The sequence below is a fragment of the Poecile atricapillus genome, chromosome 3 (assembly GCF_030490865.1).
Source record: "Poecile atricapillus isolate bPoeAtr1 chromosome 3, bPoeAtr1.hap1, whole genome shotgun sequence".
Classification (NCBI taxonomy): domain Eukaryota; kingdom Metazoa; phylum Chordata; class Aves; order Passeriformes; family Paridae; genus Poecile; species Poecile atricapillus.
This window is the reverse complement of record NC_081251.1, coordinates 57,420,687-57,561,536: the sequence shown is the minus strand read 5'-3', so window position 1 is coordinate 57,561,536 and position 140,850 is coordinate 57,420,687. Positions and strand designations below refer to the sequence as shown.

Genomic DNA, 140,850 nt, shown 5'->3' with positions numbered 1-140,850 from the left:
ACTCTCTACTGAATTTTGAAAATGTGCATAGACTACATTCGGTCATACACGGTTGCTTAGGAACAATATTTTTCTAAAACAATCACTCTATTGCTTAAAATAATACATTCCTGAGTTTTGCTTGTATGTTAGTTCTACTACTTGTTTACTGATAGCCTTTTGAAAAGACACAAACCATGGTTTTCCCCTCCAGATTTAATCTTACATGTTTGTCAGTGTTATCAGCTGCTCTGAGTGCACAGCATCATTAAAGAAAAGCAGTGGTGCATGCATGTTGCACATTAATGCATCCTTTAATGCATGTCCTTGGGAGACTGGTACATCAGTCTGCTTAAGCATTTGGCTGCTTGCGGGAGTTCCCAGAGATTTCCTTTCCTGAAAATATCTGAGGGGATTCTTCTCTTGCTGAAAGCTGTAAATGCCAAAGTCACTGAAGAAATGTTATGACACATGGTTTTCTGCTTTGGTCTTATCCTTCACAAAGATCAAACTATCTAAAAGGAGGAATGTATTTTGAGTGTTGGAGTCCTGCACCATGATTTAGCTGAGTTATTGATGCAATCTAAGCCAATCTTTCTCTCCATAGCTGAAGTAGGATTTTTTTCCCTATCTAGTAATGCTGTAGCTTTTTACATTGTAAAGCAAGAATAGAGGCTGATAGGAGTCAGAAGAATTTAGCTCAGGTATTGCACTGCTCCTGTTACTCATTGTGCCCACACAGAATGTTCAGATGCATTTTGTGAATGCAGATTTAATCCTGCCAAGTTCAGATTAACCAACATGCAGGATGCAACCACAGGTGTACTAATGCATTCACTGCATATATAACCACATTTATGTTTGTCAGTGTTTGTCATCACATGCTGTGTGCTTTTTAGGACTTAATTTGTACTTATGTTCTCTCTGTGAAAACCTACAGTATTTTACCACCTGGACAGAAAAAAAAAAATCTCCCGACTTTGGAGCTAAAGTAGGAAAAACAGCACATTTTCTAACCATCTTCTTGGCCTTCAGATGCAAGTTCAATGCAGTGCTTTGGCTGCGTCCCTTAGGCCAGATATCCCTGAATGAGGAAGAAAGGAGTAAGGACTGAAGATCAAGGCTGTGCAATACATCAGTTATTTCAGCCTGTGTAATTTATTTTAACTGTTTGTAGCTTTGACTTACTTTCTTGGTTCCTCCCTTTATTCTGTCCCATTTTTCTCCAGATATCTTAATATTGTTGCTTCCCACCTTACATCTCTAGGCTCCCCACCTACATTTCCCTGCAGTGAAACATTCCTGCCTGCCCGCCCTGCTGTGGGTTGCGGCCACTGCTGCAGCCGCCTCCTGTCCTTCCAGGAGCTCCTGCAGCCAGCGCCTTCCAGGCCACCTCACCTTTCCCCTTGCAGCATCGCTTCCCATGGAAGCAGCCTGGGAACAGCCCCTTGCTTGCCTCTTTCATCAGGTCAGACAGGAGCAGCTTTTGGGACAGCGGCAGAGCACTGCCTGTACTAATATACATACATATATATATATATATACATACACACACTAATATATGTGTGTGTGTGTGTGTATGTACATATGTCTATGTGTATATACATATACACACTAATATATATATAATAATATATAAATATATATACTAATATATATATATGCTAATTTCTGCTGAAACTAAGAAAAAAAAAATAAAAGGCCGAGTTGGGTGTTGGTAATCTCTGGGCATCAGTTGCTGAGCAGATCAAACCAGCGACAGGCAGTTTGGTATAGTTTTATTCAAATTACTGTTCTTTCTCCCTGCTCACGCAGATCCTAAGAAATGCCGTGATGAAACAAACAAACTGTCCTTAAAGCCACAATATGACAAGAGAGCACTTGACGTGCGCGCTTTATTTTGTAAATGAATAATCCAGGCGGAGCGGGCAGTCGGCGCTGCGTGCGAGCGGGGGGCACGGGGAAGTGACCGACCCCGGCGGGGCCGGCGGAGCCGCTCCTCTTTCCGCCCCCGCTGGGAAGGGGCCGGGAAGGAGCCGGCCAAGGCCACCCTCGCCCCATCGATCGCCCCAGGGGCGGCCCGGCCACGCCACCGCCCGCCCGGCCCCCGCGCTGTCCTCGGGTGCCCGGCGACGAATCCCCTGCTCGGGCTCCGTCCTCCCGCCCCGCCCGGCGGCGGGCGAGGGGCGGGACCGGCGCCGACTCCGCTTTCGCTCCGGCCGCGGCCGCCGCTCCGCTCCGGTTCCCGCCGCTCCCACCGCCGCTCCCACTGCTCCCACCGCCGCTCCCACTGCTCCCACCGCCGCTCCCACCGCCGCTGCCGCCGCCGCTGCCGCCGCCGCCATGAGCGCAGACCCCGTCGTCTTCGTGTCCGCCGCCAGGACCGCCGTGGGTGAGAGGCAGCGGCGGGCGCGCCGGGCGGCGGATGCTCCCGCCGGGGCCGGGAGGGTGTCCGGGTGCTGAGCGCGCTCCCTCTGTGTCCCCCCTGCCAGGGTCCTTCAACGGAGGGCTGTCGTCGCTCCCCGCACACGAGCTGGGCGCCGCCGCCATCCGGGAGGTGCTGCGCCGGGCCGGGCTGGCCCCCGAGGAGGTGTCGGAGGTGATCCTGGGGCAGGTCCTCACCGCAGGTACGGGCCGGGCGCTCCCCCTCCGCGGCCGCATCTCTTCGGGGTTGTCCCATTGAAACGGCTCAGGTTTCACCTTCCAGGACCTTGTTCCTTGCCATTGGGAACACGGTTCCTTAACAAAGGGCTTGAGAGGCATCGTGGCTGCTTCTCCATACGTTCTGGGTGACCGAAAGGATGGGTTTTTGGAAAGGATGTTGTGAGGGATAGTTTAGTTGTTTTTTTTTTAAATCCCTGAAGCAGCCAACAGCGTATATGTGAATGTCAATTTCTTTTCTTTGTTACAGCATCCTTCTCACCTTGGTCATCTCAGGTCCTAAATTTAACATCCTAAGTAATGGTAACTGAGATTTTAAGAGCTAGGCTTGCATTTGTGTTTATCTTCAGGACCGACCTGCAAGATATGTGATGCCACTTGTTTGGAGACAAATACTTTTATTTAATGAAAATGCACCTGGCAGGGAATTGTTTGTTTTGAACTTGCTCCTGCTTTTTCCATGGTAATGTTTAATCAGTAGAATCGTAGGCAGGTTTGTATTTTAAACGTGGAGGAAGGAAATATGTATTTTTGTGTTAAAGATGATTCCGATTCCTCTATATTTTTAGCTTGCTGAATGATGTGCTGTCCTTGTCCTTTTTTTGTGTGTACAAAGAGCTTTGGCCTCGGGAAATGTAGATGAAGACTATTTTCTTTGAATATAGTGCTTCTATTATCTCCATCAGGATCTCAACAGAGACTGGAAGCTTTCAGGTCCATCTGCGCATAGTTGTGCTTTTGGTTTCCATATGAACTCTAAGGGAAAGTTAACTGCTGGTGATGGACAGAAGATGTAAAAAAGAACCTCTTCAGCAAGTAGCAATTTAAATGATTTCTCATCTTATACATACAACAGGCTAGGGCTGATCTGAAGTAGTGTTTTCTCTGACCTGGCATCAAAAGCAGAGTTGTACATATAAAACTATCAGTAGCAGGTATTTATTGATCAATATAAATGAGAGAGGTTTTCTGTGTATAGATTATTGCTGGGCACTTCTCTACCCACCAGCTGAAAAGTAGGGGTGAACTCTAAGTTTTTGTGGAATGGGGGTATTGTTGTGAACAGTGACAAGGTGGATGTTTTTGTTTTTAAGAGCAGCCAAAAGCAAAATGCTGCCTGTTCCCACAGGTGCTGGCCAGAACCCCGTCCGGCAGGCCAGTGTGGCTGCGGGAATCCCATACTCCGTGCCCGCCTGGAGCTGCCAGATGATCTGTGGGTCGGGCTTGAAGGCAGTGTGTCTGGCTGCTCAGTCCATACTGACAGGAGACTCCAGCATCGTGGTTGCAGGGGGCATGGAAAGTATGAGCAAGGTAAAGCAGAGGATTGGACTCGCATTGCGCTGACGTACCGGGAGCAAAGAGCCTGATGTTGAAACCCTGTGTTTCCAGGCTGGCACCTGGAGGCAAATCAAAAGGGTCGCTGTGCTTGTGAATGAATTTACACATGCAGCAGTTGACTTCAGTAGCACGCTTCTTTTAAAAAAGGAAAAGACTTCATACTGCAGCTGCTAAAAAGGTGCCCTGCAAACACACACTGCGTTTAAAATTCCGTTTTCATTTCCATCTAGCCCTGTTGTGGTGAACAATTTGCCTGTGACAGATTGCAATAGATGGGATTTTTGTATTGCAACAAGTCTAGAGAAGGAATAACTGAAAATGTTATTGCTCACCAAGCAATTAGAACTAGGATTGAAAGCAAAGCAGTTTTATTTTGAGGTGTTCATCCCAAGGCTGTATTCAAGAATGGGTCTGAGCTGGTGATATGATGCCCAACAAACAGATGGCCTCTTCTGCCAGGGCTCAGCTGCCTGTGCTGAGAGTGATGCTGACATTCCATGACAGCAGAGTGCAATTGGGAACTACCTGGAGCAGGCTAGTAGGATGGAAGAGCCACAGCCATGTGGCCCCAGAAATGATAGATTTGGTCTGTGGAGGGAACAGCACTTGCAGTTTCCCCTTGCTGCCAGGGGAATGCACAGGCCAAATGGCACGCCAGCTGGCAGGCTCTGGAGGAACAGGCAGAGTGGGCAGCCAGAAAGACTGCCAGGATTTGGGATGGGTACCTCCAGCCAGCGGGCAGGGGTCTGTCTCGTCAATGGTCTGTCTGAATTGTGTAGTGGAGATGTAAACATCTCACTCTTTTCAAAACACTTGCAGGCTCCTCATGTCATTCATATGCGAGCTGGGGTGAAAATGGGAGAGGCTTCCTTGCAGGACACTATAATCCTTGATGGCCTTACAGATGCTTTTTATCAGTATCACATGGGCATAACAGGTAAGTGGTGACAGTCCATAAAATGCAATGGTCAACTGAAAGAATTCACTGACAGGAAATTTCAGAAATAAAAGGTTACAGATAATGTGTTTCAAGCTGTCCTTATGTTGTAGTCTTGAAAAAGAAACAAAGAAATATGTAATAATGAAAGGCATTGAAGGCATTTTCCATTTTGTTTGTAAAGCTACTGCTCTGGGTTTTTCTTCTGTCTGAGCTAATCTTTCTGCATCTCTTCTACATCTGAGAAATTTAATTTCAGAAAAAATATAAATAAAATAATCCCTGTATGTAACTGGAGCATTCAGCAGCACAGATTCACAGTGAGGTGGAGTTACGTAAAGTGTCCTGTGGATATGCATGGTTCTGCAGCTTCAGGTTATTGCACTCTGGATGGGTCAGCCAGCTGCTTTTCCAGACCCTGCTTATGAAACAGAGTGACTTCAGAACTGCTCCTTTCCCTGAAGTGGCTGTAGAGAGATCTGAGCATTGTAATTCAGAGAAGCAATAAACTACAAAAGCTTGTTTGCATTTCTATTTACTTTGATAATATCATCTGGGAGGAGATTCCACACAGAAATGTTCACCCTCAAGTGAAAATACAGTAGAAAATCATGAGTAAACAAAATGAGGAAATCGGAATGAAAACAGTTCAACAAACTCAGCTGCTTGCTACAGCAAACATTAATGACTACATTTGTGCTTACAATTTTGCAATTTAAAATTTTGGCATTTCCTGACGTCAGTTTGCATTTTGTTCCCGTTTCAGCTGAAAATGTGGCCAATAAGTGGCAAGTCAGCAGAGGGGAGCAAGACCAACTTGCTGTGCAGTCACAAAACAGGGCAGAGGCAGCACAGAAAGCTGGCTATTTTACAAAAGAAATTGTTCCTGTTCTTGTACCTTCTAAGAAAGGTAGGTGTGAATGGATAATGAGAGACAATTTTAAGGAAAAAATCTATTTTCTGCTATGTCTCCTATAATCAGTGGATGGTTTCCGACTTACACAGCCTTTTTGTAAGCATATAGCCTGTTGCTCTCTTTTTCAGCTTTCAGTGGTTATATTTTAAATAAGAGAGAAGCAGTGTAAATGTGGAATATTTCAGTGTAGCTTTCTGCAAATATTACTAGTGTGTTTTACTTCAGAGATAATAACAACCTAGACAAAACACTGACTTAACACACATTTGGATATGGTACCAAAATCAGTATTTTTCATTTTCTTAAGACTCCTGCTGCACCAAACTTAAAACAGTCATATTGATCTGTCAAACCCACCTAGTAAAATACAGTGACATTAATTAGGGTTACTAGTTAATTATGTAGTGAGGTTACATATAATGGGTATGCTTCTCTTTACATCTCTGAGGGATATAAACAGACCTATTACAATACTTGAGCCAAAAGTCTGTTTCGAGAGCAAGAGAATTCCCCAGCTCCTTGTGAGGTAGATGCAAGAACTGAATTTTCCAAAAAGAAATCATGAATCAGTTCTTCAACAATTCCATTGAACAGACCCTGCTGAAAAAGTCCTGGTATTGGGCCAGCTACAAACTATTTAAAGATACCAGTTTAGATGATAATTTTTAATGACACTTGACTGCTCTTTGTAACAAGATTACTAGAAATATCATTTGAAGTATGGCCTCCTGCTGAAAGAGAAGCTGTTGGGTTAGGAACAGCAGGAACAATACTGACTTTTGCACAACCAGACAGTATTTTAGCTGCTAGTGTTTGTCTTAGAAAAGCTGAGTTGTCTGCCCTGCTAGAAGGAGGGTTACAGCCATTTGCTGCCTTGAGTTGGCAGCTGTCTCAGGCACAAGAATGCCTTTTTGGTTGAAAGGAATCCGGTGTATATTCCCACTCAGCATGTTGTTTTTGCTGTCTTTCTGTTTGAGATGTGTTTGTGTGATTAGACACTCCTGTAAGCATAATGCTCTCTTTTGCAGGTCCAATAGAAGTTAAAACAGATGAACACCCTCGACATGGGAGCAATTTGGAAACAATGTCAAAGTTGAAACCCTGTTTCCTGACAGATGGAACAGGGACAGTAACAGCAGCTAATGCTTCAGGTTGGTCCATCTGGCTTACATGAAGTGGAAAAGAACAGTAGCTGCTTGTGGCTCAAGGCAGGGTCTCTGTGAGGGGTGTGGCTGCTGTGTGTTTACTGCTTTGCAGGAAATGACAATGTGTTTGACAACTTAGGTAGAACTCCATTTTAGATGTGGTGGAGGATTTCTTTACAGAGTTGTCTTTTGTTTCCTTGTTTTCTATAAAATAATATAAAGGTTTGGACAATAACAGCAATATTTGATAGGCTGGAGAAAATATTTCCTTTTAAAACTGTCTAAGGGTTTCTGACACTGCAGGTTTGGACAATGGAAAACTTAATGATTCATGTTTGAAAGTGTTACTCCTGTGGGACTGCCACAAGCAGCTTTTAAACATCTTGCTGTGTCCTTATGCTGCCCCTTCCAAAGCCTGCCTAACAAATCTGATGTGCTTTTTTTTCAGACTGTACTTTGATTCTTCCACCTTCTGCTTTCCAAATAGAATCACAAATGTGTCACATTTACAGCAATATAGTTTCAAGTGTTTGTGGCAGAGAACAGACTTGGCTGATAGGAGAAATACTGACCTAAACCAACAAATGTTTTGTGATTTTTGTTTTGTCTAGATTGTCATTTTGTGCTGGCTGGAGAAGGTGATACAGTGAGAGCCATAAAGTCCAACAAATACATACAAGCTGTTTTTTATTCCACAGGTTTAAATGATGGGGCTGCAGCTGTTCTTCTAATGAAGAAATCAGAAGCTGCTAGGAGAGGTCTTATGCCTTTGGCTCGGATTGTATCTTGGGCTCAGACAGGTATAGATCCATCTATTATGGGAGTAGGGCCCATTTCAGCAATAAGGAAAGCTGTAAGTAATCACTTATCTATGTATCTATTATGTTAAAACTCTTGCTTTTAATTGCTTCTTGTTTTCTCGCCATGTTTTGGTTTTGCCTTGTTCTAAAGAAAGCTTAGTAGGAAAAAAAGAAAACTGTGAAAAACACTCAAAATAGTGTAGTATATGAGATTAGGAATCCTAGTGCTACTAGGCTAGTACCTGCTTGTTGGAAAAAGAAAAACCAAGTGCATATGTCTATAAATGGACTTTAGAGCATAAACTAGTCAGGTTTGTGGAAGGATACCTAGATAACTTAGGAGGCTAAAGATCAAATTTCAGGGATGTGTGTAACTAACCTAATTCAGTGATACAGTTCTGATGCTGTGTCTGGCCAGGTTAATTTTCAGATCATTGCCTGATCATATTTGCTATAGTACAACAATAAGGGAAGGGCCACTGAGTACCACGTGCATTAGCAAAGGGGATGGTGCCCTTCGTGTTTCAGTTTGGCCTGCAAAAAGCTTGGAGCTTACAAACTGGATCCCTTTCAGGTGTAACTAAAGAGGAAGGTGCATTCCAAAACCACATGTAACGTGCTGAGAACATTACTGCACCCACTGATGTGCTCCGTGTTCACTCCACAGGATAAGGTTCTCAGTGCCTCAGTGAGCAGCCCTGCTGGTACCATACTGCTTGCTAATACAGACATAACCCATGGCAGCCCCAGCTGATTACTGTTTAAAGCTTAGCTAGGGAATTGAGCACGGGAAGAGTTAAGAACAGATTTGATTTCATGTTCCTTATTACTTTAATGCTGTATAAAGGCCTTATTTTGTTCACCTCTGAAATGTCCTGGCGATATGGAGGTCTAACTTGAAGTCACCCAAGCTCTGTGGCTTTTGATACCAGTGTCATAAAGTCACCCCAGGACAGACAAGAAAATCAGAACTGTAATGCTGAAGCTTTTTCTTACCAGATGTCAAACTGTTCTTTTAAAGGAAGACTGCATATACAATAGTTTTACTTTAAACTGGGGACAGACAAGCTGTACCTTTAACTGTATACATTGTGTGAGAAAGGGCACATCACTTCATAGAGCGTGGTCTTAATAACACCAAAGTCAAGGCTTCGATCCCTTTATGACCCATTTACTTAAGAGTTTGACTTGATGATCCTCCTGGGTCCCCTACAACTCAGAATATTCTGTGATTAAACTTTGTAATTAATGTGTGTTATCAAATGTTCACATGCTCCATGTTTTATCACTTCAAAATTTCAGAGTAGCACTTTATAGTGACAGAATGACCATGTTATAGATTAAGTGTTACAATAACATAGTGTATCTTAAGCTTTTCCCAGAAGAATGGGATCCTCCATACTGTATATTTTGTAGAAAAAGGCTCTCCTCCTTGACTGTAGCTTCGGAGGTGCACCACTCTGGCTCACCTAGGTTGTGAAACATCATTGTTGATGATTCTGATAAAGTATTGCTGTTAGAAACAAAGTGTACATATGTGAAACGTGCCTAAACTTGTACTAGAGTAGGCAATTGCATCACAAGTTTCTCAAGTGAAAACAGGAGCCAAAGCATCTTCCAAAATAGTCACCTGTGAAAAGCTTAAAGTGGCAGCTTTCAATGTAAAGGCAGGAGAGTGGAAAAATCAGATCACTAATGGTTGACATCTCACTATTTCCTGTGTAAAAGTCTCTAAGTAGAGACTCCCTAATGGAATCAGACTATGTCCTAAAAAAATTGCTCTGAATTTGCTGAAGCCTGTTTTTGAATCCAGTGCTTTTCTAGTAAGGGCACCAGGTACAGTTTGATTCTCACAATTGCACCACCACCATTACTTGTGTAAAATTAGTCAAGATTTTTATGAGCAGCCAGCATTATTACAGCTCATTGTACTGACTTGTCTGAAATAAAGTCTGTAGTCTTCAAGAATTCTGTCATCAACCCTGGCTATAAAAAATGGTTCTCCTTCAACTTTTTTGCAATGGTAGCTTCAAATCATCCGATTTCTGTCTTAGGAAGTTTCCTCTGGTGCTGAGGAAGACCGAAAAGATAGTAAGGTCCTATTTGTATTGTTTTCTCAGATTGACAAAGCTGGCTGGACTCTAGAACAAGTCGACCTATTTGAAATTAATGAAGCCTTTGCATCACTATCTGTTGCAATAGCAAAAGAACTGAAAGTAAATCCAGAAAAGGTAATGATTTGTAGGCTGGCATTAGTTTGCCTTCTGTAATTCAAACTTGTCCCATTCTGTGCATGTGGATTTTAAGGATGAGCACAGCTCTCTTGCAATCCCTTTGGTGTAAGCACATAGGGTGGGAGCCCCAGCAGGCATTTCCTCACACTGCTGTCCACTGGCTTTGCTAGCAGTTTCCTAGCTGAACAAGTTCCATCGTTGTTGCAGTGGATTTTTATGCAAATCTAGGCAACTGCTCAAGCATACTTAGTTCAGAATTTTAAATTGTTGCTGCAAGTGCATTTGCCACAGTATTCTTTCAGTGATGGCAAAAAGCAGAGGTATTATTCTCCTCTCCCTAAATCCACCTGTTCAGAGTGAAGATAGCACCCTTGCAGGAGAAAATACTGATTATTACCAGCTGTTGCACTCGTATGCCCTTTCGTGTATTAAGTGATATTTGGGGTTTTAAGTTCATAAATAATCAAGGGCTAGATTCCAGTAGAGTTATTTATGTTGAAAGTCAGCTAAGCCAGTTAAATGTTCTTGACTGCCTATATGTTTGGGTTTTTTTTAGATCAATATACAAGGTGGAGCTATTGCTCTTGGCCACCCTCTGGGCGCCTCTGGTTGTCGCATCCTTGTAACTCTTCTATATGCACTGGAACGAACTGGTGGAAAACGTGGTGTTGCTGCTCTCTGTATAGGAGGAGGAATGGGAATAGCCATGTGTGTTGAGAGATAAACGTGCGGGAATGAACAAACAGCTAGTGTGAACTAGCTTTGAAACATTTTACTAATAAACTTCTAATAACAGAACTCACATTTTGTTTGTTTTGCCTAAAAGTAGATAAGCTTACACCATTACTTTTTGACACTCAATCATTGATATGATGAAGAGGTCAGTGGTTACTGCAGGCATGCTAGTTGTTAACACACACTATAGCCTAAATCCTCACTGCAAAGGACCAAGCTTGCTTTCAAAAATTAAGTTTGTTCACAAGAAAATAGCAGCAACATTCAACCACTTATTTTATTAACATTTTAGTTATAAGAGTGGGAAGTGTAAGTGAAACAAACATAAATAAAGCCTAAGTTATTCTTCAAGTGCTCCAGACTGAACTGCATCCTCATAGCACCCTCCTCTCTCTTCTTTAGTTTCAGGGTGCAGTTTAATAAGGTCATCAATTCGAAGAATAGTAATTGCAGCTTCTGTTGCAAACTTGAGGCTCTTAGTTTTGACCATGGTTGGTTCAAAGACACCGGCTTGTTTGTTATCACGAGGTTTTCCATTGATCAAGTCAAGACCAATCCTGCAAAGAAGGAATGCTGTCAGATGGAGAGAAACAGCTGCAAGTATGCTCTGTAGCTACTACTTTGTTACAGCAGTACATACACACGACTCAAGGGCAGGGGCAGAGGAGTTCACTGGTAACATACTTTTTTTTTTTTAACTATGCAAATCACAGTTCAGTAAACTGGGAGAACAATTTTCCATCTAGGTCACCAACCCACATCACTTTTACTAGCCTTCTAACAGACAGATACTTGCCATTTCAGATTTTTGCGATCTGGGTTAACTTGAGCCTCATTGTGGAATGCTCTCAACTTTGCAACAAGATCTGTGGCATCCTGAGCGGCATTTACTGCCAATGTATTTGGAATTACTAAGAGGGATCTTGCAAATTCTGCTATTGCAAGCTGTTCACGTGATCCCTAGAAAGAAGAAAAAAAGTTTATAAACCAATAGCTAAAACAAGAGAAGAAAAAATACAGCCACAATCAAGAACAGCACTAATAGGTAGGGGTTTTCACATGCAAAACCTGTGCTTGGGTCAAAGAACCATAGAGTCTAACCAGAAAAAGAATTCATTCATATCCTCCATTTTAAAGAACCATATTAGATTCTCTAAGGTGATTAGGTTTTCATGAACCACAGAAATGACTTCTAATAGATGGAAATAAATGCTTGGAGATTCACTGTGCAAGTCTAATGCATACACACCACTGCTTCTTTGTGCAAGACTTACCATGCTGGTTGCATAATTTTCAAGATATATTGAAAGTGCTGCCTCTACAGCACCACCACCTGGGACAACAGACTTGGATTCCAAAACCCTTTTGACAACACACAGGGCGTCATGTATAGATCGTTCCATTTCATCACACATGAAGTCATTGGCTCCTCGTAAGATAATTGATGCTGAAGTACGAGCCTTGGTGCTAAGAAAAAAAGGAATCAGAAGTCAGCTGTGTTGGATGGAAACTATATTAAAATTCTTCTTGATAAATTTTTTCTTCTGAAGCAGAGTTCAGTTGAGCTTCACTATTTCAACATTTAAAAGAAAATCTTAATATTGTTATGTCCCCTTTCAGGATACATACATTGTAATATAGTCACCATTTCAATTTCTAACATGCAAGCACCTAGTTCGAATTCTAGTCTTTTAAAGAAAGCTACCTGTCAAAGTGTGATGATCAGATATTTTCCCTTCAAAGAGGGGAAAGTGTACTTAGTAAGAAAGACCCCTTTTGCACAGCCCTCAAGTGAGCTAATGACTGCCAGTGTTATAGAAAAGGATGTCACCATGTAGCTGACACACAAGTGCCATGGGCAGAGCATTTAATTCACATTTAAAAGACACCACACAAACATGGACACCCAGAAAGGATAGATACTGAAGCAGTGGAAAACTTAATTTCTAAAGTATGTTCCCGTTAAATGAATTGATATTTAAGTCTTCATGTACCAGACAGCAGTGACAGCAGCACAACTGAACACTGCCTTTCACTACAAATGGAAAGATTTAGTTCACACCTCATTATTCAGGTGAAATTACTCAGATGATACCTATTTCCCTTTACCATCTCTAAAGGGAAGCCAACTTAGAAACACTTGTTTATAAACAAAAAATTAAGTAAAAACTGTCTAGCAATCTGTTTGTCTCGTATACTGCAGTTCACAAAATGTATCCAGCTCCAGCAAAAGAGATGAAATACTGGTATTTTCACCTCTAATTTGCACTGGATTTGTGTGTAAATACTTTCCCATGTGTGTAACTACTCCAACCACTTAGATAGCATGAAGTAAATAAATGGAAATTTATCTCAAACTTAGCAGAGAACATACACAAAACTGAGTATTTTTAAAAGAATCCTTACTTCTTGATTAAAATCAGCTCATCATCACAGATTCTCTCTTGAATCACCTCTTCTGCCTGTCCCAGCATTAGTGCCTCAAAACTCTCCTCACCTTCAAGGTTTGCAAGGGTTGAACATATGGTTGCTTTAACAAACAAACAAACAAAAAAGTGAAGTTAACATTCAATTCCTGCACATCATCCTTTGCCTGCTTCCCAGAATAGGTGAACAGAAAGAAAAACAGAAATAAAAGCTGTATTAAATAGAGTTTTCTTAAACAACACTTCTAGTTCTCAGGCAGCAATTCAGTATTTCAGCTTGTAACTGATAAACTGACTGCTCCTTGTGTTCAACTTTTACAGCACTTCTTTTTTCACAGCCAGTACAAGTTCCCATGTTTTACCACAATGAAAATATTTTCTTTCAAATTTAGGAACTGACAGATAAAAATATGTACAGGATCGGTATGTATTTAGTGACTTAGAAGTTCTTTACTCATCTTGAACTATCTAAACAACGTACTTAACTGTCTAAACAGAGGCTTATGAATGCATGCATAATAAAGACTTCTAAATAAACACAGATTATGGCTCCTATTTCCCCAAGAGGCCAGTCTTCGCAGTGCAAGGCAGCTTTTTCTCCTCCCACTGTAAATCTTCAATAATCAAGACTTACAATACTATTACTTTGACAAAGGTCACTTAAAAGCAACAGTACAGCAGTAAAGCTAAAAAGAAGCAGCTCAGCTTTACTCATCCTGACCTTGAATGTTAAGAAGCTGTATTTTAAAAATCAGTAACAAATACCCTAACAACTTCTACTTTAAAGAATAAATTTATTCTTATATATTATTTATATATAAATAATAGTTATTCTTATATAGACATACCTCCCGATGCCTTAGCAATCCGCTTAAGGTCCTTTTTTACAACTCTTCGTACTGCCATAGCTCCAGCATCAACAAAGTATTTCAGACACATATCATCAATACCTCCAGTGGTGAGAATAACATTGGCACCAGTGGCCAGAATCTTCTGGATTCTTTCTTTGGTAATATCTGACTCTCTGCAAAGATTAATGTCAAAGTTATAAAAAGGTATTAAAAAATAGACTATCACATCCTGTCAGCCAATTTCCTGAAACCTTAAGGCAGAGCTCTTCAAGAATGGACCACTGCACAAACATGCTTGCATTTCATGAAAACTGACTTAATACTAATTCTGCCTCTGGAAGTGAAGGCTTTTTCCGTTACTATTTGGTATAGCTGGGAAATGTTAACATTCAAAACATTTTTTACCTCTTGCATTCAGCCAAAATCACATTGAGCCACCTCAACTGAAGAGACCAAATCAAGCCTGTGAAACCCCACTGCCTCAGTTATTTAAGCTTCCACACACCTCTGCCTGATCTGGTCCAGCTTCTCAGGGTCTGAGATAACAACCTGAACACCAAGCTTCATTTTTGCTTTCTGCAGGCTGAAGTCAAGGCATGCAATCTTTGCATTAACTATTCTCTTGATCATACCTGATGAGGAAAAATAAGCAAGAAGGATTTTGTCAAGTCAATTTAACAGAACATCAAGTCAGCATTAGAAATGAAAATTAACATTACTTCCACATTTCAGATTTCTACTGTTTGCTTCTCCACCTCCAGTTCTGCCCTACTGCAGAAAAACACCAATCAAGACCTTCCTGTGTTACCTTTTTACATACCCTGTCCCCAAAATGTGAATGACCATGACAATCTGACCTATCAGTCTCACATCCTCTAAATCACTGAATCACAGCACAACTCTGCTAAATAGAACAGTTCTCCACAAACCTGGCAGTGGCTCCCCTCCCCACAAGGGAAGCCTTTAAGTTCTACCAGACCACAATGCTACCTTGCTGACACTGAGATAGGGAAACTACAGCAACTCACCAACACTTTGTGGATCCCTGCTAGCTGGCAGGCTCTAGTCTAACACAGGTGAAGTGCAGTATTTCATGTTCATAATTAACTGTCCTAGAACTGGAAACCCACGTGATTTGCAATCAACACAGCCAGTAAGAAGAGTGATGCAGAAAGACGAAGAGGACTGAGGTGACACAGAAGATTTCTGAAGCACAGCCTGTTCTTACCCTGTGAGCCCACCACGCAGTTCAGAGCGTAACCGTTCACAAGAATGCTCTCCTTCTGGCTGCGGCCGTGCGCCTTCAGAACATTAACCGAGTTGATGGGGTACCGAGCCTGACCCTTCTGGTCTGTGTATTTAACTGCCAGTGCAGCATCCACCACCATGTTAGCAAAGAAATCACCATCACTGAAAGGCTGTTAAGGTTAAAACTGAAGATGGACACTAGTATTATGCTTAAGGAAAAAAGAAAAACCCAAACAAACAATGAACAGAAATAACTGTCAGTGCCCAAAATATGTGTCCAATAAAGACCTTCAGAAAGGCACAAAAGTGCTAGCTCTCCTTACCAATGTCTTAAAAGAATGAGTCATTCTAAAAGCTGAAACACTGGTAAGAAAATTATGACAGACTAGTACGAAACCTGCATTTTACATATCTTTGTTGCTAAAGAAAAACACATATCCTATATTCAGTCTGCACAAAAGCTAAAAATGCAGGTTTTTCTGTGCCCATGGAGTAAAATTCAACTTTCTTCCCTCTAGATTCACTCCCTAGGTACTTCTGTAACACATTCTTCCATTCACACAACTCTTTATCAAGTCTCCCTAACAAGCAAAGCAATTGTTAGGAAACAATACCCTTTAGAAGCTATCACTATGTGCCAACCCAGATTTAAATAAATTGGAAAGAGTTTGAACATGTTTCCCCCCAGGCCAGGTCACAATATCTGTAAAATTCCTGTTATAAACACAACAGCTTCAAGACTGTGTCATGTTCATAAAAACTGCTGCCAAGGATACTCTAGCCTAGCTACTGAAGCTCTCTAATTAAGCACTCTCACTTCACTCACTTGATCAAGTTAAAGGATACACTCCTATAATTTTTGAGGACATTGATGTTTTAGCAGCATTAATTAGGCAGTCCCTGCCCAACTCATCTGTGTTAATAACAAGATTTTCATTGATGTAGCGAACAGCTTCCCTGTAAAATAAAGATGAATAACCTGGTAAAGAACCAGCCCACAAAAAGACAAAAATTTACACGATTTCAGCTCTTCTAAATGTTACCTCAAAGAACAAAAGGAAAAGATCAATTGCTCTCCAAGGACAGTAACCTGTCATTCCATTATGTGATTACAGAAATACAATTTAAAAAAAAGAAAACCCAAACCAACAAAAACCCCACCACCCCTACAACAAAGCACCACATTCTAAGTGACGCCTAGAAGTCTTTATTAATCCAGTCACAAAATGCAGAAATTCAATTATATCAGTTTCTTACTTGCAGGCAAGTCGGTATCCACCGATAATGGAGGTAGGATGAATTTTCTGTTTCACCAGCTCATCTGCATTTTTGAGAAGTTCTGCAGCAATAATTACCTGTTTGAAACACAGACACTAAATACAGGCATTCCACATAAGCAAAGTAAGTGCAATGCAGAACTAAAAACAGTTTCTGATGTGAGGTGAGAGCTACCTAATTCCAACCCTCAGTATCTGTAGTATCTCAAGTCTCAGGCGAGTTTTCAACACTCAGTATCCTTTTTGGTACTTCACTTCTTGCAGCTGTCAAAAATTAATAAACCTAAATTCATACTCTATCACCAGCCCTCAAGACAGGAAAAAAATCAATAATGACACATAAGAAAATTCCCTTCCAGAGCACCACTTTGCATATGGAAACTAGCATCTATGGAAAATACCAAATCCAAACACTGACTTTTGATGTATCTGCCTTGTAAAACTTGCTACGTACCACTGAGGTGGTCCCATCACCGACTTCTTTGTCTTGCAGGTCTGCCAGCTCACAAAGGACTTTTGCAGCAGGATGTTCCACTTCTAGCAGTTTCAGAATGGTCGCACCATCATTAGTAATGGTCACATCCTAATTTTTAAAATCAAATGAGCATATGAGGTATATTTCTATTGCACTTTCACTCTTGCATTTCATAATGTTCATACAAAAAGAAATTACTCTTTGCAACTGCCTGCAAAATAACTATACCAGAGCCTTACTGCTTCTTTTTAATGAGGAGTACCATTCTAAAAACAGAAATGTTACCAGTGCAGAATCTGCAATTTCTTTTGATCAGAAAAGCTTTATGTTTAAGAAACTCATCAACAATTTTGCAAATAATCAGTCATGCAAAGACCTCCCTCCAACACAGTATTTTATTACATCAGCCTAGAAAATGACAACCTTTCTTCAAGTGCTTAAAATATTCTAAAATACCAACTATTGCTTAAAAATTTGTTATCAATTACTTCATTTTTTTTCCTTCTAATGTGGAGACCAGGATATATACAAGTCAAAACTTTAAACCTGAAACATGGTGAAACAGTTCTTGCAATCTGATCCGTATGTTACGTGGTTACAAGAACTTACCTAGAAAAATGAAATAACTGTACCATATAAATTACCACCACCACAGATGGAAATAAACCGATGTAACACACATTAGACAATGCTCAATTTTACCAGTTCTCCTACCCCTCAGAACTACAGAAAAAACAGGCATATGCGCATTAGGCCTATGAAGCACACTAAATGGAAGGACTTTTACACAGGAATACAAGTCCTCCTGACACTCCTTAAAGTAACATTACTTACCCCAATATCATCCACCAACATTTTATCCAGACCAACTGGCCCGAGAGAACTCTTCACAATATTGGCAATAGCAGATGCAGCAGTAACTGAATAAATGAAAGAAGTATGACAAAAAAAGTTTTATCTTCCCAGCTTTAGAATGATTCCCAGGTTTATACGAAATTGTGCCAAGAACCAACAAATCAGGATCTTGACAACAAGCAATCTAATCCAGTACCACAATTCAGCCTATCTAACCTGCAGCTTTACCTCACTTTGCTAGGCTTGCTGCTACTAAAAAAATACAGTATGTGCCAAACCTCACTCTTCCCTCCCAGCTGGTTTAGCTAGCTAACCGGGCAAAACTGAGTGACCAGAAAAAGAATGTTTTCTCTCTGTCTGGGTAAGATGGAGGGCAGGGCTGAGGTCAGAGGAGCAGTGGTGTTAGATTAGGAGGGGTTCGTAGCATTGTTGCTTTTGACTGCAGGAGTTCACTTTCATTTAGTCCTCAGTTCTGGGCAGACAGAGAACGACAGAATCATCACACATCAACTAGTAAAACATCTTTTGGTCCGTATCAAGTGACTAAAACAAAACACTGACTTCTGAAACTAAGTCACAGAAAAGTGACCTTTGAGTCACTATTGAAACTACACAAAGCCTCTAAAACACTCATTTAAAAGTTTGTTCTGCCATTTTCATATAGGAAAAAGATACAATCAACCTTTTCCTTCAGACCATGGCAAGTTTTTCTCTATCCCACAAGCATAGCCACTTAATCTAGAAATTGAAAAAGTGGTAGTTAAATGGGAACAGTTATAACTCAGACCCCTTCAAACGACACAACAATTTGTTTTGCTAATGACGATTAATGTCAGCTTTCTGGAAGAAATAGCGTTGTACCAAAGCTGACATTATCACGTGGAATCTCATTCGTGAATTAAGGCAAGGCTCGTAAATTTAAAGTGGTCTGCCTAAAGTATCATCAGAGCTACAGGAATGAATCTCCGTTTGATCAGGAAGCAAGTCTTTGGATACTTCCTTTGTCTTTTGTCCACTCAGAATCCGAGATCGGTATCGGAACTTGCAACCTTCCCCCAGGACTTGGGGCACAATCCCGAGCAGTGAGTGTTTGAGAACCACAGTTACAGACAGGCATCTCCAGAGCTGTCGCCCTTCTCCGAAGCAGTTTATTCGCTGTGCTGGGCAGCGGGGACCTTTCCCTGCAGAACTCCCCGCAGGCCTTGCGCGGGATGGCGTATCCTTCTCGTCCGCCTCCCTCCCTCCCTCCTTCCTTCCTTTATTTCCTCCTCGCAGGCAGCAGCGGCCCGGAGCGGAAGGGATCTCAGGAGCGGCAGTTCCCGGGCAGACCGAGGCGGGTGAGCACATGGCAAGGGTGCCCATGGCCGCGCCATGTTCGCTCCTTCCTGCCCCTCCCTTCCCCCTCCCGCTCTCCCGGCCCTCGCCTCGCCGTTACCGTTTTGCGTGCGGACCGTGTCACCACTGGTCCGCTCGCCGAACACGGCCAGGGGCCCCTCCATCGCCGACATCTTCCCGCCCGGGCGCGGCGCCACACGCACAGGGAATGAGGGAAGGGACGGGAGGGCGCGGAGCGGCGGGATGGCCGGGGCGCGAGGCACGCTGGGAACGCGCCCCCCTGCGCGCGGGCGGTGCGACGGGGCACGCCCCGCGGGGGGCGGGGCCGCTTCCCGAGCCTGCCCAATCCCGGGGCGCGGCACCGCCCGGCCTCGAGCCGCGATTGGCGGGCGCGGCCGAACAAAGGCGCCGCGAGACGGGGCGGGGCCAGGGGCGCTTCCACGAGCTTCTAGAAGCTGTCGTGGGCCTCGGCGCGCAGGCGCGTGGGGACCCGCGGGTGGCGGGGCAAGGAAAGGGTGCGGGAATAGCGCCCGCTGCCCAGCACCGGGAAATAGCCTGCTTCCCAAAGAGGGGACCTCGGCATGCGTGGCTGTAATTGCCCTTCTGAAACACGTTACCCATTGCTCGGGATTCTACCCGAGTCCTGGGGGAGGGCTGCAAATTTCGAGACTGATCTCAGGTTCTGAGATGGCAAAAGATGAAGAAGCTGAAGACCTGCTTCCTGGAGAAACTGAGATTCAAGCTGATGCTTTAGGCAAAACACTTTTCATGACAATTACCTTAAGTCGTGGCCGCGATTGCACTTGGTAATGGCACCATTGTATCGTTGGAAGGTCTCTGAGCTGTAACTGTTCCCATTATCCTACCACTTGTCCATGTCTGTGTTAAATGGCAACGCTTGTATGATAGGGAAGGACATGCCAGAGTCTTGAGGAAAAAGTCTCAGGGAGTGGTGGGGAGATGGGGAACGGGAAAGGCTCAGTATGGGCATGTAATGGGTGCAAGATTCATAGGGCATGGTGTGAACAGGCTTCTTGTATTTTGACAGTCGGGTACATTGTGGGGCCAGGCGTGACCTCCAGAGCCAGAGTTGTGCCTGCGTCCTGCGGCAGTGTCCAAACTTCATCTGTCAGGTGGTGCCGGGGCTCACCGGGCCTTCAGCCTCCTTTCAACACAGTTTGCTCTTAGATGTCTCATTAAATGCATTTTCAGGAGTACGGCAGTTAAATACAGCCCCAAAGTAGGATTCCTGCACGATCAGGCTTGCAGGAGAGTGCTTTGAGAAGGCAGAGAAGCTCTGCTGTACCTGTGTGCTGCAGGAAAGAAGCCTAAAACAGGATGATAGTAGTTCCCGAAACACCCATTGCTTCTCCTACCCACTCCCCTCTTCCTTACACCCGTTTCAGGAAAAGCCGACCCACTCTCTGGAGGCCGGAATTTCCTAAAGCCCTTTTTCCACGGGGAGAAGTTAAAAGATGATCCCCGGAGTCGGGGCAGTGTTTCTTGCTCTGCTTTGTGAGACGCGCGTACCGCACAGGCGCCCTTTCCCGGGGAGCTGGCGCCGGGGCGGCTCAGGCGGCGGGGCGGGCGCGGCGCGCGGCGCTTCCGCCTGACCCCGCCGGCGGCGGGCGGAATTCCCGTGGCCGCTTCCGAGGGAAGCGCCGCCCCTCGCGCATGGCGGCGCCCGGGTGTCCCTGAGCGGGGGAAGGGGAGTGGCGGCCGCCCAGGGCTGTGGTGGGCCCAGCTCCCCATGGCGCTGAGCAGCCGCCTGCTGCTGGCGGCCGGCGGGCTCCGTGCAGCGGGTAAGCCCAGGGCTCGCCGTGCCCGCCTTTCCCGGCGGCGGCTCCGCGGCCGCCGTGCTCCCGGCGCCATCCGGCGGCCGGGTGTCTTGGCGGTGCTGCTGTGCCAAGGATGAAGGGTTTATATCTTGTTATTTGGTAGCGCTGTCTCTCGTTCCGTGTGTACTTCGCTTTCAGTGTTTTGTAAAGCTTTGGTCCTAGGGATCTCCTAGTCACACGTGAGTTTATATTTTATATACGAGCTTAGAAACGTGTAAGTTTATAACTGCTAGTGTACTTGCAGTTCAGCTCATAAACTGGGGAAGCAGGTTAATGTCTTGTCATTCATGTGTTAAGTGCTTAAAACATAAAAGCAAGATCATTTTGCCCTGCTGACTTCTATAAGCTGTGTCATTCTGTACTGTATCCATTCTACTGTCTGCACTACGTGTTTTTTTTTAAACTTCGGTGTTTTTTTAATCTGCTCTCCCCGCCAAGGTCTTCGTTTTGCATCAACTACAGCCAGTCTAAAAACTGAGACTGAAGTGGACACAAGTGAAAATGAGGTTGTTGCCCCAAACTTTACTAACAGAAATCCTCGGAACTTGGAGCAGATGGCCCTGGCTAGGAAGGAGCGTGGCTGGAAGACAACGTGGCCAAAACGTGAGTTCTGGCACAGGTGAGTCAGGCAGTTACTACCAGAAATGAAGACTCCAAAGAAGAAACAAAACAACAAAAAAACCCCAAGAAACCCTCATAAACAATGTGAATTTTGGGTTGCTGAATCAGTTTAGTGTTTGTCAATCAGCAGGCATCTTCTGTATTCAGAGAAGAGCAGACTAGTAGCACATGAAAGCATGTGGTCAAATTTTTTCCATCTATTGTTAAGGCAACAGTAATGTTGCCTAAGCAACAGCTTTTTAACTGGGGATTCTCTCACTCCTGTGCTTACCATGCTTCATGGTTTTATTTGAGGCAGCATAATAGTCTGTTTGGAGTTGTTTTATGTTCGTGGGTTTTGTTTTAATTTAGGTGTTCTCTGGGAAATAAGTTTATTTTAAGCTGGCATTTCAAAGTCCTTATTTTTTTCTTGTGGGGAGAGCCCCATCCAGTTTGTTCATAGCAGGAAAGCTGACACTGTCTCAGTGCAATAAGAAATAATTGCTCCTAATAAATATTCTACTATTTTGTATGGAGGCTGACAGGGTACTTTCTGACCACTTGCCTATCTCAACAAGTTGTTACTTGCTGTGTCAGCTCAAGCTTTTAAGGAACTGCATAGTGACCCTAAAGTTCCATTTCTGTTGGAGCAGTTCCCCTCATATATATCTGTTCCACACTGTGCAGGTGTACAGTGCTTGGAGTGGGTGCTGGTCTGAGGCAACGTAGGACTGTGACCCTGAGTAACTGATGAAAACTTGCTCTTGTAATTTCGGTCTTCTGAGCTAGTAATAGTTCTGTGAGTCGACACAGGCGGGCAGCTGGAACAGCCACAGAACTGTGGCTGAAATGCAAAGAGTAGACTTATTCCATTGCCTTGCTAACTGGAGGATCTCAAAGCAACACCCAGGCGGAGGAAACACGCAGACCTAGTCTGTGCAGGTGGTGAGCCTGCTGTTGGCACCCATTTATTAAGGGCATTTAGGTTTACCATCATGCTATGGTGTCCCCTGTGCTTTTTATGATCTCTGAGCTTTGATCTTCTGTCTGTCAAAACAGAGCTCAAGCACATCCATGAGAGAGGCTTCAAGGCTCTTGAAACACCTATGGTATCTCTACAGAGATTCTACTTCTCAAAACAGAGGATTAGCAGTAGTCATAATCCATAACAATGTTATTCTCCAGGCCTTGGCATTCCCAGCTGCAAGGTCACTTAAACAAATCCTCCTCACCGTTCTTCCGCTTTGAACCCTTTCCTCCCAACATGAGTCCTATTTTGTGTCTTAATAAGCAAAAATATTAATATAATAATACATTCAATTTTATTTCATAAAGGGAGTAGTTTAAGCATTTGACTATGTTCTCTGGGAAAGACATTACAATCATCTGTTACTTCTTTCTTGCACTCAGATTACGGCTTGAGCGGACACAGCATTACGTAGAAGCCTTTGTCGAGCGCTCCAACGGGGAAGTTGTGGTATCTGCCTCTACCCGAGAATGGGCCATAAAGAGACACTTGTACAGTCCCAAGGGAGTAGCCGCATGCAAAAACCTTGGCCGTGTAATGGCACAGCGCTGTTTGGAAGCAGGAATCAACTTTGTGAACTTTAAAGCCATTATCCCCTGGGAGCACCATTGTGACTCGGCAAGTACCCATCTCCTTATTCCTTTGGCCCCTTTTTCCTTTTTGGGCATTAGTTTTACGTTAATATTACTTCTCTTCATCATTAATTTTAGTCCCTCCTTTCAACACTCAGAAAGGGCAGCTTTGACAAGCTGCAGTTCCTGGTATTATGCTTCCATGAGGCTGTTAACCTCTACCCCTCCATATAACATGTCCCCACTGATATCAAAGTGCTGCTGGCTTTTTGTTTTGGTTTCTTTAATAATTTATTTATTTATTTTATTTGTCTATCTTTTAAACAAGATTCAGGAATTTGAGAAAGCTATGGAAGAAGGTGGTGTCATTCTGCATGAGCCACGAAGAATCCACCAGTAAAATGAAGACTGTTGGGAAGACTTTTCAAGGAACAAGGATCACTTCTTGGGTTTGTGTACTGGCAGAGGGAAGGTCCAGAGCTGGGAAAAGTTGGAATGTGTCCTCTTATAATAAAATATTTTCTAATGGATAGAAGTGTGTCATATTCTTTATTCTAAAATGATCAACATCTTTAATCTAGAATAAACTTACCATAGTTCAGCTTGACAGAATTTATTAATAATTCAACGTTTTAAAAATATATTTTATTTTTAATATTTGGTTTTGTTTATTCCAGCCTGAACTCTGGGAGTGCTTTGATATTTGATCCCTGTACACTGCCAGTCTAACCTAGCAAAGTGTAGTCATTACGTGAATGTATACAACGTGATAAAATAATGCACAAATCTTGGTGAAAGGACTGAACTCCCCCAACTCATCTTTGCACTTTTCTTGCAATCCTGAGATTCTAACTGCTTAACCACACGGATGGGTCGAGGAGGGAAGCTGTACAAATGCATGCTGTAAGGAATAAGAAGCTCCATTCTCCCGTCGTGTGTCTGCCTGCTGCTTGGCACAGGCTGGTGCTGTCAGCGTCCCTGCCTGATGGCTCGGCAGAGTACGACCAGGCTGTGAAATCCCCACAGTAAAGTGTGTTGGAAGCCCTCTGACAGGCAAGTTCAGGGCGGCCAGCCTGGTGAGTGCACCTCCTGTACGTGCGTCCCGGTGCTGTACTCGTGTTTGGGGCAGGAGAAGGGAACGCCAAGGGTGTGTGCCGATCTTTAGCAGCGTGCGGCTGAGCTCGGCCCACTTCTGGCGTCTGTACGAAATCCTCACTGTTCGACTGACATAATGAAAAAAACCCACTTTTTACCTAGTTATTGGTTCATAATAATAACAACTGTCAGATAGTGACGGCCTCTGTGCGACCTGCATTTCCGGCAGACACGCAGTAGGAGCTGCCCCTGCGCTCCCCGTGAGCGCGGGCTGTGGCGGGCGCCTTCTCAGCCTCTCCAATTTCCAGCCTAAACCTCCCCGTCCTTTGTTCCCGCCGCTCGGGTGACTCTCGAAGCTCCCGCGGCGCTGCCTTTCCCATCCCTTACTGCGGATCGGGCCCGCCCCGCGGGGCAGCGCCGGGCACGCAGGCGCGCCGGGCCGGGCCGGGCCTCGGGAGGGCGGCGATGGAGGTGGGCGCGGAGGGCTTTGCCCGGCACCTGCCGCGCCTCAGGCGCCTCATCCTCCGCGCCGCCTTCGTGGGTGAGCGTCCGGGGCGTCTCGTACGGCCCCAGTGCTGCCCTCGGCCCATGCCCGACGTAGGGTCCCGGGCACTGAGGGGTACTGCAGCCGATAATGGCGCTGCTGCGCCCAGAACAGCGAGCGCTGAGGCGCGGGGATTCAAACAGGCAGCCGAGGCTGGAAAGGGAGCCCCGGCTGCGGTGCTGGCCTCGGCTCGGCGTGCTGGGGGCCGGGGGTGTTAAGGGTTCGGGGTGGGGGCACGAACACTGCACAGGGTGAGGCAGGCCCCTCTGAGGGCGTGGGGAAGGTGTCCCTGCCTCAGGAACGAGGCGGCTGGAGGTGTAAGCCCCGCTGCTCTTGAGCCTGCTTCCTGTGCTTTGACAAAGATTACGGTGAAGAGAAGCGTTTGAGAGCCGCCGTCCTGGTGCTGGTGAAGCGCATGCCTCAAATTTCAGATTCTTTTGTGTTCTTTCCACCTCAACAGCCCTTGATATGGAGTTTACTGGTTTGCATTCTCTACAAAACAACGAGCCCAGGTAAAGGTGTTGGACTTGAAGTGTGAGGGAGACTTGTTGCTCTAGCCCTGTGAGAACAACCTGTGCGTAGCAACCCTTCATGTGTCCACTCTCCCCAATTCTGGTTTTGTTCCTAGCCTGTTTGACTCCCCTGCGGAGCGGTATGTGAAGGCCAGGCAGAGTGTTCAGCGCTTCACTCTTGCTCAGCTTGGTAAGTGCTGCTCTGACATGGAAAGTGATCTCCCGAGGTCGTACAGGTAACTGGCCTTTTGCTAACAGGTCGTCATGCAGGTGACTCTGGCCTTAATTCACTCATTTGAGAGACATCTGCTTGTTGGGGTTTTTTTTTCCCCTCTGATGTTTATCAGCTTTTTAATAAATCATATAAAGTCAGGTGGGCTATATAGTTTTTACTGGTCTAAAGTTGACCATATTTAAAGGTCAGTTATAAATACAAGGCTTTTAAATCAGAGGATGTGAGCAAGAAGCATATGACGGCAGTTCCTGTTCAAAGCTGTCTCATTTGATACGGTGCGTTATGAGTAAGGGGACTCTGAGGATAATGAAGGCTGCTATTTTTGTTATTCCTAAAATAACAAATCAGCATGAGAAAGGGCCTGTGGAGGAGGGCTATTGACAGTTAAGAAAGGAGTCAAGAAGCTGGCTCGAAAAAAGTTTGAAATATTGTTCAAAGTCTTGGGGTATGTAAGGTCTTAATGTGCCTTTTAGGGATTAGCAGAAGAAAAAAGAACCTGAGAAGTAAAACCCATGTTTCAGTCCTCTGTGGTGCCTAGCTTGTTCCAAACCTTACTGTGGTATAGTTGAATCTGCATACTCATTTGTGTATGCACAGTCAAATACTCATCTGTGTATGCACAGTCAAAGACTCATCACCATCTCACCTCTTGCCCACTGCTCAGTCTGTTTGTTATTTAATTCAGATTTGACTCCATTTCCCACATAGCAGTGAAAGGTTGTCCCCTTCAGCTCTCAGGAATCCAGGGAGTGGCCTGGCAGTTGCTGCAAGGATTGGCACAGTGAATTCGTGAATGGAAAACATGTATTTCTTGAAGGATTCCCCACATCCCCTATCTAATTTGCATGCTATCTGTAGACATACAGCTAAACGTTGCCATCTCAATAGAGGTTTCTTTCTTTTAGGGCTGGCAATATTCTCAGCAGAAAATTCAAACAAGTAAGTAAAAAAGTAGTTTTTATGTTGCAATGAGGATAGTGCACTAGAGATTTTTTCCGTAATTCCCTTTGGGTGGAGTTATGTCTTGTAATTATCTTCTAGAGATATTTATTCTTTTCATTTTAGGTATGTGGTGCATTCGTACAACTTTTTTCTCTTTCCCTCAACACTGGGAATAAGGGATGTCGAATTTACCCTCTCTGCATCTAGTATTCAGTTCCTGTCTCATTATGGCTTTGACTACAACAAGGTATGTAATCTGCTAGAAATGCAGAACAGAGGAAATCCGTGCAACTGCAGAAGAAATGATTAGTATCCCTAAATGTTATGTTTCTGGGGTAAATAGAAGCATCCTAAAGTATGGACGCATCATGCAGTTGATTATGAACTGGGGTAGTGAGTGCTGAACACTGAAGGCAATAACGACATCCTCGGCAGTCTCAGACAGGCAGCCTTCCTCAAAAAAACCCCAAAAACCTGTCTCTGGTGAGCTAAGGATTTACTAAACACTGGGGGTGTCTTTATTTTCCATGAAGGTTCAGAAGTATCTGTTTACCAGCATCCTATGTTGCCACATTTCCCGTAAAATAGAGACTTTGTCATCCTGTAAGAGTACTGTTTTGCAAGGAGGTGTCTGAGTTCTTGACTCTTGGAAGCATCTTATTAAAGGAAAGGTGAAAGAAGAGCAAAAAAATTTATTACAGTTGACAGATATCCTTTTCTTTCCTCCATACCTGTTGTATTGCTTACAGTTTGTTTGTCCTGACTAACCTGCCAATTCTCTAATGTGCTGTGAGAAAATCCAGGGGAATGTAACCAAGCTGGCATTTCCTCTCCCCTCAGTTTCTCAAAGATGGAATCCCATACATGAATGAGGTACAGGAGAAGATCCTTAGGCAGCACCTCTTAGCAGGTACCTGGAAAGTCTGCAGGTGAGCACTTCTCAGAGATGTGCCTCCTCAGTACTGAGTTCATGGCTCAGCTTCACTCAGATCACTTTTCATAGAAATACTGAAACCTGCTGGTCTGAACACCTCGCTGCCCGCTGTTCCAGCATGCTGTGGTGTCTGAAGGAAGATTGAGATCGCAGGATGTTATGTGAAGATTTGGGTGCATGTTGGGAAATGATGCTTTTGCATTCCTATAGCAAGGCACAAGGCTTTGCCTGTAAAGAGCATTTCTCACATTGCCTCTTTCCCCTCATCCAGTGCTAATAATGCAAACAGGGATGTCCTGAAGAAAGCTATTGATGAAGTGACCTCTTGGATAGCTGCAGCAAAAGAAGAGGATACTATGATTCTGCAGGATCTGAATGGTATGAAATAGTGCCTGTCTTGGACACCTGTGGGCTCTGAGTGGCTTCATCATTTCTTGTGAACTTCTGGGGCTATAACTGTCCTTTCTTCTGTTAAATTGCTCTACTGAGAGGGAAAGCACCAGTGCCCATCCTGCCTTTACAACTCTTTACCCCAGTTTATACTTGGGCTCTGCTTTTCTGCTCTGTTGGGGTGGTGGGTCTTTCTGAAGTAGAAGTGGATGTTTGGATGCTTCGAGCATGCTTTGTGATAATTGACTTCCATTTTGTGCTTCTTCTGAGCAGCAACTGGGGAATTTGTAGTTACTCTGAATCAGGATAAGGTTTTACATGTTTTAAATCCTGGGTGATCTGGCTTTTTGTTGATTTTCTTCCTCTCCTTTCAGAGCTTAGTCCCTGTCATGTGGAGCAACAGGGAGCCTCATGGAGACACATACATGCCAGTGGGAATTAACAGGCTACTTACCCCTTGTGTTAGGTTTTGGGAGCACTGTAGCAGAGCTGAGGAACTTCTGTGCTGGCTTGAAGAACAGGGAATTTTTGCAGGGAATAATTTGTAGGTTTATTCACAGAACCCACAGCTTAATCTTCTAGGTCAGGGAATAAAATATGGAAAAGATTAGGAAAACCAGAGTATTCAAGGCTTTGTCTGTTGACTTTTTTTGCAGAGTATGCAATAGGAGGGGTGGAGATTGTGCTGTGCTTTTTATCTGCTTTGTCAGCTAGATATGATACCGATGTTTTAATAGAGTCTGGCACTGGTGAGCACCTGTGATAAGAAAGACGTTTATTTAAGTAAGCAAGAAGACTGATTCAGGTGTCTCTTTTAATGCTATGCAGAAGAGGATAGGGTTAATTCCTTATCAGCTGTGGGGGAAAATGCATTGGTACCCTTTGTGTGCTTGGCTTCTGGGTCTGTTGCTCTGAAACTGTCCAAAACAGAGAGCATCTTTTTCAGTGTAGTAGCCTTCTTCCCTCTTCAGTTAGTCTTTTCCTTTCCTCCGTGTCCTTACAAAAGCTCATTTGCCTGAAATTTTCACTGTGATTTTTGGTTTTTGGCAGTTTTTTTGTTTATTTCTGTGGGTTTGTGGTTGTTGTTTTGGGTTTTTTATGTGTGTGTGTGTGTGTCTGTATTTTTTGTTTGTTTTGTTTCTGTCATTGTGTACAGTAATGTACCAGGACCATATGTTGAAGACTATTTTGTATACGTTGGGGGAGAAGCACATGGTCAGTCTGTCTCTCTAGAGGAATGATGTGTGTTCCTTAATGGGCTTGTCTGCACCTCTGAAGCTCTTACTGCCTTTTCTTTTTCTTCTTTTTTTTTTCTTTGTTTTTTTTTTTTTTTCTTGTGTCATAGGCTATCATATGCTTGAAGTTCAGCTGGTTCTGAGGCAGGCTCTTGAAAATGTTTGGACAGAGCCTCTTGGAGACAAGAAGGTGAGATGGAAATGTGGACGTTTTGAAAAGAGGATTTCTCTCTGGATAGATAGGGTGAAGGAGGAGGTGGAAACAATGACAAAGGAAATGTTGATTGTGTGATCCTAAGAAAAGGGATACAGAAAACTGAGCAGCTCTGGTTTCTGTTTGTCCTGTAGCCCCAAAATCCCTTTAAATGGAAGTGCTTGTCCTTGGAGCTCTTCTGGAGGCATCCTGTCTGTGTCTTCAGACTTAATATAAAAGTCCCTCCTTCAATACCTCCACAAGAGTGTACAGTTTTAGCCTTTTTTGTGGTTTTCTTTTGTTGACTTTTGCCACAGAGTTGCTTTGGAGACTTTTACTCTGTGTTATTTGCTGTTTTGCTATTCACTACTGGTATTTTACATTTGGTGCAATATTTTCTGTATTAAAACTATGGCTGTGAACATCTCAAACATGGTTATGAGTATGATACCAATCAGTTTCTTAGATTTAGCTTACAGAAATATTTTTTTTCGCATTAGTCCTACTTTGGTCTGATAGCCAGTGTCCTTGGAATGTTATATTTACCCAGCCTTCTCATCTGAAGCATTGACTTTGGGGACTCAGCTTCTGATTGCTGTTTCTTTCTGGGTTTTTGGTACCATGAACTTTACAATATTGGTATGAAGTTAAATTGAATTAGGTTCATTAATTAGGTGCTCAAAAAACCATGATACCTTCCTTTGGTAGGAATCATCCTTTTAAGTAGAGAAGCACAATTAACACTCACTTTGAGCAGGCCTGTTTAGCTACTGGAGCACTGATCTCCATATGGAAGTGAGACAGTCCCAAAGTCCCAAGGGATGCAGTTTTTCTGTCCTTGAGTGCCTTGAAGCTGAACTTGACCTCAGCATTACTGAACCCCAGTAAGCAATGTACATACAACTAACATGGGAGGCTGAGATCGTCACTGACTCTTCTTTCCAGGTAATGGTGAAAAAAGTGAGTCCAAAGCATCGTCAGCTTCTGGAGAACTCTTCTTATGACCACTGTCAGAAAAAGCTCATTCTCCTGTCTGCCCGGGGCTTCACCAACCTCTTCCATATACTTGTTAAAGCCAAGAAGGTAAAATGCCTTAACCCTACTCTAATTTTGATGTGTTAAATGCAATATTAAAAATCCTGGTGTTAAAGTTTGAGTCACCATCTAAGAAAGCTGAGCAGATTCTTGCCTTTTGGGCAAGATGTGCTTTTCAGCATGTGACAGACCATTTTATTGGAGCACGTGGATTGCTGGTCTTTGTGTGGAAATTCTTACGTTCTGTATGCAGCTTATCAAATGGATTTTAGAGCAGCATGTGTAGCGAAGACCATCCCTGCCTTAGTGAGTGAGCATATAAATGTGATGGCTGGAATCCTGTTCAGCTGAACTGAGAATCTGCTTAGCCCTTTAGGTCCACTGGAAATGGAATGCTGCTGAGACAATACCCTCTCACAAAGTCCACAAGTCTCATTTCCTGCAGGCTGTAGTCCTGTGAGCCTTGCAGCCTGAATGACTCCTGTGCGAGCGTGTGTGGATGTCGTGTGCTGGAGGAAAGGGTTACAGCTGTTGAGTGTGCCTGTGTTGTTTATCTCTGAGCTCTCTTCAGAAATGTGCTCCAATGGGCTGCTATGTTTATATTCCTCCCGTAGCCCCTGGTGGGACACAACATGCTCATGGACCTTATGCATCTTCACGACAAGTTCTACAGGCCTCTCCCAGGTACTGCTGTGTGTAGCTGCTGTCCTGGGCTGCTGCCTTTGCACTGGGGGTGGAGCAAGAGGTGCAGTGGCCATTTGCCACCACAGACACCTGCAGGGCTTAGCAAGCAGCAGGGCTGGTTGCCTCTTCTGAATTCTAAATGCTGGAGGGGGCATCGTTGCCTGCTGTCACTTCTCTTTCCTATTACTTTGTGATTCCATTGGATTTTCCCCAGTGTCCTGATGCCTTTCTCCACATGTGCTTTGCTTTCAGAGAGCTATGAGGAGTTTAAAAGGAACATTCACACCCTGTTTCCCATCATCATAGACACCAAGACTGTAACAAAGTCTGTGCAGAAGGTGAGATGCACAATTTTTTTTGTTTGGAGTTCAAACTTGTGTTTCACCCAAGAGAAAGAAGATATCTTTCCTCAGTGCCCTGTGATGCTAACAGAACTGCAACCGTTTCTCAGTGTTACCTTGAGAAGTTCTAATTTTAGATCTCATTTAACAAATTGCCGATGCAAGTCATTGAATTCACCATAAGGTCTGTCGTGGTTGGTTTTCTAATACAGTCTTTTTTATAGAAATGTCTGTTTCCTCGAGTATCCAGTCTTTCAGAGGCATATGCAGTTTTGTGCAGGTAAGCAGTGGCCAGTAGAGCTTTCAGCAATCCCTGTGTCTTCTTTGGAAAGATAATTTCACATTCAGCCGTTTCCCATGTTCATACTTTCCCTCCTCCAAATGTTTTTCAATTGGATCCTTGTCTTTATAAATTTAAGAGCAAAGGATTTGCACATCTTTCTTATAAAGGAATTGTGTAGTAAATTATTTGTTCTGAGTCACTTCTTGCACTGAATCACCATTTTATTGGTCACAAATTTGGTTTGCATATAGCTGTACACACAACTTGAGAAATATTTTGCTTATGTCATGTTCTGAAATGAGTAAGATTCAGCTCTTGGTGAAAATACATCCTAATTTCAAATGCCTGTCCTAAGAGAGGGCTGCACTGAGCCCAAAGCCGTAACCAAAGACAATGTTCAAATGGAGCACATGAGTAGATGTTGTGTCTCATGAGCTTGGTCATGATGTGGTAGGAGACTTATTTCACACTTCTTTTGTGAATTAGTTTTTTCCACGTCAATTTTGCTAAGGAAAGGAAAATTTTGCCTGTTCCCCATTACCTCCTAGTCCCAAGAAGAAGATGAAAAATTATTATTTTTTTTAAAAACAGTACTGGGATTCTGAGGGTTTGTTTGTTAGCAATTTCAGACTGCATATTCTGCTTGATCATTCTTTCTTTTATTTCAGTCATTCCAGTGGTATCTGTTTATCCTCTAGGGTTCACCATTCAAATAGAACCATCTAGTCAACCTCTTCCCCTGCAGTTTTGCTCGCTTTTTTTTTTTTTTTTTTTGGGTATGCAATTAGAACAGATTTGCTGCTTACAAGTTTTGAGTGAGAGAAGAGACTAAGGAAGTATTTAGGGGTTAATTTTCAGGAAGAAAACTGGTAGATATTACTCAACTAAGTATTTTGGCCTTTTCCTAGAGGCCTACCAAAGTTCATTTTAAAGTCTCCAGTAGCTTTTTCTGAAGTGACAGGTCACTAGACAACAGTAACTTTTCTCTAACATGCTGAGGAAAGATAAAAATCTCACACATCCACTTGTCTTCAGCAGCAACCTAAATCCCAAAGGTCCACCGTGCCCTGTTATAGCTCTTGCAAGTGGCTGCTCAAGATACGGTATGTTCTTAAGCAAATCTTCACAGTCGGATAGATCAAAAGAGGTTTGTTGTACTCCATGAATGACCACATGTAGAGCATGAGGGAATGCCAGTGGATCAGCTGAATTTGCCCAGAGTTGCTGATACACATTTTTGTCCAGACCCAAAGCCTGGACTCCTAAGACGTGTATTTTGCACATCCCTGGTAGCTGCTGAGGGTAGTGCAGGGCAGGTTTGCCTCATGCTGCTGGTACAGACACCATTTACACTACGCTGGGCTGATCTGAATCTGACTTGTGCTGTGAAGAGTCAGGAGCCCTTGGAAAGGGCAAGGGGAGGTGGGAAACAGCTGTCTTAGAAGGGAAAGTAAAAGGAGCTAACGGCAAAGCAGCAGGAGTTTGGTGGCTGGTGTGCAGGGTTAGTGATGCCTATGCAGGAGGTTGTGTCCAGGACATGGTGTGATACTGGCTGTGAGGCAGGTGTTTTCTGGCTTCTCCTGGCAGCATCGTGTCCTGCAGCACAGGGCCTCCTGTGTTTTGAAATGGTCCCCATGCCATCAATAACATAGATGACACAGTTTGTTTTAGACTTTCATGAAAGTTAAAATTTTTTAATGTGCAACCTGCTGAGCTTTTCAGACATTCATGTAACTGCTGCTTCTTTTTTGGTGCTGTTTTAAAATGCATGTTAGAAGAACAGACTTTTTAATGAGTGTAAAGTTTTCAGGGTGAGGAAGGAAACAGAGCTGAGGGGAGGGGGAAAAGAACCTTATGAATTAGGATTCTGCAGTGTAGTAGTTTTCACAGCATGCTGGATGTGTTTACTTCTTACTGATTTTGTTGGACACTTACAGCTGAGAAGAAATGTCCTCATGAGGCAGGCTATGATGCATTTCTCTGTGGTTCAGGTAAAGTGCTTCTTAAAAACTCCTCAGTTGGGATTTGACAGTCTTTTCCTTCTCTTTAGATCTATTTGATGCTAAGAAATATTTGTTTATATACAGTCTGTTGCTGTTAGTAACTTAGCTGCACTTCAATGCATTTTTGCTTTCTATGTATTTTGCTGTGTTTCTCTAGGTTTTTTTTAATGCTACCTCATTATTCCTTTCTCTAGTTCTTCTGATGTCAGCTCATTTGCTACTGTGCAGATCCACAGAGTGAGTAATGCTTAAGTGTTGACTGAAAATTGCACTACATGGGATGTTTTCCTATGGAAAAGAGTCCTCCGTTTGCTCTGGCTGACTTTTTGTTTCACAGGCTGGCCTTCCTTTTGGACAAAAGAAAGTGTCATTGGAAATGTCATGTTGTAATTAGATTTTTATTTTATAAATCTGAAAGTAGTAGCTTTATGTCAAAGCTGACATTTTAAAAATGAAATCAGGGCCATGTGATCAGGGCTGAGAGGTTGGGAAATGACACTGTGACTTCTTTATTCTTGAACAAGCTCTCTCAAGTTCAGTTCACTTGGGTAAGGGTCAAATAATTTTCCATTAGTTTCCATTTTTGAAATCTCTGTGAATCAGTGCCTTCAGTTAAATTCTCTTTTCTTGTAGCTTTTTGTCTTCTGTAGGAAGATACTAAGATCTGAAATATCTGTTCTGTCACAAATTGAAGAGCTTGACACTATGTAGCAGTGCAGCACTGGAGAAGCAAAACTTTGTTCTCTTTTGTTTTCTGATTCAGTGATGCAGTGGAGGCTGATCCTTCTTTCTCGCAGTATCTCACCGTGTTAGCTGAGCATGTGAACAAAGTGAATTTCATCCGAGGTGGTGTTTCAAGCATTGTGCGTATGAATTGCAGGTCTGTGACCTGTTTGTGGGGTGCATAGGTCAGTAGCCTACTTGATAGCTTCCTTGGAGGAGAGGAATCCACTGGTGCTGGGGCCCACCTTGGCAGAAATTGTCCTCATACAAGTGATGCAGTGGACCTTTTAAAATGGCCAGTGAGCTGAATTTCTGCTTTGCAAAATGTATTCATGATGTTATTCTGTAAGGTGGCATTAGCCAGTTTACATTGCTGTTTCTCAGGTAGTTTTTCTCCTAGGTAGGCATGACAGTTTGCTTTTATGATGATATTAAATGAATCTTGGGGCAAAAAAACCCCAACTTTTACACCAACGGCATTATTATACTGTCATTTATTTGTCATGTTCTGCATATTTTCTGATTATATTAATAATGCCTCTGTAGTATTTCCAAATTCAGGTATGTCTCAATATTGTACATTTTCCAGAATTTGTCTGGGGAAGATGCTCCTTGCCGTCATCCCCCTGCCTTGGTTGTTCATGTCCGAGGCTGGCCAGGGCTGACCGAGGGACAGATTTACCAAGAGTTTAAAGCCCGCTGTCGCTTTGATGTCAGACGGCTTTCAAAGAACCAGTTTGTTCTGCTCTCCCAGAAATACAAGCAGTAAGTGATCAGAAAGTCTTAATTTTCAGTCCTTTCTTCCTCTGATCCAGACCTTTGTCCCTAGCTCTCTTTGCAATGACAGCTCTTGGATAGAAATTCCTGTCCTGAGCTGTGGCGTGCTGTAAGCAGCCTTCGGGCTGAGCTCAAGCTGTGCTTTCATTGCAGCGTCAGGCTCGTCCTGCGGGACTACAGGCACCACCCTCACCTGCAGGTCTCCATCTATCGCCACTGGAGGCACTCGCCGAGTGTGAACTGCCTGCTGCAGTGAGTTGCAGGAGCACGGGAATGGGGTAGGGGGAAGCATTCCTTTCAGGTCCGAGGCCCTGGCACAGCAGCAGCCTGCCACGTGTTAGCAGTGTGTTCCTGCCAGCCCCTCGGAGAAACAGGGGACTCAGAAGCAGGTTTGCTTGCCGACAGCTGGGTGGCTGCTTGTGAGCTTTCAGCCCTGGGTGACTGGACTTTAGTCTCACTCATGATTAACCCAGGAATGTTACCCTTTGGATAGCACAAAACTATGTTTGTGCTGTCACAGCAGAGAAGTGGTAATCTTGTGAGCTGTAGCACCAGCACTAATAAGCTTGGTGAGATGGAGGCAGAGTCTCAGGTGTGGGATGGATGTGGGGTTTTTCTTCCTACAGCTGAGCTGAAAGCTTGGTAGTGGAAGAGAATTCTAGATTCAAAGTGCACCCCTCTTTTGAGGTGGTGCCTGATGTTCATGGAAGGTGAATTTCTGCCTTGACATGGTTTGGAAAGGAATCTAAGTGCTTAATAAACACAAAATTAAGCTGTAAATATAAGTAGCCTAACAGCATTTTATTATTCTTGACTCTTAGAATCTCTGGTGTTGTGGCACTGTGGTCTCTGTTGGCCTTTGTGCTCGGAGGAGCTCATAGCTGTTGACTCTAAAGGACTGCTGTAGAGATGAGATGTGAAGAACACTGATCTTATTTCTTGTGTTTGTCTGTTTTGTTTTGTTTCATTCAATAAAATATGAGAAAAAATTGAACAAAAAAAAACCCCAAAGCCATGATTACTGTTTGAATTGTTTTCTTGGAAATGTGTATTTTAAAGGGGGTGTGTTGGTTTGCAATTTGTGGTATTCTGTAATCTGCTCAAAACACCATCTCCTGAAGGGGGAGATGATTGTTTCAATGTCTAATTTACTTTGGTCCTGTATAGGTTCTTCACAGCTATTCAGACCCTCAGTTTGTTCCCAGTGGCAGTACTGCATAAAACACATTTCTGATAAAGTTCGGGAAGTTATGAAATGAAAGATGCTGTTTTTAGTTTCAGTTGTAAAGCAGGGAAATGTCACTACCAAATGAAAATGGGCAGAGTTGATGGAGAAACCACTCTTGTGGCTCATGACAGATTCTGGGGTGAGTAATAAATGATTTGCAGTGCTGTCAGTGTAGTATCATGCACTGGTATTTTCAGTGGCAGTGTAATTGAAGTTTGACACAGATAAGTGGAATTTATCAGGTTCTAATTTGTGGAGTATGCAGAGATCAGGTGAGTCAGCACACATTTCTGTTTGCTTCTAGAGCAGAGCATGTGAGCAGTCCTTTATCCAAAATAGCGTGAGACATGCTTTGTGCATCAGTTTCTCTTGATATACCAGGAATGTTTGTCAATCCAGGGAATTTGGTCTTCTGAGATTTTTTCTTATTAATCTCTTCTCTTCTTAAAAATAACTTGTTGATCCAGGGTTTCCATATAATGATTCCTAGATGTCATTAGTCAGACTTAATTGGATGGGGCCCATGCTCACCTAAAAGGCAGGATCTGCCTTTAATTGACTGTAAGGTGGGAGTTGCTGCAGGGGGCCTTAAGGCAGCAGCACAGCTTAGCGGTGTGCCGGAGGATCACGTGCTCTCTGCTGCTGAGGGCCTGCTGCTCTTGAGGAGAGAAGGGCAGCGCATCTTCAGATGTGGTTCTTGAGTTCTGCACAGCTTGTGGTTTACAGCTCTTGCCTCATAAACAAGCTCCTACAAGACAAGTAACTGACTTCTTGATGACCTCTTTACAACTCTTCAGTGATGGGGTTCTGTGTCACAGTGCTCCTTCAAGTACCAGTGTGTCTCCCTGCTTATTCTGTAATGTTAGTTTGCCTTCTAGCATCATTAGACATCCCCCTTGTGTCAAGGAGGGCACAGGCTCTTTATGTTGTGTAGGTTTAGGAAGATTTTCTCTGGGATGTGTTTTCACATAAGAACATTTCTTGGCTTATGATCTGGGAAACATAATACTCTTGTTCTCTGGGGTCTGGATTCAGCTAGGCATTTAAATGTGGGGAGACAAAGCCACCCTTGCATCTAATCTTTACAGTCTGGGGATCATGAAGATACAGGTGCTGTTGCGTGTAGAAGCTCAGCAGTTTCCAAGGGAGCATGCACTTTGAAGTAACAAAGAAATTGTTCTGTCTAAATTTTGTTCCTCCCATTTTCTTCTCAGAGTGTGTAGTGGTTTAGATTTGCTAATTGCGTTTTTCCTGGCTTTAAAGCCCTGGCTTTACATCTTAAGGTGGTGTTTACAAGTTGATCTCATTTCTCAATGGTTAAAACCGCCGCCAATTCTCAGAAATGACCGATAATTGGTCAGGAGAAAAGACTCCAATCAGCCTCCAGCAGCTTCAACTTCCTTAGCTCCCAAAGCTATTAAAGTAAAAGTAAAGTCACCCCATGACAGAGTGGCACACAAATAATGACTCAGTTCCCTGCAGTGTTGTTCTCTCTCGTTTCACCCTCTAGAGAAGAACACTTCCCTATGAACAAAAGTAGAGATCCTCTCACCCTTTTTGGAGAAATAGTCTATGGGTCTGACCATGTGTTTTCCATTTCCAAGAGTCAAACACACCTCATGTAGCAATGTGGTATAGTGAATCAAGAGACTTGATTTTCCTGCTTTAGAGATGGGAGAAGAAAGTGACAATTGCTGTAGAACTACTAGATATTCCTAGTATAAATCAGTTAAGTTTATGTGCAGAGTAAAAACATGAAGAGATCAGAGTGAGTTGACTATGTTCTGATCTTCCAAGGAAAGACTTCAGAGAAACAAGTTGCCTTCTCTGATAATCAAGGGTCACTCGCTGCTTAGAGCCTCTTAAAGAGCTTATTGAAATGTACTGGCAGTCAGTTCCGATGAAATGTGTTAGCTGGGGTCTAGTCAAACAAATCACAGCAGAGACATTTGCCCTGGGAACAGAGCTACAAGTTTTTCTGACCAGCTGTTCATCAAGACACAATCTTCCTGAACATGTCAGTCTGGCCATTCCAACCTCAGCCATTGCTTTTGCTCCACACTAGGGGATTCTTACTAATTGGACTTGGATGTATCCAAAGTATTTCAGGTTATGCCTGTTCCTGCCTGTCTCCTGAAAGGAATAGGAGACAGTTTAGAATCCTGTGAGGCCAATTCATGGTGGTGCAACCTTACTTGTAACTCTGGCCCTGAAGAGATGCATGTCAGAGCTTCTGAGTTGCTCTGAGGGCTGGCAGTTCAGAAAATCAAACCTTTCTCCTTTAGACAGTAGTAAAACCACAGCAGAGTCCCTAGCAGCAGTTACAGCACACCTGCTTCTTAGCACTGTGAGAAATTTGTGCTTTAGCTGAAAGGCTTGAAAGGATAATTCCAACCCTCAATTAAAAAAATGTTAAAATTAAAGTTGTGAAGGTGTACGCTAAAAATGTAGCGCTGCAAATGGAACACTGCAGATCAAAAGATATTTATTTACAAGAACAATTTGATTTTTGATATATTGACATTTTTTAATGTGTTTAAGATTAAACATGTAGGTTTTGATGGAACATCTCTTCTTCAATGAGAAGGCATGGAAGAGGCAGAACTATCTCTGAATAGTCCTCTGTTCTGCTGCTGCTCATGGCTTCAGTGGTAATAGGCCAGATTCCTGCTGGCACTGGAGGACAGGAGAGCAGGATTTACCTCTCTGAAAAGATACATTTTTCATGTAAAAGAAAATTTTGTATAGTTCTTGTCCCTAAAGGACACAAAATTATTCACACGAATGTCTCGCAGTGTTAGAACAGGAAAAGGCCACTTTATTCTCTGACTCCAGTATTTATAAGTTCTCAACAGTGACCAGGGATTGGACAATCAAATTGTCACCTTCCCAAGCACACTGGTCATGAGAAACATCCATCAAAAGATGTTTCTTAGAAGGAATGGGATAAACAACCCATGCATGTAGAACTTTCATGGGAAAGTAACTAAAACTGTGAAAACATTATCAGAAGGCTTTAAGTCTCAGGGCGACAACTTCTATGCTTTCAAATGGTGTGAATCAACAGTTCTTCTTCACAATATGTTTTCATTCAAAAGACATCATGGCAGAAAACCTTGGAACGGTGAAGTTGCAGATGTCTTGCTGGATGAATGAAGTGCAACAGCCTGGTGCCAAGTGCCAGCAGTGCTCAGCCCCTTGGCAGGAGGTTCTTTCACAAGAGAATGGCTTTGGCTGGGTTGCAGCACCACAGCTGGGTCAGAACTTTGTGTGCTGATGAAGTGACTGACAAAGTTTCCATATGCCTTAGACATGGGAAGATCCTGCTGTGCAACTGCTCTGTTAACACATTTTTGTGGTGTTCTTTTATATGCAGCAGCAAATCTGATTTTTATTTTCTGGTTTTTATCTCCCTTTTTCCCATGGCTTTTCCCAACAGCCCCTCTCCACTGGTTGCTGTAGTCTCCAGCACTGGAGAATCCCCCAGGAAGGCTGAGTGAAGGGGTAGTGCATGAAATGCCATGAGTGTATTTCATTCAACAACCCTTATGCTTAAGGAAGAGGGGGCGATTGTAGCCAGTCTGACACAAGGGAGCCTTGGAAGGAGAGTATTGCATCAGGCCAGTGCCATCTGAAAGGCATCTCTGTAAAGGCTGTACAGACCAGCAATGCTGGGGAGAGCCCAGGTCTCTGATCCCTTGGTTTGCTGGAGATGTGGCACAGCTGACTCCTGTGCTGGCTGTCCTGCAGAGCTGTTGCCATACATCCCGAGGAGTGCTGGTGGAGAGCGACCCACACGACTGTGTGTCAGTGCTGTGTTAGAAAAACTGTGGCTGAGCAGCGGGGAGGGAAGCAGGACCTGAGCCCCCAGAGACAGGTGGAGCTAACGGCACAGAAGGTGGCAAAGGATTGCTGTGATGCACAGACTGGAAGGAGAACTTATGTGGGCAGAAGCCATGAAAAGATTTTTTTCCAGAGGCCCCTGAGGAGCTGTGAGTTTGTTGCAAGGCAGGAGGCCATGAAAAGTGGAGAAGAGTTGTAGTAGTCAGCATGCATGGAGGATGAGGGAGAGTTTCTGCCTAATGTCTCACCTCATGCTTTCTCTTGCTGAAGAAACTACCTAGTTCAAGCTTGTGGTTTTAACTAGTTTTAACAAAACCAGTGCTTCAGTATTATGGGATTGCCTTTGGGCTTCCCTTCTGGGAAGGATCTTGGAACAGTCCCATCTCTGAGGGGTACCTGGGCTGGAGTTGCTCCCTTTTAAGCACAGACAGTATGCAGAAACACTGCCACCTGACATTCAGACTGATGCCCTGCAGCTTGGGCAGGGGGATGAGACTCATATCCTCAGAGAAAGTGGATTCAAATCCCATCAGCATGCTAACAAGTAGGTGAGTAGTTGAATCCTCTTGGACTTTCTCCCCAGCCAAATGAGCATATAAACAGACAGATGTTTCACCTAAGGTAAGATGAAGATGGGGCTCCTGCACTACTTCCTCCCCGTGCAGGACAGCCTAGGACCCTCTCCAGACACATACTGGCACTCATTCTCCTGTTTCTGGAGATGGCTATGTCAATCCATTGATCTTCCTCAGCCAAGTTTTAAAAGAAAATGGCAACAGCAAGTGTGTTGGCAAAGAGCCTCCTGTCAGTGATGTAAGTTAGGCTGGCTTTTAAAATACCTGTGTGATGGAAATCTGTGAAAGGTAATAGCTGCTATGCAGGGGAAACACATCCAGTTAAAAAGGAAAATAAAAAAGAGTGGTATTTAGAACTTAAAGACATCTTATTAAACATCACCTAGGTGCACACAAATTAAGGAAATTTGTTCTAAGTACTTCTAAGTTTGAACCTGGTCCACCCATGAACACTCCTGGAGTTTACCTGTGTTTATAAGTGGTGGAAGAGTAATCTGCAATCCTCATTTTGAATTTTGAAGAAATACAAACCATTTTACTTGCCCCATGAAACTTGGCACTAGTGTTTGGACAGATCTGTCACATGTTCTGACCTAGCTTGAAAAGTTGCTGCTAGAAATTCCTGCTTTGCCTCCAGCTTTCGGTTAACAACGGTACAGCTGTCTTAATTCCTCACCCTTTAACAAGATGCTTGCTCGTAAGAGCAGCCAGCCTAATCAAAACAGGCAGAGTTCACTCTGGAACTCATCTGTCCTGTGCATGAAACATGTACAATTGACTTTGTTGTTCCTACATAAATGTGAGGATTTGAAAACCCACAGGCTCCCACAGCTGCCTGCAGTGCTCAAAATTTGCCCCCTCCCCTGGGATGCAGGACAGAAGCAGCTTGATGTAATTGTTCCACAGGGCCACTGGGTCATGGGAAGCAGTGCCACAGGAGACATGCTGGGCTCCTGGGCCTCCCTTGGGGTCCTGCAGCCTCCAGAAGCTGGGCAGTCTCCAGGGGCTGGACTGGGTCTGGCTGCTCGGTGAGGGGTGTCTGGGGGCTCTCTGCAGCCAGAGGCACCCCTGTGAGGGGGCATACTCTTGCTCCATGGCTTGCATTGATCAATGTCCTAAACGTGCCGTAACTTAACACAAGAGTAGTGCACGGTGATGGGGGAGCAGAACTGCAACCAGAGCTCTTCCCAGGTCCACAGGCACCTGGCACCATCTTTAGACTCCCAAGTACTTGTACGTCTGGCAGACACCTCTGAGTCTACATCCGCTTCCTGCTGAACTTACCCTCCTTTTCCTGCGTGCTTCCAGTGGTGTCACTGCTGAAGGAGGCACCTGAAGGAACAAGCAGTGCCTGTCACCAGCTGCTGCCTCATGGTGGGCTCGAATTGAGCAGGAGGCAGGGCTGTGGCTTCACGAAGCACCGCCCCATCCCCTTGCTGCAGGCAGTTCCCAAGGAAGATGTGCTTGCCTGTCAGCCGTTTCTATGAGTATTTGTGCTAGAGTTCCTGGCACACATGCTGGGATTAACAGCCCCATTGCTCGTAGGGCAAGAGGACCCTGACCCTGAGATTGGCTCAGCTGGTGACAGCATGGTACTGATAACATGTAGGCTGTGGGTTCAGTGTCTGTATGGGGTATCTGCTTGAGAGTGGGACTCAGTGATCCCTGTGGGTCCCTTCCAACTCAGAATATTCTGTGAATCTGTGAACCCTGGTCCCCCTTTTCTTCCAGTTTTGGCCCCCACCACATCCCTGGAGCAGCAAGCACAGGAGAGAGATGGACTTTGTCCTTAACAGGGAAGAAGACTTGGAGAAAAAGTTGGATTTGGAGAGAATGGGCAGGAATAGGTGATGGGGAGCTGGAGGTGATATGAAAGGGTTTGCTGATGATGATCTGCAGGGGGAAAACAGTCTTTAGACAGGAGATTTTGGAACTTCAGCCACACAGGAGTTTTTCCTTGCTGAAGGTTACCACTTCTCTCAGGGTTTTGCACATTCACCCTCTAATTTGCCACATTCACCACAAATCCCACCAGAGTCAGGCAAGGGGGCTGGAGCAGCTGACACGGACCCAGCAACCTTCAGTAAGGGTCAGTGTTTCTTTCCTGCTGCTCTCCTCCCACACCTCTGAAGTTTAGAGATGAACACAACTTCCTCTGTAAGTATGGATTTCCCCTGACACCAACATTTTTCTACTGTGGGGATGGCACTGGCTTTGTGTTCACAAGGTCTTATTGTCAGGCAGGTCTCCTGGGAAGCTGAATACAACCATGGTTGTACTACTCTGCACCCAGCTCACCACAGGCACAGGAACCAGCCCAGACTGCTCTGTGCTGGAGCTGGCTTCTCTGCCCATTTCAGTCTGCTCAGCTGGCTTGTTCATACTCTGTGTGGAAATTTCCCTTGAATCACTCTGGCAGGGATCCTGTGTGATTCTAATTTTTCTAGGGACAGGCTGCCTACCTGGTAGGGTGGATTGAGCATTCCTTCCTTCGCTCCTTATTCCTGCAATACCCAAGCATCCTGTTCTGTAGCTACTTGTGGTCTATTTTTTGAGATGTGAAATGCTGTATCTTATTAAAGTTTAGAAGATTTAGTGGGTTTTGGTGTTTTTCCAAGGAATCCCAAATTCACCAACAAATGGAGTTTTCACCACAAAAACTGGGACTAGTAAAGTAAAGTTTACCTTTTTTCCCCTCAAAAACTTCTTTCCTTTGCCAATGGCAAAATGCTTGATTTTGTCACACTGCGAATCTGACACTACCACCTGCCACTGGTTTCACCTCCCCCTCAAATCCACTTGTGCTGAAGACTGTGGCTCTTCTTGGGTAATATGTATCAATTTGCTGTCTTTATAGTCCTCAAAAATCTGAAAAACTCATCCACCTGCAGAGTGCATCCCTTCAGGAGGGTGTAACTGAACTTCTGGGTTTCCAGCTCATCCTGGCTCCCCCTATCCCATCCATTAAAGCTTTCTGCAGGGCTCTCTGAATGGTTTCTCCAGCTATCTTCTTTCATTCCCTGACACAGGAGGCCAGGGGTTTTGCACTGCTGGTGGTGACACTGAATGAAGCAGAAATGTACACGAGCCTGAGTGCCAGCAATGCAGGAAGCCTTTGTTTCACAGTGGTTGTGAGTCCGACTGCACAGCAAGGATGAGGAATGTCATGGCACTGACCACCATGGCAAAGTCAAGCCTCGTTTGGAGGCCTCTTTTAGACAGCGATGAACAAGATCAAACTGGGGAGAACTATGAGTGGTTAAAAATGAGATAATTAATGACTGAAGATAATTATTGCATTGTTGCTCCCAGAGCCCTTAGCAAGTAGTTTGTGAGACTCAATTTCAGGAAATTTCATTTCCTGAAATCCTCCATCCCAGTGAAACCAAAGTAATGAAAGATCCTTCTCCTCTTTTGATAAAGATCCAGGAAATACAACCATGTTGGCAAATTGCCTGAATTACAGTGTGATTCATCAGCAACTAAGTACTTAACATGGAAACCAATCTGATAAAGATGTCATTACCATCAAAGAAAAAAAATCAACATCTGGATAAAGTCTTGTTTATGTAACTGCACAGTTTGTAATTTTTTTAGAGAACAGTGATCTGTATCTCTCTGTGTCAAAATGGTAATTAATGCACTGTGTTAATAGATAAATATATGTTTATCTATAATATATCTAAAATATAAATTTACAAGTATAAATTTACAAGTAAAGATAGCTCATGGTATTATTCACGGATAGCCTTTTCTTATGTAGTGTAGTTCGCTCATATTTACACAGACTTGGAAAAGTACAAAGTACCCAGCATCTTTTACCCCATTTATGGTAAAGCAGCTGATAATGTTCAAAGTTTGTTCAAAGTTTGGTGAGAATAGGTCCTACATTTCCCACAAGTCATGAACTTTGTTGTAATTTGCCTCCAAGGATCCAACTGGGGGTTCAGCACTGATCTCTCCAGCTCTGGTGGGCTGATTTCAATCGGTTCTCTATATCCATCAGAAAATGGGAGAGCTTGGTTGTGTCCTGGTCTTGTGCTCCCCGAGGCTGTGTCTCAAGGCAAGGAGACTCAGCCTCAGTGCCTCTGTTGTGAGGAAGGGCTGAGTACCTGCCTCTGTCACTGTGACCTTCCCCAGTGTGCCCTGGCTTATCTCCTGTCAACAAAGGCTAAGCACCACCTTATCAGTCTGCTTTTAGAGACCTAACAGTGAATGTGCAAGGGCATTTTTAGAGTATATCAGTAAGAATAAAACCCTACCATTGCTCTTTAAAATGAGACTATAAAAAAAAATTGTTTAGGATGAAATATTTATTTTGGTGCATTTGATTGCTGAGTTTTGAATGAAATGGCAGAAACACTTTAGGCTGTTTAAATACTTATTTGTGTATTCTATTTATTAAAAAAAGACACAGAAAAAATTGGCTACTAGGTAGCAGTGATTTAAAACCATAAGCCAACCAGTATTATAATTAAAATTATTTCTCTTCTCTTGTAAGTAAAGTGACTCAAAGAGCTTTTAAAGGCTCTTGCTTTATGCTCACAGCGCCCACACCTCCTACCCCCTTGTCCTTCTTGGTGGGGCTGAATGTGAGCCTTGTGGCAGCCTCACGTGTTTTTTTGTTTCCTGTGAAGGAGGAACTGTGGGCACAAAGGTGTATTCTTGCTATCACCATTTTTTGAGGCTGCTATGGTCTCCTGAGACTCACAGGAGACAGCCACCTTCTTTCTCATACAACTCTTGCTTGCAAGACCTGAAAAGTGAAGCAAAAAGGATGCTGAAGGCTCCACTGGCGTGGAAAGTCACAGACATACTCATGAACTAGATTAAAGCCAAATAGGCAGAGATTATTAGTACCACTCCTGTACAAAAAGCACTTGAATCCAGAATTCCCAAAGGCAGAAGAGATGCAAAGGAGAATATGCTGACTTTTTTTTTTGCACTACACTGAAGTAAGATCATTAATGTGCTCAAGAAGGAATGTAGGACTAGAAGAGATCTCTTACTTTGCAAAGCTGAATTTCTTTTTATTGCAATAAAAAAAATAAATTAAAAAATCCCATCTTTAAGCTGGTCAATTTCTTTCCTGAAAGTATTCAGGATTTTCTGCCTTTTCTTATTCCAGGCTGTCCAGAAGCCATAGTCCTCTGGCACCAGATGAGTTTCCAGCCTAGTTTCACTGTCATGCTAGAGGTGATACAATCTTGTCAGCCAGGCAGTCACTCTGACACTTCTAGATAATGTCCAACGGAAGTAATCATATCATTTCCTAACTGGAGGAAAAAGTGTGCTTCACAGGCAGTTTTCCTTAATTTTTCAGAACAAAAAGCATAAGTCAACATTCAAGCAAGTATCAGGTGGGATCCTGATCCCAGTTAAGCCAAGGAATGAGCTTTTCTGGAGGTTTCAGTGGCAGCTACTGTGGTAATTAAAATGTTTAAGATATGTGTCAGACATAATTATTTTTATCTTGAAAAATGCCAGCATGCTACTTTTTGCAGATAATGGGTACTTATGCATGTGAAGAATTGCAGACATTAAGTGGCAGCCACCGTGCTCATGGTGAGGGGACCCCCAGCTGATCCAGCTCATGATTTCTTTGCCAAGTGTGTTAGTGGTGTTCCAAGTCTGCAGATGAGCCCTAAGGGAGGAAAGTGAAAGATAAAGCTGAGGTAGGCCACCATATGCACTCAGACAAGCTCTGGGGCTGATGTAACTGGAGGGACAGCATAATGCCTCCAAAAAGGTAACATTTCTTCAATGCTCAGTGTATCTAAAGGGTTAAGGTGACAGAGGTTTTCTTTTCTGCCTAAATTAGGAAAGAGAATAAACTTCTGAGATTCTGTGTTTTGTCTGTATGTCTGTGTCCTGGAAGACCTCTACCAAATAAAGACTTTACATAAACAATTGGACAAAAATAAATTTTCTCCCTGAGGTAGAAGGAGCACATTGTCAGAGAGGCTGAAGGCAGCCCTCTGGAGCCAGCGGGTGAGTTTGAAATGAGCATGTAGACAAAGAAGAACTTTAATTGCTGGTGGTATGACAGGAGAAGGGTCTGAAGCAGGTTATCATCAGACTAGTGGCTTGCTGAGTAGAAATGCAAAGAGGACATGGCAGGGAGATACTGAAGATGCCTGAACATTCCACACTCTCCATATTTGTTTTACTCATGCTTTGATGGCTCTGCACTGAAGTTAAGGAAAATGTCCCATGCCTCTTTGCCTTACAGTTTTTATCTTTGCATCATTCTTCTTTCCATATTTCCAGTCTCTCAAGTCTTATCTGGCACTTCAGGTGTTCAAAAGAAGAAAGTGAACATCTCAAGGGAGAGCTGCAGAAATGATGAGAGAAAGGACAGAGCAGAAAAAAACAACAACAAAAAAAAAGCCATAAAGAAGGAAGAAGGAAACAGAAACACCCAAAGCTGTAGACATTGGAGTAATATGGTGGACAAAGGAGGCAGAAGAGTCATTTCAGTACTGCTTATTTTGTTCCTTCTGCTTGGTCCAATTCAACACAGGGCTGAAAGTTTGCAGCCAATGCGGTGGCAGAAATACTATTTTAAGGTCTATTTGTTTTCAAATCAGCTGTCAAACAGTAGATTCAGCAGCCCAGGCCTTTGCCTAGCCCCAGGAGGACATCTCTGGCTTCTACAGCCATCAGACTGTGCAGCTATCCAAAAGCAGAAAAGAGCAGGGCAGATGCCCAAAAATGAAATGCTTCACCTCCTTTCCCCAGAAGTGTTTCCAAATCCTCATCTGAGCTTGGCTTTGGTATATGAGAAATAAATGATCCTAGAAGAGAGGAGCCACCTATGCCTATTCCAGAAGAATTTTGACTCTTACGCAATAGTTTCTATGGAAAGAAAGGCTTTGAAGTGCACAAACACATAATATGCCTTGTGGTGCTACAACAGCCACATCCGAGAGCGATACAAGGGGGTGATGTGCTTGTGACATAATGGTGTATTTGAGATGTGTGAGGAACAAGCGAGAATATGAGTATTGCCAGTTACAGATCGTGCCAGTTACTGCAGTGGGGAAGTGCTCTTGGCTGTGAATTAGGGCAGAGACTGTATCTCCTCTTGCATTAACACAAAGCCTGTTCTTGGAAGCCAGAAGGGATAATTAAGCTTAACCAATCGTGTTTTCCACCAGGGGAGTCTGTTTCACCATTGACACAAGGAGATGAATGCTTGAAAAGCCTGGCCTTATTTTGCCTGGCACGATGTTCCTTCAGGAATCACACACCTACAGTTTAATGATCATTCCGAGAAAGATTTACATTTGCAGTTATGGAACAGGCAGTACCACCCCTCAGCTGTTTCTTCCCAGCTGATGAAAATGTGAAGACTGAAGAATTTAAGCCTTGGTTGAATAAAGTGCCTGAACACAAGCTGGAATTCAGGTGGCATTTAAGACATGTTGTCATGCCATCCTGACATGAGCTTGCCCTTCAGAACAGTTTGTGGTACCGTACAAAGCCTTTGTATTCAGAGCCTGCACCCATATTCCATCCTGAGGTGCAGATAGCAGCTTGCTCAAGTAGCTGAGAGGATGCAAAAGACCCCTGAAAAATGAGTTAGCTGGGATTAGGAAGCAGCTGGGCTCTTTCCCTGGTTTGGGGTCCACATATTCTGTATTGTAGTTTAACTCTGCCAAAACAGAATTAGTAGATGCCCACTGAGACTATCACAGGTGACATGAAAAAAAAATGCCCCATGTTTACAGATTGTAGCCAGCATCTACTCATATTGCCTCCCCTGTCCCAGGAGAGTCATCAAACCAACAGCCATGGTGCAAGAGACACGGACTTCAGTGACTCATCTGCCACGTGAGGGATGAGCCCCACTGCCGTGCCATCCTCACGTGGTGCTGCATGAGGCTCTGCTACAGCACTCTGACACTGGAGTTACCTTCCAGCTCTGAATGCTGGCACTCCATCTCTGTTCAGTGTCAAAAGACAGCTCTGATTCTGGTCTTCAGTCTCCATAACTTTCCAGTGAAAAAAAGAGATAGAGATCATCAGGTTATTTCACAAATCTCTTAATCTACTTTTTTTCTTCTGACTCATATGGCTTCTACACAACCAACTGTATTCTAGTCTCTTGCTGATTCTTCCTTCCCCCACCTCTGTCCCTCAAAAAAATATCCCAATGCCAGAAACCAAGCCTTTCCTCCCCTGGGAGAGTACCAAGTTTAATTTTGTCAAGTTATGTGAATAAATATTATGCATATTATATGCCATACAGTCATCTGGGTGATTGGTACACTTGGCTTGATGAGGAGCTGTACAGCTCTGTGACTGACACTTCCAGATCTCCTTCCATTGATCCATAGTTGGAGGATGACTAAGAAATAGCTTTGCTGAGAATATGTCTCAGATTAGAGTCTGATCTCTTTGTACTACAGCAGAACAGTCCACATAACAACAAAGTTGCAGAAAGCTTATTAAGTGTATTTAAGTATGCCCTGAGTCATGCTTGTAAACTCTGCTCCTCCACCTCACTGAAAATGTGTATTTGTGTCATGGGGTTAGTTTACCTTTAAGGAAGTTAAAGTTGCTAAGGACTCCTGGGAGTCTTTTCTCCTGACCAATTATCGGTCATTGCTGAGAATTGACAGCAGTTTTAGCCATTGAAAAGTAGAATCAACTTGTGAACCCCACCTTAAAGTGTACAACCAGAAGTCTGTAGTTGTTCTTTGTTTCTTGACTGTGAAGGGTGGCGGAGCTCCGGCTGGCCTCTGGTTCTATGCCCAGGCCATGTGGCCGGGCGGGGGCCGGGCCGGGCCCGCCGCGTCTCTCGTCTCCCGGGCGGGAGATGAGGCTTGCCCCGGGCCAGGTCGGGCTGGGCCGGGCCCGGCCCGATCTCTGGTTCAGCTAGAGGGTTTGCTGTAACTACATTCACTAGAAAACTGCTGAGTGAAGAAGGAAAAGAGCTCTAAGCCTGCTGCAAGCAGAGACGGAGACCACGCTCTAAAGCAGCTATGAGGAACTTTCCATCGCAGACAGCTCCAGCTCTTGTTCAGCAGAGATCACCGAACCATCTACAAAAGCTTGGGCAAGATTTTAACTCTTTCTTATCCAGATGAAACTTGCGGATTAATCTTTTCATCCAGAGAGAGAAAAGGAGAGTAATCAACATGAAAAGAGACTTTATAAACTACTAGTGGCAAGAAAGAAAAGAGACTTCAAGAAAGGTAGAGAATTAAGGAGATGCTTTAATTAAGCTGAAATATCTTTCTGTTAAAACTATGGAGATGGACAATGAAGTCCTGAAAAAAAACCCTTTAATTCATAATAGAGTATGGAGAGGAATAAGGTGTTCAAAGTGTAAATTTGAGTAAAAAGTGAAGTAATTGTGGTATAGTGAAGTGCTGAGAGATTTGAAACCTTGAGAGGCAATGAGAAAACTGTTTCTTAGTGAAGCTCACAGAAGCAGATGAAGAATACTTTTTTGCCTTTGACTAACTTATCCTTAAAAATGCTATCTTCAAACTCATGACCCATAACACATTTCAGAGTGATGTGGAATGGGAGGGGTGGGCTTTAATAACAGTAGCTCTGAGCAGCTGATATCAGAGAAACGAGAAACTATAACAAAAATAGTTTTCTTGTGACAAACTCCATAAATTAACAGAAAGGAACTTCTGTTTCTCTACAGAAACTGAGGAAAAGACTATAAGAAAATTAGAACTGTTTAAACCATCAAAATTATAAAGTTTTTGTCTCTGTTGTCATGTGAACGAAAGAATAGTGAGCAGTGAGAAATGAAAAGGTTTTTCTAAAAGTTTATTCTGGTGTTCTTATTCTTGTAGTTTGTCAATAAACTTTTCTTTATTCCTTTTAAGTTTTATACCTGGTTTGCTCTTATTTTAATCCATATCTCACAGCAAGAAATAAATAATTCTTTTTTTCCCTTTTTGTTAATTACTGGTTCAAAACCACGACAATTTGTCAGTGGGAATGTGGGTGCATGTAAACCACAACAAGGTATTAAAAGATTAAGCCAGGATCAGTGAGAGAAAAAATAACATAATGAGAGAGAGAAACAGGATAGATGATACAGAGCCACCAGCCTTCAGTCTTTTGCACGTAGTGCCTTGTGGGCAGTGAAAGTGCTGTGTTGCCAGGGCTACATCCCGTGGGACTGTGTTAGCCTGGGGGCTGGAGGTAACCCGAGCATTTCTGTTCTGCACAGCCATCTCAGGCCCACTCCATCCCACCATGGGTGCACAAGAAGACATACCTGCCCACCTGGGACATGCCCTGGAGCCCTACCTGCATCTGCCTCTGCTGTGATCAGCAGCACTTACGGCATGGCCGAGAGCCACACAGAGATGCAGCTGTGTTGCTCACAGGGCGAGGAAAATCATGTGTCCTTATCATCAAAAGATAAAGGCAAAGTATGACAGGGAATAAAAAATGTAGTCCTGGGAAATGTGTTCAGCAGGAAATAGAGGCAGTAGTAGTCCCTGGAACATATAAATTCAAGGAAAATATTTTCTATTAAATAAAGATTGAATCTTCAATTGACTCTGAACATATTTTAGTCCTTGGAAGTCCCTGTTAAGGAGAGGGAGAAAGCAGTGGTGTCTTTAACCTCTCCAGCTTGGAGGAAGACGGAAACTTACATTTTGATCCAGGAAGAAGAAGTGGAATTCCTAAAAACCACAGAATTGCAGGTTCTTTATCTCCAGCTGTAATTTAGTTGGTTGTTGTCCACTACACAGCTTATTTAGTGTTATCTCAACTCTGCAGGGCACATACTTCGTTACCAAATCAAACCATGAACAGAAGAGGACAAGTCAATACTGTTTCTGAAAGCAAACTGATGCCACAGCCAATATTGATGTTTATGCTGGAGCTTTGGCAAGATGTACCACTGCATCACTGCACAAGGCAGAAATCCTGAACTTGAAATCCTCAAGAGCAGCCTTTGTTCATGTGTAGGGCCTGAATTATTACCTGGTTTAATGGCACAGATTTCCATGTGATGATTACCACAACTTAGCATCTTGTCCCATTTCTGTTGAAGGCATAAAGGAAAAAGTTGAAAAAGGTGGAAATATATAAATAAAAAGCCAAGACATACTGTTTTTCCTGTCATAGAATCAAACTAATTTCTTACTGTTTTTGTGAGGTTGAAGCAGTAGTAAATTCCTTGTATTATTAGTATTTATATTACTATATTAGATAAGTATCTCACAGATTTGAAGTTGGCCTCCCAGTGCTTCCATGCTACTTCCATTTTGCAGAGGAGGAATTTTGATGATGTTGAGGCAGTCTGAAACAGTAAACCCAGACCTCATGACTTTTACCCTCAGAGTCATTGTCCTGTACTCTTGCTACACTTTAATAATTCAATTTTTCAGAAAATATAATGGCCTTTTTTATTTTTTAGGACTCTAGATCCACTCCATATATATATATGTACATCTGACAGAAGAGTTCAGTGTTTTCACTCAGTGACCTTCTGACTTCATGCAGTAAACCCACTGCATGAGCTTGTTTTGCACTTGTGTTCAAGATGCATCACCTTGAAAAATAAAAATTATCTCCGAGTCTATGTTTTGTCTTTGGAAAGAGATGGGGATTAGAAGCAATTTGGAAATAACAGAAGAATCTTACTCAAAGGAAAATGTTTAGCTACTTGAGAATCTTCATGTAAAAATTCAGCATTTGGGAAAAATCCTAAAGCAGGAGGAAGGATTTCCCTTCTGCAATGGTATTTTGATGCACTGTGCTCTGGTTCTCCTCTATCAGTCATGCTCGCAGCTGGACACCAAGAGAAAAGAGGATTGTAATACAAAGTCATATTCCATGGTGCACTGTGGGAGGTTCTGCTCAAAAAGGAGAACTGAGACATGAGAAAACTGGGCTACAGTTTCCCTGCAGAACCACAATGTTTTATACACAGACCCATCACAACACTGAAATTTCGATTTTTAAAATATTGAATTAATTCATGGACCTTTAGACCACTTTTACAGTTCTGATGGAAATTCCTTCTTTAAACCCCAGCAAAACATCATAATACACATCTCATTCAGGCGTAGCATTATAAAGCTCTTGTTGTTCACTGCTTATTATCTAACCACAGTCATACACAGTAGTTCCATTTTCAGCATGTCGTTAGATGACTTGTAAAGATGTTGCCCTAAGGAGTCACAGACCTATCCTGGCTGATTCCAAAGAGTGTCCAGAAAGGTCTGTTAACAATTCCTGTGTCATCTACATAACTTTTTAAAAAAACTCCTGGTGCCTCCATACACCAGTTATCATCTTTTTAAACAATGTTACAGAAAAGTAATCCTCAGCAGTATAGCTATTTCTCTTGTGTAGAGGATGGGGAGACAGGTGAGCCACCAGACTTTGGGTGAAAAATCCTGAGTGTTCAGTGAACTGGACAAAAGAGATTCAGGTTTCACAGTAACATGCATCACTTACTTAACCACCTATTCCTGCAGTACAGAGGGCAAATAAAGAATAACGGCTAATTTATGTGATAGATTGGAAATGCATGCAAAAGATAAATATGTGATACAGATTAAAAGTAACAGGGGAAAAATACAGATTAGTACAATCAAGGGTAAAAATTATTTCAGGGCAATTGTTCTTACTAGGGCAGGCACTTGACAGACATGTCTTAGTCTGACAAGCAGCACTGTTTCAAGAAGGATTTGGACATATGTTGATGGAAACATCCAGGAACAACGCGGGTTGAAAGAGAGAGCACCATTGTTATCAGACTCTTCTTTCATTAACTTTATCAGTAATACTAAATGTCTTACTCTATGTGCACTGCTGGCTAATTCAGAGCTTTCCTTCCAACATTTTATCATGGGAAACTCTGACTCATCTCTATCATGTCTCAGTCACATTTCCTGATGTGTAACTTCTGCTTTGCACAACTCGAGCTGAAGTGGTTTAAACTGCCTGTACTAATCAAATATGCCAAATTATTGCTGCCATTCTTACCCTATTGTCTCCCCAGTGGTTTCCTGTATTGTTTTATACATACAAAATGAAAAGGTAGAGAGAAAACACTGTTTCCTGTATTGTCTGACATTATGTAGCAGTGGTGACCTAACGCTTGGCTGCTGTTGGGGCTCACAGCAGACAGGTGCAGTGTACTTTCTCTTTTGATGCGTGACGATGCATGCATGCGTGTTTGGTGCAAGCATTTGTGCCATCAGTAATCAGACCAAGAGGGAAATAAGACTGAGAATGATTTTAGCAGGGATAGATTTCTACTGGGGACAGACTCCACTGTCCTCAAGGTAAGAACAACCACCTGCTATGCATGTTATGACTGAAGGTAGGTCTGCAGACAGATGGGGAGCCTCTGAAACCCAAGGATATAAGGGATGAAGATGGGCATTAGGAAACCTTGTTATTTTATATTAATTTTCCCCAGCTCACAGCAACACTAAGAGCTCCTCACGTGCTGATACCCTCTCTGATTTGGGAAACTCCCTGCAATTTACTCTGGCTGCTTCTTCACCAGCTGTGACATGACACAGAGGTATGTGCTCAGATCCAGAACACAACCTGTGTTGCCACCCAGGCCAGTAAACACGGACATTTGGTATTGTGTGAATATTGTGTGAAGTCTGTACAGCTTCTATAGACGAATTGGCCAATTTCCCCTCTGGTTGTGGGGAGTGGAGCCAGCTGTGTCCCCCCAAAACCCAGCAGACACCCGGGTGAGCAGCACACGCCCCGAGGATGCTGAGCTGAAGCTCTGCTCTGGCTGCTGCTGGCATCACCCCTGAGTGCTGAGCCCTGGCTTGCCATGCAGAGCTGTGCAGGTCAGAAAAACGAAGGTGTGGCTCAAGTCAGCAGCAGAAACATCTCCAAATCCTCCCTTGCTCACTAGACAGTCAGTCAATAAAGTTAACACATAACCAAATCCTCTAACCTTCCACCAGCTTGGGCAATACCACCAGAGTAATGGACCACACACCTCACTGCTTCCAGAGATCTGCACACTTGCTTGGGGCTCACCTGGCCCTACCTTTTATCTGCTATTAATTACCCTTTTCTTATCAGTATTTTCAGAGCAGAAACTAAAATTCATGAATCATTCAAAAATATCTCTGACAAAGGATAGAAAAGTAATCAGAAAACAGCTATGCCAAACTATTTTAGGAGCCTGTATAGTCCCAACACCAACCATAAACTGCCCTCTCACTCTACGCTTTATTCTTTCCTCAGGTAAGGTTTTTCCATGTTTCCTGCAGTACATTTGGCTCTCAGGCTCTAAATCCACTTTCATAAACAAAATGTGGTGTGTCTTAACCACCCACAAAATAATATGATTAATTCACCTCTACCAACTTTAGCTGTCAAAATTTCTCAGTAGGATTACAGGATTAAGCAGTAATCCTTGATTTAGAGCCTACTATTCCATACTGTTCTCATGAAAACACAATCCTACGATTGCCACTAATAGGATTTTACAACTGGCCTTACAGCAACTGAGCAGCCACCAAGGAGTTTTCAGCCTTACACCAATTCCAGAATTAGTCATCTTTGTCTTATGTTTTCTAGGATTTTAACTCCTACTGTAACCTTACTTTTGGCTATTAACAGATGACCCATATTGGCTTCAAAACTTGCTGGTGGCATATATTTTCGCTTTGTTTTGCAGAAACCAGCAATAAAGCCAGCTTTCATGCCTTTTGCCTATAAAACACAATCCATCAGCTACCACCTTTTAGGGAACTGGTATGTGCTAGGATCATGGCTGGTACAAGTAGAATAAAAGATGTCCAGCAAGTTCTGTGGTGAGTTTTGGGTTAGGGTAACCTTAATTCTTAAGTTTGCCTCACACCTAGCTCCTACTTTAATGACACGCTCATATCACCTACCGAGGAGTACCCATAAGTCATCATGGCTCTTCCAGTCCCTGTGAGGCTAAGGGGTCTTAAGACCCTTAGGATTCATGCATTTTGTAGTCACAGGATGGTTTGTTTCGGAAGGGATCTTAAAGATCATCCAGTTCCAATCTCCCTGCCATGGGCAGGGACACCTTCTACTAGATCAGGTTGCTCAGAGCCCCAGCCAACCTGGCTTGGAGCAGTTCCAGGCATGACGCATCTATGGCTTCTCTGGGAAACTCATTCCAGTGCCTCACCATCATCACAGCAAAGAACTTTTTCCTAATGTCTGATCTAAACCCACTCTCTTCCAGTTCAAAGCCATTTCCCTTTGTCCTACCACTACATGCCCTTGTAAGAAGTCCCTCTCCAGCTCATTCTCTATGTGTCCCACAGTCTTCTGTTTGCACCCTAAAGCTTCCTGTTTAGTCTGGCCCTCTTACAACCTCTGTTTCTCAGTGTGTCCTTCAGCCCTCTGTCTGTGGTTGGCACCCATATCTTCAGTTCATACTCTGAAACCTAAGCCAAACTCCCAACCTTTGTTAGAGCTGAATAATTAAGGAATGAATTTCAGCTGGAAAGTGGTAATGACTGAATGACCATCAGGAAAAACTGCACTTCCTGAAAGTTTTACCAATAGCTCATCCCTGAGGGGTTTTGGTTATGGCTCATGTAAGTATTTAGTGGGAGATCTGGGTACACCGAGGCTATTTTATACACTGGCACCTGTATTAACCACATAAACTCCTCTATTATATTTTATAATTAATATTATTTAATATTAATATTATAGTATAATATTAAAATTAACATTAATATTAATATTATTTTAATTTATAAATCCTGGCTTGTTGGGTTGTGTTTAATGAATGAATCGGAAGTTCTTTACAGGTTGCCTTCTGCTTCCAGATTTGGAATTTGAGATGGGAGAACATAAAATTAGTCAAAGACTCTAAAAAAAATGATAAGAGGTAATGCTACTAGGTTCCTACATACATGATACTTGCAAGTGTTTGTCCATTCAGTTTACATCTACTGCAAAGCTGCTCTGTCCCACCAAGTTGGAGTCAGAGAGAAATATTTTAGGATAAATTATCATTCATGTGACATCTTGCTGTGTATTCAGTTTAAATCAAAATTAAAAGAGTTTCCATATTGCCTATCATGTCTTTACTGTCAGTACTAATTTCTAGTCCCAAGATCTGCTCCACAAGTCTGTTCTGTTCAAGTTCCACATTTTGCTATTGTAGCAAATTATGTAGTTCATATCTGAACACTTAAACTGATTCAGAAATAACTGCAACTCTTGGCAGCATCTGATATAAAGACCACTATTCAACCTTCCTCTTACTCCCCAAATCACCAAGGATAAGGTGTATTTGTGACCTATTCCCCTCAAGACCAGGTTTCACTCTGGTGCCCTGGCTGCGTAGATGGTGATTGATAGAGGTGCTGTGGGGATCAGTCATGAAGGAGGTGCTGTGTGCCTGAGGGAGGCCTCACAAACCAATTGCCTCTTCGAGACTGGGAAGCTAGGGCATTTCCAATTCTGGATTGCAGTGGGCTGCAAAAACAAGTACCTGGTCAATCTTGACATGTTAACATATTCCTATAATGACTCTCTCATGACTTGTATGCGTATTTGCTTTTTGGGGGAAGGAGCGTGTTGTTTCCTTTTTCAGAGATAGCTTGAAATTTTTGGTCCCATAGGTGTTGAATGTAAGGTAGGTTACAACTTAAGCTAAAAAAAAACAGTTAGAAGTTGTTTTATTTCACTCTGTTCCTTTCCTAATTTTATTCTGACCCTCCCTTCGGGGTCATTTATTTCTCACATTAGTTAGTTGCTCTTCCCGTTTGGGGATTTGGTAGTTTTAGTGAAACATTTAAAGAGAAGACCAAGCAAACTCTCTCCTTATTTGGCTAAGAATGTTTGTTCTGCTAATATCTGAATATAAAAACAACCTAATACTTGGGGTAAAAGCAGGGGGCATCCTCAGGAGACTTTTCAAGCTCCTAGACTTGTCTGAACTTTCCAGGGGAGATTGTTTGAATCTCATGAAAAGGTTTTTGGGTTTGGGATTTTTTTGGTTTTTTTGGTAGAATAATCTCAAGACACAGATTTTACCTAGAGGGATGGATGTATGAAACTAACACAGTGATGGGCTGCTTTCTCTCTTTCTCTCTCTCTCTCTTTCTCTCTCTCTCTCTTTCTCTCTCTCTCTCTTTCTCTCTCTCTTTCTCTCTCTCTTTCTCTCTCTCTTTCTCTCTCTCTTTCTCTCTCTCTTTCTCTCTCTCTTTCTCTCTCTCTTTCTCTCTCTCTTTCTCTCTCTCTTTCTCTCTCTCTTTCTCTCTCTCTCTCTCTCTCTCTCTCTCTCTCTCTCTTTCTCTCTTCTCTCTTTCTCTCTTTCTCTCTTTCTCTCTTTCTCTCTTTCTCTCTTTCTCTCTTTCTCTCTTTCTCTCTTTCTCTCTCTTTCTCTTTCTCTCTCTTTCTCTCTCTTTCTCTTTCTCTCTCTTTCTCTCTTTCTCTTTCTCTCTCTTTCTCTCTCTTTCTCTCTTTCTCTTTCTCTTTCTCTCTTTCTTTCTCTCTCTCTCTCTCTTTCTCTCTCTCTCTCTTTCTCTCTTTCTCTCTCTTTCTCTCTCTCTCTCTCTTTCTCTCTTTCTTTTTCTTCTCACCTATCTTTTTTCTATTTCTTTCTTTTTCATTCTCTCTTTGTCCTTCTCTCTTTCTTCTTTTCTCATATCAAAAAATATAAAACAAATTTGTGAATTGACTTTTTTTTAAGATGGCATGTGGTGGCACAGCTCTAAATTGAGATTTTTTTCTTTGGATCTTAGTATCCCCAAATAGATTTTCTACTCCCTTCATGTTTGTTTGTTTAAACTAGGTCTCTTGGTATTGTAGCAGCTCAGGACAACTTTCCATATACTGCCCTTCAGTTCCCACAAGAGTTAAATCCCAGGCTTTCAACTAGATGAGTTGCCAGCTACTGAGTGATGCCATTTGAAGCTCAGCCTCAGATGATGAGCCTGGGACCCTTTATTTGACATGCCTCAGACTTTTGGAGCAATGAGAAGACTGCACACTTCTTTTTGAGTCATGGTCAGAGTCACTATTTGCTTCCCCTCTTATCAAAGGCAAATGGTTGGAGAAGGTAAACTTCAGCTTCTTCAAGGAAGTTCTTCAACAGCCTCAGGAAAATCTGAACAAACCATGGATGTATCTGGAAGAAGATGATTCTTTCCATCCTCATCTCTGAATGCTGTCATGTGGGAATGACCTTTGTAAGTCGAGAACTTTTTCCTCTTTGTTTTACTCTCCAGAGAGAAAACTCCTTTCCTATAGTGATACAAATCAAGAACTTTCTTCAATATTTTCATACTCTTTTTCTTCATACTTGAGTCTTTTCATGCTCTTTTTCATTTCCTATTTGTTTTAACTCTTGAAGTAGATAGTTTCTCCTCTCTTTTTTTTTTCTGTGAACCTTTACTGTACTTCCAGCAGCACACTGAGCACCTTCTCTCTGCAGTTTTTGCAGAACGCTGCTTTTGGGAGGCTTGCCACTCATACTGGTCACTGCATTTACTTGTTCCATTCACACTCCCCTACCACATCTCCAGCTATGTTGTTTGCTGCCTTCAACTGTCTCAGATGCTGGCATGGTCAGCACACAGGTGGGAACATCATTAACATTTTTGCACAGGTTTAAATGCCAGCAAGGCCTGAGGCTTCCCAGGTTGTAAGAATGCTCATTCTTAGACTGTGATATCCTGTCTTAAGGACCTGTTTTGAAACCAGGAAATACAAAGCTCATGCGAGAAAAATCTGTGACTGGGGTGAATGCCTCTCTTTAAATAATCATTGCAGAAGTTGCCCCAGTAAAACTTCTTTACCTTGCATTTGATGTTCTTAACTACTTGACAGTATGGGTAAAATCTCATTATGACATGTTAATGAACAAGGTAACTTATATGGATGAACCAAGTCAGCTAGGTAAGCTTATTGTCAACAATTAGTCCTTGTTAACATCAATAAATCCAAAAGTGTCCTGAATGTGGCTGTGTATCATCACAGGGCAGCTGGGAAGTTAACAAGGAACGGGGTATGAAATATATGTATGAAAATCAGCAGAAGCCAATGCTATTAATTCTATGTTATGAGATAAAAGGAGTCATTCAAAAGGAAAAGTTACCCCATAACTCAGCAAAACAACAGTTAAAACTATTATAACAATGGCAGGGAACCTGTAGAGCTTGTGGTGGTGATGATGATGATGATGAACATGATGTAATGAACAACATCTCCTTGCGATGGGTTAGATTTATAATGTTTGCAAGATACCTGCAGTCATGTTAAGTGCTCAGAGTGTGTGAACATGTTTAAATTATGTTATGCTGTGATAAATGGCACTTAAAGCAGGTAAGAAATTGCTCTCTCAAAACAGTGCCATTTTGCCTTCCTTCCACCTCTGTACTTGGAGGAAATACAATGATGAGTAACTACATATTATTTTTACTTAATTAAACCCCTTTCTGGAAAACTGATGTTGGTATCAATGTTTTTTTTAAGCCAAAAAACCAATGAGCCAAGTTCACTTGAAATGCATATGTTTAACTTATAATTAATGCCATTAACTTCAATAGGAACTGAAGAGACCTGTCTGGGAACAATCTAGGGCTCTTACAAGAGCTACCAATGCCATTTGTCACAACTATATAATGAAACTCTGCAATGTGATGGAGGCATTGCTTGTCCAAGAGCTCTTTAAGAGAATCTCTTTAGCTGTGGTTTAGCACTCACAGGCTGAGCCCCTTAGAGAAGCCAGCTCAGGATTTCTGCTAGCATGATTGGCTTAGTGATCTTTAACATTGCCGAGAGCAGTTCCAACTGGGTTTTAGTTAGCATCAGTATATCAAAGCTGATGTTCCTTTTGCCAAGGATGTATGGTCTGTATGACCAGAAATTGAGGGTCCACAAAACAGAAGGAAAAGGGGGGAGGGGAGGAGCACACAATGCTCACAGTATATTTTTATACATATTTACAGAAGGAAGAGCTGTGCTATCCAAACTTGAGCTTTCCCCATGGATGAGTCAAACTTAACGTTTCATCCCAGCGAAGGCACAGAGAACATCTCAATGCACAGAAACATTTCTGCACAGGAAAGGGTCTGGGAGATATTGACCCCACTTTGGGTAATTATGATCATCTCCTTCCTGGGTTTTTGTGAAAATGGAATTGTCCTCTGGTGCCTCTGCTTCCAGATCAAAAGAAACCCATTCACTGCGTACATCACACACTTGTCCATTGCTGATATCTCCTTACTGCTTTGTACGTTTATTCTGTCAATTGAGTACATTGCTGGTTTTGGATTCGCATATGGTTTTTACTATTATGTAACCACCACACTATCTATTGTCTTCCTTCTTGGCTATAATACTGGTCTCTATCTCCTGACAGCCATCAGTATTGAGAGGTGTCTGTCTATTGTTTACCCCATCTGGTACCGATGCCACCGGTCACAGCACCAATCGGCAATTGTGTGTGCAATTCTGTGGACTCTGTCTTTTTTCATGACAGTAGCCGAATATTTAACATGCAAAGATGATTCAACCAAGGAACAATTCGACGACGACAACCATTGCCAAGCACTGCTCATCTTCACATGGATCCTGACTTTCATGATCTTCATTCCTCTAATGATTCTGTCCAGCCTGATCTTGGTTATCAGGATTCACCGTAACTCCCTGAGACCTCATTCGTCAAAGCTCTACATCATCATTGTGGCCACAGTCATTGTCTTCCTCATCTTTGCCATGCCTATGAGGCTGTTGTATCTTCTGAATTACCACCACTGGTCATCTTTGCTCAGCCAGCAGAACCACGTCACCATTGTCCTCTCCACTGTTAACAGTAGCATCAACCCCCTGGTTTACTTCTTTGTAGGAAGCAGCAAGAACAAGAGGTTCAAGGAGAGCCTCAAAGTGGTTCTTAGCAGAGCTCTCACTGACGGCTTGCGGCCAAGAAGCCAGGAAGTTGGCATGAGTTTGGATATAGCTGAAACAATTTTCTAAAGCTTAGGGGGGAAACTCTGGGGGCAAATAATTGGACGTGAAACATTTGATAAACCACTGCAAAACTAAAAGTGTTTGTCATAAAATGTAAAAAGCAGTGGTGAAATGGTATTGCTATCTTTGTGGTTGAGCAATGGAAAAACATGGACTAGAATAAAGATAACTTTTATTATTTTTTTAATTTGTATTTTCTTAATTATTCAAACACATGCTACATCCTGATGTGACTATGCCAATCAAAGATACCACAGTGAAAAAGAGATAGACCAACAGAGAATATAAAAAAAGGTCACAGACATATGTTATAAATAGTGTGACATTTATAAAAGCACCGAGCACCCATAAATGCTATTGAAGTCATCAGGGCCTGTGTGCGTTCGCATTTTTAGAAGTCAAACCCACTAAATGCAGGATTCGCATTACATACTGGGATTTAGTTTCAACTGTTTCCAGCTCATTTAAGTGCGCAAAAGAGCTGCTCCCTGGGGGAAACAGAGGAAGAAATCCACGTATGACAGTAAGTCCTCATACATAGCCAAGCACATACAGTATCACTTTGATCTAGCAAGACATTTAAGTATATATTAAATGGCCTAATTCATCTGTTGCTAAACTTCAGATTTTGTTTTCAAAGTATATGTTGCATAATTTCCACTGACATCGACATGTCTCTGATCCTTGGATAATTCGGTACTTGACACATAGGAGTATCTGGCAACACAGGGATGTTGCCAACTCACAGCGGGCTTTTTGTACTAATTATCAAGGGTGGGGCTGGCTTATCCCCAAAATGTCAGCATTCCTGTAGGTTTAGATATTCAAGGAGTCTATGAGAAAGTCAGTCCCAACACTTGCTGTCCCTGCCACATACTTAGTATTTATCTCTTCTTTGGAGAATATATATTCCCTGCGTGGCCTCCCTGTTTTATAACAACCAGTTTTGGAAAAACAGAAAAAAGGAAGGTGCCTCACACAATGAATGACTGGTGCTACACACCAGCCACACTGTTCCAGGTGCCTGCCTCCCTCTGTTGTATGCCAGGGGCTGGTATTTTGTGGCACTTAATTCCCAGGGCCATTTGCCCAACTACAGCTAAGCTGCAGAGTGCAGAGTACAACAGGAAAGAGAGGATGGGGCCAAATGAGCTTTATCATACAGAGCATGAGAGATCTTGGCAGTCAGAGCACTGTGGCACTTACAGAAGCATGCATTTGCTTCTGGCCCCCATGGAGCTCCAAATTCAGCAGGAACTGAGACCTCCCCTCACAAGCAAGAGCAGCATCTTCAGCTTCCCACCAAGTTTCCATTGGCACACTTAATGACTAACTGGGGAAAGAAAAATACAACCCACCCCTCCTTTATTGGCAGTCCTGGAATAAGGAAGACTGTAGGATTAGACAGAGGATTGGATGGGAATTCATGGAGAGAAGAGATCTCAGAAAGATAAATGTTTTCTACCCTTCCTCCTTGTGTTAAAGCATTGCAATGTGCCATTGTAGAAAAGACTTGGGAGAAGGAAGAGCTTATTCCTACATCTTCCTGAATCCCTCACTCCATCTATGACAGCCCCTCCACTTGTCCCAGTTTTTTTTCTTTGAAACTCTAGTCACAGGCTTGTCATCTCTACTGGTTTGGGCGGTAGATGAGCGGAGCTCTCTCTTAAGACAGAGATCTACCGTGCTGCTGGAATGACACATCAGCTGAGCTGCACCCCATTGTCAATGGGAACTGCAGGATAGGACAGTAGGTCTGTGGACACCTTGTGAGGGAGGGCCAGGGGGAAAAGCGAATGTGATGTCCACATACACGTGTTGAGTGTGCGTGCAGCTGCTGAGGGTTGGGGGACTGTCTGGAAATTTGTCAACCCTGATGAATGCCAAAAACTTAAATACTAGTGTAGATCTAGCCCCCACCAAAACTCCCCCAGACTTTCCTTTAAAGCTGTTTCCTACCCTTACCTCAAGACCCTTTACAATAATCACTCAGAGAACCAGAGAGAGGGGCAACACTGCAGGAAGCCTCTTCAACACATGCTTCTGCTGTAACCACACATGTAACCCAGTTCTCTCAGAGTGATTCAGGTGGGGTAAGGCATACGAATTACAGTGCTTAAACATATCCAGATTATTACAACAGGCTTGGGTTAAGGATCACTATGAATGCAGCCAGGGCAGTAGATCTGAAGAGGTGATAATATGCAGCAGGGTAATTGGGATGCTAGTGAGCTGAATAGGTGTTCTAGGACTTTCAGCTTCTTACCCCTTTTCACCTGGCCATGCCTTTGAATGTTTCGGATTTTGGACAATGGTCCATAGATCAGTTCAGAGAGCAACAAAAATTAACACTCAGCATGAAATGAACATCCAGAAGGACAAATAAGAATAAACACCTAAGAGTTGAAAAATTATTAATATTTCCCTGTGGATAGATAAAAACAACTTAGGGATGTTCTGTCCTCTATCATAGCACCTGGTGACTGTTCTCCGTGCAGACAGGCTGCAGTACATGGGGAACTGATAAGCACATGATTCCATGTTTAAAAGAAAAAAATGCAAAAACGAAAACAAAAACAAGACAGGGAAAATGTGACAATTTGTTGCACAACAAGGATGTGATTCTCTACCAGGTTGCATCTTTAAAAATTATTTGCAACTGTGGGACAGATTGAAATACCAGTTTGTAGAACATGTGCAGAACAGGAAAGGTTGTCTTATGGGTCAAGTACTAGCTATGGAGTTTAGAGATGTGGGTTCTGTTTTAATGCAGTATTGGCATCTAATTTTTCTGTGCCACTCTTTCCTGCCTATAAAATGAGAGTTATATTATTTTGCCTTTGGTGTTGTGCTTTCACATTTGCACTATAGGCACTTCAGAACAGCAACTATCTCTTGGTTATCTTTTGTAATGTCTGAGGCAATAAGGATGTAATTTTGCTGTGCAGTCAAGACAAGGAATTATTCAGGAAAGTAACGACCTGTATAGAGCTTGCTTTGTTAAAACTCTCCTTACCAGGCTTCTGATCAACTGGATACTAAGGAATGTTGTGGGATGTAAAAGTATGACTAGAAAGGAGAGAAGTCACTTCCCTAGGCACAGAAGAGTTTTTGCTCTTGTAGCTACACCCTGGGCAGAGAGCATGATATGGGGCAGGCTGCTGTTTCAGGCCCAAAATGATGTGATGAGTTTATGCAGCAGCTTTCCTCTATAACTCACATTTTGTGAGCAGTTCTTGTGACAGCAAGGGCAGAGAGGTAAGGAACAAGATACTGCCCAATTTACTTCTAGCCTGGAGCATACCCTGGGAAATCCTCTAAGGGAAGCTGTAATGCTTCCCAGTTGTACTGGTTGCTGCAAACAACAAACCTCCCTTTACTAGCATGAGAAGTATCCACAAGTCCACAGCATTCCCTGGCAAAATGCCTGAGGTCACTTAGTGGAGTGAGGGTAAGAGGAACAGTTCATTTGCAGGGTCCTCCAAAAAACCCTAGATAGATTTTCTAGCTCCATATGCACCTCAGAGAGATTCTTCCTCAAGCCTTCCTGCTGTGCCAGTCTCAGGGAGAGCATGATCCACATACTGTGTTTTATGAGCAGATGCTGTTGCAGTGATGATACTGGCCAGAAGAAGATATTCTCAGATGGTACCAGGTCAAGGGAAAGCAGAAAGTCAGCTTGTGTCTAGCTCACACCATACAATGCTGCCTGCCATTTGGTACCTGCTGCTTCTCTTCCCAACTCCATGCAGAAATGACATATTGAAATCCACTACACAGGGTTTCTAGCTACCCATCCAACCAGAAAACCAGTTTGCTTTCTACTCAGTTGCCCAGGCACTTGTGTGATGTCCATGTGGAATTATTTTCTTTTCCACTTGGCTCACACAAGCCTAAAAGATGAAGCATCAGGATCCACATTCAAACAGAAGTATTATAGGTGCAAAATTTTGAATTCAAAGAAGAGATACTGAGAAAGTCTGCTTGATTCTATACTTCTTCCTTGCATATAACCATTCCATTTTTAATTATATGATTGCAACCTATTTTTCTTTCTCCAAACTGGACTCTTACCTCATTACATACTGCTGCTGGACCTGTTGCTGGTTTAGTTAAGTATTTCTAGACTCCTTGCTTCAGTTGTTTCAGAAATATGAAGGGTAGGGAAAGGGGAGGGAGTGGCTGTATCCATCTGGTTCCAAATCCTGTCTCCAGCACTGTTCACAAGCAGATGCCTACAGAGGAGAAGGAACAGAGCAAATACATATCATATTTCTTTCTCATCCTCTCCAAGCCTTCAACAGTGATCAGCTCAGAAACACTTTGGTCTAGAAACCTTTACACTTGGTAACTTTCAATGGATTTCTCTTCAACAAAAACATCTGACCTCCATGGAAGGCGTACGAGTGTTTTATGTCCTCAACACTTTCACAGAAGTATTTCGTGGTTATTCTGAAGGATTGTCCTCAGGAATAGAAGAACAAAATTCTTACTTGGATTCCATTATTCAAACACCACTAAGCAAGATGCAACACAAAGCAACTTTTTTTCTCTTAGAGCTAGACACAAAGCATGTCTGGAATTGGAGTAACTTTTAATTATTTATTTCTCCTGTTAAGAATTTGCTTTATAAAAAATGTGGCTCTTGAAAATTGGACTTTATACCAAATAAATAGCAATTTTAACAATAAAAGTTCACAGATTTTTGAGGTAAAGAATAAATTAAAATATTTATAGAATCGGTATTTTTAGGTATAGTCTACAAAGAGAAGTAAAATTTAGCAGCTGTGTGCAGAGTATGGAGCAAACATCTTGGTGTCACTGTTCTATCTTAGAACAAAAACCCCATTTTATTAAATGCATGCTTTATGTTTTATATTGTCTTTGGTCTATCTGGATTTAGTTTTTAACTCAAAGAGTGACATATGTGTTTAAGATATAACTTTTTAATATTATTTATAGGGAAAAAAGTTCTCTTTTTTATAAGTCAAGTATTTCAGATGAACACATACGCTAAACTCAATGACTGTACTCAATTATATACTACAGCAAAATGTAATTTTTTTGTGAAAATAAATGTATACAACCAGTAATTTTTGTTTTGGGTAATTTTTTTTTTTTTTTTTTTTTTTTCCCTGGGCTTGGCCTGGCATGGATCTGCCCTTAGCCAGGGGACAGGCTGAGCCTGTCAGACCAGTGTCTGAACAGTAAACATCTCCACTGTTAACCTTGGCTTGGCTGAGGTCCTCTGTAAATATAGCTCTGCTCACTAACTATATTCTTTATATTATCAGTTCTGTTTAGGTTCATTTATCTGTTAGCATATATAACATTTCAGTACAACACTGGCCTCTGTTTCTTAGCAGCATTCGGTATGGAGAACCTTTTCTCTGTACTTTTCTGTGTCTGGATTTGATGTCACCTCCCAAAGCACCATTCAGCCACTGCATGTGCCATCCTGTGGGTTCTCCCTTGTTTAATCCCTGTGGGCAGAAGACTTCAAGCCAACAGCACGGCTGTTTTAACTCCTTGGGCAGACACAGTGAAATATTTGCCATGCATCTCTCAGCTTTCTATGCATCCTGAGTTTCCTACTGTGTATCCCACTCATACTTCTCTTCAGTTTCATCATTTGCATAAGGCTTGTAAAATTGTGCAGATTTGATGCCTCTGAGTCACTGTAGCCATTATGTTCTTCTCTTGGCCATGCTTATGACATCGTGTCCCTCCTGTAGCACTGGGATAACAAAACATTGCCAAATGGACTCAACAAGCTTTCAGCATCACTGCCCATCATCAAACACTGTCAGTCTCCTCATTATTGCTTTGTGTGGAGCGGCAAGAAAGAAAAGACTCTGAAAATCCCTCCAAGTAGTTTTATTGAAGGCTTCAAAGACAAATTACTGCTGGCTCATGAGAAAGTTCCAACACCTGTTTCAGAGAACATTAGAACATTGAGAAGTTAAAAGTAAAGACAAATAATATACGGAGAAAACCATTTTCTCTCTTGTGTGGGACAAATCTTCTATCCTATTTTGGATGAGAAAATACATGTTCTCATCCAAATATTACTTTATTTCTAATACTAATATTACTTTATTTCAGCTGCTAAGGCAGTAACTGTCTGATAATATTAGTATTTATTACTAGCAACTTTTCCACCACAGTGTTTATTCACTTCAGTAAGGGTGAACTGTAAGATTTTATTCCCCACTGTAACATCCATCATATTTTTAAATGTCATGTCAGTACATGAAAAAATGCCAGAAAACTCTTCAAGACAGTTGTCATTCCATGTCTATCTGATGCATATTTCTTAGCACATTCACTATCATATTTATACACTTTCTGCTCATTTTACTCTGGTTCTGACTGAAAAGAGGCAAGGAAAAATCTGGATTACTGCACTGATTCAGATGGCAATATTACAGATCCAAAACTGTGGAGTATGGAGATATCTTTCTTGTCTTGTGATCCACATGTGCAACTGGTTTTTATGATCTAATGTAAATCTCTAATTGAACCATTTATTCAATACTGTAATGGCTTACCTTCCATTAAGGTAAGCCTTCACGTACACACTGATACTTATTTTTCTCTACCCTATCTCCTTCAGCAACTTGTGAATATAAAACAGACAGGGCAATGTGGTATCTATTATTAAAAAAACCAGACTGTTACTTTTCTTCTAAGTAAGTTACTACGTAAACTTCTTTCTTTTACTTTAGATATCTTAAAATGTTTTACAGACAAATGTAATGGAAATAAAATGCATGTCTAGAAGAAGTTTAATACTGGCCTAAACCTATTTATGAATGTGGCTATAAAAACAAATATATATGCATGGACAGAATATATAAATGTATCATCAGAATACAGCAATAAATTCTAGCAAGGCAGGGTGACAGAAGAATCACCTGAATAAAGTATATCACATATTTTAATCCTTCACAAATAGCAAATGCAAGAAATTTCTTGCTTAGTTCCTTTCCCCTGAGAGGACTAGGAAGAAAGAAAATGTAGATTGAGTCTTGGTGCTTTAAACAAAACAAATCTGGTCATTTCTCTGCAGTGTATGAAGTTTGTTAATTTTTAAGTGTGATGTTGAAAATAGCATTTTGATTTTAGTGCCCTTTGGCTACATGGGAAAGAAGAATTTCTTTTTGTTTGTGATTTCCCATTACAAAGGACCAAGAAAAATACAGCAAACCAGAAATTTATTAGCTACCTTGCAACAATCAAGAAGGAACAGATGACAATGTATTTCCTTACACAATACTACTGAACTAGGTGAAATAACTACTGAATTAGAAAAAGCAACGTTGCTTATTGTCTTACAATAAAAATACAACATGAGCAGTAAGACCTCCAGATGATTCATTTTTTCACTTTAGCTCTGCACGAGGTACCTGGAGGTTTTTGCCATTGTGAAAAAGTGATCTTTACATGTCTTGTACCAGCTTGTACTTCCTCCAGCCAAGGATCCACAGCTGTTTTCAGCTACTCTAGGTTAGTGTTGTAGTTTAGACGCAGCTGGCAACCAATTCCCATGAGCCACTTGCTCACTTCCCTCCAGGGGGATGCAGGAGAGAACTGGAAGGGTAAAAGTAAGAAAACTTGTAGGCTGAGATAAAGACAATTTAATAGGAAAAGCATAAGCCAGCCACAAGCAAAGCAAACAAGGCATGCATTCACTGCTGCCCATAGGCAGGCAGAGGTTCAGCCATTCCCAGGAAAACTGGGCTTCATCATGAGCAACAGTGACTTGGGAAGACAAACACTGTCACCCCAAACATCCCCCCCTTCCTCCTCCTTCTCCCAGCTCTACACATGAGCATGATGCTGTATGGTGTGGGATATCCCTGTGGTCAGTTGGGGTTGCTCCAGCTGTGTCCCCTCCCTTGGGCACCCCCACCCTCTCGGTGGTGGAGGGCGAGAGGCAGAAAAGACCTTGATGCTGTGTAAGCTCAGCTTAGCAACAACCAAAATATCTCTTTATTATCAACAGTAATCTTCTAAGCCACAGCACTAAACAGTGCCCTTTTCAGTGCAAACACTGAGTACAGCACGTAAGGACTTTACCAACAAGACAAAGATTTCACATAAAGTCAAAGTGTTCAGACAAAGTTGATGTTCTTTTACAGTATCATTGAACAGTACCATCTAGATTAAGAAATGTCATTCATTATCTCCCTAACTGCATTGGGAAGCCTAAACCTAAGTCTGCAAAACAAGGTCATCAGGGACTGTTTTCCTCAACAGAAAGTGTTTTAAAGCAGGATAACTCATCACAACAAATCAGACGGTAGCTCCGATCAAGAGTTTGCCTTTACAAATGCTAAGGAGAGTAGACGTAGAACAGAGAGAAGTAGAAAGCATTAGAGAAAAGGTGAAAGACTGAGCAAGCAGCAAAAATAAAGAGCATTCAGAAGTAATGGCAATGGGAGCAATGTTAGGAAGACTGAAGTATAGTACAGCAAGCAAGAGAACAGGAAAGAAAAAGAAATTACCCAGTGAGTGGCACATCTGTGCTTTCTGAAAAACTGCGCAGCTCCATGGAAGAGCCTTATGAAGTTTCCATGAAATATAAGAGTAATTACTTTAACATAATATAGCTTACAGACAAATAGAAATCAACTATCCAGACCTCACTGGAGAAGGAATTACCCACAATCAAATGTAAAAACAACTCTGGATGCTGAAAATATTTTTGTTCCTATCACTGAAAAAAATACAGAGATCAGATGTGAGTGTTAAAGGGAATTGAGACAGTAACAGTAAAAGAGGCTGCCACTCAGGCAGCCTGACCTGCACAGCTGATGGTGGCCACATGAAGCAAGACTGAGTCAGAAGAAAAAGAAACTATGTGACATTTGACATCTGGCAAGATGAAAAGAAGAATCATGAAGAACCTGTGTATCCATCACTTATTCACGATGCTGCGCCTACTGAAAACCATCCATAACATGGAAATTGCAGCATGACTTTCAGGTATACTGGGATTTACTCCATATAACTAGCAGCCATTGTGTTGAACTTCTCCTGAGGGAAAGGAAAAGGTAAGATTAAGACAATTACATAATTTCAGAATATTTCAACACTCTGACATGGTACATAGTTAGCTGAGATGCTAGTATGATTAAGCATGGGAGGTAAATACTTATTTATTATTTATAAATGATACTCAGAATGGCATATTCCTATGGGCTATGTGAAAAACATAGTTTAGGATACAAAATTGACTGACACATAGCTCCTGACAATTTCTGTTGCATGTAGCTAGCCTTAAGCATGGCAGAAAATCCATGAATCTTGAGAGAACTGCTGCATCCACCAGATTATAAAGGTTAAGGAAAATATGTAGTAAAAGGAAACAGTCGCATGATTGGAATTTGCAAATTTTTACTTCATTTTAAAGGTATTTGCACTTACATTGTGTATTTCAGTGTTTCTGCAGCACCCTTAATGTGTTGCAACATTGGTTCATTGTCATGTATTATTAGCACAGAGAATTTCTGGTCTGTTCCTTTTCCTTTCTAACTGGGATTTTTTCCCCAATTTCTTTCCTCCTTGCTAGGTAGCTGTTCACATACTTTCCTCTGTATGCAAAAAAACTGCTCTGAAGCCTTGTGCAAATACAGAGGCCTAAGCATTCACAGCAGTACAGAGTGAAAAATGCCACTCTAAACTTCTTCATTCTTTTGTCAGCAAATAACTTTGAGTTAGCTCTTACCAGATAACTGAAATTAACTGTTTCTGCACTGCCAGGCCCTGACACTGCAATATTTGTATGTATTCTTAACATTACCAAGGTGAGCTGTCACATTGTCTTCAGTGGAGTCACCCAGGTACTTAGGGCTACACAAAGAAAATTTCAGGGATAAAGCCCTATTTGCAGAAACCTGTGTAGCTGATAAGATCAGCAGCTGCAGAATGTCTGCCTGCTCTGCTGTTTGCAGTGAATTTCCTGGCTGATACATTTTTAATTCAAGTTGGTAGGCAGAGACAGGATTTCCACCACGTCCTTTCTATTTGCATTGCTCTCTGTAGAGTGATGCCAGTCCTGCCAGCAAAGCAGCAGTTTTAGAAACATAACCACAGAAATAACAGACTTGGTATTCTTTTTGTCAACTGCTTTTGTTGCTTTGAGCCTTTGAGTTGGTGTCATCAAGCTTCTCTTTAAACTATACAGGCTGGAGTCTTAAAAGCAGACAACAGGGATTCTTGTGTAATCAGAAACTTTCAGGCATCCACTAAAGGTTAAAACAGAAGACAAAGAATTGACAATAATCTATTATATTGTAGTAGAAAACTGAGGACAGTAGCATTTACTCAGTCCCTTTTATTAATTCTTTTTCGGAAGTTCCTCTCCCCCTTCTGGAGCTGGTGGTGGCGTTTGTGCAGACATGCAGTGAGCCAAGGAAGTCAGGTGACAGGTACAGCTGCAAACCTGCACAAAACAGTCAGAACAGTATGTCAGCTTTCAGCCAGAGCAGCATCTTTAGCCAGCTGACTGCCCTGCTGCAGAACTAATGCTACACCATAAAGGTGGGGTGTATCTGTGAGAAAAGAGTGGAAAAGGAGATCATGGCAGCCTGGAATCAGGCTGAACTGACAGAGAGGCAGGTCTTCAGGGCTGTCTCATTCTCATGGATGCTAGGGAATGGGACAAGAAAAACTATTTCAGTCTATTTCAGTTGTAGGCCTTTTTTTGTTTTTTTTTTGGGGGGCAAATGGTTTTTGGAAAGCATAATTAGAGAACAGGATTTCTTCACACAAGACAGCTGTCTGCTTAATGAGTGTAATTTTCAGTTTTCTTTCTCTCTCCCACCCTTATACCTCTTACCACTCTTAAAGGTGCTTTTCTTCTTAACTGCACTTTCATAAAAACTTATTGCTAATTAATTACCTCTTTTGAATCTTTACGTTGCAGTTAAAATTTGCTAAATCCTGGAAATAATTATGCAAGCGCCAGGCTGGATCACTTTTCTCTGTAAACCAGGAGGCAGTGAAGGTAGGACAGCATGTGTTCCACTTCCTCCTGACAATGCTGCTACCTTGTGCAAGTCTCCCCTCTGTTTGAAGTTGGGGTAATTTCTACACCACACCAGCTTCCCTGCTGCAGTAATAATTCTTGCAGCCAGACAACCAATCATGCCACTGTCATTGCTTCCTTAAGTCTTCATCCCTAATGGGTTTAGTTTCCTGATCTCTCACAAGATTTCACTGCACATTTCAAATAACTTTTTTTAAACCCCACTTAATGTTTTCCAAACAGCATTTCTTTGACTGAACCACCAAGCCACACAATCACAGAATCGGTCAGGTCGGAAGGGACGGCAGCGGGTGATCTGGTCCGGCCTCCCTGCTCAGGCAGGGTCGTCCCACAGCACATGGCACAGGATTGTGTCCAGATCACTCCTGAGTATCTCCAGTGAGGGAGACTCTGCACCCTCTCTGGACAGCCTGTTCCAGTGCTCTGTCACCCACAAAGTAAATAATTTCTCCCTCATGTTCAGCTGGAACTTCCTGTGCATCAGTTTCTGTCCGCTGCCTCTTGTCCCACTGCTGGGCACCACCAAGAAGAGCCTGGAAACATCCTCTTGGCACTCCCCCTTAAGATACTCGTAGAAGCTGACGAGATCTCTTCTGCAGGCCTAGCTCCCTCAACCTGTCCTTGTTAAGAGCTGCTCCGCTCTCTTAATCTTGGTTGGCCCCCGCAGGACACGCTCCGGGACTCTCCAACCCACTGGCAGTGCGCCGCACGGGCCGAGCCCCCGCGCACCTCAGCCGGCCGGACAGCAGCCACGGAGCAGGGGTGCGGCGGGTGCGCGGGTGCCGGTGTGGCGGGTGCCCGGCTGGCGGTGTGGCGGTGTGGCGGGTGCCCGGCTGGCGGTGTGCCGGTGTGCCGGTGTGGCGGGTGTCCGGCTGGCGGTGTGCCGGTGTGCCGGTGTGGTGGGTGCCCGGCTGGCGGTGTGGCGGTGTGCCGGTGTGGTGAGTGTCCAGCTGGCGGTGTGGCGGGTGCCCGGCTGGCGGTGTGCCGGTGTGGCGGCGGTGTCACCGCCCGGGCCGCGGGTGGATGTGGGGCGGCCCCGCAGGGATCACGTGGCCGCGGTGCCCGCACATGGCGGAGGTCACATGACCGGGGCGGGGGCGCGCGGCGGTCACATGACGCGCCGCCGGCGCCGCCTGACGTCCCGGGGCAGCCCGGCCCATGGCGCCCATGGCCTCGCTGCTCCTCGGCGCCCTCCTGGCGCTTCTCCCGCCCTCCGGGGCGGCCGCCGCGGCGCTCCCCGACTCCTACCAGGACCTGTGCAGGTGGGCGGCCGCTAGGACGCGATGGGGCGGCTGGAGAAGGGCTGTACCGGGGGGTACGGGGAAGGTGGGGGGTGTCTCTTGGTGCCCGTGCCGCTCCTGCCCTCCGCGGAGCGCAGCACCGGGACTTGGCAGCGCGGGCCCGGTCGCCCGTTCCGGGGAGGGTCAGGCCGGGCATCTCCGGGGGAAGCGGCGGCCGTGTCCCCGGGCGTGAGGCCGGGGCTGTCCATGGCGATCCTGCAGCGGGACTGGGAGCCTGGAGGGGCGGCTGAGGGACCGGTGCCCTCCGGGACCTCTCTGCAGATGCAGGAAAGAAGCTGCGGGTGACAGGATGGGTAGGCTCGCTCTGTGCAAGCCGCCTGTGGTCGGTCTAGTCCGAAAGACACCAAGTGGTGTTGGTTTGGAAGGGCTGTCACTTGAGAGTTGGCTTCTTGCTAAGGATTTCACCGTGTGCCATTCGGTTACTTACAGGTGAGTTAAGAAAGCTTTGGGAAACTTAGCACCATTATTCATGTCTTGACATTTTTCTACTCCAATTTCAGCCGTGAATTTAATCCAGCACCAATATCCTGCCAGTCTTAATTTCTTAATTATGTAGTGAGAATATTCAGGGTACATACAAGAACACTTTATTTCAATCAGTGTCAGTGTGAAGGCACCAGTGTAGCAGAGTGAATGTAGCACTAAGGGTAGAGGTTTGATCCCTGGAGGGAATGGGCTGTTCACCTGGCAGAATGTGGGATGTGATACCGTTAAATGATGAAAAAGGGGAAAAAAAATTGGTTGGCTTGCAAGAATAACCCATGAGGGAGGCAAAAATTGGTTTTGTGGATTTGTCAGATGGCCACTCTAATTGCAGAATTGAGACAGAAATGAGAAGCTATCTTGCAGCTTCTGGAGGGAATTTAGGTACTCCGATGAGTGATTTTTGGTGGTGGTGTGGTTTTTTTGGTTGGTTTTTTTGGTGGGGTTTTTTTTCCCCTTTTATTTAAAAAAAACCTCACCCTAAATTATTTGACTGTCAAGCAGTTCCTACTCTGTGCGTAATCTTAAGTCCTGTCCTGGTGAGTCTGTCTTGGCTTTGTTGTGTGTCTGTGATTAGAGGAATATTTGAGAGTGCTATGGAAAGACATGCAGTCTCATTTTGGATGCAAATTACTTAAGCTGGTTTCATTTTGTTACTGGCAAGTGAAAATAATTTGCATGTAGATAGCACAATCAGCAGGTTTCCTTTTAAGACAGACTGCTTCAAAAACATGTATTTGATATTGTGCCATGGTGGGGGAAAAACTGCTTTTAAGAACTTGTGTCCAGTAATCCATAATGGGTAAAAAAAAAAAAAAAAAAAGGACTTGTGTCTGATAGGTGGGAAGTCCTCATGGTGTTCAGTGGTGAAGTTTATTCTTGGGTACAGTTGCCAAAAACTATACCAAGTGAGGAATGATGCAGGCAATGCAGACACACTGCTGGTGGATTTCTCAGCCAAAAGTTACAATATCGGTGTGCAGGATAAGTCTCTGACCTGTATTTCTATTGACCAGCCTGTATTTCTACTGGCTTAAAACAAGGTTTTATTTGTTTTACAGCTGTTAGGAGAACGTCCTGGGTTTTGTGTGCTGTAATAGAGCTGGTGAAGCTGCAGCAGCTGTTGTGTCTGGTGTGTGAATGTCAAAAGGTGGGCAAAGAAGGAAATTGCTGGGGATTAGAGGAGGCACTGGCTCTCCTTTGAGTAAGAGTAGGAAAGCTGTTTCGCAAGGAGGAGGAAAGGTGTCAAAACCGTTTTGCGCAAGAACTGTGGCATGAAGCTACTTAAATTTCAGTTGGAGGTTTTCATTATTTTGTGTAGCCTTACTACTAGTATGCTTGGATGGTCTGGGGAAAGAAGAAAAGCTTTCATTCTCTGAAACTTTGTCTAATGGCATGGCTTCAGTCACTGATTTTGTTATGCTTTCTCCTTTGTTCTTCAGTCTCCAACAGCTGACTGTGGCTGTCATGTGACTTGCACTTGGAATTCTTTTTTTATCGTCTGTGTAGAGGTTTCTCCAGGATTGCTGCAGTATGAGTACCAGGGAAGGAATACAGGGAAGTGGTTGGATATAGGAAGTTACTGACCAGTTTGATCTCTCCCAGTTTTTCTTCTTCTCCTTATATCTTTTATGTTACGATGCAGGAAAAATTCTGGAATTGCAGTTAGTTTTGTGACATGTTATTTAAGTCCATCTACTTACAAAGAAATCTCGACAGGTTGCATTCACCTTCCACATAACCCTGCAAAAGTTGCTGTGTAACTTTCCTTTCTTTCTAAAAAAATGCAGAATATATTTTGAGTGTGATGGTAGAGCAGCAAATACAAACTGCCTCCTCTATGGACTGCTTTGCCTGAAAATCTATACTGGATAAGAGGTAATTTAATGACTGGTGATATTTTTGCCCCACTGCAAGGATAGGAGCTGGTACATAACTTCAATGATTTTTAGAGTGGTGGAAATAAGGGAATCTCAAGCTGCTGTACAACACAGGCTTGCTAATACACAGACTTCAAATTTTCGGGTTGTAAGTCAATTCTCTTTTATGTTAAATGTGTAGTTTTTAATAACATAACTCCTACAGCTGGCTGTACCTAAACTTCTGTTCATTCAAAATACTGTCTTTTCAGCTTTTGTTGCGAAAAACACTGTGCTCATCTGTGCTGCTTGAAACCCTTGAAACCCCAAGCGCTCTGCTTGGCCTTGGTGAAGAAGCACATGCTGAGTACAGAGAGGTGACCTTTGGGTGCACTCAGTCAGCTCTATTAAGTACTTTGACATATTTAAATGGGAGATGTCATAAATAAGATATTACTGGACTTCTTATACTGATGTGAATTGTTGTGTCACGTGCCTGGGAAGCTGCCGTTGTAATGTCTGAATGTGATTTCTCAGCATATGAGCCACCTTGCATACTTAAACTTGAGATTGCTACCCCTTTTCTTAAGCATTCTGTAAAATGGCATAGTAGATATGGTTTAGAGTGCAGCATGAAAGATCAAATGTCTTCTGGATGCAAAAAGCAGAAGAGCTTGTGGTGTAGCTGTAAGGCTGTCATGCATGATGCACAGACACGAAAACTTGCCTGAAGATACACAGTGTGCGTGGTTGTTGGAAAAGGGGATGGGTGAGCTAGAGCAGAATTAAGCATGGGTAGGGATGCATTAAAAAGCTCTTGAGGCGTAGTGATGGCTGTACTTTGTGCTGTTCAAGCTCTCATTTTCTGTATGGAGAGCTTGTTTTGACATAGAGATTTCTTTCCCATACACATTAGTGTGAAAATGGTAGACACATCTAATAGTGATTTCAGTGGCAAGTGATGTGCAAGCTTCAAATTTACAGTGGCCATCCTGGATATTGTTTCTGATCTTGTCTGCCTGAGATTGTGCTGGTTGAAACTGCTGGTAAAGAGGTTTGGATGCTCGTTTAATCTCTGCAGTGTTCTGATAGCTGAGAAGCATCTGGGCACAAAATCGTGTGGATGCATAATCACATGTGGATGTGCTTTCCAACTCTGTGGCTGTAGGCTGCCTTGTCTCTCTGCCAGGTCGTCTGCATAACACCCCCTCATCAAAATAAGCTATTTCAGTGCATTCCCTGGAGAGGAAACACATGATTCTTTGCGACTCTGCTTTACAGCTGTTTGGAGCAGGGTGCACTGTTCTTCCCAGCAGTCACTCTTTGGGTAACAGTTTGAGAACCAAAAAGCTTGAACTATTGTTGGAGACTGGTGGCAATAGTCTCTCTGGTGCTCTGCTGGTGTGAAGTGGTTCCCTAGTGCTCAGACCTCAAAGTAGCTCTGGTGTTGGGATCCACTTGCTGTGACAGGAGTTAGCCTTTTGCACCTTGCTTGACTTCAGCGCCTTAGCTTCTCAACACAAAGTAAACTAGGCTTGCTTTTCCCTTTCTCATGCTATTTTTTTCATATTGCTTCTTAGATTTGTTAAAAAAAGCAGAGCTTTCATTTGATGTTGCAGCTTGCTGAAAAGTAGATTAATTTTCTTTTTCGTGTAATTGCTTCAGTGTCTCAAAAACAATGCCAGGTAGCTGGAAAGGCTGACCTGCAGGCAGGGTTATTCCCAATGACTCGTTTGGACCTTGCTTGCACAGCTGCTTTTGACAGTGGTCTGAGCTGGCCCTACCTCCTTCTGTACCTCCCACTGCTGGTGCACGGCCAGAAAACACCATAGGCCAGACAGGGAACTGGCCAGGCTCAGTCCCGCCTCCATGCACATGCACCTGTTGTTTTTGCTGAGTTAATTTTGAGAGAGGACAGTCCCTGGACTCAGCTTGTGTCAGGTGCTTGGGCCAGCAACACTAGCAGGAGACAGGAGAGCCTGCCCTGGGGGGATTGGTGTAGGTATGTTTCATCCCTCTAATTGTGGGGTAGTTCACAGTTCGGTTTGTCAGAAAACAAGTGCCATGTTGTGGTTTCAGCAGAAATAACTGTTTGACAGTTTTATTGTGTTTGAGCCCTGACTTTGAACTGCTCCAGAAACGGCTGTTTGAATGGTTGAATCTGTGAGGCAGCATCTGTACTGAGCCCCCTGGATCAGAGGATGCATCACACCCCACCCCACGATCATGGCTGTTGCTTTTTAAAGGTGCTGATGTAATAGCTCCCTAAACTAGTTCAGCTGCATTGAAGCAGGATAGCTTAAGCCCTTCAAACAAGATAACTTCGTCTGGCCCTGGCAAAGAGGTGATTACATCAGGCATCACCAGTGGTGGAGGTGAGTGCTGAGCAAGCTGGAGGAAGCCTGTCCATGTGACTCACATGATCAGCATGGGCAATGTGATTGCCAACAGATTGTTTCCATTATGGATTGCAGCAGAGAGGTCAGCTTGTATTTTACTGGAAAGTAGAGCACATGCAACTTGAAACTATTCCCAGGTACTGATTTAATGTCAGGAATCTTACTTGTGTAAGAAATAATTATTGCTTTTGCTTTGAAAATACTTTTGCATCTCTCTGAGGACAGCTGCTTAGGCTACATCCAGGCTGCTGGTACTCACAGTGAATAAATCCCACCTTGCTCCTCTCACATGTTAAAAAAAATAGAAGGTTTTGTAACATCCATGAAAGTAATCTGAAACTGCACTAGATTTTCACTTCTATGTGCCCCTGAAGTTGTGGTTTGGAACATGATTGAACATTGGATTTCATATTTCTTTTGTGCAGACTGTTTTGAAGGATTCTTCAACCTTCCCTGTCCCGGGGCCCATGACAGGGCAGAGGGAAGGTCTGGCCTCAGTGGCTGCTTTGTTTCTGTTCTGTAAGCTGCTCATCTTGTTTCTCCTTTGCATTTGGCCTGTGGGTAAACTGACTTGAAGATGCCGATTTCCTCTATTTTGTAACACAGAACTGGGAAAGCAAAACCTTATCTCTGAGTGATAATTCTGCTGTGTGAAGGACATAAATTCTTGTTCCATTCACAAACAGATTTCAGCTTGCAAGGTCTCTATAAAAACCAACAACACACTGAAGAACACCCAATCAAAAACTTTGTGCCTTAGTATTATATGTTACCTTTTTGTCATCTTCCAAAACCAGTCAAAAAAAAAGCCCTTGAGAGATTTTCAGTTCTCAGTTTGAGAAATGCTAACTTTTTGGGGCTTCATTTTGAAGAAATTTGGTTTGGATTGAAATGCATTTTCTCCTTGATGTAAAGCCAGCTTTGGTTTTAATCTCTTACTCTTTTCAGAGCCCTTGAAGATAGGTTCTTCTAATTTCTTTTTTTTTTGTGTATTGAGAAGCTTTATTCCATTGCGGAACTCTGGTTATTCTGTACTGTCATGAAATTCTTGTCATCCTCCTGCATCAATATTGCCTTTATCCACTTCAGAAATGCAATGGACTAGCTGAGAGAACTAATCAGTATGATTGTAAAAGGTCAGGTCTGCCTGCTTATGAGGAAACAATAATGGCAAGTATTTGTCTAAGAGTGAGACACAGTCCTTGAATACATACTTTTATGTGTGTGTTGGTGTTTTGGGTATGATTCAATACCTGACAAATTATTTGCACTCTTATAATAGGATATAAAGCCTCAAATATAATAATATACTAATTTATAAAGACTTTTTTTGTTTTTTTCAGTTCACAGAGAATGCTCTTCTATTTGTCCCTAACTTGTTCCAGCCATTAGCAGTCTGAAATGAACACAGCTGTGGTAGTACAGGGAATCAAAGCGCCTTGTTTTCAGTAATTAAAATGGAAAAGTATGTGATATCTTACTTATGGCTCTTTGATTAGATATGGGATGCACTGGGTTTGAGAGGGATTCTCAGAGGATTTAAAATTTAAGATAAAGTAGCTGAACTGTTATTGACCCTTTCTCATCCAAGGAGTGGAGTTCAGAGCTGAACAGGAATGGTTTCTACTCCTGGGGGGATCTGGAGTATGATAATGCTGAGTTATGCAACACATATGACCTAGAGATTAAGGCAAACAAACCTGATGGGTGAAGCTTCTTATCAACTGAGATTTGTACATTAAGACACATGCTTCTGTGGGTGAGATAGGTGCACTAAATTTTGTGTCAATTCTAAATAAGAGGAATGCCTAATAAGTCACTGTGGCGTCCTCAGTTTTCTGATGTGTTGATGAGTCTGTATTAATCCTACTAAAGTTTCCACTTAGAATAGAAAGGAAGCTGGGGAATCTGTTACGTTGCAGAAGTGTCCAGAGGATGTGGGCTGCTGCCAGTGCCAGAAGAGGGGTAGCTGAGCCAAAGTGCCAGCAAACATTTATTGAGTTATGCTTTTTTTGAAAGAGCTTGGCCAGGGCACCCTGATAGTAAGCCAGGCTGTCTGAAGAGCTCCTGACCCTAAACTAGGTGACCTGGGCCTGCCTCAAAACTGAGCAGTGCTGTGTCATGCAACTGACCACATTTCACTGCAGTCATACTGCCTGCTCTGGGGGGAAGGAATCCTTGTTCTACTTCTGAACTGTGCTGCATTTGATTTTTTTCTGCTGTTACTTGGATTTATTTCCTGGTTATATTTAACCTGAGCTTCATGTTCCTTTTCCGGGTTTTAGACAGCTGGCATTCTGATACGCCTGTAGCTAGGTAGCGTGATCTCTCACTGTCTTGAGTATAGCTATGCTTGGTTTCCAGCTTTTGACATATATATAATGCTTAAAGGTGCACCTAGGCCCCAAAAAGCACTGTTAGTATCTTTGCTCTGAATACTCTGGGACTCTCAACCCCAGTTTTGACCCTGAAGTTGAGTGGCTCTACTGGTCTAGTCCACTTGGTCTTAACACTTCTGTCACTGCTGTTGGGCAGAACACTAAAGTGCAGTAGTGTCCAGCCCGCCAAAATATCTGAATTTATCAGGCTGTCAAGGATAACATATCACATGTGATGATCCTTAGTCAGTGTGGCCTTCACAGAGGTTTGATGGGGAAGAATGTTACATTCCACAAGTAGTTAAATCTGTTTTGCTCTTATTCTCAACTAAATAACAATTATTTCTGGCATTTACAAATATAGAACATGAATAGGAATTTAAGTTAATGGTGCTCGTAGCCTTAAACTTGGTTATTTCAGGGTCTGTTATCTAGATGATACGCAATTCAGACAACTTGAATATCAACTGACAGGCATTTTTGTCTTTTCAGTTACACTTGGGAAGCAATTGATGCAGACAAAGAGGTGCTTTATAAAATAAATTTCTGTTCTGGTGTTGAAGACTGTGGAAGGACAAGTGCAGTCTGTGCATATAACATCAAGAAGAATGCCCACCAGTCTGTAGGTAAGTAAACAAGTGTCTTGTAGGTAGTTCAGAGCCATGTGAATGGATGGTCTTTTAACTATTGCAAAGTTTGATGTGTAAGCAAAGATTCTCCCCTTCCCCCTTGGAACTGTGTAAAACTTTGTTTTGTTGCAGATCTACTAGGGAGATTTGGTAAAACACGATCTGATTGTAGATAATGACTTTATGGGACAGTGAAATGTATCTTATGCTCTAGTTAACTGTAATTTGGTGTGAAAGCATGCAAGGCTACCTCCGGTAGAGTAAGTGCATCTGCCCGTGGCAGGATATGGGCTGTGCACAACTTTGTAAATACTGAACACAGGATGGAGCTTGAGTTACAGCTCTAAAGTATACTCAGCTTAGGCTGATGTAATGTCAGGTCTTTGTTCAAAGGCAGGTTACTTTCTGTAATGCAGCCTTGGAAGCATTGCTAAGTGTCTGGGGTGTAGTCTTCAAGTTGTTCCACACAGAAAGGAAGTAATTACATGCAGCTCTCTGATTGTGGTTACACTTGTCAAAGCTGGTGATGGCTTCAGTAATTCACAGATGTCCTTGGTATTCTGAGGAGAGGCAGGCTTGTGCATGCTGATCTAAATATGAAACTGGTGTATTCCTATACACATACACGTGCTTTCATCAGTTAGAAGCACCTTATGCTCTGAACAGTATTTTTTCATGAGTTCATGTTATTTATTTTCATGGATGTTTGTTGCTTTCAAGGTTGCTTTTGTGTATTGGCTAACAAAACAATAATATATAGGTACTGTTCAAGAGGCTTTCTCATAGCTGGCTGTAACTTCTAATAGAATAAAGTAACAGCATTCAAAAAGCAGTATCTCTTCAGATTGCTTCATAGTATCTGCAGAACTGAAGTCTGATTTAGCATGCTTGCCAGTCTTGCCAGCCATTGGCAGACAGCTCTTGAGAGAAGCTATGAGTCTTCATTGAATTGCGTGAGCTTGAACTGCTAGAATTTGGTGGGGAAGAAGGTATTTCTCATCTGTATGCCAATGGATGGCAGCTAGTCAGCTTCCTTTCTCCACACACCTCTCTATTAAAGATAGAGAAACTAAAGTAGGTATACTTTGGTTTCAGTCTATGGTCAATCAGTGCTTTTCAAACCAATTGTTAATGTTGTGACCCAGGCTTACAGAATCACTGACTGCATGAATAAAGGTATATTCAGGCTCCAGAGTTCTCTGGGATGACTGGTTAGATTGCATTTGTATTCAAACTGCAACTGCATGTAGTGTAGAATCTTCTCTGAGGAGTGTGAGCACTTGATGCTATTATTCTTGTTGAACATTTTAGGAATGAAACACATTTTTCCTTCCTGCTGATGGGGGTCTCAGCTCATATGCCATTGAGGCTTCAGTTGCCTGTGGATTAGAAAAGAAAGCAGCATCTGAGTGTCTGTTTTAACATGCTGCTTTGGTTGAGGCTGGTATGTGGCAGGTGGAGTGAGATTGAGGAAGTCTGTTCTCCCCCAGGAAGTGTGAGAACTAAAGGCTTGTGTAGGTTTTGTTCCACACTTCTTGTGGAGAGAGGAAGGGAGAACAGAGCTGGGTGATGACTGAGCAGTATCAAATATTCCTCTGTATGCAAACCTTGAGTTCCTGAGTGCCTCAGTGCTACTGAGTGGAAGAGGGCTTAGCAACAGATATATTGTGGTCTTGCCAAGGCAGTTTGAAATGACTTTCAAAGGTTAGGTCATGAATCTTGTTCAAGTGGGATACATTTTTAACTACCCTGCAATAAAATGAGAAATCAAGGTGAGCAGTTAACATTGTCATTGTCATTTGCTTTGTTCTATTGGTCAAATTGTCCAAGTTTTGTTCTTGCTCGTTCCTCTAGATGCCTTGGAGCTTCATCACCATCACACTGAGTTTAGATCATGCCAATGGGTTATCGAGCTTCTTTGTTAAAAAATGAAAAAAATCACTGCTAGTGAGAAAAGAGGAGTATTTCTGATCCAGGTCTAGGCAGGTGTAGGCTCCCAGTTACGTAAACCAGCTAAACCACATACTCATCTTCAAGCAATCCAGATGACACAGGGTTACCTGTATGCAGGGAGATGAAGGACTTTTGCTTGGGAGAAGAAAGGCAATTTGTCAACTGACAAATTTTGATAAGTTGTAAACTTTCTTCAAGTATGGGCTTAATCAGTTCTCTTCTTCATTCCTTCAGAGAAAAAAAAAAAATCAGTGCAATTGTTTTGATTTTTAAATATTAGCTGTGCAAGGGATGACAGCTGTAGGACTGTTTGTTGATCCCAGCTTTGTGGAGTGTTAAGGCCATGTGCTCTGTGGCAGTAATCAGTCTGTATCCCAGAGAAGACTTGTGGTTAATCTTAACTGTGTGTCAGTGATGTACCAGGGTTTGCATGGAGACCCCAAAGGCCTCTCCTTTGCACTTTTATTGATGAATCTTAGAAGTTTTCAAAGGTAGGCAAACATTTAGTTCATGAACATCAGTGGGGATGGAAATGACATGGTAGTTATTTACCTTTTTAACTTTACCGTGATACCTAGTGACTCATGTGCCATGTACTTGAAGTGCTCCTAGAAAATGGAGATATTACTTGAAGTATCTGTTAACGTGATGGTGAAATGTGCAGTTTGTCCAGCTTCTGTAGGATAAGTGGACATGAAATGATAGCTTCCACCTAAATGCCACTTTCTTCTGGATTACAGATTTGATATCTTCCATGACTGCCTTTTTCCTGCTAAGTAGCTAAACAGATGGAGTCAAGGAGGAGAAGGTGTTGTGTGCAGTGCCTTTGAGACTGATTTAGCACAACTGTGTAATATCAAGTATTAGGTGCTAATTTTTGTGAACAGTACTAGCTCATTTGTAGTGTGTTGTTTTGTGGAAGCAACATCTCTGAAGTCATGAAGAAACATGAGTGATGATTGTAGAGGGAGCTTGATGTTACAGTAAAAGCGATTGCAGCTCTGGAAGGAAGCTGATCATGTGAGGGGTTGATATTCCTTGCTCCATGAGCAAGGGTGCAATGAGGCATGTGCCACTGAAGAGACTCTTCCTAAAACTTCTAGCAAGTTTCCAAAGTAATTGTAAGCATGCAAGGGGGAAGAGAGCATATGTGATGTGTTGGCCTGGAGTAAACAAGATATACTGGCTGAGCTTGTTTTTTCTTGAATATTACTTTAACTGAGAAGATTGGAATCAGCTTGGATTGGAATCAAGTACCTTTAGTGCAGTGTACTATGTTTTTAGCACAGAGAGAAGCTAGTGCTTACAGAGCACTAAGTCCTCAGATGGTGCTGCCGTAAGTTCCCTGCTAAATGGGGGCTTGTAGCTGTATACATTTATAACTAGAGGTTTTAAGTCATGTGTATATTGTTACCATATACATCTCTTGCCTAGAAAGTTGTGTTGGCTTCCTTCTGCTGATATGTGGAAGGAAAGAGGACACCTTGATGGTATCTTCTAAGCAATCATATGATAAGTAACATTCTTGCTCCCAAAACAGTGTGTAGCCCTTATGTTTAAGAGAGCTGCTTGGCATTTTGGCTAGCATCAGTGCTGGTAGCTCTAGAATGTGAAGAAGGTCTTTTGATAACACAGGAAATGAAAAAGGCACAAACCACATGTGTCAGTTTTTTTTGACTTCTGCTCCTCTTCTGTTCTCTAGGCTATATTACATGGGTGCAGTGTAGTTTTGCTTGCCTTGAGTAAGGAGGTAACAGGCTGGGCAAAGTTCCTACAAGTGTGTTTTTTAAAATGAAGCAACATTTGGTCTAGGTACAAAGCTGCTATCTGCAATGATTGCAGATTTGCCTTGCTTTCTCCCTAGTTTAGACATAAACTAAAATGGAAAGGGGGAAGCTGATCCATGTTCACACTTGACAGCATTTTCTGTAGTTCAATCCTAACTCATTGCAGAATTAAAATCTACTTCTCAAAAAAAAACCCCAAAAAACCAGGCTGGAGTTAGCTTGTAAGATCTAAAACCAGTTGGTGTTTAATATTAACCAAAATGGGTTTGAGCAGGAGCATTTCAGTGGCCTGAGCTGGTGCTCATCATGACTTGAAATATGCTCCACCTTTCACCTTCACATCAAGTGCTGGGGAGAACAGCGTATAGTGACAAAGCACTGACCCTACTTTTCGTGTAGCATGTGAGCTGTGCTAAAGGGGATGGGACATGCAGGGGATTTGCACTTAGGCAGCGGGTCTGTGCTGGGTTTGTCTGCAGACAGTGCCAGTACACGGGCACCAGTGTGTTCTTCATTAAGTAGATTAAAGATTAAGTGGATCCAGCAATGTGCACCTGCAGCCCAGAACGCCAGCTGTATCAAAAGCAATGTGGCCAGCAGTTTGAGGAAGGTGCTTCTGCCCCTCCTTTTCCCTCTGGTGAGACCATACCTGTATTACTGTATCCAGTTTTGGGGTCCTCAGCACGGGAAGGACATGGACCTGTTGGAGCAGTTCCAGAGGAGGGTCACAAAAATACTCACAGGGCTGAAGCACCTCTCCTATTAAGGCAGAGTGAGAGAGTTGAGGTTGGTTAGCTTGGGGAAGAGAAGGCTCCAGGGAGACCTCATTGCAGCATTCCAGTGCTTATAGGAAGCTTGTAAGAAAAAGGAGGACAGACTTAGCAGGGCCTGTAGTTATAAGAGGGTAGATTCAGACTAGATATAAGGAATAAACTTCTTTATGGTGATGGTGGTGGGGCACTGGAACGAGTTGTTCAGAGAGATTGCAGATTCCCCATCCTGAAAATGTTCAAGGTCAGGCTGAACAGGGCTCTGAACAACTGATCTAGTTGAAGATGTCCCTGCTTATTGCAGAGGGGTTCGTTGTAAGCAAAACCATTTTGTGATAAACTCTCTCACATCTTGTGCTGATGCTATTATTATAAATGGTATAAAGGCTGAAAAACTAATAAATAGAAGCTAGTAGGAGGAAGGAGTGAATTGTGATTGAAACTAGTTGGTAACAGCTTTCCTTCTTAAGGAGGTGACTAGTTTGTAGTAGCACCTGCTGTTGTACTTTTATTTTAAAAACTGTTTGCTAAAAACCTAAGAAAGTAGAAGTGTGATTAGAGATGTCAAACACTATGTTAACTTGGATCTGATCTTCCAGATCAGAAAATCCACAAAGATCTTCAGTTGTACTGTCTTCAGATGGACTGGTGTGTCTTGTGCTGCTCTGCAGTTGAAACTAGACCCTATCAAGCTTCTATGCAGATGTTGTATTATAACACTCTTCCCCCTCCCCTCTTATTTTAAACCCTAGGTGACTTATCCTTGCAAAAAGTTTCTGAAAGTCTTCTGGAGCTCAACACTACACATAACTGCTTGCAGCAAGGCAGTGAACACCAAATTCAAAGCAGTATTAACTTCCTGTGTGGGAAAACACTGGTAAGTCTAAATAATTTGCTGTTATCGTCAATGGAAATGACAAGTAGTTCTGACTTTTTAAGGAGACTTGTACTTCTGGATGTACTGATTACTGTGCTTTATAGCTTAAAGAAATAAAATACGTTTTACTGTTAAGGTCAGGATTTATTGTGGCTTTCAAAATTCAGTCCTGGCAGAAAGTTGTTGGAGGTCTGCAGCTTAGCTCTGGTTATGTGCTCGTCTTTGTCTTTAATGTTTTTACATGGTTGGCACTGTGGTATTTTATTAGCTTAATATGGAGGAATGAGTCAACAAAGTACAGTGTGCCATAACAGTGTGAGCTCTTGTTTAATTGTTGGCTGTGCCTTAGCTGTGGACCTGGCATGACTGTTTAATAGAGCAGTATTGAGGAAAATGACTGACCTCTGTTAAGGGGCAGCATAGTTGACAACAGTAAGCCTTAGGCTTGGTTTGCACATTACTGAGCTAACAGTGCTTATACAGCCAGCAGGGCTTCTGAGGAAATAGTTGTTTGTGAGAATGTGTTTGAAATGTGATTGGAGATCCTCAAAAAGTTTCCAGGGGCCTGTGTGCATGCAGCTCACTTCGAGGTGCTTTTGGAGTTGCACACTTCACAGATATGAGAGCTCAATACAGACTGTGGTCGGTTCACACATTTTTGTATCTGGGAGAAATATTTTTTGGTGCTGCTGTTGGCACTGACAATGCTATTGCACATTAGAAATCTCTCTTAGAAATCCAGCCAATTCAAACAAAGTGCCAGTGCAGCAGAGACTTAAATGCTTCTTGTTCTGTTTCAGCAGATGACTCTTTAAACTAAATTAAAAATTATTGCTCAATTTCAACTGTAACACCAGATCATCAGACAACTTCTGGTTAGCTCAGTTCTAGTACCTGTTTTGTCTCATGACATAGTAAAAGGATTTTGTAATAGTGTCTGGAACAACTTGTTTGGTCCCCTTTTATGGTAGGGTTAAATGAGAGAGGGAGTCAGTTTAAGTATGCTAAACTACTTCTAGCTGAGGTGATGGAGGGCAAAGTGAAAAATTGTTGTGTTTTCACGGGGAGGCATTCAGTTGAACATGCAGTTCTGAACCATGGTAGAACCCCCATTTTTAAATATATACAAATGTGTATAATATGAGACCATAAAAAGAGGCAGCTGAGGTCAGGGATTTTCTTTTTGTGTAGCAGAAAAGGCTGCTAATCAGTTGTTTCTGTAGGATAAAAGGGAACTGATAAACCATGCATTGCCTCACTGTGTTAACCTATTTATATGCATTTCTATTCCTATCTTCCTTTCTAGTAAGTAGATATCACTGGTGTTTCTGTCATTGTCAGTTGGCGTAGTGAGCACTTCTAAAAGATGGAATACAGTTACTGCATATTAGACTGGCACATTTTGAATATTGGTGCATATGCAGACTAAGGATTTGGCATCCTGCATCTTCCCGAGTTGCCCAACAAGCTGTTATATAACAATCCTGCAGTTAACAAGTGCCATTAAGAAACTGTATGCCCTTGTTCTGTGATGTGCTGTATTCTGTTTTTCTTACTCTCTGGAATAAACTTCTTAATGTCTACAGATATAAAATAAAACCAGCCTGTTTTTCCAAACATTGTTTTCTTTCTTAAATAGGGTAGCCCTGAATTTGTAACAGCAACAGAATGTGTGCACTATTTTGAATGGAGGACCTTTGTGGCTTGCAAGAAAGACTTGTTTAAACCTGTGAAAGAGGTAATCTATGTACTATCCATGCAGAAGTTACTCTTCACATACATGACAATTTTACTCTAATTACCTGCCCCCACCCCAAATTAATCTGAACAATCTCCATGAACCTATGTTTTTCATAGGTATGTAAAGCATAAATGTTGGAGGTTGGTGGAGCTGAGAATTTTAAACAACTCTTGAAGCTTTTCTGTGCATTAGCTATTTGTAGTAAAACCCTTCTAAAAGCTGGAGCAAAAGAGCGTAACTTTCGGATGCCTCCTTTTGATCAGCATGTCTAGCTTTGAGCTTCCAGAAGTAAAAAATCTTTTCCACATACTAACTGGGCCTTACATATGCTTGTTCACAGCTTCCCCCTACTTGTGTAGCATGGTTTGCATGTAATTTTTTTGTTGTTCTAGGTCCCTTGCTATGTGTTTGATGGAGATCTGAAGAAATATGACTTGAATCCTCTCATCCAAGTTTCGGGACATTACTTGGTGGATGATTCTGACGAAGATTCCTTGTTCATAAATGTCTGCAGAGACATAGGTTTGAATGATTGCTTGTGTCATCTGTCAGTGTGTGAATTTCTTGTAGTGTGGTTCTTTGCTACTGTCTCCATTAAAGTTGTCCTATGTCCGAAGATCAGTATTTCAAGACTTAGATAATTATTTCAAACTCCCTACCCTCCAAGCATTGAGGTGTTCAAAGATATGCTCTTCTGGATGTGCAAGTACTGTTAGTACAGTTTGTCCCTTTTTCTAGGTGGGAGAGTGCAGCATGTCTTGTATCTGGCTTTGTTCGCTGCCAAATAGGACCAACATTGTTCACAGGCCTTCATGTGCTCTAAATTTATTCCTTTGGACTCCAGGTTGTTTCCCAGTTCCTGATGAATATCCTGAGGTGCATCTAAAATACTGTTTAGGTGCTTTCCTAAGTACTGGTGCATAGCTAGCACTTTCCTCTCAGTTGAGACCTATCTGTATAAAGAATTAAACCATCAAAAACATGTATTTGAAGCTTGCTGAAAAGGTTAGTTTAGCTGTATACTTGCACTGCAGTTTTGACTTTGCAGTTAAATACGTGTTTTGTGCCCCTGTTACAGGTTTAATACTTCTAGTTTAGTGAGAGGTCTGTTCTTTTAGACATCTCACTAGTATGAATTTTTATGCTGACAGCTTTGAATTAGATGGTTAGTAAGAAAATAAGAAGGGGATAAAGCCTTCCCTATAAGAAGGAGTTACCTGTTACTTGGTTGTGGGGAAAAAAAAGGAAATACTTGCCACACTTTTGGAAGTTTTCAAAGCCCTGTATATCCAGCAGCTGTACTAGCAACTAGCTGCAGCTACTTTGACAGGAAGGATGAATTTGCTGTCCCCAACCAGGGCAGCACAAATTACCACAAGCACTCCAGGTTTTGTCTTGTCAGTTTCACATTTTAATGCAGCCTGTTCTTTAGAGCTAGTTTTAGAAGAACCCACAGATAAAATGGCAAGATACTTCAGGTGGAGCAGGGCTTCGAAGCACAGTCCTGTAACTTCTTTTCTATGTGCTATAACCAGGAAGTTCAAGGGGAGAGACCAGAAAGTGCCCTGCTGGCAGTGCTGCTTGCTTGTTACACAATGGTGTGGCGTATGATGTTGGCCGTCCAAATGAGCAGCTGAAGTTTCAAGACAAAGACAGGTATGCAATTTTTGTGGTAATACTTATGTGGACGCTTCAGTCTTCTGCCCTGGAAACAACACTCTTGGTAACAGATGAGTCTCCTAAAACTTAATGTTAAAACCTCTTCAGTGTTGAAGCACTAGCAAAGACTATTAAAAAATACCATCAGAGCAGTCTCTCAGGTGTTCTGTGGTACTGCCATAACAGATCAAATTTTCTCCTTTGTTGTGAGAGACTCCTTTTTACAGAATTGCACTCAGCCCACAAGCAGTAGAGTAAGATTCGGTCCTGTCTGCCTACTGTCTGAGGGCCCACAGACTAAGTGTTCACTGAGGGTTTGTGCACTGCTTTTGGCTCACTCTGTTCCCCAGAAGTACTTTAAAAGTTGAGAATAGGACCAGATGTTGCCTCTGTGGTTTGTTTTTTTTTTTTCAATAATGAACTAACAGAAGAAACAGATAATCAATGCAAGGCTTAGTGTTCCTTGTGGTGGTTAGAGCTGGAATTACAAGAAATGTTTCTTGATGATGCTTCTGTTTACTGCCTTTTGTGTTGTAAGTATAGCTTGACGTAAAAATACCCAAACCAACAAAAAAGAAAAAAAACCCCAAAATAAATTTAAAAAAAATGAACCAACCAAAAAGCCCCCTAAAATCCACCCCACCACAAAAAACTCCACCAACAACCAAAGAAAACCATAAATAAAAAAAAAAGCATGATAAAACACCACCCAAATGAAGTTATGTAGCTCAGGGAACTTAACATGCTGGTATTTCTGAGCTTCAGATCATCTGAACCTGCTTGCCTTGTCTGTAGCATCATTAGTACCCATGTTTATTTCTGCAGTACTCTATTTAAGATGCCTGCTGCAGAAAACAAGCAGAATAAATTAATAACAGGGAGAATATCACCTGTCTGTGGTGAAGTTCAGGGTTTTATTTTGGTTTGCAAATGAAATTCTTAGTCCTTTTTCCAGGAGGAGAGGACTTTTCCTCCAGCAGGGCTTTTTCCCAGCATGAAACAAGTGACTGAGGTGTTCTGTGCCAAGGCAGTAGCTTACATTTGAGGAAGCACAAGCTTATTCTCATACTGAAGTGGAATTAGTGCTTTAGAAAAGTACTAGCAAGCTTACCCCTGCTAAGATTGAAGAGCTCTTTGGTGCTTCAGGAATATTCACTGTATGTGTTCTATCAGACTAGGGTGGCCTGGGAAGGAGTAAGGTGATTGGAAATCTGTGTCCTGAGGTACAGAGGGGCCAGCTAGAGGTGTGGCTTATATGAAGCCAGCATGTTACTGCTCTGGGAGCTGTTGTCTTCTGCCTGTTAAACTGCATAGAATAATAATGCATAGCTGGGAAGTTGTGGTGATCTTCCTGTTCTCTCATCCAAGTCATCTTGCTATTTGTCTCTCCCTGTCAAATAATTACCATGTTTTATTCCCCCACTCCTGCTTCACCTGATCTGACCCAGTTGCCTTGCTCCTGTCAATTTGCCGATGAGTTCATTTTGCTGTTAATTCTGGGGGCAGAATGGAAAGAATTTATATGCAGAAAGATGATAAAGTACAGGAATGTGGCAAAACACTAAGTGGGTATTGCTTTCAAAAATTGCAAGAGCATTTGCCATAACTGCTCTCCAGCAGTAGTTTTGAGAGGAAAACTGCGATTATTCTGTGTTCCTGTGATTATCAGCTAAATTCTTGCTACAATGTGAATCGCAAGGCATTCAGTGTAGTCTTAAATAGGGTACCAGAAGAATTAAGTAATTTTGCTGGGACTATTTTAATTTTTATTTTTAATTAACTCTTATGATTAAAGGAATGAGGATCTCCGTAAAAGTTGTTTTCAGGAGCAGGGCTACGTTGGTATATTGTGCCTGTATGTCTAACGAAGATTGAGTGTTTCAAGAATATCCTTATTCTGTACAGTGTGGTATCTTAATTGTCTTTTTGGTTTGTTGTTTTCTATTTCTAGGCTTGTATTGAGTTATGAGAGACAATACAAGGATGATGAAGAAAGGCCAGGCTTCTGCCTAGGCCACAATCCAGCAGTGACAATCACTTTTGTTTGCCCATCAAAGAGGGGAGAAGAGGTAACTTCAGTGTTTTACTTTGTGTTAACTGGTTGGTCTTTAAGTTTTGTGTGCATTATCTTTCATTTTTATTCAGAGCTGAAGAGAGCGTAAGTATTCCTGGCTTGTAGCTTGTGAAGAGTGTGAGATTCTAGATATACTCTTAAAGTCTTCTAGAACTTAAGAAATAGCAAGAACTTGAATAAAATTTCCCCAGGAGTGTGTTGTCTCGTGTATCAGTGAATTTGGTTGTCCCTTTACAGGTTCCAGGCTTTCCTGTAAGCATTGGGATGGGCTTAGTGTAGAGTTAATCCCGGGTACATTGTGGCACAAAGCTTTGCTTACTAATAATGAGAGCTCTTCCTCTTCAGTCAGGCTGGGTATGCTTATAGCTGTTGCCTGTTACTTGGTTTCTTTATTAATCTGTTATTCCTCAGGGAAAAGAAGATAGCTAGTAAGTGTCATTGCATGGCTGGAGTCTGTCACTTACTAAGTAGGCTCATGAGTTCTTTTTAAGTAAAATCAGTAGCTTTTAGCAGCAATTCAGTTTATGCTGGACAGCGTTTCAGCCTAACTTGAATGCAGTGTAACAGTCACTTCAGTATGATGCTGGGTAATGTGAGCAGCCTACACTTCTTGAACTGGGCAATTGCTAATGCTCTGCCATTTCATATAGTGATGCTTTTTATTGAAGGTTACTGAAGAGGGAATCCTCGTCTGGCTAATGGTTTAATGTTTAGTCCTGCATCTGATAGGTACCGCACTTCACTCTTGTTGCTGCAGAAATAAACACAGCTTGTCTACTGTCACTTATGCACTGTTGTAGTATGAGTAATATTACTGATGATACTTGTGCCTGTAACTTACTTGATACCTGTGTATCTATCAGTTGTTCCAGTGGATGGCAGAAATACAGATTTATGAAACAAATTGAATTTCTAATGTTTCACTTGAAAGTGAGGAAAAGCGAGACTACTGCTTCATTCAAAAATGTATCACTACAGAAAACTCATCTGACAGAAGTGTTGGCTAAAGAGTTCTCAAATGTCTATATGATGGTTTGGACCAAGGGAATCAACGTTGCTAAAACACCAGTGTCTGAAAGTCTGCTTTGCCTTCGGAGAATGTTTGACTTCTATTCCCTGCACTGAGGACTTCTCTGAGGCAAACACAATCCAAGCTTAGGCCATTTGGGCTCACATCTCTGCTTTTTCTGACACATTAAGGAAAGTACTTTTAGAAGTACTGTTGCTTCTGCTGTCCTTCTGCTAATGTCTGGTCCTGCTAATGTTTGATGCTTTACTTCTGCTTAGATTTGTAATAGTTTGCCACATCATTTATAAGACCTGTTTAATTTCTTCTCAACACCTACTTCTGAGAGGCTAAGAAACAGTGTTTGCACATTTTAAGTAATTTAGAGGTGAAGTAGTTGTTAGTGATCTTAAAGGAATGTGATACTATTGCTTTAAAAATTATATTTCAAGTAAGTCTACTTATAATTTAAATTCTCTTCACTTCTGTTTTAGAGTGCAGGTCCCAAACTTACAGCAAAAACAAATTGCCGGTACGAAATTGAGTGGGTTACTGAATATGCCTGTCACAGGGATTACCTGGAGAGTAAGAGCTGTCGTCTGACTAATGAGCAACATGATATCTCCATTGATTTAAGTCCACTTAATCTATTTTCAGGTAAGCTCAATATTTTTCTTTTGTTTTTGTGGTTTTTACTAGCCAGTTTTGCATTCTTATTTACAGGCAGAAAAAATGTCCTCTGTTGATATTTGGAGTTTCATGTCTGTCCTGATGTGTGCTAAAACCCATTTTGTCTTTTATTCATTCAGAATATGTCACACCATATACAGCCAAAGATGACAAAGAGGAGTATTACTACTACTTGAATGTATGTGGGAAAACCACTGCAGGTAACTGCAAGGATGATACAGGATACATTTCGTCTTGCCAAGTAAAACTTTCAAATTACCAGCAAAAAGTGGCAGGAAGATTTGCGAACCAAACCCTAAGGTGTGTAAATGCTCCTTAGCCCTGCTAACTGGTCTGATTGGTCTTTGTTGCCTGCTTTGACGCTTACTTGTCATGTAATCAACAATTGATACAAAATGCAAGCGTTTTTGCTCACTTATTTGTTAGAAAAATGCAGGATAGCATTAGCAAGCAGAGGAGCCAGTGAGGCCATTGTCTAGACAGGAAGACATCCACTGACTTGGTTGTCCCAATTGCAGATTGTGCTGCATTGCCTGTTGTCCTTCTTTTTACATGTAAAGCAGTATCAGAAGAAGCTGGTTCCCAAGTGGCATTTAGGAACAATAGTTTGCATGAGATTGTAAAGCAGATATTAATTAATGTATCTACGATCTTCCATTGTGACAGGTTTGTTGCAGTGATCTTCCAGGAAGCATGACTTCCTTCTCTTGCAGAAACAGACACACAATAAACTAGTGGGACTAGATATCCCACCATACCTAGAAGAGATTTAGTGTTTTTTAATCTCTACAGAAATTAATGAAAAGTGATCAGAAAAATCAGTGGATGCTGTAGAACTGTCAGTAATGATGTTGAACTAGTATTTGTTTTCCCTTGGAGTGAGACAATTAATAAATGAACAAGAATGTGACTTCTGTTATGTGAAGAACACTGATTTCTGTGATTGTGGTGATTGTCTGACCCCTCATTTCTATCTAAAACTGACTTCTTGCTCAGATACTCTGATGGGGATCTCACTTTAATTTATCCGAATGGGGATGCATGTAGTTCCGGCTTTCAGAGAATGACGGTCATAAACTTCGAGTGCAATGAAACAGCAGGTGAGTTTAGCAAGCTGTGACAGCTCTGCTCAAAGTTTGCTCCCATGCTTGCAAGTAGACCTTATGTTCAAATGAATGCTTGCTTTGAGCCACAGCTAACATGAGAAATAAATATTATTACATTAAGCAATAATTTTGATGACTGGCAGGATGTGCTGTGTAGTAGCACTGCTAGGCTAAATTTACACTGATGATTGAGAAGATGGAAGTAAAGAAGAGCCTTTTTTCTTACCCGATGTTAAACAGAAATGCAAGTTCTCTGCAGCAAAAGGACTTTTTGTCTTCCTTGCTCATTGCTAGTCCTCAAGTCTCCTTGCTTTTCTCCCCTTCCCCCACTAGAAACCTTATATCTGTTCATCTGTTTTCTATGTTAAGGTAATGATGGTAGAGGAACTCCAGTATTCACCGGTGAAGTTGACTGCACCTATTTTTTCACTTGGGATACAAAATATGCATGTGTTAAAGAGAAAAAAGATATCCTTTGCAGAGTTACTGATCAGAGAAAACACTATGACTTGTCACCTCTTATCCGCAGTTCAGGTATGGCAGTAAAAACTAGCTTTCAGTTACTTTTACAGTCCTGAGTTTACATGACATCTCCAGTGCAATTCTTCAGCTGAATATTAGTCAGCTTTTGTTGTTCTTAGTGAATTTCTGGGATGCTAGTGTTTGCTTTCCTCTTTCCAAACAGACTGAGAGACTTATGAAAGTAGCCATGTCCATAGCCTTGGCAGCCTTGGTTGCTGCCACCTTAAGTGGTTTTAAGTCACAGAATCACAGTTTGACTTGGAAGGGATCATTAAAGATCATGTGTCCTGACTCCTCTGTCGGGGGCAGTCACACCTTCCACTAGACCAGGGTTCAAAGCCCCATCCAGCCTGGCCTTGAACACTTCCAGGGATGGGGCATCCACCATCTGTCTGGGCAACCTGTACCACTCAGGAGCCACATGGGTTAGCAGCTTCCACCCAGTGTCTTGTGCAAAGGGGATACCTTTGGACTCACCCAAAAATGGTAGGATTTGGCAGCTGTGGCTTCATGAGACTGATGCAGGTGGTAATCTGAGCTGCTGGGGGAGTAGAGCTAAAATCAGGGCTTCTGTATGCTGGGGGATGCTCCGAAGGAGAAGTCATCACACAATGGGGTTCTTTACAATAAAAGGCATTTTGTCATGGAGATGCAGGAATAATTTAGCCAGATGTCTTGTTCTTAATGACCCTCTGTATTTCAGAGTCAGCCCAGAACTGGGAAGCTGTGGACAGTAGCTTTTCAGAGGTAGGAAGGAAACATTATTACATCAATGTCTGCCATAAAGTGTGGAAGAAAGGAGGAGCTTTCAACTGTTCAGATGGTGCTGCTATTTGCTCTGTAGGTGAGTCAGGGGCTTTTGTTGGTGGTGTTTATGGAGTTTTTTTTGGTTCATTGTTTTTTTAAGCCTCTGAAGTCTTGGCACCTCCTGTACAAATGGGGTTGGTTGTTCTGAGTGCCTTCATTTATTTGAGGAAACAGAAGTTAGGAGCATGTTTCCCTTGTGATCTCAGAAACTCTTGAAGAAGGAATGTAAGCAGCTCTTTCTAACTAAAGAGCCATAGGCTTTGTAGCATAGTTTGACAAGGTAAAATCAAACTCCTAATGATGTTTTCTTGTTAACTTGACAAGTGGAAAGTCTTAGTATCTAACAGAAGCTTCACTTCTTTTCAGAGAAACAAAAGTTCTATATTTACTATCTTTACAGATAAGCAAAACAACAGTAAGAATCTTGGAACATTTGTATCTTCTCCAAAAAAGGTTGGAGAAAATATTCAACTTATCTATTCAAATGGAGACAGCTGTCCTTCTAAAGAAAAAGAAAAAATCCAAACGGTCATCACTCTAATATGCAGACCAGGTGAGAACATCCACATCCTGTTCATTGATCCAGTTAAAAACTGAAGGTCATCTAATAAGCCCAGACATGAGTGCTAAGTGTTATTATGTGCTCTTATCTTCTATCTCTTTCTATGCAAAACCTTGAAGCATCGGCTTCAAGGATGATGAAAATCTAATTGCAGGTATTTAGTTCTGTTTACCTTTTATGCAAGCAGTCTTTAAAAACTCCTGAAATAAGTCTCTTGAAATAAGAATCTTCATGATTAAAACATGATTAAAGTATGCTTAAATGTTTAAAACTCCACAAATATCTGGAAGCTATATGAAACACTTTATTTCTCTAGATTGTCTTGTTGGGAAAGAGTAATTCTGAAGTGAGATCAGATACTTTAGCCTACTTTTCTGAAAAATATGGATTGTATCTAAACTGCTGGTAGTTTATGAAAGGCAGAAACATTTGCAGAAGTTAATATTGTTCGTGTTGATTATAATAGCCCACTAGTTAACTGTCTCTCAGGAAAATAGAAAGCCTGTGTTCCTCTACCTCAGCCTGAGGAAGCTGAAACTTGCAAGTGAGCTGGCTATTAGGATAAGATTTTGCCCTGTTTACTAATACAGCTATTGCTTTGTAGTAAAACACCAGTTTTGTTTATCGAAGTAGACATTTTTTCAAATATTGTGATAGTTCTCAGGAGCAGACTGAGCCCTCCACCTTTACTTCTGGGGTAAGCTTTTATTTTGGGGAGGATGGATGCAAAGACTTAGTGAAAAATAATTTTGATTCCATTTCCAAAGAGCAGGTGCTTTCACAGTTCTTTGTCTGCTTTTGAAGATAAATTGGTTTCTTAGGGGTAGATTCCTAGTTCTTGTTGGCAGCCTGGCTGGCTGTACGTGTAACACGTTGCTCTTGTGATACCAGGTGATCTAGAAAGTGCTCCAATCTTGATGGCCGAGCGTGAGTGTTCATATGCATTTGACTGGTATACTGCTGCTGCATGTGTCCTGTCTAAAGCTGAAGGAGATGACTGTCAGGTGTCTGATCCTCAGGCAGGTATGTATTTCTGTTCAGCAAATCAAAAGGTCATTAGTGATAGAACTTACACCACAACAAGTAAGTCCTTATGATACTCAAGAGGAAAGTGATTAGCAGCCTAGTGCGAAGCACCCACAGTTTTAAGTACATGCATATGGAAGATCAGAACAACATGAACTTAATACTCCCCTAGTGAATGTAGGAAAATAGATGTATTTTACTAAAGTAAATCTCTCTGTATAAAAAACAATGCTTTTAGTTTGTCCATTTTGTTTCTGGAATAGCAATTACATAGAAGGAGACTTATTCAGGGGGAGGTGAACTAGCCTGACTAGACTGACTGAAACAAAACCTGTGAGAGATATCAGGACGAAATTGAACTGATAAAGTTTATTCCTTCCCGATTAGGCTTCTCTTTTGATTTATCACCTCTGGCCAAGGCAAAACGTTTCTATACAGTTAATACTGTGGAGTACTTTTTTCACATAAGCATCTGTGGCAGTCTGCCTGATGACCTTTGTCACACAAAATCAGCAGCTTGCCAAGTAACACAAAGGTGAGTAACTAATTCTGTTGTCTGTAGGAGAAGATCCCTTGTTGCATGATGTGTTGTTGATGTGCAACAATGAACAATTTGTATGTAAAGTAATTACTGGGCTACCTGTAATAGATTCAGGTAATTAGCATATAATTTGCAGTAATTACACTGCCAGCTGTTTCAAGCTGAGTGCACATATATGTAATCTTGCTTACAGCTAACTTGTGAGATGGAATGTGCCTGTTGCTCTCCCTTTTGTTATCCTTAGGGACTGTAAACTCTAGATTAACTGCTGCAGCTGTATTAAGGCAACCTGCAATCCAGAGTTGGCGGGTCAGCTGTGTTCCAAGAGCTTGCCTAAACAATGTGAGCTTGCTGTGCCTGGGATAAGCAGGGGGGCTGCCTTAGGTAGAGGTGAAGCCCAGAGCTTGGATGTTGTACCATATGGCCTCTAACTGTTCCAGTGGAGGTTTAGTTTAGATAGTAGGAAAAGTTGCTTCATGGAAAGGACTGCAATGGAGCAGGTTGCCCAAGGAAATGGTGGAATTGCCATCCCTGGAAGTGTTCAAAAAATGTGTGGACTTGAGGACATGGTTCAGTGGTAAAAATATGGTGGTGGTGCTAAATTGATGGTTGGACTTGATGATCTGGAAGGTCTTTTCCAACCTTAACAATTTTATGATCTCCCTCACTAAATGGGCTGTTGCAGACATGATCCCAGTGTGTACTGCTGCTCGGACAGCATCATTGCTTTTGCCTCCTACAGACTATGTCTGAGGCAGTATCTGTTAATTTCAGGTTCCAGGTCAGCCTGCTGCCAGAGATGGGGTACAGTGCAAACGCCTGCAGCTGTACTTGAGCTGGCTCTGAGTTACTCTCCAGCCAAGGACAGTTCACTGCAGACCCTAAAAATTTTCTTCAGAGCAAGATAATCAATCTAGGTCTGATAGAGTCAAAGTTAAGTCAGAGTGAAGCAAAGCCGATACCTAGCAGAGAGCTGTTGTGCAGTGCTAGGTCTTCACTGCCTATATGTAATCGGATGAGGCCAATTTGACCCCAAGATGACTCCAAGTCTGCAGTTTGACTTCTGCTTTGGAGAATGAGAACTTGATGTTATTGTCACCCTTTTAGAGAAGGGGGTATTAAAGTTTTCTAGATATCTAAGCAATATGTAACTTCCTTTCCTTTTCGAGGGAGAACATCTGTTAAGTTTCCTTTTGGCTGTGTTCTTTTTATTCCAGCTCACTGAGGTCTAATCAACCTTATTTAATTATTATGTCATCTTATAGTGTCTTGTATAAATGTACGTGGTTACTATTTGTAAGACTTCTCTTAGAGACAATTAATTTTGTACTCTGTTCACTCTCAAAACTCAATTTTTCTTTTCTAGTAAGGATCAGTTTTGGAGTCTTGGACTGCCCAGTTCCAAACTTTCCTATTACGATGGCCTGATTCAGTTGACCTACAAAAATGGTACAGCATACAACAATGAGAATAAAACACTGCGCTCTACCCTTATAACTTTCCTGTGTGACCGTGGTGCTGGAATAGGTCAGCCTGAGTATCAGGTAAGAAGTTCTGCATGAAGAAAGGAAGGATTTCCATCCTAAAATATTGACAATAGCTATTAGGTCAATATAAGCAGTGTTGTGTGTGGAAATATCCAGTATTTATAAAGTAGGCTAAAAGAGATAGTTCTCTTGGTATACTTGACTCTTGTTGTAACCATAAAGCTTTCCTTCACCAGTGAACAGCAAGCCTCCTTTAGTCCCTGGGCCATGTAATTATTAGTGCTTTTGATCATCTTGTATTTCTAGCTGGCAAAAAACCAAACTGGCTGACAAGTAACAAATGGTAGAACTGTGTAAACAGCAGACAGAAGTTTAACAGAACCAGAGCAGGTTTTGTTGGCAAGAGCATTTTTGGTGACACAGGGAATGACAAGATCTATAACAGGACAGACCAACACAAATCAGTCTGAGAAGGCATATCCCAAAACCAAGGGGAGATAGCAAGCTTGACATATAAAGAAGTAGCTGTGAGTCACAAAATTATCAGTGTGGAAAGCCTCTGACCTATTCTGCTCATTTGTAGAAAGAAGATAACTATACCTACAACTTCAGGTGGTACACTGAGCATGCTTGTCCAGATATTCCGCTGGAATGTGTTGTGACAGATCGCAACACCATGGACCAGTATGACTTGTCAAGGTAGGAAAGTGACACATGCAGTGTAACTTAGCTATTCTAGTTTGGTGCTCTGGCTGAGGTTGGTTTCCTGTGCAGACAGCACCAGAAGTTTTACCTGTCGTGACGGTCTTGACTGTAAGTATGTTGAAATCCCTCTAGTATGTTGACTTGCCTCCTCCCAGGATGTAAACTGACTTTTTGGGATGGTTTTGCTTATAAAAGCATGTTACCTTGTTAGCTGTGCTCTATATCCCAGGAGTATTCTTTCTAATTGTAGCACTTAAAAATGAAGGGGAAAAGTTAGTGGGGAATGCCTTAGGGTTGCTTTGTTTCTTGAGACTGAGAAAGCTAGAGGGAGTCTATGAAGAATGTGTGTTCTTAGAGCAGAACTTTCTCTTTCTGCTCAGATTAGCAAAATCTGAGAAGAGAGGTGAAAACTGGTATGCCATGGATAATTCAAGACCAAGTGAGCACAAGAAGTACTACATAAATGTCTGTCGACCCCTGATTGCTGTCCCAGGCTGTGACCGGCGAGCGTCTGTCTGTCAGATGGCGTATAGGCATACTTCTGTGAGTACCCTTTCCATCCCAACTCAGAGCTGGTTTGCCACATGAGTGAGATTGAAACAGACATGGGTGAGATTAAGACAGCCATGTGAATTCTGACTCTTTGTGCAAAGGGATGTTCTGTGTACCGTAATGGTTGCATAACTACAGCAAAATGGTAGAGCTCCTGTCAACCTCTTCAAAGAACAAAGCTTTAATTTTTCCAAGTGTAGCAATGTCATGTTTGAAACTCATGATTTTTTGCCCTGTGTTTCAGAGGCAGACAAACTGCATCTCTTCTGTATGAATTGCTGGAGTTTCAGATACTAGCAATACACATTTCTTTTGGAACAGGCAGTCCTCCTGGATACTTTGTCATGCTTTTGGCTCATTTTAGATTGAGCTGTGGAAAAATTTGTTTCAAGATTCTCTGTTGTGCTTTTGCCCTCCCTGAGCTTTCTTGGGATCTGACTGGTAGATCAGGCAGATGTTTCCAAGTAAATTTAAAAAAAAAAAAAAAGGGCTGGTGGGTGTTCTGGGCTTCTACTTCTGTATTGCCCTGAAGTATAACAATGTATCATTGAAGTGATAACAGCTGACAGGCTGAATCAACCCAATTGCCCACTGCCTGACTTCATTGCTACTCAGAGCTGGAAAGAGGGAAAGCTGAACTAGAGACTCACCAAGCCATCCTAATTCCTTCTATAAAACAGAGAGAACACCTTCCCTCCTTACTTTTAAAGGGGATGTGTTAGCGACTGAAGCCAGTCACGTACTGCACTTGAGAGATGATTATTACTCCTTCCCTGTGCTTGCAATAGTCCTTGTTGTGCAAGGCCGCTTACTTCACATGTAGATACACTTTAGGGCTTTGTTACTTCACTGCTTGTGATGGTGGAGTGAAAAGTGAGCACATTGGGTGAATCTAAATGCAAAGTTGTTACAAAAAATTTAAAAGGGCAGAAGTCTGTGGACAGCAGTTTTGGAGGTATATTCTTCAGTTTGTTGCTGCTATAAAGTAGTTTCTTAAAACTTGGAACCAGCAGTTATGTTGAAGTGATAATGACTGTATACTTTGGTATACCTACTGTCTTCCTGGTTTCAGTTTCTGTTAGTGATTTTTAGCCTTGGCAGATCCCCAAAATTGATGCTGAGAGCATCTGGAGGCTTCCACACATTGTTTTAAAGAGCTCTACAATAAATTCTGCCTACTGCAGAAGACCTAGGCCTTCCTAAATTGCTAAGCTACATAGCCCAGGAGATGCAGATGGGTGTTCTAAGGTACTATAAGCACCCTATTGTATTAAAAATAAAAACAAAATCTAAACCATACCTGGTTGTGGAAGTTGTCTGTTAAATATGTGAAACTTGAATACAGAATGGGAGAGAGTTCTAGAGGTATCTCTATACCTTTGTTATATTCAAAACTCTCAACCCTGTGTACAAGAGTATTGTAGTAGGTATCTTCTTTTTGGTTGTATCTGTTTTTTTAAAAGTCGTTGACATGCTTTTATACTTTTCTTTATTTCTAGGCTTCTTATTCTGAAGTCACCTCTATTAGTAATCTTGGTGTTGCCAGCAAAGAACTAGTAATTGAAAGACCTGGGCATGTTTCTCTAACCTATGCAAATGGCTCCGTGTGCATCAATGCTGATGGAAAGACAACTACTTATACCACCACCATCCACTTTGTCTGTTCCAGGGGTACTCTTGTAAGGACAAGTGATCTTTCAGTTGTTATTTCATCATAGTAGGTTTCTTATCCTGTAACATGAAGCCACATGAAGATGTGTAGTGTATAGCAGATTCATGGCAAGGGAGACTTCTTGAGGGTTTAAAATAGAGATGTAAAAACAAGGCTGACTTAGATGCTAGAGAAGCACGTGTCTGAGTATTTTATCATAAACAAGAACTAGATAAAAACTAACAGCCTTGATGAATTGTAATATTTCAGACTAGTCTAATTAGCATGAAAAATACATGAGTACTTAAAACTGCAAACATTGTGGCCACTCTTAAGTGGAAAAATATTGTAATGTGTATTCTCAGGCTTAGGTTCTGCATTCTCTGTAGATTGTTGATTCTAGAATTCTTAAATCTGTAGAGCTTTTGGGGATACAATTCCACATACTGAAGTTTAGACTGATGGGATTATTAGACTTAAGCTTGTGTAGACTTGTTCTTCCTGGTTTTGTGAATCTGCAGGTCTTACTCTCCCCTCACCCACATGATCTTTAGCCAAGAGGTGTTGTGAAAAATCTGTGACAGGGAGCAGTTATGAACTGCTTTGCTTTTGTCTGAAAACACTGACATGAAGTGTATATAATTAATATTCCTGTTACCTTGTTACCTCACCTAACAGACTTCTGTTGCTTTACTTTTGGTTTTTTGTTTGTTTTTTTTTTATTATGGACTATGTATTACACCCCAAAATTCCTCAAAGCCTAGACAGAGACAAGATCTAGTTATACATGTCTAGATTAAATACTGAATTTAATCTCAGTATTTGGATGTCAGATTCAGTTCTTTGCTAATGCGTGGTGACATGGTAAGTGTTTAACTAGACAAAATTTTTAGTGATGACCTTCAGAAAAAAATGGGGGAGAGGGAAGTGGGGTAGGAATTGTGTGGTTTTGTAGTGAAGTCTTTTAGAAGAACCTTTCAGTTTCTCCTAAGGTGGAATCTCAAACATGATGGAGTGTTAGCTATTACGCTTACTCTGGTCTTCCTCTGCAATCTGTTTCCAGAGCAGCAGCCCACGGTTTATCGCTATTCTGGATTGTGTGGCCACTTTTTTATGGGAAACTGAGGCTGCTTGCCCAATCAAGGAAACAAAAGATGATTCTCAGGTAAGAAAGGAGAATGTAAATTGTTTTCGTAGTCTCAAAGTCCAATTTTTTTTTTTTTTCTAGAACTCCTGATTTCTGTGTTTAAATGGCTCTTGAAGAAAACTAACTAAAGTGAAGTCTTAAGTTGGTCATGATGTAATCTTGTGATATCTTACTGCTTTATTTTTTATTGTTTCTGAAATGTCGAACTTCTGACCAAAATATTCAGGTGCTATCTCTTGAGAGCAGTTTATTTGCTGTTGAATGCTTCGTTTAATATTTCATCCCCTTGGTATGTTGCTTGTAAAACTGAGTTTATATGTAAGGCTATGTATTGCCCTTGTTTTGTGGAGATCATCAGATGAGACTTCTCTTTTTTCACACTAGAACCTGAGATTAGCTCAGCTGGTTGGAGCATGGTGCTAATAACACAAGGTTGAGGGTTTGATCTCTCTTCAATCCCCATATGAGCCATACATTAAAGAGTTGGACTCAATAATCTTTGTGGGTCCCTTCCAATGCAGAATATTCTGTGAAATCTACTCAGTTGCTTCTACTTTATAGGTCTCAACATAAGCACATTAGTGTGAAGACAGCCCTCAGTTAAAATTTCTGTGCTCTTAGCTAATATGATCGATGCCATCTGTTAAATTCCACTTTGATATGTTAGTGTGGCTGATAGAGGGAAAAATAGAATTGAACGAACGTACAAAAGAATTGAAGGAAGTTACTGCCAGAACTGTTTTCTGGTATTCTGGTATGCAGTTTAGGAATATATCTAAATCACTGCTTTGGTTCTTGAAACAAGTTAGGGGTAAAATCTAAACAGAAGAAATGCATAAGGAGAAAATTTATTTATTTTTTTTTCTTTCCAGTCCTGCTCTGTGCGAGATCCAGACACTGGCTTCCTGTTCAACCTGCAGCCACTGGCTTCTGAGGAGGGCTATACAGTTACTGGCAATGGGAAGACTTTCTCGGTAAGGATTTTGGCTGTACAATCTGCCGTTTATGAGTGCTGTTGCTGATTTTTTTTGTCTTGCTTAGTGATCTAGTGGAGCTTTCCCTCAGTCCTCTTAAGAAGCATGAGTTGGCAGGAAAGCACTGTGGTTGAGGGAAGGAAAGAAAGATAACTTCATCTTAGATGGTCTTAAAAGCATTAAACTTCTGGTCCTTGGCGAACACAGGGTAGCCACGCTTTTGAGGCTGCCTTTTTGAGGTGATTTTTCTCCTTATGGACTCCGTTGTGTACTACCAATTTATCTGCTAATTCTGAAGAAATTGACAGGGAAAGCCTAGAAAGGGATTTTGTCTGTCCATATCAGTGTTTTTAATGTAATCTGTATGTGCCAGCAATCCTAGGCTGTCACAGATAATACCGTAGTGGTATCTTTAGGCCAAGAATAAACTTGCTGAACCACATCCTATATTTCTAGTGGGGAGAATTTGTGGACCCTGTAATCTGAAGATTGAGGATACTCTTACTGTATTATAGCTGAATTCTAGTTTGTCATTTCCAGACTGCAAGAGAACTGTTGAAATAGTTCTCAACAAAGCTTTTACTGATGTAGAAGTGGATATGTGTGGACCTTGTTTTTTTGATGCAGTTAATGCTATGTGCATCTACATGTTTTCAAAACTTCTAGCTAAACATTTGTGGACACTTGCCGTATTGTGGCAAAATCAATGGCAAAACAGCTGCTGGGTGTGAAAGAGAAAATCTGACACCTGTGAGGCCACTGGAATTGGACAAAACCCTTTATCTGTCCAGTGAAGGGTTTCTAACTCTTACCTACAGAGGTCCTCTTCGTGTGGAATCAGGTGAGTTCAGGAAATACACAGTGTATTGTAAAAACTTAGTGAGAGTGGTCTTCATTCCTTCTTTTGCTCATGTAATGAGGTCTATTTGGCTTGGTATTAATTACTTAAATGAGCTGGCTCATATGGAAATTGTAGGAAGAAATAAAGTTATGCAGAAGGTAATGGCTCAGTTTTCAGTAATATGTGTGCCCTAGGAAAGTGACTCAATGTCTAGAGTCTTTTCCTTAGCAGATGAAAAATACTGGTCCTTGCATGGAGAAATGGACTGTCAAATTGGGAAAACAAAATTAACTCAGGTTCTTTTTCTGAGTGAATTAATAGCTTTTAGCTTCAGTTTCATGGATAACACTCTCTAAAGTTGTTTCATATCTGAAAGTCAGTTTTCAGAAGGCTATATAGTCTCTTGTATGAAATTTTTTGAATTACTGCTCTAATACTTCATATACACCTACTTCATGAATTTTACGTCTCTTTTGCAGATAAAGTGAATGAAAAATATGTATCTAATTCTTTGATATTGGATGCTCCCCAATTACACTGAAACTGAGCTTCATAGAAAGGAATATGATATCTTAACAACAAAAGACCTTGGGAAAACTGGGTTTTGGATTCAGGAACCTCAAATGTTTCAGCATGCTTGTCCTCTGTACAAATTTCTGGGTTCCTATCTCTTATTTTTTCTGTTGTGACATTTTTATACAGAATATGTAACAGTGATTAAGCTCTTACATATTTTGCTTTGAGAGGTTCTATAATTTTTAGAAAACTTTTTGATTTTGATGACAAATACTACTCCCTGACATAATTCTGTCACTTCTTTACATATACTACTTTGATAGGATCAGTATTATTTGTTTTGCAGTTATTACATTGGACTTCTTACAAACAAAAAGAACTCCCAAACCCAAAACTTTGAGTGATGTAATTTAAAAGTTGCAGTTACCACTGGTGATATTTTAAAGGGTTTCTGTCTCTTCATATATGTCAAAGAACATAGGGAACAGAGGTCAGTGAAGGTAATTATCTCCTTGAATTGTGTCAAGGTATTTTGGTCTCTTATTTGTGGATGTAGTGGTGGCTGACAGGCAATTTTTCATAGCTCTCTAAAGAAGGCTTGCATATTTACAGCTAAAACCTCATAAGCAGTAGGTAGTGTTATCCTCGAAGCAGTTAGTAATAAGAAACTGTTGGAAAACTTTGAAGTCAAGTATTAGCTCAAACTTAAATTCAAATTCTGTTCCAAACAGAACCATCAGTAGATAAATGTTTGTTTTATAGGAACATCAGACATGTTCAGAGTGACTTTCATTTGTAATGATTCATATCCCGGAGAGCTTAAGTTTGTGCGTGAGGAGATAAACAGCGTGCTGCACATCCATGATACTTTTTTTGAGTTTCACACAGCTCTGGCTTGTGCTCCTGCTCCTGTAGATTGTCAGGTTACAGGTAAGTACCTGGATTTTAGGTGGGTTGTGTGCCATGTTGCAAGGATTAACTGGACAGCAGACTGCTCAGTGGAGGGCTTTAAGAATACTAATTGTGAAGACGCTTGTAAGACACTAAATCTGTGTAGAAGCTGTAGGGTGGGAGAAGAGGTAAGTTGTTTGAAGCAGGCTTAACTTAAAAAAAACAGGGAAAGAAGCTAATTTAAAACATTGTGGTACACTCAAGAAAGCTTATAATTAATTTGAAAACATTTAATCATTATTGTGACTGATGCTGCTTCAGCCCAGCTCTGAAGGAAAAGAGTTCATTTAGTATTGACATCTGTAAAAATGCACCTGTGAATTGTGGAGAAGTTATATTTGGCAAGTAACTGTCAGAGGAACTATGTTCTGTGTTTGGCATGGTGAGGTTTCTGTGGCAACAGTGCATTCTCTTAATACATATCTAATGTGATTCTGAAAATTATTTTGAATTGTGTATTCGTCAGTGAAACTGGCATAATTTCAAATCAAATTCTGCTGCAAGTATTAAGTTTTCTCAGCTTACTGCATTTCTTCCAGATGCTGCTGGCAATGAGTATGACCTAAGTGACTTGAGCAAAGAGGGTGAGCCATGGGTTGCTATAGACACTTCAAAGGAAGCAAAAAAGCGAACATTTTTCTTGAATGTCTGCAAGCCCTTGCCCTACGTGACTGGATGTCCTGGTAAGCCAAGTAACGAGCACTTCTTGTGTCTTCTGATGCAAGACCTTATAGTCAGAATGATGTCCCTGGGTATTTTAATAAGATTTATTGACTCCTGTCCATTTAATTGCAGAAGTAGCACAGACCTGGGTGACATATGTTGGGAGTATTAATAAACAGACTTTGCAAACTGAGAGCAGTCTTAATGCTTATCAAGACTCTTTCATTGAGATGTATATTAATGCATTTGGGAAAATTGCATTGAGGGCAGTTTTATCATTTTTTAAAGAGGATACGAAAGTGTCATAGTTTAACCCCAGCCAGCAATCAGCCCCGTGCAGCTGCTTGCTCACTTCCGCACCAGCAGAACTGGGGAGAAAATCAGAAAGGTGAAGGTGAGAACTTGTGGTTTCAGGCAAAGACTTTTAGTGGGTAAAGCACAAACTGGGCATACAAGCAAAGCAAAACAAGGCATTAATTCTCTGCTTCCCATGGGCAGGCAGCTATCCATAGCATGTTCAGCTTCTCCAGGAGGGCAGGGCTACATGACATGTAACAGTGACTTGGGAGTACACACACCGTCATTCCAAATGTCCCTTCTTCCACCTTCTTCCCCCCCTTTATATACTGAACATGATGTCAGATGGTCTGGAATATCCTTTGGGCAGTTTGGGTCACCTGCTCCTGCCTTGTCTCCTCCCAGCCTCCTGTGCACCCCCAACTTCCCTTGCCATGTGACAGTAGGAAAAGCAGAAGAGACCTTGGCTCTGTGTAAGCCCTGCTCAGCAATAACAAAAAAAATCTCTATATTGTCGACCCTGTGTTCAGCACAAATCCAAAACACAGTCCCATACTTACCACTGTGAAGAAAATTAACTCTCTCCAGCTGAAACTACTACAGAAAGTCAAATGTTGAAGCCTCCTAACTGAATGAGGCCAGAATGAGAAGCTTATGCCATGTCTTTCTGTATTTCTAGCCAGTTTAATATATTTATCTGTACTGTAGTCTTTTATGAGTCTGTGGAGCCAGGTAAATTAGTGCAGTTAGAAAGATTTCAGTATGCAGGAGTAACTTGTTTTATTCCTCAAAAGCTTTAGGTACACAGTGTCTCTTAACTTTATTGAAGAATATGTGTGTGTTGTGTTCTGCTTCAGGAGTTTGAGACAGTTGACTTCAAATCTCTCTTAAAGCTACCCTGTACTATTATTCTACAGTCAATTTAACTGTAGTTATCAAAGCCCTGAACTAAAACCCAGTTCTTTTCCTGTAGGTGGTGCCATAGGATCTTGTGTGAAATACACTGATGGGAGCAAGAACCTTGGAGTCATTCAGATAAACCCCCAGGCTGCTACTGATGGGTCGTTAAGCATTATTTACTTGAATGGTGACACGTGCAAAGATAATCAGCGTTATTCTACACGTATAATCTTCCAATGCGATCAAACAACGGTAATTTTCTGTTCTGCTTGCTATTAATGAGGATTGTAGTGCTTGTACCAAAATAGACCATGCTTACTCCTCTTAAAATGGAGAGAGTGGTTCTAAAAGTAAAAGCTTACATACTGGGTTTTCCCTTGTCTCTTCTTAATAAAGCTGTGTCTGTTTTACTGAACCTGTAGAACACAATAGTGAACTATCATGGAATCCTGTGAGCCACCAAAAGCAGCACTTTGCTGAACGTGAATATTAAAGTTTGATAGTGGAGACTTTAAACTGTGCTACTGTAGTAAAAAAGAAGCTATGCATGTATGTTTTGAGACTTGCAATGAAATTATTAGTAAGCTTCCTTCATATGGATCTTTTCTGTAGGGATCACCAGTGTTGGAGCAAGAGAATGACTGTGAGTTTGTTTTTGTTTGGAGGACCTTGGCAGCATGTCCAGTTCACAAAGCAGAAGGTAAGTGTAGTTATTTGAGCTTTAAAGTATCAATCAGACTGTACAAGTAATAAATACTTGTACTACTGTACAAGTAATAAATGAAACTATGTTGGTTTCTTGTCCTGTCAGTCTTTCTGTAAAAAGTGTTGGCTTGTGGAGGAACATCCATTCTGAGCTTTAAACTAACTACAAATCCTATCTAATGTTAAAAATACAAGTTAGGATGACAGGCAAATGTACTTGCCTATCTAGGGAAAGAAGATGGAATGCTTTTGAGAAAGCATTGTAGTAACCTTGTTAAATCACAGAGAGACTTGCCTGTAAATATTAAAACATCAGGTTTTATAAGAACAGAGTTGATTCTGTGCCCTGGCAAGTTATTCCCTGTCCCTCACTAAATATTCGAAGCAAGACTAAATTTGATCCTAGTTAGACAGTGGGGGAGAGGCAAATGGGGGAGTTTCAGTTTGTATTTGATTCTAGAATGTGCAACAAGAAATCACTAGTTCTAGTTCTGGTACTTGATTGTCTTAGATGGGAGATGGAGTGTGTAGGAGTGTCTTCTCTGCCTTTGCAGGCTTTGTTTTGCAGCTTGCAGATAATTCCTTATAAAACATCTGGACTTCCTGTAAAGGATCTATCCCAATGGTCCTAGACATTATTGAAGCTGCCAGTGACCTGACATGGCATGAGGAATGTTCACAAACTACTGCTCTGTAGCACATAATCACTGGGCAGGACACTGGTGACTGAATTGTGGTTTTAAGGGAGGAAAACAGATGTCTTTAGCTTGGTACCAACTTACATGATTGAGAGGAGCATAATATTCAAGTGATACAGTCTAATGCTTTTTTAAAAAGCTTCAGCGTGTTGAGCAAAGGGTCAGTTTAAAACTGAGGTCTTGATCAACAGCATAGTCCCGGACATATATATCAGCTAATAAGACTCACAAAACTATAATTTTCCTAAACCTTCTTTTATATGCATCTTTGTAGATTTGTAAGCTGGAGTAAATATTTACTATGACCCATTATTTTGTTAACTCAGCAAACTACAGAGCTGTTAAAAGAAGATACAAGACACCTTTTGCTTTGATCTTGTGACCTTGCTGTTCTTTACAGATAATTAAGCAAATTCTGGCCTTAGGGTCTCTGATTCTGTACTTAACATTCATCACAGCTGAAGGAAGAACTTGAGACCACTCTGAGGCAGTTTTTGAACTACAGTGTGACTTTTGCATCTTGCTTTTTAGTGGTAGTTATAAAAGAAATGTGCCATTTATATATAGTCACATAGTTCTGGATATTGGTGACTTCCCGAAAGGAATTGCTTAACTGAACTAAGATGGTTCTTTAGTGTCACTGCTCTAAAGTAGCTACTCATTTTTGTGGCCTTATTTGTCCAGTAAGCCTTAATTGTCCCCAGTGTATTTGGCAAGGCTAATAGATCTTAAGTTGTATTTTAAATTCTTAACTTCTCTTTAAAGGAAATGATTGCCAGGTGAAAGATCCAAGGTATGGTCATGTTTTTAACCTGAAGCCACTTTCTGATAAAGACATCAAAGTGAGTACAGATGAGTATGACTACTACTTCAGAGTTTGTGGAGAAATAACAGAACCTTGCGGTGCAGGGCGTCACAGTGTTGCATCATGTCAAGTAAAGAAGATGGACCCTGCTTTCAAAAAAGTAGCAGGTACTGCACTTACCTAAACAAACCTAGGGAACAGGAAAATCAACCAGGGTGCAATAGAAGAAGGGTTCTTGCTAATCTAGTGCATCTAATGAGATAAAGCACCTCACTGCTTTTGCTCAATGTGCAGATAAAATGTCATATGTGTAGTTACCTTGACACTCAATTATGAATGAGCTCAGCCTTTACTGTGCTGGAGTAGTAGTCCCTTAATGACGGGACTGCAAGTTTTAGAGGAAGATTGAGATCTGTCTATATTCTTTAATTGTGCATTTTATTGCTGTTTGTGACCCTGTTATCAGAGGCATTACTGCAGTTGCGTGTTTACTGTAGCTGTTGACTTTTCTCAACTCTTTGCTTCTAGGCTTACGTACAGACAAACTGACCTTCAAAAATGGTTTAATCATGATTAACTATACCAGTGGAGAAAAATGTCATAAAATATATGAGCGATCAACTGCTATATTATTCTATTGTGACAAGACTACATCTGAGGTTAGTTTCAAAACATGTTTCCTGTACGTTTTCCAGAGTTGTCCTCTTTATTAAAGTATGGAAGGTTAGGGTAAAGAATGTGAACATGCCTTATTATTTACAGATTAGACAGGCGATTCAAAGGTCCTGTGATGGGACAAAAAAATGAAGAATGTTTTGAATCTCCTGTTTATGGATGGTACCTTTATCATTGCCCAGGAAGATTGGTGCATGTTGTTCCTTTAAGGGACATCTGTCATTACCAAAGCTCTTGGAGAAGTTGGGAAGGGATGTTTTTCCAGAAATGACAGCTCTTTCTTTGTAAGAAATAAAAGGTAGAAGGTTGAATGTGCAGGAAAGCAGGTATTACATGGCCAGACCTAAAATAAGCTGGTAACTTACTTTTAGTATTTGTATGTATTTGTGCTTCCCTTACTGTTCTTAAACAATGGCGTTTATAGTTATTTTTGCTCTTCTTATTTCATGGGGGAGGCAGCAATTCCTAATGGCTGCGCATCTATCAGAAGTGTGCATGTGGATAAACTCATGGGATAAACTCAAGGGTTGGGAGAAACCATACTTCTTAGCTGGTCAAAGGCATATTGTGGCTCTAAGATAATATGTGTTTTCCTGGATCTTCCTGAAGCATGGCTGACACATTTCATCATTTCAATGTGTCTAAATGAGAAAGCAAATTAATTTTGTACTATGTTCTTTCAGCCTGTGTTTTTGAAGGAAACTCCAGACTGCACCTACATGTTTGAATGGCATACTCAGTATGCTTGCCCACCTGTTAAATCTACTGAGTGCTCCTACAAGTAAGTTGTTTCCACAAAATTAAAATGAAGCTGTATGTTGAGAGAGACAAATACAGCCTTCTTGCAATTCAGTGCCACACTGCCCCTTTAGCTAATGTGTTTTGACCAGCTAATGTACCATTCAATGACAGTGCATAATATTTTAGATAACTTTTGCAGTTTGTGCTTCTGAAAACTAATATAATTGAAAAAAACCAAAACAAACCAACAACTTTGAGATTCTTCTGAGAAGTAATGAAAGGGAACTGTTCAATATGTGTTTATTGATGGTTGAATGCTAAGTATGTTAGGTTGTTGCAAGTGTCTAGTTGTTATTTAACAATAGCTAATTTAGATAAGACTACAACTGTCTGGAACTTCCACCAAACAATGCTTCTGGAAAAATGTCATTTATATCTGTCAAAACCAAGTATTAGCTCACTAAGATTGGATGTGGGGTCAAACGTGGCTAATATTTGGCCCATAAATTTAAACAATTCTCCTCATTATAGGTCTCTACCCTGAGGTATAACAGTGCACTGTAACTGTATGTATGCTTGCCATGCCCTGAAAGGCAACATGCTTGAATTAAAAGTTGGAATTACTCTTGCATTTGCTGAGCTGTGTGCATGTGGACCATTTCTGTGGTGATAGCTGGTGAGGTCATATATCCCTCTACTGAATTTGAAGTTTTTAGGGCCCACTGCTTCTGGTGCAAACTTCTTTTCCAGTGTAATAGTCTGCTTAGAGTTATCAGGTTAAAATTGCTGTAGTAACTTAAGGATTGCAACTTTGAAATGCTTAATTATTTTACATGCCTTTAATCTTTTGTACAGGGATGATGAAGGAAACTTCTATGACTTTTCATCCCTGACACGACACAGAGAGAACTGGGAGGCCATTGCTATATCTGCTACTACCCAGAAATACTATATTAATGTCTGCAAGCCCTTAGTACCGTATAGTGCTACACGTAAGTACAAAATACAAATATATTTTTCCTATAGCTAGGGAAGGCAAGTGGTAGGACAGTACTGGTGGTGACTATTCTGAGTGAAATAAATCACAAAGCAAAGTATGTGGAGACAGTGGTGTGATTTGTCACACCAGAGGGAAAGGTACACTGTCAGCCTGATTTCCATCTGCTTAGGGGGTGAGATTCACTAGCAGCTCTTCTCTTGATAACTTTGGCACTCTAGCTCTTTTGGTCCTTATCCAAAGTTTGCTATAGCTCTTAAAGTTTAAAATAATCAGAATTTTCCTGTGGCATCTTTTGACTGACTTTGTTTTGTGCAGTGCAAGGCCAGACTGTAGCCTACCCCTAATAGTAGTCCACTTCCCTTGTGGTAGCTGCCACTACTTTTTCATGACCTTAAGTGAAGTGAGACAGTTGCTGCTAGTTGTGATTTTTGGGGAAAACACACCCCAATAAGTATGGTTTGGACAATGGCTTTTAGGTAGATCAGCCATGATATAACTGAAAGTAGGGTAGTGGACTTTTATTCCAGGTAAGTACACCTTATTAACATTTACTTCCTAACATTTGGAGTAATAATGCAGCTTTTGTTTATGTGTATAGGTTCCTGCCCCTCTGATGCTGCTGCCTCCCTCATTGAGGGTACAAAATGTACCAGTCTTGGGGAAGTGGCTGATGGTCCTCGTTGGGAAAATGTCACTTTTATCCTGAAATACATTAATGGAGATCAGTGTCCAGATAAAATTCGGAAGAAAACAACAATATTGCGCCTCAAGTGTGATGAAAACAGAATTGTAAGTGGGTTCCTTCTGCTGGAATTTTGTGTTTGTGCAAGCAGAAGGACTTACAAGTACTTGCATTTCAGATACTGAGTAATTTTTAAGAGATCGTTTTGTATACTCTGTTAGCACAAATTTTGTCATCTGTAATAGCTTCAGATCATCTGCTTACATCTTGGAGATGAATGTAGTGCAGGTTGGGAAGTGCTTTAAGTAGTAAATAATGCTATTGGCTGTGTAGCTCTCAATTCTTGTACATCTGTATGCCTTGCCATTAAGTACTCTACCATTTGATGAGATTTGAATTACCTTTTGGATTGTCTATTGACCTAGGCTACCTTTATCCCTCCTCTCAGTAATTTTATTTCTCCTGATAATGATTCTGCACTGTTGTGTATTTGAAATAATCACAGTTAAATACTCTGTCCTTGGATTAATTAATTGGACCATGATGATCAGGTTTTAGGACTGGTGTTTGAACTGAGGTCAGTTACAGGCTGCAGGGATAGACCTGTTGGCATGGAATCTCAAACTATCACTCTATAGAGATGTCACTCTCTCCACTATTTTGTGTTTAGGAATCAAAGCCAGAACTTATCACTGCCATTGAAGATTGTGAATATACTTTCTTATGGTTCACTGCTGCTGCATGTCCTCTTAAAAGCAATGTGCAAAATGACTGTCGGGTAACCAATCCTGCAACAGGTAAGGAGGAGGCCTCAGGATTTTGTATGTGGAAGAGGCTGCTGGAAGCAGCACTACTGTGTTTGTGTTCTTGAGGGACTTTGTTAGAAAAGTGCAGTGTGGCACATCCTCTGGATAGTGACTAACATGCTTATGGATGGTAAAAATATCTTGTACTGCAATGTCCCTTGGAATATAAGTAGATGATAGTTTGAAACTTGTTTTTCCTCTGTTAATGTGAGTAACTGCCTTTCTAAGCTGGCAGGCAAACAGGGTCTGGTTAGCCTTCCTACTAAGTTTCTGAAAGCTTATAGTACACAGAAATGTCTTGATTTTGAATCTGAAAAAGAGATGAAATTGTTCCCTGATCTCTCTATAGGCCACCTCTTTGATTTGACATCATTAAAGCGAGAGTCTGGCTATACCATCAGTGATTCACACAACAGAATAATTGAGTTGAATGTTTGTGCTGAAGCTAAAAGTTCATGTGCTAATGGAGCTGGTAAGCAAGTTATCCTCTCTGATACTGTAATCACTGACTATAGGGTAACCAAAAGAAATACTTATGCTCAAGTTTACAGTAAAGTGTGATGTTTTGCTGCAAATGCAGAAAGGGTGATGGGAACAGCTGGTGGCTGTACTGACTAGGAAGAAAATCAAACTGTTTTAGGAAATGAGGCCATACATTTTTACCCAACAGCATTCATATGGGCTCACTTCAAGTCCCAGTCTCTTTAGTTTCTAATGAATGGGTATTTTTTTGCACATGAGGGCAGGAATATAGGTGCTTCTACTGCATGTCTTTAATGCTGTGGAAACAGAGACATTACAGTCTTCCAGCTAGAGTGAACACGGTAGTGATGCATTGCTGTAATGCATCTGCACTGGGCTTTGTGTCTGCACTTCAAACCTTAGCCAGTCCTCTTTCTAGCTTTCTGTTCTGGATGCTTCTGAAACATCAGTAGAAGTTAACTTTTTGCTTAATTAACTGGTTTTAAAGCTGCTTAATTGCAGGTTGAATTACTAGCTCTTCTGTCAAATTGAATATGAAATAATACTTAAGCATCTTAGATGCTAAAATAGGAGTATTGCTTTTTGCAAAAATTATTTTTGTGGAGTTAGAAGAAACTATTAGATTGATTTGCTTTTTAAGAGGCATATTAATAAAATGATATATAATCTGTTTGACATTTTTTGTTAATTGCTTAGTTTTCAGAGAAGTGATGACCAAACACTGCTCTGTAGCTGCTTAAGCATGTATAGGTGCAGTACATTGAGCTGGTTGATGAAGTAATAAAGGAAATATTTGGTCTTTGTATCAGTGCAGTTCAGCTCAGTTTAATGGCAGCTCTGGATGGTGTGGCAAAGCCATTCTTTCTTAGAAAAATTAAAGTGATGCTAAAATCTCCAGTTTCCTGCTGTATATGTTGTATGGTGCAATTTTTCAGGGCAGTTGCATCAGACTTGATCTGTTTTCTTAGTTTTTCTTTTTTTCACTTTAGCTGTCTGCATCAGCGGTGGCCAAAAACCAGTTAATGCTGGAAAACAGAGTAAAACTTTAAGTTATGAGGATCAGGTGCTGAAGCTTGTCTATGAAGATGGAGATCCTTGCCCTGCAGACCCTGCACTGAAGCATAAGAGCTATTTTAGCTTTGTGTGCAAATCTGATGCTGGAGATGAGAGCCGACCTGTTTTTGTGTCTTTTGATGAGCAAACATGCACTAGTTACTTCTCTTGGCATACTTCCTTGGCTTGTGAAGAAGAGGTAAGAATTACTTTTGCAGAAAACACTCATGGGACTTAGAGTTTCTGAGGCGGGTTAGATATAATAGCAGTATATTTTAAATTCCTTGAGGGAACGGTTTCTTCCTTAGTAAAGAGCTGAAATTCATATAGGAGTTCTTGAATGCTTTCTCTACTGACATTTGCAATGGGGGTAAGCAGTCCTTGACAAACTCCTGCTTCACATATTGAGCCAAGTTAAAACTTCTGATACTTGAGAAAAACCCCTTTGTGGAACCTATTTAGCTGCTCTCCTGTACAGCTCAAATGGAAGCCATTGGGTGTCACGTTGGGAAGTGATGGCGAAGATCCTCCAGTGCAGCAGGCCAGCAGAGCTGAGTCTGACTTGAGGATGGATACCATATCTGGGCATGGGGATAGTCTTTGTTTCTAGGCAGGTGGCTAGAGGCCAGGCAAGTGCATGATGAGTTTGCTCAGTGCAAACCCAATAAACCTTTATTGAATGAGTTTAGAATCTGCTTCTGATGTACCATATGTGCTGTAACAGCATAATGTGGTCAGTTTAGTCAAAGTGGTGCTCCAGAGAATGCTTTGAGGTAGTCTTTAGTTAAGTTTAGCTACATTAGCTACTAGTCATTTAAAGTAGATGGTGGGTGCATGGAGTAAAAGGCAGTACTAGGAATAGAAGGCTAAATGAACTATTGGATAGATTTAGATGTTTTCTTAATACCTGAGTATTTTCTTTTGTGAAACTGCCTAATCATTCTTTTTGCTGCTTTGATTACCTCTAGTGTGACCATCATTCTCTGCAACAAGTTGTTTTTCCTCCTCATCACTGTTTCTACAATACTATAATAGCTCTCACTTCCATTTCCCAATGAAATTAAATTCCAATTTTTCTTTCCCCAACAGGAATTGTCACATCCTCTCCTTCAGCTACACACAGTTCTGGTTTCCCTTTCAGTAATATGTACCATGCTGCAATACAAATCAACAATACCCAACCCCACTGTGTTTTCTAGCCTGTTAGTTCCATTTAGTGATCCTTAGTGAACTTCTGATCCCTTTTTATTCACAGTGACCCAAGCTATTTCAGTGTGATATCTAGATAGCAACAATGATTATTTGTCCTGAAATTTAATGCTAATTTTGTTAGTTGCTCCATTTCCTATCTAAACAAGAATAGATTTCTCAAATTCCTCATAGACTCTCAGTAGGTTTATGCACATTAAGAATGGGTGAAATTGGTTCTGAGGAAACTTAGTACTCAAGCCATAAACTTGCAATACACTCACTTTACATTGTTATAATGTTGTTATAACCAAGCTTGTTTGTTGGAGGAGAGGAAGGCATGGGGCCTGATTTTACAAAGTCATAGTGACTGTGTATGCTGCAGTATGTGTGCCAGATCTTTGTCTTGGTATTGCTCTGACAGGAATTCCATTCCATAAGAATGTTCATGTGAATGTGATCAAGGTTTTTCATATGCTGCTTGTAAGTGCTTAGTATCTATAGACATGCAAATATTATAACAAATGCTGCTTTACTTAGATTTGAAACTTTTAAATGTAGCCATGTTTCTTGCCTCAAGAAGGATGTTTGTCAGTTACTCAAAGCAAGTAATAAAAGAATAAAAGCAATAAATGTACCTTTTTGTAGGTGAAATGCTCAGTAATGAATGACAGTTCCATTATTGACCTGTCTCCTCTGATCCATCGCACTGGGTATTATGAGGCATTTGTGGATGAAGATATTACAGATGTTTCTCCAGATTTCTACATCAACATTTGTGAGCCTCTCAATCCTATCAAAGATGTCAATTGCCCACCTGGAGCAGCTGTTTGCATGGTTCCTGTTAATGAATCGCCAGTAGTAAGTGTTATGCCAGGAATCACTGAAATGTGCATTTCCTTAATAGTTTAATATAGTATCCCTGCCTAGAGACCCGATTTGAACCAGAGGCTTGACAGTGGATTAAAGAAATGGAATGCAGAATTTAAATCTCCTCTGCAAAGTTCCGTTTTATTGCTTTTCCCTTAGGAAAATCCCTAAGGATTTTCCTATACTGAACCCCAGTGATCTTTTTGGATGTCAGAAGATGCAATACAGTAATAAATACAAAAATTGCTACAGAGAATTTTTTTCATGTACTGAAGAAAATTTGTGTGCAAAATTGCAGTGTGCCAAATAGGGACACTGGGAAGCAGAATGTCTTAGTCATTATGTGGCTTAATTGATCTTGTGATAGCCTTTTGCAATTGGAACCAGTCTAGGTACTAGTATGCTCCAAAGTGCACTTAGGTCTTTCATGTGAGGACTTGACACCTACATAAATAGGAAGCCTGTTACAGAGGATTGACTAACTTGTCTGTGTCATTCCCTTGAGGGATCCAGGCTCTTGCTTTTCAGGACTTGTATGTAAGCTTTGGAAGACAGACATAAAAAGCTGTGATTGTTTTCCACAACTTTCGGTATTCATCTAGGGACCTTACTCCATTGTTAATGCTATTTTTAAGTTATGTGTTGGTAATTTGGCACATTGATGTAGAGAAGAATCTACCTCTAAGAGGCAGACACTCCCTGGGTTTTGTCAAACTTAGTCAAAAACTGTTTTGAGTTACTCATGTTTTGTTAGGATTGAAATGTAATGGCTGTTCTTTGAGCATTGAATATAGTTTTTGAAAGTGCAGTAGTTGTGCACCCATGTAAACCAAACAGATGAATTCTGATCTGAATATCTGGGCTGATCTGGAATCTAGGTATGTCCTGTAATTCTATTAATACATATTTTTGCTTGTATAGGATATTGGTCGTGTTACTGAACCGCCCCAGTTCAATAAGGCAACAAATGAAGTTTACATCACTTACAACAGCACTACTCCTTGTCAGATTAACAATGGATTGAACTATACTTCTGTTATTGTATTTCACTGCAGCCAAGGAACTAGTCTGGTAAGACATCTATTAAACTTACATTGATATTGGAATGTAATGAAAAGTGGGTAGTAACCAGTGTTAGCTTTGTTTAAAAATAAGTCAAGGATTTGTTTCTATAATGTATGGATGGACTCACTTCAAGAAGAAGTGTCATATTTTTGTCCTTGACTGGCGAAAATGTTGAGTGTATGAACTTTAAGCTTGAGAGTAACAGGTTCTGATGACTTCAAGCATCAGATTCCACAGAAGTAATGTAATGATAACTTATTGCTGACATTAAACTTAATTTTGTGTTGCACCTTGTTTAGATCCTAAAGTTTGTACTTGTACCTCAAGCTAACACAAGAACCAGTCTAACTGTACAGATTTTACTATAAGTGTTCCCTCTATGCTGTAACCTTTTCCATAATCGTACACAACTTTAAAATTTGCACTTAGTTACTTATGTTTTTGTTCTGTGTCAACACCCGAACACTAAATTCAGTTTGCATGGTAATGTGAATGTAACATTTCTTGATTTTTTTTAATGCTTCAACAAACTGTAGTGAAGCACTTAGATGTGTTTGTCAAACTAGAGTTTGCTGAAGATCATGACAATCTTTTCTGTCAACACAGGGCATGACATGAAACTTGAGGCAGTTCTGAATATTACACAGGCCATACTAGTACTTTAGTTTAAAACAAGATAAAGTAAAAATGTTCTCTCTAAACCTTAACTGTGAAATTTCGTAATGCTATAGAGAAGCACGGCTCTCACACTTTTGTTGCTTGCAACTGAGCTGAACATGAAAATCTCAACCCTAATTAAGAAGAAAGCTTGTGTTACCTTGATTGTTTTCTGGAGCTAGGTAGAATGCACTTCCCTTTAAAATTTTTTTGGTACTAGTTATAATACGGTGTTTGTCCTACGATCAATGAAGTCTAGCCATGGTAGTAACTGAGGTTAACTACTGGGGAAAGGGGAAAGTGCAGAGACAACAGAGACAACAACAAGACTGTCCAAAAATGAAATGTGTCTTCCTGTGTTCTTTGGTAACAGGGTAAGCCAAAGATGATAAGGAAGGTTGACTGCACATTTGTTTTTGAGTGGGAAACTCCACTTGTGTGTCCCGATAAAGTGAAAACTTTAGGCTGCTCTGTGATTGATGAACAGTTGCACTATACATTTAACCTGACCAGCCTGTCTGGAAGATCATTTGAGGTAATGCCTTCTTGTGTTGTAACATCTGTTTATTTAATTTATGTGTAATTGCCTATTGCTAAAAACATTTTAAAATGGCAGGAAGGGTTTCTCTTAAGCATTCTGTGTGAGAAGAGGCTGAAATGTCCTGTGGTCAGTATTGATACTTGTTTGGCTTCTGACAGATGGAATGATGTTAGAGGCTATAGCATTTTAATATTTTTGAGAGTGAAGTTAATGAATACAGAAGTGGGTAAAGGAATGAGAAATCTTCACCTCTGACAGAATCTTGAATGAGACAGCAGGTCTGCTGAACATAGTTTGTCTGTGGTCTGTGTGCTTTATCATATTTATGAGTTTTGTTATATTAAGGAAGTCCAGACTTGCAAAATTAGTTATCTTTTCCTCCTGCATTATGCAACTGCTGCCTCAGACTTGGTTTATAAAGCATTTGTGTGATTTTGTAAGTATTGACTCTAGACTTGCTGTGATGCTTTTGATTGTCTACACAGGTGTTTTCTGGATCCAACAATTACCATGTTGGTGTGTGCAGCGTAGGCTTGCCCCAGGGAAAATGCAGAGATGGGGCAGTGTGTCTGACATCTAAAAGTGGAGTGTCGTCTTTTGGAAACATAAAGGAAATGAGAATGGACTATAGCCACCAGGATGAAACAGTCATCTTGCAGTATACAGGAGGTGATCGGTGCCCTCCAGGTGAGATTGGAGCAGACCCATTCTTTATGTTCAAAACTAGGATATTTTCCCCTTAAAATATGAGAATTTGTTGTGCCAGGAGAAAGCAACATAGATTTTACACATAGCAGTGGAAACATGTCCTTTCGCTAAATCACAGGCGTCATTCTAATCTGCAATGTCAACATGTATCTCCCTGGAAGAGACACTGCAACTTTTCTATAGGGATGATTATAGCTAATTGTATGCTACATCTGGTTTTCTAATTGGGTTTAAATTCATTGTTCCGGTATTTCTGTTGTCTGCCACTGACCTTCCTTTAGTACTGAAGTACAGGATCTGAATGAGACTCTGAATACGGATACACCTATTCTACTGTGTGTAGTTATGAGATTATACCTTTCCTTCTCAGTGACTGAAAAGGGAGAACTCTGTGTGTTCCCCTTCAAGTACAAAGGGAAGACCTATGAGGAATGTATTACAGAAGGGAAGAATAGGCCATGGTGTGCTACAACTGAAAACTACCAGGGCGATGACAAGTGGGGATTCTGTAGTAGCAGTAAGTACTTCCTATACTTTATGTACAAGGGTCTTAGCTAACACAGGGATCCATACGTGCATGCAAGCCTTGTGTAAAATATGTTTTTTCTTTTTTTTGCAACCTTTCTCCTTATAGCAACTGCAAGAAAGCAATCTACCATTATCTTTACGTGTGATGAAAATGCTGGTGTTGGGAGCCCATACCTTCTCAGTGAGACTCTTGGTTGTGCTGTGACATTTGAATGGAAGACTCAAGCTGTTTGTCCTCCCAAGAAAATGGAGTGCAAGTTTGTCCAAAAACACAGAACATATGACTTGAGAATGCTCTCTTCCCTGACAGGATCATGGATCTTTTTCCACAATGGGAACTCGTGAGTAATAAGCAACTCACAGGGAACAGCTTGCTTATCAGTACAGTTGTAATGTGGCATAGTATTTCTATAGTTTATTCCCTGCTCAGTGTCTTAAAACTGTCACTGCTTAACATTTCACATAAATTAAAAAAAGCTGAGAAAGGAACCCATGTCTCTGAATGGACAAAGTAATCACATTCTTCATTTACCCTTTCTCTCTATTGGTGATCCTTTTTAAAGGATGAATATTCACCTCTGAACTAAAAGCTATTTAAAAGCTTTATATTCAAACTGCTACCTTAAAAATGTAATTTTATTGTTTAAATGCTATTCTTTTTTAGATTCTTAGTCTTGTTGAAGAAGAGTCTTAATTACTTAGTTGCTTTCTTTTGACTTAAATGTATAACTTATTTTCTGACATTCAGCTAGGGCTTTTCACCCATATTCCTCGATGTATTAGCATAGTGGAAAATATGGATGTCAGGAAATCATCAACCTCTCCAGCCTCCCTCCTCCAGTTAGGAAAGAGAAATGAACTGGCAAGGATGACAGCATTATGATAAACTTATGATAAACTGTGGGATAACAAAATGCTTCATTCACCACTTTGCTAGCAGTTCTCTGCTCTAACATACCTGAGCTGGTATAACTCTGAGGAGATAATGATGTTAGGGTAGTATTATAACTTCTATAAATGAAAAATCTTCAGGATATTTCTTGAGTCTCTTCCAATTTTTAGTTTGGGCCTAGGTCAAAATTAATTAGTGACCTAATCTGGTAAATTATTAATTTTTTTTTCCCGGTCTTTTACTTGAAAATGATTATTAGAAGTAATCTGCCAAACCTTAGTACATCTTTTAGTCTGTCAACTCATTTGAGATTTAGTTTCTTGCAACCTGTCTAGCATCCCATGAAGATCCTAAAGTTTATGTACTACTTCTTCAGTTTAGCCTAAATGAATTTTAAAGAAGTTTTGTCTTCCATGTTCTGTTAGGTACTATGTGAACCTCTGTCAGAGGGTACATGAGGGACCCACAGGCTGCCCTGAAAGAGCCAGTATTTGCAGGAAAAGCTACAATGGAGATGTTCAAGTTCTTGGACTTGTTCATACACAGAAGCTGAATGTGACAGGTAGAGTTACTTTTTGTTCCTGTGGAGAGCTAGAGATTAAAGGTTTAAATCTTACAGCCTGACTGTAGCAGTTCTTAAATTATGCTGAAGCCTTTATTTTGAAATATTTTTATCAGTGAATCTTCTGTTTAAAAATGAAAATATAATATGACATTTAAGCCATGAGAAAACATTGAAGCAAATTAACAGTGCTGTCATTAAAGCTGTAAGAAATTAATTATTTATCTGAACATCAAGAAACCCTTTTATTACAGTGAGGATACCCAAACACCGGCACAAGTTGTCTAAGGACATTGTAGAGTTTCCTATCTTGGAGGTATGCAAAGGCTGTCTGGACATAGTCCTGGGCAGCTGGCTCCAAGTGACTCTCTTGAGCAGGGGGTTTGGACCAGATGACCTCCAGGGGTCCCTTCCTACTCCAGCCAATCTGTGATTCTGTAGTTGTGAGAGGGTCTTGTTCATCCTGTTTGAAAAGACTTATTCTGCATCTACTAACTTCTTCAATTAAAGCAGCATGTGAAGGATGATTAATTGGCTTCACTCTTACATAAATGAATGAAAACAAATAATCTCAACTTTACTGAAGCTTCTAGTTTAAGGAATGTTTTTCAAGTTGGTGCTCAGGGAAATTTTCCATCCATTTACAAAAGTACTGACATGTATTGCCTGTATTTATTGTCTGAGTTAATTTATAATTGGGTATCTTTATTTACTCTTACGTTTTAAAAAATTACATTTAAGTCTAAGTATTTGTTATGGCCATACTGATGATCTGAACACAGGGTACAATGTAAAGACAAGGAGTGATTTTTAAATGATTGCAAGTGAGAATGCCTCAAATTACTGAAGTGCTATAATTGATATATGGTCAATGCAGAGGAAAAGAATGCTGGAAGTAAGGAAGTCTAGGGAATGAGCAAAAGAAATTTCTGACAGCTGCTTACAAAAACTTTTTTTTTCTTCTAGGTGATACAGTGTATATTAGTTATTCCAGTGGGCAAGAATGTAGGAAAAATAAGAAAGTAACAACAATTATAGAACTGAAATGCGCAAGAACAGTTGGCATGCCCATGCTGCAGAGGTGAGTAATAAATTTACATACCACTGATCTTCATGGCTGATTCTTTTGTATCTCTCTAGTAAACCCTTAAATCCCAGGACAAAGACTGTCTGCTCTGTTGTACAGTCCCTAAAGTAATCCTTGGTCTGTACTTGCAAGGCATAGGGTCTTCTGGAGTTTGCACAATTGTTCATTTCCATAAACATTGTAATTATCTTAAAACTTCTGGGGAAAAAAATAGGCATTCTGCTTCCAAATTAGATCTGACAATAGCCTGGATGCAGTTGTTTCCAGTGTCAGTAGCCAATGTCATTGTACAACCACTCTTAACTCTGTTCAAAATCTGTTTATTAAAGAACATTTTCTGTAGGTAAGTGATTGAGCTAATAAAGCATGGTTTATTTCTGCCTCAATACAGTGTATTTAACCAGAAGCTCTCTAAAATAAGGTGTATATATACATGATCACAAATACTAAGAAAGCTTGAGGACTTTTTGTTTAGTCTTGCTATCATTAACTCTACATTGCTTGTAGAATTGGAAAACTGGATAAAATGTTCTGTGACAGCCAAAGAACAAGGCAGCAAAGTCTGACTAGCTGTCATGGTTTCGGGATGGTACTGTCTAATTCAGTGCTCCCACTGAAACTACATGCTGGTTGTTCCCTCCCCTTCTGAGGGCTGGAGAGGAGAAATGGAGGCACAAAAGGCAAAGGTCATGGGTTGAGATAACAACAATTTACTGGAAAGAGAAATAAGATAAAAAAAGAAACATAACAGCAACAATACCAAAGACAGAGGGTACAAGAAGGAGCTGAATGATTTGAACAAGACATCGATACGTGACCGGGGTCCCTCTGCCATGCTGTGTTGGCCCAGGAGGGACCCCTTCTCCCTAGAAAAGATGTCCTTCCCCTTGTCCCTATCAATGATGTGAGCTGCTATAGAGTAACCTCTGGGTCCTGGCCATGGCCCTTCCTGGCTACTGCAAAAATATTACCCTGTCAAGGCCAGAACCAGGACACTAGCTTATACCTCTTGTTCTGCTTAAATAAAAGGCAGGTTTAACATGCTGCAAAAAAGCAGCCTGATATGTTTGCTAGCTAAAATATATCAATAAAAGCCTTTGATACACTGTGGGAATTCTGGAATTTTCAGCTGGAAGTTGAGGTGCAGCCAGGTCTTCTAAAACTGCAGAAAAAATCCAATGTAATTCTTCAGGTAGCTTTTTTTGAATGCAACTTGACTATTTTAGCTTATTCTAGGTATGATGCTTAGGCAGGATATTGTCACATGTGGGTTAGCAGTTGTCTTTTCCTTTTCTCAAGTCTGAAAACTTGTTACTCCTTCTGGGAATCATCAGCTCTATTTTTTATTTGGTAGGTTTGATGAAGAAAACTGTGCTTACTACATCACATGGGACACACGTGCAGCTTGTGCTGTGAAGCAGCAGGAGGTAGAGGTGGTGAATGGAACAGTCATTAATCCTGCAACTGGGAAAAACTTTTCTTTAGGGGATGTTTATTCCAAGTGAGTAAAAAAAAAAAACCCAAACAAACCCCAAAACAACAGAATGGTTCTACCATTAGTTACCTTTCTGGAGAAGCTTGCTAAACCGTGCTGTTCATCATAGCTGTAGAGTACACCATGTGGTTCTCAGAGTCAGTAGTGTGTATGAGCCACTGAATCATGCTTTTGTCTTCATATTATCTTAAACCTTTGGAGGTATTTGGATGTTCAGTCACACATTGAGGGCAGTATAGCTGGAAAAATCTGCTTTCTGTGCTTGCTAAGGATTATATTTATGCTAAATATAATCCTTATTTCTACTTCAGGGAGGAAGCCACAGTCCTACATCTTTTCTAGCTGCTGAATTGATCACTCAGCTTGCTCTGGAATCAACCAGTGATAGACTGGCAACAGTGGTAGATACTATGTCTTGGGAATAACCCCACCCTGTGAGTTTAGACTTCATAGATTTTTTCCTCTGTTTCCTCAGGTTGTACACAGCTTCTGGCGATGTACGGACAAATGGCGATAAATACGTGTATCAAATTCAACTTTCTGGTATAATAAATTCAAGTTTCCCAGAGTGTTTTGGAGCAAACATCTGCCAGGTGAAAACTAATGAACAGCGCATTCGGAGAGTTGGTTCTGCCAGAAATGCCAAATATTACGTTGATGGTAAGTACATGCTCACCAGACAGAATTGCTTGATGCTCTGTGAACTGCTTCAACCAAAAATGGTTCTTGGTTCACAATATCTGTGTTAATCCATTTCTGTAAAGCTATCCAGAGTGTGTCTAGCATAATTTGGATCTCTTTTTTTTTTTTTTTTTTCTGTGTAAGCTGTTGCAAATATGGCTTTCATGGGGGGTTAGGGATTGACACTTGAAGACTGCAAGGCTTGAAGTTGAGAGACTGTGGTAAAAACCGTGTAAGATAGAAGACTTTCATCTCCTGTTTTCATCTGTGCTTGTGCTGTATAAGCAATGATTTCTCGTAGTTAACTACTTTTTTTCCCAGGGTCTAGTGTTTACAGACTGTTCTCAGGAAAGTAGTAAACTACAATTTTTTCTTCTCATTGTAGATGATGATTTGGATGTCATATTTTCATCTGACTCCAGATGTGGTAAAGATAAATCAAAGTTTGTGTCTTCAACCATTTTCTTCCACTGCAATGCAGAAGCAAAGGAAGGCATCCCTGAATTCCTTCATGAGACAGCAGATTGCCAGTATTTATTTACCTGGTACACATCTGCTGTGTGTCCATTAATGTGAGTAGATAACCATTTTCTGAAAGCAGCTTTTGTCAGCACTTCTCAGCAAAGGGCTTTTTTGTATTTATTTGTCACAGTGATTGGAAAAAGGGGAAAAGCTGAAAAAGCAGTAGACTTACAGATAAATTGATCATCATGTGTACAGTGTTTGGCACATATCTACTAAATTTAAGCTTCTGGACCTGAAGCTGGAGAGGTACAGTGGAATTCTTATCATTGTTTTCACTAAGTAAAACTGACTAGCTGACAGAAGAAGCTGTTTCATGTTACTGAGAAGGAGCAAACAGTTTGTGGGTGAGGTGTTTGGTTCCCCTTGCCGTACTGTCTGGAAAATTTTGAAGCTGTGACAAAGACTGGCCTTCCCCTCTATCTGCTCACTTCTTTAGCCTGGAGTGGAAAATCAGTACAGGTCTTCAAGGAACAATGAAGTATTTCTGCAATTAAATATGGTCAGCTAATCTACTGATTAGTGAGGGGACGGGGTTAAAAGTAGAGGGTCTGTATCTAGGTGCTTACAATGTTCTTAATGGTAGGCAGCCTCACTGTGAAAAATGGAGTGACTACTTCTGGGAGTGTTTACTCTCTGGCTGCTAGCTTGAAAGCACAGGCAAACTTGATTCTGATTTAAACCTATCGAGGGAGGTTGGTATGTGTAGTGCCCTAGTCAGATGAATTTCTGTAGCTGTTGCAGCTTGCTCAAGTGCAGCTTTGGTTCTAAAACAGCATCTTTGTGTGGATAACTACTCCTGTATAAGCTCTGGAGTGCTTAATTGTGCTCTGCAGACTTGTAGTTCCATGCACTGTTTGATAACATACTAGGATGTAGGCACAGTACATATATTTGTGTTTTTCAAGTTGTTTTTACTTAGATGAAATCCCCTAAATTCAGTTCATACAGCTGTTATGTTGGAATGACAAGATGGTGCGGCATGTCTTCTTCTAATCTGCTGTTTCTAATCCAGTTTAACAAAATTTACCAATAGATCTTATCTTTTCAATTTACATTGCTAGATCAACCAGTGATCCAGGAAACAATCAGCACCAGACAGATGAGGAGACCCAAATACATAAAGGCCTTTCAAGGAGAAGCCAGGCTGTTGGTGCTGTGCTTAGTGTCCTCCTGGTTGTTCTCACTGTATGTCTCATAATCTTGCTGTTCTACAAAAAAGAGAGGAGGTAAGAAATTATTAAGAGGCTTTAGAAGTTTCTTTGTCGGGATTTGGTTTTCTGCCAGAAATGAAAGGGGAATAGTAAACTTCATAGATTTGGGTTTTTCAGTTGGCAGCATCAACTGTCCAACTGCTGGTTCCTTCAAATTCTCCATTACTGTCTGAAGGCCCATGTAGAGAAGGCTGGGGTGTACAACTGAGTTGGTCTAGACTGTCTTGTGGGCAACTGCTAAGTTAAGGAGCATGAAGCAGTATCCACACTATTGTTAATATTTGATATCCCTCTGCTTTCATGGAGTCAGGCTAGATCCATACAAAAGTGTCAAGGAGAAAGTGCAAATTCTGCTGTTCCTCTGCTTTCCAGACAACTTTTGGTTGTTTTTCCCTTAAATATGAAGGGAATCAGAGGGGTTTCAGAACAGTCAGCCTGAAGCTGTACCAAGGGGGAAGATGTACATCATCCCAGACTGGATTTTGATTGAGTGGTTCAAGATCAATGGGATAGTTTGCAGCTCATTTGTTGACATGCTTTCTGTTGATGGTAAAAATCTAGTGAAGAAAAGTGAGGGCAAAAAAGTGTTCCTAATGTAGTGTTCTTTCCTTTGTTTAGGGAAATTGTAATAAACAAGATAACAAACTGCTGCAGAAGATCATCTGGTGTTTCCTACAAATACACAAAGGTAATTTGACAATCAAATTTGTTTCTTATTGAGTTTTCTTAATATGAAGCTTTTGTTAATAAATAAATAACCCCTTTAATTCCTAGTTCCTTTTGTGCACGGAAACCATATGGTGTGGCATCAGGAAAGCCACATAGCTGATATATATATATATATTTATACTGTGAAATGGGAAAGGAAGATGGAGTTGAGGAAATGAAGAGCAGTCCATAAATTGCCAAATAGCATGTGAATGTACAAGAAGAGAACAAAGTCTGTTTCACCACAGTGAAAAATGATGCTCTTGCAGTATTTACTCTCTCACAGCTACCTTAAACCAAGGCTGTGCATGCTGTGGGGTCTGATGACTGGAGGGATCAGTGTGTGTGTCAGTCTAGGGTGGCAGATGCAGTCTCTTCTTTTCTTTTCTTGCAGATAAACAGTGAAGAAGAAGCTAATGAGAATGAGACAGAGTGGCTTATGGAGGAAGTTGCAGTACCAAATCCAAGAACAGCAAAAGGAGGGCAGGAGAATGGTCACATTGCTACCAAGTCTGTTACATCTGAAGCCCTTACTTCTCTCCGTGTAGATGACCTGGACAGTGAGGATGAAGTGTTAACCATTCCAGATGTAAAGATTCAAACAGGAAGAGGACTAGACAGGAGCAAGCACCCTCAAAAGAAGCCACACAATTTTGGCAGTGATAACAAATCTAATTTACTGAACGGAGGAAAGGAAAGCAAAGCAATAGCTAAGCCAGGCCAGCAGCAGGCACAGAACTCTACAAATACAGCATCGTTTCATGATGATAGTGATGAGGACTTGTTGAATATTTAATAACCCCTCTTGTGCCTAATCAAATATATATAGAGAGATTATATATAATGGGACAACATTTCCAACCAAATACGAGGACTTCAGCCTGAAAGATTTTTCTGAATTTTGCCTTTAACAAGAAACCATTGAAAAGGGAAGAAGAGAAAGATTTCTTGGTTGTTTACAATGATCTGTTCAGTAATGACTGGATTTCTGACATCCAGTTTGCTGAGTTAGTTGACTCTCTCTAGCCAGGGCACTTTTTTTTTTTTTTTTTAAGTCTCAGCATAGATGTTAAATGCTTGCTTAAAAAAGAGAAACCTTTGAAAAGAAAGGATCAAGGCTCAATGAAGCCCCTGGCTTCTGAGACTCAAGTTATCTGACTACTATTGTTTTAACTCCTTGTATTTATTGAGCCTCACTACTCAGGTTTGCTTAATAGTAACATGTTCTTCCTGCCGGCAGGGTATTCTTCTATGGGCTCACTCATTGTGAGACAAGGAAAAGTATAACTTCAGTGTGTTGGGATAATTTGATGTAAATTTTGGAGCTGGTCTAATTTATCCTGTAAATTTGAATATCCACAATAATTTAAACAGATCATTGGTTCAAAGGTGTGGACTGAAAGGTACAATTCTGTATAGCTTTAGCCTGAAATGGTTGCTGTTCTTCGCATGGTTTTTGTTTTTTTTTTGGTACTGGTCATATGACTGACTTCATCAGTATTTGCCTAAGCAGCTGACAAGCACCCAAAGATTTTTTTTTTCCTTGATTATGGCTGGACTAGGCCAACTGCACAGAGAACCAGAGTTTTCAAGGACATAGAGGCAAGGTTCCCATAATACAATCTGCGCTATCCAGTTTGTCATCACCAAGGACTAGAGGATTCCTAGTCTGTATAAAGCCTCTCTCTGCTATTAATTTCAAGAAAATAAATTTGGGCCAATATTTTCTGATAGCCTAATTTCTAGTCTGTATACTATGATCCTGGCCATGGTCATTGATTAGAAATGTTGCTGTTAATAAATGAAACTCAGTTTTTCTCTGGCAGTCTTGCTCCTCTCCAGGTGTTTCCTAAATAGAATTATGGACAAAGATAGGGTTTCAAAGCATTGTACAAGAACATGCATTGGTCAGAATTTTTTGAAACTTTTTGTTGTTCCTTTTGGCTGGCTTATTCAGTTTCAACAATGGTTTCTTTTTATAAAACTCCATTTTGAATCAAAATAGTGTAATATAAAATATTCAGCAATTTCAATAAAAGATATGAAGTGGGTATTCCAAATCCCACATCTCAAGTCTGGAATCTTTCTTACACTATTCTGTATGCTGCTCACCAGCCTAGTGAGACCCTTTCCTGCTGTGATGGTTAATACCTCAATCATGTCCCTCAAAATGAGAAACAAATGTTTGATTACAAAGATCAGAATATATAGGTAGGACTGATGGTGTATTCTTCCTCTAATCAGACTTCAGTTTTGTTCCTCTTGTATTGTTACCAATGGAGCTGTAAGTCAGTCTGCCTTAAGCTGCATGTTTTCAAACTTAAATCAGCATTTTTCATATTTATAATTAGGAGAGCTTGGAGAAGTGAAAGGCTTGATGATGTATTCTTAATATTATCTGTTATCATTACAACAGTTCTCTCCAGTGCATGTTGGAGTGTTCTGCTTTCCTTCCCCAGGCCATCAAGGCTGGCATTTTGGAGTTGTTTGATCTATGAACCAGCTGCATGAAATTATTTCTCCTGTGTAAAATCCCATGGTCTCTTCGTTTGGGCTGTGCCTAGCAAGGCTTAGGTAGAACAGCTATTCTGTCTGGGGGTGCTTATCTGACCAATATCAGTGATATAATTTGCATCTGACAGCAGTGAGTGACTTCAGTGCCTGGTCTTGGAACTACTGCCCACTTTTTACCTAGGTAGGCATTTGTATGTAGGCTGGCTGAATCTTGCCTCACAGACAGCTGGATGCATAACCAGCTTCACCAGACTGATACTCAACTTCATGGAAGGGAAGGGTTATGACAATAGCACGGCCCAGGTGAGTATGGCTGGACCAGGAGCAGAAGCTTTGCCAGTCAGCAGTACAACTCCTTGGGAACTGTCCCTAAGAAACCCACCAGCCTGGCAGAGTTCCACACAGCCCCCTCTGGGCTGGCTGCAGAGAGAAGGGTGGGAAATGGGGAAAACGACCAGTCTGGATCGAGCTTCTGTAGTTCAAGGGAAACTTTTGCACACCGTTACCAACTGTTAAAATAAAACTGTTGCAAAAGAAGTGATGTGAAGGGTTTTTAGTGTTTTTAAGATGTGGCCTAATGCCTTAGCTTCACCCACTTCCCGGGCAGGCTTTGACTTCAGTTCCCTTGGCCGCAGCTGCCTGCACACATCCTCCTGCTGAGGAAGGTTTGCAGGGGCTGGCTCTGAGCATGGTGGCTGCTGTGTACTTTTTGTGTCCTGTTCCCCTCCCCAGCTCCACATGAAACTCCTGAAGCTGGAGAGGCAAGGCTCTGGTGTGGGGTGGTGCTGTGTTTGGCTGAGGGTGACACAGCTGTGAGTGGCCAGGAGAGGCCTTCTTGTTAACTTGTAGATGTTCCTGATGGAGAAGAGGAGGAAGCACATCTGTGTGATGTGGGGAATGATCTTGAAGTATTGGCCTGCAAAGCAGCTTTCACAGCTGCTCAGGCCACTCTTGGTCTGTAGGTGATGAGCAGTGAGACCAAGTTCTGTTTCAATGACTGGGCCAGAATGGCCTTCTGAGTTGGTTTATCTTTTTTCAGAGTGTATTGTGTCTTTAATTTCCCCCCCCCCCCCCCCCCCCCCCCGTTACCTAAGCTATTCCAGTTGCTTTCCAGACAATTTTTCACTTTTTAAAAATGTCTTTTAAATGTTACCTTGACTTACGCTTTTATTTCTGGTGGAAAGCTGCTGTTGTCAGCAAATGATATGGGAGTAGCTGGTCTCTATCCATAGGGAGGACAATGTGCCACTGGAGCCTAATATAATTGCATTTATTTGAGATGCCTGCACTGATGTCTCCCTAAAGTCCTATCGGTTTTCTGTGGTAAAAGAAATAGTTGTTTTGGCCTTAGATACTGTATATTGTGGCTTTCCACAGCTATTCCTAGTGCATGATTCTGTACTGAATGCTTTTAATCTTTTGTATCTCTGCAAAGATACTGTCAAGTAAAACTGTGTTCCCTGATACAGGTGGGGAGAGGTTTTCCTTGGGAATGGAAGAGTGTGGAGGGTGAGGGGTGAGACACACATGATACAGGAGTTTTCAGGAAAGCTATTCCTTTACTGCTATTATGCCTCAATGTATAGACACTTCTTTTTCAGAGAGTACCCACCAATTTTTTACAGATTTTTTGCAGAAGCTTTGCTCACATGGTGCCCAGCCATTCTGCCCTAAACCCATGTGTTGCTTGTGTGTTGGTTGAATTTTCTATCTATGTTTTCTCCTTAAAAATGCCCATTATTTGAGGAGCTGACTTGCCTAATTAAAAAAATAAGCCCAAAGCCCCCAAGAAAAACTGAAGGGCTGTGGCCCATAGAGTCTTTTCCAGAGAACAGGAATGTGTCAGTGCTCTGATTAGGGGTTAAAGGCAAATTCTCCCTGGGTTAATTAAGGTCTGATTTCCAATGAAACCTAAAAAATAGAGCTTGCAACATGTAGTTTAATAATTTATAGAGTTAGTCTTGACTTTTGGTCAAATATCTTTGTTACTTAAGTAGCTTTGCTGCCAACTAAATATATCAGTGCTGCAGAGGGGACCTAGTTGACATTTTTGAGGTGGTTTTGATGCCAAAATGCCAACCTTCGATGAGATTTTAGAGCATATTGGAGAATTTGACAGGTTCCAGAAGCAAACCTTTTTTGTCCTATGTTTGTTATCTGTTTGCTTCACCCCAGTGTACGTGGGGGTCGTCTTCTTTGCGTTCACCCCTGAGCATCGCTGCTCCAGCCCCGGGGTGGCTGAGCTGAGCCAGCGGTGCGGCTGGAGCCTGGAAGAGCAGCTGAATCACACAGTTCCCGAGTGGGATGGCCACGGGGGCAGCTTCAGCAGCCGCTGCAGGAGGTACGAGGTGGACTGGAACACCACAGGCATCAGCTGCACTGACCCCCTCGGCAGCCTGGTGGGCAGTGGGAGCAGCGTGCCCCTCGGTCCCTGCCGGGATGGCTGGGTCTACGACTCCCCAGGGAGCTCTCTCGTGACAGAGGTAAAAACAGCCCCCTTTGCCCTGTCCCCTCTGTTACAGACAAGGAGAGGGTTGGGGAGTGAGGGTCGGTGGAGCCTCGGCTGTGTTAAAATATCCCCTGCTTACCTGGAGAAGGGATTGTCTCTTACTGTGAACTTGCGCTTGGGGGTTTACAAGTCATCTTCCCTCTGTCCTTGCTGTGAAGTGCTGCCTTGGCTGCTCAGGAGGCTTATATCTCTAGCTGGGGAGCAAAGCATATTTCAGCAAATAAATCCCCCGGTAGATAAAGTCCAGTTCTGAATGAAATCCCTGTCACATGAGAGGTCCAATTGGTGAAGGTGTATAAACAGCGCAGCTAGCTGTGTTGCAAACAAAACTGGCCAATGCAAAGGTCTTCTTTTCCCCACCCCCTTATTTTTTTTTCCTTTTTTTCCCTTTTTTTTTTTTTTTTTTAAATGAAGAGAGTCTTTTAAAGTTGGTTTTAAATAAAAATGAATGGCAGTCAGTGTGAGGAAAGGTACTGCCTCCCACAATTAAACAGCTTAAGTCAGGAATAAACTGTAGAAAAGCCAGTGACTTTTGTGTTCTCAGGAGTGTGAATAAACTGAAAGTGGTACTTAAGCTACTTGCTGTACTTCAGCAGTTTAGGTGCTTTAAGAACAAACCAGTAACTGGGATGACAAGTTTGATCTCGTCATAGAAACTTCCACCAAATGTTTAGAAGTGGTCAGGATTTTTTCCCCCGCATGTTTAACACAGGAGCAGTTAAAGTCCGTGCTCTAGCAACTTCAGCATTCAGTTGTGTAAGAGGTTGGCCCTAGGTGTAAGGGGGTGCACTCTAAGGGTACTTCTTTTAGCAAGTTACAGGTTGTGAGATCTGAAATTGAGGAAGTGAGGCACCTCAAATGCAGGGTGACCCAGGCCCTGTATGCAGCAGCAGCTCAGCAGGCATGTCTCACTGGAAAAGGCTGCAGCAGATCCTGTGGTCCAGATGCCCCCGCCATCATCTTCTGAGGTTGTGGGAAGCTGAGCACTTGCAGTCTGTGTGGGCTCATGCAGTGTGCTCTGACATCAGTTTTCTCCCCTTTCCTGCTGAAGGGGATGCAAGGCCAGGCCCACAGGCCACTTCCTTCATGGAATAACCAGCTATGTCACATAATTCTGCATTTTGTCAATTACTTCTTGGTTTTGACTGTTTCTATGAAACTTCACAGGCTCTGTTATGTTGTCCCCTGCTCTGATAGCTAAGAAAAGGAAGGGATAATGCAGTGAAAACCATGTTATTCCAAAGGAAAAGTTTACATATGGAAAATGTCCTCATGGAAAATCCCATAGAGCATCAGAAAAAATACTTGTTTTTGTCTTAATTATGGATGCATAGATTCAATTAAACCTAGCTACCAGGAGTAAGGGAAGGGATTCTCAGTCATATTAAGGAAAGGTTTTTGCAATAACTTTTTCTCCAGTAGCTTTTATGCATTTCTACAAGTAAGATAGGATAAGACTAGGTGGCAAGTATATGTGGGTGCCATGTGGTATAAAGCTTGGCCACAGATAAAAAATATCTGTTCTCCAGACGCATACAACAAGTCGTTGAGCTAAAGATCAGAGTAGAGAGAAAATGCTGTGAGCTCAGGGCAGATACAGATACTTGCACCCTCCTCCAGTAGGCCAGTGCTCCATGGGATATGGGACAAGGCAGGCTCCTGAAGGCATCTAAAATGCCTTTAGTAAAGGCATCACACTTAGTCCTGAGTGGTCTGTGGGGACTATTCTGCCATGCCAGGGTATAAGGCGAAAAGAACTGCCTAGAAATGTTCACCATCAGCCATTAAAAAAGCTGTTTAAAAAACTAAGGTTTTAAAGCTGTTTAAAAAACTAAAAAACATCAGATCCATGCTGATTTGATCAATGAGTGCCCACAGTTTTGGGTGCCAGTTTTGACAGATAATAACTCACTTAGGTTCCCTCTGAAAGAGAGAGATGAGACATGAATGGGAAATGCCAGTAAACTGCTCAAGGGCTTGATCCAATTTTTAATGTTGGACAATTAGTTAAGTTAGTAGGATTTCTGAGTGCTGATAAAACAGGCATTGACCCAGAATACAGGCTTAAATCTTTAACTTAAATGAAGGAGAGTTGTGTCTGAGCCAGCTCCTCATTTCACTCTTCTGTCCCTGACTGTGGTCGCTCCTTTAGTTTGACCTGGTGTGTGAGGACTCCTGGAAGTTGGATCTCTTTCAGTCTTCTGTGAACGCTGGTTTTTTTCTTGGCTCCATAAAGATTGGCTACATTGCAGACAGGTATGTGTGAGCTGGCAGAAAAACCCTCTGACCTCCCTTATCAATGTTCAGCAGCCAAGCTTAGATGAAGGTTGTGCAACTGATATCACCTCTGCTCTTCTGAAAAAAAAGGTCATACCCCGGGAGTTCAGCCACAGCATGAGCCAGTATCTTTCCTACCTTTTAGCTTGTATATGGTGGTTAGCACAGATCTGCTCAGTGAGCCTTGCAGAGCCCACGAGGACGATTTTAGAACTGTACACCCCAAATTTCTGTGTCACATCAGAGCCCTTGGGTGTTAACCAAAGCCAGGAAATGCTGCTGGTTTGGATCTCCCACTTAATCTGTCACAGTCTGTGCAGCTGCAGCTTGGAAACGTTTTGCTTCTTTTGGAGAAGCTTAGAACTAATTGGCACAGATTGCCAGATGTGTACAGCAGCAGTCACTGGGAAAAAAACCAGATAATCCCTGCACCCCCCCTGTTCAGAGCAGCAGAGTCAGACTCCTTTGCTCAGGCACCTGGCAATAAAGAGAAACAAATGCCAGTACTGGAGAGCCCATTTTCCCCTTTGCTCCCCTTCTGCCTAGGCTCTGAGTTGCTCCAGCTGTGAAATGCAGCCCATTCATAAGCAGATCATTCATAGTGTTTCAAAGGTTAAGATTTTGGAAAATAAATCCCTTTTAAATCTGGTGCATGTGGAAATATCAGAATTACAATATTAACGCATACTTATTTTTCAGTCCCAATGTAATGTATTTAAACATGGGACTATTTATTTCCTGAAAGTTTTGTGGAATTGCTGAGCAACTGGCACAGTAACTTTTTGTGGCATAGAAAAGGAGATGAGTAATGGGTGAAGAAAAAAAAGCACGTCTCTATTTTACATAGCAAAATTGGATTTTTTTCCCCTGAAGATACACAAACCTCTTACTAGTTTAAAATGCTTCCATGACTAGTGGTTTACTTCATTTTGTCTATCATTTTCCAACCCAGGTTTGGCCGTAAATTTTGCCTTTTAACAACAATTGTTGTAAATATTGTGTGTGGAATCCTTCTGGTCTTCGTGCCCACCTACCTGTGGATAGTCATCATCCGGTTCTTGCAAGGGCTGGTCAGCAAGGGCTGCTGGACTGCAGGCTACATCCTGGGTGAGTGCAGGACTTTCTCCCAGGAGCAAGACTAGCTGCAGAAGATGAAGAGACAAAACTCAACTCGAAAACCCGTGAAAAAAAAAAGCCATTTAAAAAATGTGCTTTATTAAGTGGTTTTGTCCTTCTTTGACTTCTCAGAATGTTTTCAAACACAGTTTTTAGGGAGAAACAACAGTAGCCTTCAAAGCTTGAGCAAGCAGTGGTGTATTAGGGCTCTTACCTCAAGATAGGCTTTCCCCTATGGTACAGCTCACTTTAGCAGATCTGTCTGGGCCCCACAGCTCTTCTTCCTTCCATCAGGCTCTGGCTGGGGAAGGTGACCAGGCAGACACAGCCCCTCTGGCCTGGCCACAGACAGGATGGTGACAGAGGAGGCCATTAAAGAAGCAGGCAGAGGGTGGGGAAAACTTGAAATATTTTTATGACACAAAGAGCACTAAAGGGCAAACAGCGGCTTCAGAACCTAAAAATAACCAAAGAACAGCACAAACTTGCTGATAAAAAGACAAGGTGTTTGTGTACCTGTGTGTATCCACTGGGCTGAGAGGAGGCCAAGCCATGGAGGACCCAGCCTGTGTGGGTGCCTGCCCCCAACACTGCTGGTGAGGCACAGCTCTGTGGCCAGTCTGGGTCTGGGGCCATCTCAGGACCGCTTTCTGGTTCAGGGTAGAGCTGCCTGGGTTCTCTGATTTTTCTGGAGTGGAGTTCAGTCTCTTGTTCAAAATTCCCAGCTGCGAGTAATCAATGAAGCAGTAACTATTTCAAAAGCTGATCAGTGGAACCTTAACTGTGTTAGGGTGGCAGGTGGCTCTACTAAGTATCTCTGAGAGATGCAGTTCATTGAGATAGTGGTAAAAATGTAAAAGTCAGTGGCCTAAACTTCCATTAAGTCTTTCAGTGTTGTCGTCTTGCTAATTCAGTTCTCCAGATGTCTGATATTAATAAAATATAAACACCTATCCTGCAGTTCAGACTGTCTTCTGCTACGACACGATTATTCCTTCCTGTGCATTTCTGGGTGCTTGCTTGGCCTCTTAGATCCTTTCCTGGCACATATAAAATCTCCATCCCCTCTTCTGGTGAGCTTTAAGCCATTTTACAGCACTAGCTCCTTTTCAGGACAATGATTTGCCCCATCCTGATATTTTCTCTCTGTTACATCTTCTTATTCCTGGATTCTCTCGAAACTCTCTTATGAAAAAGATCCTGAACCAACCCCAAAGCTCCCTTAAATTTGTATCTTCTCCCTAAGGGTAGCCAATACTGAATGTCCAGGGAAGGATACAAGGACAGAACAACCTTCTTGTCCTGCTCTGCTGGGGCACTTTTCTAACCTTCAGCTGCTTCTGGCTCAGTCCTCCTGAGCCTGAGGAGATGTCTTTGTGCATCATTTGGCAGAGCAGCATTAGCCAATTTGTGGTTCCAAAACTCAGCAGTTCATTTGGCTGCTAATTAGTTCCTTACTGCTCTTTTTCCAATGAGTTTGCCTTCTTGAAGTCACACAGCTGGATGCAAAATGTTGAGTGTGCGTGTGCCTGCCTGCTGGAATAGTTACTTTTAACTCTGTATCAACAAGATTTAATGCATGGGTCTGTGCTGTGGAGTTGCAAAGTGCAGACGAACAGTGATCCCAGCCTGGCCTGGGAGCTCTGTGCCATCCTGTGACACAGGTTTTCCTTCTGCACTTGGAGTGAGATGCAGGCCAAAAGCCTGTACTTCAGAAACAAAATATTCAGGCTTCTTGTTGAGTTGGAGGCATTACCTGTGCTGGGATTAGATTTCACAACAAAATCCACCTGTTTGCCTTGAGGAGTGCTTGGTTTACTCTGTGATCTCCGCAGCAGAGCACATTCCTGGATGTCTCAGGCCACTGCACAGCCAGCAGCAGTGTTTTCTTCTCTGCTGGAGTTTGGGTGCCAGAAAGGCGAACCAGGGGGTTTTGTCTGGGGGCATTATGCCGGGTAGCCCATCATTACCAAGGTTTCTCCAAGGCGTTACCATAGTGCTGGTCCTCCAGTGCTCCCCCAGCTGGATTCTGCCGTGTGGGGCAGCCACAGCACTCACCTGTCCCTGTGCACATTCCCAGTGACAGAAGTGGTTGGCCCGGATTACCGGAGGACGGTGGGGATCCTCTACCAGGCGGCTTTCTCCGTCGGGCTCCTGCTCTTCGATGCCATCGCTTACGCCATCCCTCACTGGCGGTGGCTGCAGCTCACGGTCACCCTGCCGACCTGCTTCCTCCTGCTCTACTACTGGTGAGTGACCTTTTGTTGGACCTCTGCCCACGACCCAAAAAACCTGGCTTTTCCTGCTTCCCAGGGCTTGATGCTGAGAGAGACCGGGCCCTCCTTTCTGGCGTGCACACCTCTTGGTTGCAAAGAGAAGGATCCC

The 140,850-nt window shown here is 41.8% G+C and overlaps 7 protein-coding genes and 1 non-coding gene across 10 annotated transcripts in view; 6 read left to right on the top strand and 2 right to left on the bottom strand.

Moving 5' to 3' along the window:
• The first annotated feature begins 2,201 nt into the window (after positions 1 to 2,201).
• ACAT2 (acetyl-CoA acetyltransferase 2) lies at positions 2,202 to 10,808 on the top strand. Of its 2 annotated transcripts, XM_058834362.1 has the most exons (10): positions 2,202 to 2,273; positions 2,307 to 2,371; positions 2,472 to 2,606; positions 3,770 to 3,951; positions 4,798 to 4,915; positions 5,682 to 5,825; positions 6,860 to 6,982; positions 7,675 to 7,829; positions 9,897 to 10,007; positions 10,567 to 10,808. In XM_058834362.1, exons 2-10 carry the CDS (start codon positions 2,323 to 2,325, stop codon positions 10,732 to 10,734), a joined length of 1,185 nt encoding a protein of 394 aa, XP_058690345.1. In that variant the 5' UTR covers positions 2,202 to 2,273; positions 2,307 to 2,322; the 3' UTR covers positions 10,735 to 10,808. The 2 variants fall into 2 exon arrangements, with proteins under 2 accessions (XP_058690345.1, XP_058690344.1); XM_058834361.1 differs by having other exon boundaries at positions 2,237 to 2,371.
• A 189-nt stretch (positions 10,809 to 10,997) lies between these two features.
• Positions 10,998 to 19,504, bottom strand: TCP1 (t-complex 1). The gene is made up of 12 exons (XM_058834360.1): positions 19,313 to 19,504; positions 17,857 to 17,942; positions 17,002 to 17,130; positions 16,528 to 16,625; positions 16,117 to 16,227; positions 15,251 to 15,432; positions 14,528 to 14,654; positions 14,020 to 14,195; positions 13,152 to 13,275; positions 12,020 to 12,212; positions 11,542 to 11,705; positions 10,998 to 11,302 (listed from the first exon to the last, which is right to left on the bottom strand). Exons 1-12 carry the CDS (start codon positions 19,383 to 19,385, stop codon positions 11,086 to 11,088), a joined length of 1,680 nt encoding a protein of 559 aa, XP_058690343.1. The 5' UTR covers positions 19,386 to 19,504; the 3' UTR covers positions 10,998 to 11,085.
• On the bottom strand, positions 18,514 to 18,649 carry LOC131578373 (small nucleolar RNA SNORA29). Its single transcript, XR_009277464.1, has one exon. It is a non-coding gene; the product is annotated as a small nucleolar RNA SNORA29 (small nucleolar RNA).
• A 1,351-nt stretch (positions 19,505 to 20,855) lies between the features above and the next one.
• Positions 20,856 to 23,784, top strand: MRPL18 (mitochondrial ribosomal protein L18). Its single transcript, XM_058834363.1, has 4 exons — positions 20,856 to 21,014; positions 21,489 to 21,669; positions 23,061 to 23,295; positions 23,578 to 23,784. The coding sequence occupies exons 1-4, from the start codon at positions 20,963 to 20,965 to the stop codon at positions 23,647 to 23,649; spliced, it is 540 nt and encodes a 179-aa protein (XP_058690346.1). The 5' UTR covers positions 20,856 to 20,962; the 3' UTR covers positions 23,650 to 23,784.
• A 974-nt stretch (positions 23,785 to 24,758) lies between these two features.
• PNLDC1 (PARN like ribonuclease domain containing exonuclease 1) lies at positions 24,759 to 36,183 on the top strand. 2 transcript variants are annotated; one of them, XM_058836776.1, is made up of 19 exons: positions 24,759 to 24,885; positions 25,349 to 25,400; positions 25,517 to 25,590; positions 26,541 to 26,574; positions 26,701 to 26,824; positions 27,418 to 27,506; positions 27,783 to 27,889; positions 29,247 to 29,326; positions 30,275 to 30,412; positions 30,979 to 31,048; positions 31,301 to 31,386; positions 31,614 to 31,669; positions 32,711 to 32,775; positions 33,610 to 33,663; positions 33,870 to 33,912; positions 34,439 to 34,538; positions 34,988 to 35,163; positions 35,329 to 35,427; positions 35,997 to 36,183. In XM_058836776.1, exons 1-19 carry the CDS (start codon positions 24,810 to 24,812, stop codon positions 36,061 to 36,063), a joined length of 1,590 nt encoding a protein of 529 aa, XP_058692759.1. In that variant the 5' UTR covers positions 24,759 to 24,809; the 3' UTR covers positions 36,064 to 36,183. The 2 variants fall into 2 exon arrangements, with proteins under 2 accessions (XP_058692759.1, XP_058692758.1); XM_058836775.1 differs by having other exon boundaries at positions 32,708 to 32,775.
• Positions 36,184 to 60,789: 24,606 nt separating this feature from the next.
• Positions 60,790 to 61,779, top strand: MAS1 (MAS1 proto-oncogene, G protein-coupled receptor). Its single transcript, XM_058836582.1, has one exon. The coding sequence runs from the start codon at positions 60,790 to 60,792 to the stop codon at positions 61,777 to 61,779; it is 990 nt and encodes a 329-aa protein (XP_058692565.1).
• Positions 61,780 to 73,935: 12,156 nt separating this feature from the next.
• IGF2R (insulin like growth factor 2 receptor) lies at positions 73,936 to 132,122 on the top strand. The gene is made up of 48 exons (XM_058834237.1): positions 73,936 to 74,091; positions 81,742 to 81,875; positions 87,141 to 87,265; positions 88,905 to 89,003; positions 89,399 to 89,528; positions 90,542 to 90,662; positions 92,617 to 92,734; positions 94,240 to 94,402; positions 94,555 to 94,735; positions 95,432 to 95,535; positions 95,911 to 96,075; positions 96,767 to 96,907; positions 97,271 to 97,423; positions 98,324 to 98,455; positions 98,846 to 98,993; positions 100,366 to 100,543; positions 101,070 to 101,185; positions 101,572 to 101,734; positions 103,243 to 103,422; positions 104,458 to 104,559; positions 105,414 to 105,515; positions 106,182 to 106,356; positions 107,635 to 107,802; positions 108,363 to 108,506; positions 109,757 to 109,935; positions 110,296 to 110,383; positions 111,852 to 112,058; positions 112,420 to 112,550; positions 113,250 to 113,347; positions 114,163 to 114,299; positions 114,906 to 115,096; positions 115,660 to 115,786; positions 116,145 to 116,267; positions 117,268 to 117,530; positions 119,168 to 119,380; positions 120,311 to 120,460; positions 121,485 to 121,646; positions 122,138 to 122,339; positions 122,731 to 122,877; positions 122,995 to 123,229; positions 124,206 to 124,342; positions 125,309 to 125,423; positions 126,784 to 126,930; positions 127,400 to 127,584; positions 127,991 to 128,177; positions 129,192 to 129,356; positions 129,960 to 130,029; positions 130,444 to 132,122. Exons 1-48 carry the CDS (start codon positions 73,988 to 73,990, stop codon positions 130,843 to 130,845), a joined length of 7,407 nt encoding a protein of 2,468 aa, XP_058690220.1. The 5' UTR covers positions 73,936 to 73,987; the 3' UTR covers positions 130,846 to 132,122.
• A 2,435-nt stretch (positions 132,123 to 134,557) lies between these two features.
• The window catches only part of LOC131576993 (solute carrier family 22 member 2-like), a 10,466-nt gene continuing 4,173 nt past the window's right edge, over positions 134,558 to 140,850 (top strand). Inside the window, exons 1-4 of the mRNA XM_058834238.1 lie at positions 134,558 to 135,046; positions 137,225 to 137,328; positions 138,302 to 138,456; positions 140,546 to 140,714. Coding sequence (XP_058690221.1) covers positions 134,636 to 135,046; positions 137,225 to 137,328; positions 138,302 to 138,456; positions 140,546 to 140,714 — 839 coding nt within the window. The 5' untranslated portion in view covers positions 134,558 to 134,635. The remainder of the gene's footprint in view (positions 135,047 to 137,224; positions 137,329 to 138,301; positions 138,457 to 140,545; positions 140,715 to 140,850) is intronic.

Bases quoted from the DNA above. Each gene is read 5' to 3' on its own strand.
- ACAT2 (XM_058834362.1), top strand. From the start codon at position 2,323: ATGAGCGCAGACCCCGTCGTCTTCGTGTCCGCCGCCAGGACCGCCGTG. The intron at 2,372-2,471 runs GTGAGAGGCAGC...CCCCCCTGCCAG, and splicing joins CGCCGCCAGGACCGCCGTGG to GGTCCTTCAACGGAGGGCTG. The intron at 3,952-4,797 runs GTAAAGCAGAGG...AAACACTTGCAG, and splicing joins GCATGGAAAGTATGAGCAAG to GCTCCTCATGTCATTCATAT.
- TCP1 (XM_058834360.1), bottom strand. From the start codon at position 19,385: ATGTCGGCGATGGAGGGGCCCCTGGCCGTGTTCGGCGAGCGGACCAGT. The intron at 17,943-19,312 runs GTAACGGCGAGG...TCATTTATTCAG, and splicing joins CACGGTCCGCACGCAAAACG to TTACTGCTGCATCTGCTATT. The intron at 17,131-17,856 runs GTAAGTAATGTT...TTTAAAAATTAG, and splicing joins TGTTGGTGGATGATATTGGG to GATGTGACCATTACTAATGA.
- MRPL18 (XM_058834363.1), top strand. From the start codon at position 20,963: ATGGCGCTGAGCAGCCGCCTGCTGCTGGCGGCCGGCGGGCTCCGTGCA. The intron at 21,670-23,060 runs GTGAGTCAGGCA...TCTTGCACTCAG, and splicing joins AAACGTGAGTTCTGGCACAG to ATTACGGCTTGAGCGGACAC. The intron at 23,296-23,577 runs GCAAGTACCCAT...CTTTTAAACAAG, and splicing joins GGGAGCACCATTGTGACTCG to ATTCAGGAATTTGAGAAAGC.
- PNLDC1 (XM_058836775.1), top strand. From the start codon at position 24,810: ATGGAGGTGGGCGCGGAGGGCTTTGCCCGGCACCTGCCGCGCCTCAGG. The intron at 27,890-29,246 runs GTATGAAATAGT...CTTGTGTCATAG, and splicing joins GATTCTGCAGGATCTGAATG to GCTATCATATGCTTGAAGTT. The intron at 32,776-33,609 runs GTATGTTCTTAA...GGACACTTACAG, and splicing joins AAGTGGCTGCTCAAGATACG to CTGAGAAGAAATGTCCTCAT.
- MAS1 (XM_058836582.1), top strand. From the start codon at position 60,790: ATGGATGAGTCAAACTTAACGTTTCATCCCAGCGAAGGCACAGAGAAC.
- IGF2R (XM_058834237.1), top strand. From the start codon at position 73,988: ATGGCGCCCATGGCCTCGCTGCTCCTCGGCGCCCTCCTGGCGCTTCTC. The intron at 98,456-98,845 runs GTATGTATTTCT...CTTCCCGATTAG, and splicing joins GGTGTCTGATCCTCAGGCAG to GCTTCTCTTTTGATTTATCA. The intron at 128,178-129,191 runs GTGAGTAGATAA...TTACATTGCTAG, and splicing joins TCTGCTGTGTGTCCATTAAT to ATCAACCAGTGATCCAGGAA.